The sequence below is a fragment of the Hevea brasiliensis genome, chromosome 4 (assembly GCF_030052815.1).
Source record: "Hevea brasiliensis isolate MT/VB/25A 57/8 chromosome 4, ASM3005281v1, whole genome shotgun sequence".
NCBI classification, from domain to species: Eukaryota; Viridiplantae; Streptophyta; class Magnoliopsida; order Malpighiales; family Euphorbiaceae; genus Hevea; species Hevea brasiliensis.
In genome coordinates, this window is record NC_079496.1 from 11,032,170 (window position 1) to 11,176,348 (window position 144,179).

The 144,179-nt window shown below is 37.0% G+C and overlaps 7 protein-coding genes and 2 pseudogenes across 7 annotated transcripts; 5 read left to right on the forward strand and 4 right to left on the reverse strand.

The window, feature by feature from the left end:
* Positions 1-7,908: 7,908 nt before the first annotated feature.
* LOC131179201 (serine acetyltransferase 1, chloroplastic-like) lies at positions 7,909-9,371 on the forward strand. Its single transcript, XM_058145316.1, has one exon. It carries the CDS (start codon positions 8,051-8,053, stop codon positions 9,203-9,205), a length of 1,155 nt encoding a protein of 384 aa, XP_058001299.1. The 5' UTR covers positions 7,909-8,050; the 3' UTR covers positions 9,206-9,371.
* A 2,774-nt stretch (positions 9,372-12,145) lies between these two features.
* LOC110632749 (uncharacterized) lies at positions 12,146-19,908 on the forward strand. The gene is made up of 4 exons (XM_021781074.2): positions 12,146-13,100; positions 13,194-13,829; positions 18,065-18,967; positions 19,057-19,908. The coding sequence occupies exons 1-4, from the start codon at positions 12,180-12,182 to the stop codon at positions 19,678-19,680; spliced, it is 3,084 nt and encodes a 1,027-aa protein (XP_021636766.2). The 5' UTR covers positions 12,146-12,179; the 3' UTR covers positions 19,681-19,908.
* A 1,875-nt stretch (positions 19,909-21,783) lies between these two features.
* Positions 21,784-48,083, reverse strand: LOC110632748 (salviol synthase-like; annotated as a pseudogene).
* A 3,281-nt stretch (positions 48,084-51,364) lies between these two features.
* LOC110632773 (serine acetyltransferase 1, chloroplastic) lies at positions 51,365-52,817 on the forward strand. Its single transcript, XM_021781098.2, has one exon. It carries the CDS (start codon positions 51,497-51,499, stop codon positions 52,649-52,651), a length of 1,155 nt encoding a protein of 384 aa, XP_021636790.2. The 5' UTR covers positions 51,365-51,496; the 3' UTR covers positions 52,652-52,817.
* A 2,528-nt stretch (positions 52,818-55,345) lies between these two features.
* Positions 55,346-57,296, forward strand: LOC110632747 (desmethyl-deoxy-podophyllotoxin synthase-like). The gene is made up of 2 exons (XM_021781073.2): positions 55,346-56,355; positions 56,445-57,296. The coding sequence occupies exons 1-2, from the start codon at positions 55,441-55,443 to the stop codon at positions 57,066-57,068; spliced, it is 1,539 nt and encodes a 512-aa protein (XP_021636765.2). The 5' UTR covers positions 55,346-55,440; the 3' UTR covers positions 57,069-57,296.
* Positions 57,297-59,173: 1,877 nt separating this feature from the next.
* On the reverse strand, positions 59,174-60,273 carry LOC131179385 (premnaspirodiene oxygenase-like). The gene is made up of 2 exons (XM_058146208.1): positions 60,240-60,273; positions 59,174-59,751 (listed from the first exon to the last, which is right to left on the reverse strand). The coding sequence occupies exons 1-2, from the start codon at positions 60,271-60,273 to the stop codon at positions 59,174-59,176; spliced, it is 612 nt and encodes a 203-aa protein (XP_058002191.1).
* A 13,020-nt stretch (positions 60,274-73,293) lies between these two features.
* LOC131179202 (desmethyl-deoxy-podophyllotoxin synthase-like) lies at positions 73,294-75,191 on the forward strand. Its single transcript, XM_058145318.1, has 2 exons — positions 73,294-74,246; positions 74,336-75,191. Exons 1-2 carry the CDS (start codon positions 73,347-73,349, stop codon positions 74,957-74,959), a joined length of 1,524 nt encoding a protein of 507 aa, XP_058001301.1. The 5' UTR covers positions 73,294-73,346; the 3' UTR covers positions 74,960-75,191.
* Positions 75,192-77,049: 1,858 nt separating this feature from the next.
* On the reverse strand, positions 77,050-89,313 carry LOC110632746 (cytochrome P450 71D9-like; annotated as a pseudogene).
* Positions 89,314-93,318: 4,005 nt separating this feature from the next.
* On the reverse strand, positions 93,319-95,612 carry LOC110632790 (cytochrome P450 71D10-like). Its single transcript, XM_021781122.2, has 2 exons — positions 94,595-95,612; positions 93,319-94,136 (listed from the first exon to the last, which is right to left on the reverse strand). Exons 1-2 carry the CDS (start codon positions 95,498-95,500, stop codon positions 93,516-93,518), a joined length of 1,527 nt encoding a protein of 508 aa, XP_021636814.2. The 5' UTR covers positions 95,501-95,612; the 3' UTR covers positions 93,319-93,515.
* Between the last annotated feature and the right edge of the window lie 48,567 nt (positions 95,613-144,179).

The following is a 144,179-nucleotide window of genomic DNA, read 5'->3' on the forward strand; positions in this document are numbered from 1 at the left end:
ATGGCATTATACATAAGCTTGCCATTTGTCTTTTAATCATGTAAGATGATCAAAGTCAAGATTAAATCTAAGTTTGACATTTGGCACAATATGATTGGGTCAATTAAACTAAGAGTCAATCAAAAAATGACATGTGGCAAGGGTTTTAAGTGATGACCTAGCTATATAAGGGAAAGGATGAAGAACAAAATGCAATATGCTATTCTCTCATTTTGTGCCGCCACCTTTGAGCCTCTCATCCTCTCTTCTTTTTCATCTCTCATCAATTCAAAGAGAATTGCCAACATTCTCTTGAATTAAAATTGCTAGAAATTGTTTATAGTGTCCTATATATATCTATAACATCTCTAAAGGCAAAACCTTAATTTCTAATTGATTGGAAAAGCTTGAGAAGCTGTTCAAGGGGCTGTCATTGGTAATCTTGGTGTGGACAAGCTAGAGCGACAACATCTGGTGTCTTAGGTGCATCCCAAAGGTACCAAATACAACTATAGTGCATCAAAAGGTTAGTGCACATGTTCTTGATTTAATTTAGGGTTCTAATGAATTAATCTGTTAATTCTAAAATTTTAAATGGCAAATGTAGATCCAAAAACATATTAAAAGTGTTTTAATATGCTGTTTAACATTGAAATCAATTAGATAAATAATGAATCTTGTATTATGCATGAGACGCTAAAAAAAAAATTTTGAATTCAATGTTCTAAACTAATATTTTTCATGCTTCCGCTCCTTTATTATGGCAAGAGATGACTCTGGAGGAACATTCCCTTCATTTCCAACAATTGAAACTTAGATCCATGAAGAATCAGCGATGCTGGTATTTTTCACTTTAATTTATTAAAATTTAAATTGATTCTCCAATGTATATCAGTTTTGAATTCAACTCATTACTCTTATCTCATTATGAGTGACATTAAGTCATAGTTTTCACTAAAATAGGCAATCAATGCATGTGAGTTGATGGCATGGAGATCAAACAATGCATGAAAATAAATTAAAAAAAATATTGATACCACTTTAATGTGAGATGAGGATGCAACTTTGGCCATAATTTTGTGTAAATAACAGAACTTCATGGCATATTTTATTAAAATTAAAAATTTTTGGCTAAAATGCAAAAAGGATTGAAATTTTCTTTGATTTAGGTAGGTTTTCTGGGTGTTCTATGTAACTACATATTTATTTGGAAGAATGATATTCATTATTGTTTTGGAAGGAAGATTGACTATTATCAGTAACTATGATGATTTTATTTTATTTAAGAAAATATATGTTCATAGTTTTATGCTGGGCTGTCAAATTTTATTTTTACTTTGCTAATCAACATATTGTGTTAAAATTATGCACCTCCTGCCATCTTGAGCTGCATTTTTCCGCAATGAAATGTGAACCACACAATCTTCATTTCTTCCCTTAAATCCCATCTTTTGTGCTTTACCGTAGTTTGGAGAGTGAGTGCCTAAAACTACAGCATATTTCATGTCAACATTCAAATATGTCTATTTCAATCTTCAGTGTGCTATATCTTTTTTGTGATGTTAGGTGTCCTACCCATTATTTCAAGAAAAGCAAGTGATAAGGAAAACTGCTATTCAATTCAAGCATGGGAAGGTTTGCTTGAACAAGTAAAATTGTTATACCTGTCCTACAAGATTCTTATAGCCTTTAAAATTTTTGGGTTGGATGAATTGTAAGCAATGTTCTATTTGAAAATTCACTAATGCTGGTCAGATATTAGAAGGAAAAATAGGCATGTATAGCTTCTTTGTGGATGCTTGCTATGTTTTGATTAGCCTTCTTTGATGTAAACTCATGAGAAATGAAATTCATAAAGGGGATGATGACACTACAAATCATGAATCCCATGATATCAATCCTATTTGTTTATGTTTATAGTGTTTCTTTTCCCTTGGTAACGTTATTAACCAACAAAATTAAGAATGAAAATGATAAAACTCTTGAGACCACAAATTCATAAGAAAATATTGTGTGGAAGATGGTTAAAAGAGGTTTGGCCCGCTGGTTCATAGATCAAATGTGATAAGTGTCGGATTGCTGAAATCCACATCTTAAAAGATGAGTCCAGTCCAGAGTGATTGTTACGTTTCCAAGCGAACTGCTTTCTTGATAGTTCCGTATGGCAGGTGAACCCCAGCCCCCCAAGTAGAAGTAGGTATCTTTGCTTTCTGAATTTCTGGTTTCTGAAAGGGATTTGGGCGACCATAGTCAAGATATGTTAATTCTTATCGTTTTTGTGGGGCTGAGTTTCCAGCAGACCATTCAGTCCCTCTACGGCTCTGCCCTCTCACGGAGCTGAGAAGACACAACATGCAGAAAAAAAAAAAAAGAATAAAAAAACTCGATAATAAAATTTCAAATATTATAAAGAAATTATACAATAAAAATACACAAATTATTCTAATTGTAATGTTAAATCACTGCTATAATTCATCACTGACTCATATTCTTCGTACTTTTAGTTAAAAAAAAATTAAAAAAAAGTTTATTGCATGAGCTTATTCGAATATGACTGTCAATGCTAAATAAAAAAAAAGAAAATCATCTAAACCAATGTAGCTGGTGAAGATCTCCAAGGCAAGTATAGGAACTTGGAAGAAAAACAAAAATTGAATTAGAATATTCTGAAATTCCATAATATTAAAGCATATTATGTATATAAATATAATGGCTCTAGGTCCTAGATTCCTTAATAGTTCACCATCTGCAATTTTTTATATAGCCCAACAGTGAAAGGTAAAGTGAGATTGATTAGACCAAAGATTTTTATTCAACTTCACATAAAAAATTCACTGGTGTTGGTGCTGCTGTCTCATGTAATTGAAGCATCATATTTTGTTCGTATGTGAACGCATTAAAATAATAATTACTAATAATTATCTTTAAAAAAATTCAAATATTACAATGAAAAATCTCTAAATATATATTTATTTAATTAATTTCATAAATTTAAATTCTTGAATTTAAATTTTAATTGAAATTAATTAACTAATTAATTAATTACTTTATAATGAGGTTGTGGACTTGTTTTCTAGAATGGTACAATGAGGCATTCAACGCTTTATAAAATCGAAGCGCGTGTGAAATTGATCAGTAACGGGTCCTACCAGCTTCACTTTGAGTGGCTCACGGTCACTGCTGTGCTCGCCGAATCTCCCATTGCTCTTTTTCCGATTTGTGTCAACATGAACCTTTTGTGTTTGCTTATTCCCTTCCAACTCCATAATAAAATTTAGCAATTGGGCTGGATTTACACAATTTCACAATAATTATTTTACTCATTTTAGCTTGATTTATTTATATTTATATTCTTTTTTCATAATAAATACGAATTAACTTAATCTTTAAATCATATATATTTTTAGTGAAAAAAAGTTCACATCAGCTCTTATATTTTCAATGGATATTCAGTTATGCTCAAGCATACTCACTCCAAACTTTAGCCCAAATTCGAGGGCATTGGCAGCTAAGATGCGGCATCTCGACCAAGAAAAGTGTCGGCCATCAATTTAACGCTCACCCTCTCGATATAACTAGCCTCTGATATTAGTCACTGGTGTGAAGCCTTTTCTAACTTGAGAAAGCGAATAAAAAAATGCAGATTTGCAAGTATCATGAATGAATATAATTATATTATATTATAAATATAAATATGAATTTTACTAATATATATATATATATATACACGCGTATTTTGTTTTTTAATTTTCGACAGTTTCTATTTCTCGTACGCGGAGCGTCGTGCACACGTGGAGCGATACTGGCGGTCAAAGATTTTAGGAAGCAGGTGGGTTTTGGTAAATATCGAACACGTAATCGATTACATAACGGCAGTATCATTCATTTAATTTAAAAATTGTTTAGAGCATTGAAAGAAAAGGTGGCGTAAAAGCATTCCAGTCTGCTATATAATTTCTGGAAGGAATCAGTGTCAAATTTATATTTCGCTGTTTTATTTTCGTCCTCATCGGAAAATCAATATTCAATCTTGCCCTGGTGACTGGACTCGTCAGCACTCACGTCACCGCCCCGGTCGCTTTTCATCTTCAAACCTGCCCCACACCCTGAACGCCTTTGAGTAGTTAACGCCGTTTGGCGTTTTCGAAGAATCTAGACATTATAATGCATTTTTTTAATAAAAAAATTAACATAGCACAATTCAAATTTAACTCATTATTAAATATGTCGATAATATTAATAATTATAAGAATTTAATATTTATTTGATAAATAGTATATCCAAATTAGTCTTTAAAATTTTTTTATAATTTTAATTTGATCTGATGTCAAAATTAATTGACTTTAATTGATTTCAATTTGAATTTGATCACTCAGCCTTGACAGAGTCTAAATTAAATAATAAAAGTGAATCTTAATGGAGTGATAATGGTAAAAGTGAGCATGAGAATTAACACAGGATCTTAAGACTCATCAGTAAAATATGTATAATATAAACATAATCAGAAAAACATCTCATCAATTATGTTTGCATTGAATAATAAAAATTTTAAACGTATAATTTTTAGCTTATATGTCAAAAGAAAAGATCTCAGAAATAAATTTTAACAAGTGAATGATTTATATTTGTATTTTATTTTTAAGCATTGGAATGGTTTTGCACAGATAGATTTTATTGCCATCGGCGAAGGTATTTTTCTTGGGATAATAAAAAAAAGTTGGTACTTTAAAGCAATTTTGTTAATTTAGCCCATGGTTGGAAAAGGAAAAAATTAGAAAGGAAAATAAAAAGAGGAGGAAAATAGAGAAATAATTTTTTAATTACTAGTTTTTAATATAAGATGTAATATTCGAGTGTTTATGGTTTATTATTAATAATATATTATATATTTAATTGTTTATAAACATATAACTATATAAAATAACATAATTTATATAAAATATAAAAAAAATATTTGTAAAATTAAATTTTTTTCATTCTCTTATTTGGAACTATTTGATACAATTTTTAATTTAAATATTAATAAAAAAAATTAAAATCATGTTAAAACTATAAAATAAGTTTAAATTAATATGATTCAGTTTTTATAATGTTAAAATTTTCAACTATAATTTTTATTAATTAGTTTAATTTTTTAAAATATCAATTTTTATAAATCATGCTTATGCTACTTTTAACAATAAAGAAAACAAAGATAAAAGAAAAATAATAATAATAATAACTCTGCAATAGTAATTTAAAAAAAATTATAAGAAATAAAATAATTATCTTTTTTAAGTAAAATTATAATATCATAAAAAGTTAAAAGGTTTAATTTTATCTATTCATAATTATTATTATTATTATTATAAAATGTTCAATTTAATTTATTTTTTATTATATTTTATTATTTTATGATATTTAATATAGTATTGTTGATAATATATATTTCTTATTTAATGAATTATCAGAGATTAATGAGTATTTAAAACTAAGTATTTTACTAAAATTGAGAACTTATTCTTAATTCTCTATTATTAATTTTCAACTCTCAAATCAAAAATTTACGACAAATTCTCAAGACATAATTTAAAAATTAAATGATAATAAAATTTAATTTTTTAATTTATACAAAATTACATTGCAAGATATTTATCCTTCTAATCAAATTGCTATTTATAATTATCTGAATGGATTCATCTTGAATGATGTGTATTAGAATATGTTATCAATAAAACTTTAATTTTCCGATATTATCTACATATATCAATAAATAAAAATGGAAAGGACAAAGAAATTAGTATTAGAGAAATTTCTTTTGGTTTGGTATGTTTTACACTTGTGATGGAAAGGGAAGCGGAAAACGAAACCGAAAGCTTTTGGGGTTTGAGTAACAAGCAAGGATACCCAACTCAATTAAATTCTTTTTTTTTTTTTTAATAAAAGGATTAAGAGATTAGCACTAGGAACTGACATTTTATATTTTTAGATTTTATTTAGTAATATTTTTTATTTATATTTTTTGATAATATAAATATATAATAATATTTTTAAATTTATTTTAATTATTATTTTACATAAAAAAGTGTTTTGGGCAGTATCATCATTTTTATATTTAATAATTAATTTAAAAATATTTTCATCAAATATTTATATTTTTAATTACTATAAAAATAATTAAATATTATTAATTAATATTTAACTATTAATAATTAAAAAAATATTTAATAATTATTAAAATAACTATTTACTTTTAAAATAGTTAATCCAGTCAAACAGACTCATAATCACTTATTTATTATTTAATTATAATATTAAATTAATGATACGCATTTACATGTATTTAAATTATGAACATATAAATATATTTAAATTTTAATAAGTCAGAAAAACAATTTTTTTTCCTAAAAAGGTATTTTTTTAAATAATTTAATTTATTTTATAAAAAATATTTTTTATTAAATTATTTGTGAACACTTTAAATATTAAAAAATAGAAAAACAATATTTTTAACAAAAAGAAAAGGAGGCCCAGATGATATAACGTTTGCAGATAAGAGAAGGGGTGGAGTTGGAGGTGGGGTTAACTTCCGCACTTGTGGTGGTGTCTTTTCAGTCCATATAAAAATGATTATTAAAATTTATCATTATCAAACAAATTTATTATTACTATCATATCCCTTATCTCACCACTTTGTTTAAGATTGTCTTTTTCTTACTCCATATTACTTAATCATTAGGTATGATTGTTAAGTGCATGTATCTTGATTATCACATAACAACGAAGATATTGTTCCACAGGACATTTTAGACTGAATGTATAAATTAATTTTTTATTTTTATTAAAAAAATTAATAATGCTTTTAATTTTTAAAAATATTATATTTTATAATTTAATAAATTTTAAAAAATCAAATCATAATTTTTTTTATAAAAAAGTTTAAACACTCTTAATTAATTCATTTTTTTAATTTTAATATTTACTAAAATTGTAAATTTTATTTAATTTTATTTTTTAAAATTAAAGCTTGAGATGAGACTTTCTTAAAAAACTAAAATTCGGAATTTAAAATAAGCTTTCGATTAGATATTTTATGAAAAAAAAATATATTTATTTATGTTATTTCATTCCTAAATTTGAAAAAGAAATAAAGATAAGAAAGTTTCCATACTTATTCCTTCTTTCTATTTTTATTTATCATTTTTTATAAATTATTTTATTTAAAATTATTTATTATTTTAAAAATATTAAAAAATATTAATTAACTTATTTTTTTTCTAATTAAATAAGACAAAGAATAGTTTAATCAAATTAAAAAATATTTTATTATAATTTAAATAATTTAAATGCTTTTTAATTATTGTATAAAAATTTTAGCCTCTATTTAAATAACTTTAATAGGAAATAAAGAAAAATAACATAGGAATTTTTTTAAATTTTTTCCTTTTTGTTTTAAATTTTAAAAAGAGACAGAGTAAAAAAAATTAAATTATCATTTTATCCTCACTCTATAAATGATTTTACCTTTTTATCTAATAAGTAGATAAATAAATAAAAAAAACTATATACATATACATAATCTTATACTTTTATTATTATTATTATTATTATTATTATTAAAAAAATAAAATAATCATTTTTTTTCTCTATTTTTCTTTAACTTATCAAATAAGTAAAAGTGGAAATTTTATTTTATTTTTTATAACATTTTTTCCCTAACATACTCAAACAGAAGATAAATAAAAGTGTAAGGAAGAGTAATATTTTGCCGCTAATTCAATTAAAATTGGTAATGATTTTGCATCCATGCAAATCAATTTCATAAAGTTATGGTCCAGATTCCACTTGCTCCATACTTCTGTTGTCACGTGCACCTCATTCATTGTGCCGTGTGGCAGATGTTCACTTCACTGTACAACTGCCAAGGATTATAAATATATATATTGCGTGAGAGATCGACACCAGGAGCTTCACAAGCCTTTTTATGCGGTCAGTCCATACGTATTACAACTACAATATTAAGATTGCCGCTTATTCTGTTGATTATTTCGTTATCCACTAAAAAAATTTCCCAAGAAAATCTGAATTTGCCATGAAAGTTCTGGTGCTAGCCCCTTCTCTATATAAGGCTTTTTCTCCTCTCTCTCTTCGCAATCCTTTCTTGTTTCCATACGCTTCTTCATCTATTTTCACCCTTTCCAAGCATCTCCATTTCAATCCCATGGCTGCTTGTGTTGACACTCCTAGAACGGACACCTCTCATCTTTCTCGCGATCCAAACAGGTCTCAAGCGGATGATAACTTTTACAATTTTGCGAAATTTTGTCAACCCAGTTTCTCCGATCGTGTTTCTGGCTTACCCTTTACCAAGAATCATATGAAAACCATGCATACGCAGTCTGTTGTTGAAGATCTCCACCACGAATACGATGATAGAGAAGATCCATGGCTCAAAATGCAGGAGGAAGCAAGGTTAGATGTTGAGCAGGAACCAATTCTATCCAGCTACTACTATACCTCCGTTTTGTCTCAGAAGACACTAGAAAGGGCGTTGGCGAATCATCTCGCAATCAAGTTGAGCAATTCTAGCCTTCCTAGTAGTACTCTGTTTGATATTTTTGTAGGGGTTCTTGAAGAGAATCGAGACATCATTAGTGCGGTGAAGGAGGATTTGATAGCTGTGAAGGAAAGAGATCCAGCGTGCATAAGCTACGTGCACTGTTTCTTGAATTTCAAGGGGTTTCTGGCGTGCCAAGCCCATAGAGTAGCGCATAAATTATGGACCCAAGGTAGAAATGTTTTAGCTATATTGATACAAAACAGAGTATCTGAGGCTTTTGCAGTCGATATTCATCCAGGAGCAAGGATTGGACATGGTATATTACTCGATCATGCTACAGGAGTAGTTGTTGGAGAGACTGCTGTGATTGGGAACAATGTGTCAATCTTGCATAATGTGACTTTAGGTGGTACTGGGAAGATTTCTGGAGACAGGCATCCAAAGATTGGTGATGGGGTTTTGATTGGGGCTGGGACTTGTATTTTGGGTAACATTAGGATTGGTGATGGAGCCAAGATTGGGGCTTGTTCTGTGGTGTTGAAGGACGTGCCACCCAGGACCACTGCTGTCGGTAACCCAGCTAGATTGGTTGGAGGGAAGCAGAACCCAATTAAGCTTGACAAGATTCCCAGTTTTACCATGGACCACACTTCGCACATAGCTGAGTGGTCTGATTATGTTATTTAGATGGCTTTTTTCCTAGTTAGAATTTGGAAATTTTGGTTGGTATTTTGGGATTTGAGAATTTGCCTTCTGTTGTATTTGAGAACCGAAGTTCTCCTAGTGAACAGAGAAGGCTGTGTTCTAATCCTACCTAGTGATAATATAATCTTACCTTAGTGTTTTAATTTTATTCCAATTCTGTTGGATTTGATTACTGTCTTCTTTTTTTTTTTTTTATCTCCAATATATGCAAAATTTTTTATTTGTTTGATTAGTCTGTTTCTAGAGAAAAGCTACCACCTTTGTGAAATGAAATACAGAACATCTGAAAAATATTGTTCAAAGAGATGGTAATAGAAAGCACTTAAAAGATTGTCAATGGAGATGTGGATGAAGGTTCTGTCTAATTATACAAGTATAATATACTATTATGGCGATGATAAACGGCTGCACTAAATAGGTGGGGTTTGGTTTCTTGTATCTTATGGCTAAAATCCATTCAAATTGATGGTCTAAATTCCGATTTGGTCTTTTGAGTCTTTTGGCTATGCAAGGAACTTTGTTTGTTCTCAAGAGGCAGCCACCGTCCACCAGAGACAGGTGGGACTCAGACAAACATGGTTTTCCTGGGTTACAGCAGGAATTGGATTTCCTGTTGAATTTTTCTTGACAGTATTGGTTTTATATGCCATTGGCTGCTTTGATGTATTAAGTACTTTATTTGCAAGATAAATCAAGCTAATTCCCTAGTTTGGAAAGCTGAGCATTTGTCCAACTTCACACTGTTATATATCCAAGTACAGAATTTGCAGGTCCTTGTTTTGTATCTTTTGGGTTTTTCTGTGCTGCAAACCTTGCAGGTTGGGGATAATGAGTGGCTGCATCAACCCAGTATTATTCACAAGAAAAAAAAACACTTCCGTTAGTTTTTGTAAGAAGGAAAGAAGAGAAATATTCACCTGCAGCTTGCAGAATATTCACCTGCAGCTTGCAGACATAATTGAGCAATTGAACAATAGAATGGCAGTAGATTAACCTGGACTCATGGCAAAATGCAAAAGCAGAAAAAGGAGAGACGAAAAATTTAGCTGGATATATGTTCATGATGATAAATTCAAATGAAAATTCACAAAGCATGCCTAAACAAAATGTCCTTCTATCCTAAGGTGAGCAATCAGGAGTGTCGTCTCCCTTGTGAGTGAGAGAAATTCAATTACCCGATTAATTTTTCTCGACACCAATATATGCAGAGCTGGAGTTGGAGACATTCTCTCCATCCTGACCTCCAATAATAACATATTTTTTTATTAAAAAATATTTAATTTTTATATATTTAAATATTTTAATTAAAAAAAATATAAATATAAACCCGTATTCTACGAAAAATGATTTATCTTCAAGGGTCACTCCAATCACGATTGGGTGATTGATGGGCTCATATCCTTATACAATGCGCCTACGCTATCACTCCTTGAGCTACATTCCGAGTGTCAGGCCTAGAAAATAGGACTGACTCTACCACCAATTGATATGAACTATTTGGCCACCAAGATAAACTTTACTGTTTGAAAACCGAACTGCAAGAGAAAAGTACTTAAGAAATTATTAACCTCTCACTAAAAATGTTCCTTAGAGGTGTAAGATTTGTAACTATGACTCTTCTTTGCGTGATCAATATGTGGCATTGATGAATCCTAGAGTTGCCGCGATGGTGAGGGACGCTTCCTCCTCTGTTGCTGGGTTGAAGAAATCGGGTTGATTACCCGAATTGGTTAGGGTTCCATTTGAGAGTTGGGCCTTTATTATTTGGGTCTGGATTTAAAGTTTAATTTGGTTTGATGTGCAATGGGATTTGAATCATGTATCATTTCAATGGCAATTGTTATTTTCTGGTAAAAAAAAATTGTCATTTTATCCATAAGCTAATTACATCGAAATAATTAAAGCAATGGATTACTGGATTCAAAACTCTGCTCGGGCTCCACAGTAGAGTCAGATTAGGTAGCACCAGGCCACCAGTTATTATCCACAAAACTAGAATCAGAAGATGAATTCTTATATTATGGGTCACAAGTTAGTTTTGTTAGTCAGGAATAGGCCCAGAAGTTGACAGTATTGGACCCTGGATGGCCATGGAAAGAAAGAAGAGATGTACAATTCGCAAATAATATCTGGGCTTGAGCTCGGCCGAAGAGAGAAACAAGCCCCAGAGTGGCCTCCAATTCCATCCGAGCTGCCAATTCTAAACGGTCGGAGATTGGATTGCATACTTAACTAGATTTAAAAAAAAAAAAAAATTATTATTATTAAATAAGCACAACTCTTGTTTTATTTTTAATAATTCCTCAACCGCCCAGAGACGTTGGACAGCTCTCTAGCAAAATTTATCAAAGTATTAAATGTGATTCAATTACAACAAAATCAACTAATAAAGAAATCAGATGGAACATGCAACGCATTAGTAATCGATCGCTACATGCTGAAAAGAAAGAAAAAAGTATCAAAATTTATTCTATCATGGAATCAATTTCTGTCTTTTCTTGCAGTGAGTTTCATTTGAATGAATTAAGCACTCTTTACTTTTCAAGTCAAATACAGTGGCTGGAAAATGTGGCAGGACTAGAATATATTTCCCTTTCACAACCACAAATTAAATTCCCTAATAATCCTTTAGTCAATTGGGTTTCGGATTTAATGTACCCTACACAATGCTCCTCTTGGAATGTTCAAACTTTGAATAAGAATTTCCAACTAAATCAGCAAAGCTTTGATTTTTGAAAATGTGGATTGTTTCAAGAGGTTATATTCAAGGCTATCAATGCTATCTAAGATTCACCTATTAAATACATAATATGTTTCTGTATTGGGAAGAAAAAAATCAATCCATATAAAGATTCAACCAATTAGAAGACAAAACTATAGTCAAGAAAGGCGCTGGTGGTGATCCACAAGCTGTATAAATGAAGATGTGGAGCTTTTCACTAATGGAAGTTCAACCATGAGCATCCTTTCCACTTTCATCATGGATCAGCACCAATTCCTTTCCTTCCCAGTATTGTTCACCTCCTTCATCTTCATCTTTATGGTGCTGAAAATATGCAGAAGATCAAAAACCAATCAAGATCTACCTCCAGGACCAAGCAAGCTACCTGTTATTGGAAACATGCATCAGCTTGTTGGCTCTCCACCTCATCATCGCCTGAGAGACTTGGCCAAGAAATATGGAAGCGTTATGCAACTTCAGCTCGGTGAAGTTTTCAATATAGTCATTTCATCACCAGAAGCTGCAAAAGAAGTGATGAAGACTCATGATATTGTGTTTGCTCAGAGGCCTTTTATCTTAGCTGCTAGCATTATATCTTATAACTACTCAGACATTGCATTTGCACCATATTCAGATTACTGGAGACAGCTGCGAAAAATTTGTATACTGGAATTGCTAAGTGCAAAGCGTGTGCAATCATACAGATCAATTAGGGAAGAGGAGGTATCAAATTTGATCAGTACAATATATTCCTCTCCAGGGCAGCCGTTCAACTTTAGCAGGAAGCTTTTTTCTTTAACTTATGGCATTGCTGCTCTGGCTACCTTCGGTAAGAAATGCAAAGACCAAGAGGAATTCATACCACTTGTTGAGGAAATTACAGAGGTAGTAGGAGGATTCAGTCTAGCCGATCTGTTCCCTTCCATTAAATTACTCCGTGTAATTAGTGGGATGATGTCTAGACTCGTGAGGCTGCAGCAAGAAGCGGACAGGATCATTGAAAACATCATTAATGACCACAAAGCAAGGAACAAAACATCAAAGACAGGAAGCGAAGGTGAAGAAGATGACCTTGTTGATGTTCTTTTGAGGCTTCAGGAGCATGGAAACCTTGAATTTCCATTAACAACGGACAATATCAAAGCAGTTATCCTAGTTAGTATACTTATTTATTCATCAAGGTTTTGAAATTGTAGTTCCAACTGTTCTTTCTGTTTTTAAATATTCTACATGTTAACTCTATTTCAGGAAATTTTCATCGCTGGCAGTGAGACATCATCAACAACAGTAGAGTGGGCAATGTCCGAAATGCTGAGGAATCCTAGAGTGATGAAGAAGGCACAAGAAGAGGTGAGGAGGGTATTTGGTAAAAAAGGAAACGTGGATGAAACAGAGATCCATGAACTGAAATATTTGAAGTTAGTAATTAAAGAAACTTTGAGATTACACCCTCCTGCTCCTTTGCTACTACCAAGAGAAGGCAGAGAGAGATGTGAGATTAATGGGTACGAGATACCTGCCAAATCCAAAGTTATTGTTAATGCCTGGGCAATTAACAGGGATCCAAATCACTGGACTGAAGCTGAGACATTCTATCCAGAAAGATTTCTTGATATTTCGATTGATTACAAGGGGAACAATTTTGAGTTCATCCCATTTGGTGCTGGAAGGAGGATGTGTCCTGGAATATTTTTTGGCATAGCTAATGTTGAGCTTCCACTTGCACAATTTCTGTATCATTTTGATTGGAAACTTCCTGGTGGATTGAAGGCAGAAACTCTGGATATGATTGAGTCTTTTGGGGCTACAGTTAGAAGGAAAAACGATCTGCACTTGATTCCCATTCCATATAAACCACCTCAGCGGCCTGTTGAATCAGGCCACTAAGTAAAGTGTTAGATTTTCACCTTGTATGTTGCTGTTAGCTGCTGAGATTTCTTTAGAAGACTCAAGAAAATGTAATGATATTTTTTTTAAAGTTAATTTCAATCTATAAGTAAACTTATTACCTGTGAAAGTTAAGATGCAGTAGGTAATGTTCTTTTTTGTCAATCATGTACTTGTAAGCTTATATAAATTATCAATTATGAATAAAAAATGTTAAGAACCTTGTCCAGCAATTGCAAGCTTGTTTTTTTTCTCATGCTCTCTGCTTTCTTTAATTTTTATGACAATTGCAGCTACCTAACACTATCTTATGTATGATTGTTGAAGATCAACCTAGAAAAATGTAGAGAAATGTTGAAGATGAAGGTGTTTTGATTAGTCTAGAAAATGCTAGTAAAAGAAGAGTTTTAGAAAATGTAATAAATCTATCTATATTATAAATTAGGCTAAATCTTCTCAAGAAATTACAATGCGACATTTTTTAAGGAGAACTTGACTTACTAATTAATATTATTATATTAATATTTTAATTTTTTCTTTAATCAATTATGTTAAATTTATAATTTTAAAATATAAAATAATAAATTACACTAAATGACCATTGATATATAATTTATGACTATTACTTTATAAAAGTGATAAAAAATACAATTTTATTAAAAGGTTTAATTAGATATTTAAATCTTATAAATAAAATATTAAACGAAAGCATTATAGTCATATGTCATAAATTACAATGATCAAATTTAAAAAATTGTAAAATAATTTTAATAAAAAATAAAATATCAAAATTTAAATTAATATTATTATATTATTATTATTGTAATTTTTTCTATAATAAATTAAAGAGACATTAATTCAGCCCTATAAATACTCAAAAACAGTAACATAATCTGATTGCGCTTAATATTTATTCTCAAAGCTTTAATTTTTTTTTACTTTTATTTTTAATTTTTTTTATAGAAAGACGAACCTAGACATTATTTAAAAAAAAAGGGAATAATATTATTTTTTTATTTAATCAAAATAATACCATTTATTATTTAAAATTTTTGTATAAAAAATAATTTTATTTAGGATTCGACTTCAAGATATTCCAAGCTTGTCTACGACTCGAGTTTCACTCTCCTGCTTAATACGGGTAAATATCCTCCAAAAATTCCGTATCCCTATTAAAAAGTTCCGGAATTAAACGACATGTCGCTCGATGAGAACGCCAAAAGTACCAGTGCGCCTCGTGGAACCTCTCCCGCCACCACCTCTACGGGCGAGTCCTCAGTCCAGTCCACTCCACGCCACTCCAATTCGTCGCTGTCGAGGCAACCACTCAGCAGGCACCGTCCTCCATAGTAAGTTATTTAATGGGGTACAACAGCCGAATAAAACCTACGGGCCTAATGCACTGGCATGGTCAGATTTCGGCTTGATGAAAATAAATCCTAATCTGGATAGCATTGATTTTACAATAAGCAGAAGTTTCTGAAAACAGGGTCAAAATCTAACAGGCTGAATCTTTAAAATGATGAAATTTCGGGCAGAATTCAACCTGATCTTGGAAGAGCAACTCAATTGGCCTCAACTCAAATCAGCCAGCAGGGAAGAGACACTAAGGAACAGAGAGATTGTTATAGAGGCTGCCCTGAATCGTTGTATCAGAAGCCTAACACCCACAAAAAGGCTTTTGTTTAGGCTGCCGAAGAATTTGTGAAGGAATTGTTCTGGATTTTTTGAGTCAATTTTGGATTTCAGATGATAGATTTGTTGATTTTAAGTGAAATTGTTTCCATAGATATATACATAGTAATATAATTTTTATAAACAAAAAATAAAAATATATGTCAATTTATTATGAATAATAGCAAAACCACGCTTTTTTCTAATTTTATAAAAAAATTAATTAAAAATAATTATTTTTTAAAAATATATAATATAATAAATAAAATTTTATAATGTCTGAATTTTAAAACTTTTAATAAATATAGTAAAAAGAATTTTAGATGATTGTATTTTTTTTTATATGAAACAGGATTTTAGTAGTTAATATTTTAAAATTTTTAGATGAAAATTGATATTAAATATAATAAAATAATTTTTGATATAAAAAATTATAAAAATAAATAATTAAATTATGTGATGTGATGATTTTTAAATATTTTTATTATATTAGGTAAATTATTATTATAAAGTTATTTTTAAGTTTCAGTTTATATATATTAATTAACTTGATTTAAAAAAAATTAATTAATATTAATAAATTTCAAAAATTAAATAATTATTTATCCATGAAAATATCTAACTCGATGACATGGCAGTTGGAACTTGGAAAACCAATATAAGTTTAAATTAAAGCTGATGAATACGTTTTTCATTTTTTGTCAAAGCTGATGATTACATTGTCAGTTAGCATTAAATCTGTAGAAATTTAAACTCAAAATCAACTCTAATTAATTTTACGAAATGGTGGAATTTTAAAATTTTATTATCTTATAAATTACCTTAAATTAATTTGAGAGATTTGTTAACTATTAGGTCGGATTGTAATAAATCATCAACCTTCCAGATATTTAGCTTCTGATGGTGTTTATATGGATTGATTATGAGGTAATTTTCTAAGATACTTTTAGAGAATTTGAGAATATATGAGTGCTGGCTCTTAAAGGAAACTCTCTTAAATGAGAATAGAAGACAAACTTCTTTTTATAAAGAGTAATTTTTTAAAATTATAAATTTAATTTTTTAAATTTATTAATTATAAATTGACCCTATAAAATTTAAAATTTACATAATTAATTTTTATAATTTTTGAAACTTTAAATTAAGTCCACACTTAATTATTAGGATATTAAGCAGTCTAAATAAAATTTATACTTTAGTCCATAAGTTTCTAAAATTATTTTATTTTATTTTTATCAAGTCCAACTTGATAACTCAATTTAATTCCTTACTTACAGTCTTTATGTGTGTGACTTATTAGATTCCTAATATGTTGGTAACAAATATAATTAAATAAAATTAACACTTTAATTTTATCATTAATTCATAATTGATTGATTATATTTGTATTGACATCTAGTAATGTGTAATGACCACCTAAATATTAGAACTTGTCAAAATGATTTGATTAACCTTTATGTGATCAATCATCAATGTAATTAATATCCCTTTATCATAATATTCTGATTTATACATTGATGTGTGAAATGTGTCTATTGTGCATAAATCATTTCTGTCATTCTAATATGATTGATAAATTAAATAAGATTTCAATCTTATTTTATCTTGCGCGAGGATTTAACAATCTATATTGGCCAAGAATAATTGAAACATTCTTTCCCAGTTACTTAGACTAATGAATTCTATATTGAAAATTAAATATCTTTATATAATTCATATTTGTTATCTTTATATAAAATGATATGTGAACAGTATCAAAATAAAGTAATTTCTATATAAAATAACTTAATGTCTCAAGTTTAAAGATTACTTATATGACTGTCACGCGAGTCTTTCCATAGACACAGATAAATTTCTATATGGAATTCTCGTATGGGCCAGTTCAGTGAACTTGCCATCCCAAGCATCTACATGTTGATTTTAGGTATCTCATATACCTCAACTTAATGAGAATTACTGCTTTCTTTCATAAAGAAAATAGTGGAACGTGTACTGATATTAATAGTTATGTCAATGTTCAATCTCAATATAACATTAATAAAAAAATATTTTTAAAATAATGCTATAATATAATCAAAATTTTATAATTATAATAATATTATAATTTTCACTGCTCTACATATAAGTCGCATAGATTTTATTTTTATTAATTAATATTTATTAAAATTAAATTAAATAAAATATTAAAAATAAAATAATTTTTATTAATAATAAAATATATACATATATTAAGTGATCACACACTTATGGCTAACACATTGGCTGCAGTGCCCATTCACTAACATACATCGCCACCAAAACTTTGAAATTTGTTGAGCTCTAGATTCTATAGCAATAACAAGTTACATATTCAATGCGTTCCAGTGCTGAGGGGGCCCTGCCCCTAGAATTGATTGCTGGCTCCGTGATTGGTTGTATTGAGCAGTTGGCAGAAATTTTTTAAATAACAATAATAAATGTGACGAAGGAGAAAGCAGCCAATTGAAAGTCAAACTCAACTCGGGAAACAAGTGCCACACCTCAATAAATCTGAACTAAGAATCATTCTTGCCGATTAGCACAAGATGGCATTCACACTCTTCTCCTTGCCCGTACTTATCCCACTCCTCTTCTTTATCTTCATGGTATTGAGGATAGGGATGAAACCAAGCGCTAAAGCCCCGATTACCAAAAGTTTGCCCCCAGGGCCAAGGAAGCTACCCATCATAGGAAATATGCATAATTTACTTGGCTCTCTACCCCATCATAGACTTCAAGATTTGGCCAAGAAATATGGACCTCTTATGCACCTTCAACTTGGGGAAGTTACCACCATAGTCATTTCTTCCCCAGAAATTGCAAAAGATGTTATGAAAACCAATGATATTATCTTCGCCCAAAGACCCTTTAGTCTTTCCGCACATATCATCTCTTATGAGTCTGCAGACATTGCATTTGCACCATATGGAGAGTACTGGAGACGGATGAGGAAAATTTGCATGCTGGAGTTGCTAAGTGCTAAGCGTGTGCAATCATTCAGATCAATCAGGGAAGAAGAGGTATCAAATCTAATTAGTATTTCTTTTAATGGAGGATCCCTGGTGAACCTTAGCAAGAAGTTGTTTGCTTTCACGTACAGTGTGATTTCAAGGGCAGCCTTTGGTAGGGTAAGGGAAGAGCAAGAAGCATTTGTAGCTCTTGTTAAAGAAATAATGGAAGTGGGAGCAGGTTTTAGTATTTCCGATTTGTTCCCTTCCATTAAAGTGCTTCAAATGGTTAGTGGGATGGGAGCTAAAATGGAAAGGTTGCATCAGGAAGCAGACAGGATACTCGAAAATATAATCAGTGATCATAGATCCAGAAAAGCAGCGGTTAGGATTGCCGATGAGGGTGTTGATCTTGTAGATGTTTTTTTGAACCTTCAGGATCAAGAAAACCTTGAGTTCTCTTTATCAATTGACAACATCAAGTCAGTCATCCTGGTAAGATTTAAGCGTTAACAAGCAGGAAGCTTCCTTTTTCATTTCCTTTGATGCTAATTGCACAATAACAATTTGTATTTCTGTTTCAGGACATATTCATTGCTGGGAGTGAGACTTCATCTACAACTGCAGAATGGGCGATGTCAGAGATGCTAAGAAACCCAACAGTGATGGAAAAGGCACAAGCAGAGGTGAGGCAAGTTTTCAGTGGAAAAGGCCATGTAGACGAAGAAGGTCTTGGAGAATTAAATTACTTAAAATTGGTTATCAAAGAGACTCTTCGATTACACCCTCCTCTTCCTTTGCTACTTCCAAGAGAATCTCGAGAGCAATGCGAGATCAATGGAAATCGGATACCCATCAAAACCAAAGTGATTGTTAATGCATGGGCTATAGGAAGGGATCCAAATTATTGGATTGAGGCTGAAAGATTCAATCCTGAAAGATTTTCTGATAGTACAATAGATTACAAGGGAGCTAATTTTGAGTACATCCCATTTGGTGCCGGAAGGAGGATTTGTCCTGGCATATCATTTGGTATGGTTAATGTCGAGCTTCCACTCGCAAATTTGCTTTACTATTTTGATTGGAAACTCCCTATTGGAATGAAGCTAGAAGAACTAGACATGACAGAGTCTTTTGGATCAGTTGTCAGAAGAAAAAACGACTTGTGCTTGATTCCTACTCTGTGCCATCCTCTGCCAGTGGCATAACAATGGTGGAAACTGCAAAAGACTAAATTCGTGTATTTAGATATATAAATATTTAAGTATAAATAAATGAGTATTGATAAATATGTGATGCTTAGATAAGTGTATTGTGCTTGGCACTATGTGTGGGGTATTTAATTAACGAGTGTTAGCATAGTGAGTACTGTATACGTCTATCTATGACATATGTTATGTAGAGTGTTTATCTTATATGCTATTCCTTTCCTTTCCTTTCCAATTAAGGGATATCGAATCCTCAATGCTTGCAACAAACAATTCCAAGGAGGATGACGTTGTCTAATATGAATATTTCAACTTGCTTTCTTATTGTAAGTTTGCTACATGTTAACTATATTTCAGAAACTGCTAACTATATTTCAGAAACTGCTCTTTTTGTTTAAGTAAATGTCCTTATGCTGACTGGCCCATCCCTTAAAAAATTTCCCAAGAACCCAAAAAAAATATATAATCCAAGTAATGAAGCAGCAGGGATTGAAGTAACAAATACGCAGAAAGGGAATAGAAAATATGATATTGCTTACATAAAGAGATATGATGTTAGGTGAAAACTTCTTTCTTAATTTGCATTATTGACAAACAGTCCACCCTGTTTGCATCTGAATGCAGTTTGAGGTCATACTCGTTTACCTAAAAATATAATATAATAAGCTCCAGGTTCCAACGTCCTGCAAAGATGGAAAAATAATTCATAATTCAATTTATCAATAATTGATAAAAAAATGTCGTATTTTGAACAAGAAGACAAATACATAAGTCAATAAAAAGAGCTCGACATAAAGCTGGAATAAATTATTATATTTACATTGAAGCAAATAAAATATTAATCAAATTGGGTGGACATAATCTCCCAAACTCTGTGCACTCTTTCACGATGGCATTGAGGAAAGATTTCTCTATTACTCTACCATATTTATTGGATTTCTGTTGAACAAGCATTTTAATGCATATTAGAGATAAATCTCCACAAAATTGTATGAGGTTATAAATACTTAACCAGTTATATTTAATCTTGTAAAGAAATTGTGGTAATCTTTTTCATATATTTCTCAATATTGAGATTGTTTTCTCAAATATGTAACCAAGAATAATTTTTTGAAGGTTAATTGCTTCAATTTTATTCTTTGAATCTTTTCTTCTGGATTCCAATTGTAGATAAAAATTATTATTTTAATTCATTTACTTTTTTTTTTTAAATGGCAATTCATTGTATGAAGTGGGCCCTATATCAAGTAGATAAAAATGTCATAGACCCAAAATAATTGGGCTGATCCTACTATATCTAAATCAATTTTATAAATAAATAAGTTAAGAATTAAGGAAAATACTTACTTAGACTCAATTTATTATAGCTTTAAGATGCAAATATGTGAAACTAATTATACATTTTACATTTTGAATCTATGATAAATTAGATTTAGGTAAGAAAAATCAAAAAAATAAATATTCTCAAATGTTCCAATTTGCAAAAGCTAATTAAAACCATGAGGAGTGGGCAAGAGAGGATGGAACAAAAATGTGTTAATAGTAAGGTTGATTAACTTGCACAATGAATCATCCTCCCATTCTTTTATAATCTGATATATCATTTTCATTTTTTATTAGTTAAATCCAAGTTTGGTTGTTTTAACATTATAATTTAATCTTAATTTCCTACTAACTACATATACATTTTTCTGATATAATTTGATATAATCTAAAAAATTAAAGAGAATCAGAGAATTTTCTAAAAAGAAGGACGAGCTTCTCTCTCTAAAAAATTGAATTATAGGCATTTTAGAGATATGCAAAAAAATTACAAGAAGAATAAGTTGATTAAAATTAGATTATATTAGTTTGATAGTTAAACATTACATCTTTAAAAATATAAGGTTTCAAATTGAAATTTCAATTAAAACATAATCAATAAAAAAAAATGAAGATGTTAAGCTCCAAGTGAATGACACAAGATCGATCACCTAGTCCAAACATAAGTTCTTTTCTTTCATGCGATGTTGAAGTTGCTTAATTCAACAATAGATTATTTATTCAGGAAGACAGGAATTACATACTACTAATGACGACATAACACTAATATAAATATCTCTCTCACTTGAACAGGCTTACATAGGGAATGGGAATTAAGACAAGATTTTTTTTTTTTTTTGCTGTCAGCCCAAAAGTCTCTGTCATGTCCAGATCTTCTTGTCTCAACCCATTAGCAAGTTTCCAATCAAAATGATATAATAAATGAGCGAGTGGCAACTCAATGTTAGGCTAGGCAAACGATATGCCTGGACAGATTCTCCTTCTAGCTCCAAATGGGAATATATTCAAAGTTGTTTCCCTTAAAATCAATTGAACTGTCAATAAATCTCTCTGGAATGAATGTCTCAGCTTCACTCCAATAACTTGGATCTCTTCCGAATGCCCATGCATTGACAACCACTTTAGTCTTGACAGGTATCTTGTAGCCATTAATCTCGCAAGTCTCACTGCATTCTCTTGGAAGCAGAAGGGGCACTGGAGGGTGTAGCCTTAAGGTTTCTCTGAGTACTAATTTCAGGTACTTTAACTCTTGAATGCGTTTTTCATCCACGTCTCCTTTTCCATCGAACACTTATCTCTGCTTGCGCTTCTGATGGGCACTCACAAACAACACCCAAGTTCATCCATCCAACAAGGCAGACTTTGCATCCACTCAACACAATATCAACCAATGTAATAAGGCACTAAGAAGAAATGCAGAAGAAAATGTATTGATCAAGTGTCAAGATACAATTATAACCTGTCTAAGAGCACATTGATCATCAAAATAAGACAAGCAACGTGATCAGATTGCTTGAATCCAAGTTCTTACAAGAAACAAGGAAGAAAATACAAGCTCACTCATTCAACAATGGTGGTAGAATTCTCTGCAGTGTTTTCTCTCAAAAATGACTCTTCAAATTGCCAAAAAAAAATAAAGAAGATAGGTATATATAGATGGGGCACTAACAGAATGCTGCCTACGTGGCACTAGAAGATAAAAGAAATGAAAATATCCTCTTTAAAATGTGGCATCTGGTATGGGAAAGAATATTGCAGATTTGGGATGGCTGTCATGGGAAGAACATTCCAGATTTGCTCAATTGGCTAGATCATCTAAAGCCATGTGTGTCACGACCCAACCTATGGGCCGGACCGGCACTAGGACCTGGGCCAGCCTAAAGCCCCCGAGGCCCGTAGTAAGCCTTAACTATTCATTATCCCAACTCTAAGGCCCATTTGGGCCCAATATCAAGAAAACAAACGGACAGAGTCCGGCCATAAAATGGACTTTCCAACGGGGAGTTTTCGACTCACCCGACCTGTAAACACAATAAACAATCCATTGGGGAGCTCAGCTCACCCTCCACATACTCATCAACATAATAATAAATGGGAGCTCAGCTCCCTCATCCAATCCATCAAACAGACTTAAAATATTAAGTTTACAGGTCCAACATGAATATAATATTACAGACCAATTTCAAATAATTACTGCTAACACATGCGGAAATTCTAGGAGTAATTAAAATTACACAATATTGATAAACAACCTGCGAGGTAAAAAGGCAGGTTAACCCAGAACAAAATATCCTCCTGTGGCCTGTAAAAATTTTTGAACAGGAGTGAGCGTTCGACTCAGAGAGTAAAATATCAATCTTAACTATAATCTCTATAACTATCTGAAACTAATGCAACCTGTAGAGTGAAATGCAACATACACAACATTTTCACATCATAACATCAAAAAGGTAATTTGGAGCACTCACACACCCTGAAGTATCAATCATAACATATGGGAGCTGATCCCTATCTGACTCTCTTAAATCCAACTTTGGTGCCGAATTACTCAAGCTCGGACTTCCACTTAATAACCAAATCGAGGGTCCCAGCGAATTACTCAAGCCGTGACTACCCCTCGAAGGAACGGGTCCCTGAATTACTCAAGCGTGACTACCCGTCCTATCCATAGTCCACACCAGATCACACGCACGCCTACTCACGCTATCTGCTCCAAATTACCACAACAACATTCATGGCACATTAACAGTTATGAATGCAACATAATTCGTGCCTAGAGTTTAACTACATAAATATATGCATATAAGTGATGCATGGGCATGCTGAACATATAATAATATCGAAATTATAATTAAAATTAATATTTTACTCACAGACTTGACGACAAATTCTTGTGGCGGTGGCGGAGGAAGAAAGGCTGTCGGCTCACCTGACAATCATATTACATTTATTTAATACAATCTGACTCAATACAAATAAAGAAAAAGACCAATTACGTCCTAAGTCGTGCCGAAAATCTGGCAGAGTCTCTCCTATACCTAGGACCTACCCAACCTGCAAAAGGGCTAAAAACGCACTTCTATACTCACAATTCATATATCAACAGTTCAATTACATCACACAGCCCCTCCTGGGCCCATCAAATCAGTCATCCATCACAATACGCAAAATTTCAATTTAGTCCTTATTATTGATCATTTTTGCAAAAACTGCCCAAACAAGCTCTAAAAATTATAAAACTTTGCCCCGCGGTCCTTAGCAATATTACTAAGCTATTGCAAAAAGAATCGTAATTTTCTAAGCTACCACGGATATTTTATGGATTTTTAATCCTATTTAAGCACTAGAAAATTACGTAAAAACAAGGTTCGGGTTTACCTTTGCTGATTCCGACTTGAGAGCGCTCGGGGCGTCGACAATGGGGCTAGCCAAAACCTCGGCCCAGTCGGAGACTTTTTCCGGTCCGCAGTGCATGCGGCGAAATTTGCGAACCAATCAGCCGAATTTCCGCGAATCGAGGATACCTACGAAGCCCATAACACGGGGTTAGCACATAAATTTTTCAGAATTTTCTAAGCTCATTTAATGCTCGAAATTACAACTGCGAAGTTCCGTGGGACCCACCAAAGCGGTGTCGGAAAAATTCGAAATTTATGTCGTTGCGAAGCTCTCGACGAATGGAGCGTGCTGGTGGCCTCGGTTTCCTCGTGGGATTCACGGTTTTCGAGAAATCTAGCCCAAAAGTCGAAATGGGCTAAAATCTTCCCGAGCAAAAATCGGACAAACCGCTCGATGGATTTCGGCGTTCTTGGTGTCTATGGAAAGCTCTCGCCGAGTAGATGATTTTAGACACAAGACCCGGTCCAATCGGTGGCGGATCATTGGATTTGGCCGAGAAATCGAGCGACAGCGCAGGGAGGAGGAGAGAAAAGAAAGAGAAAAGAGAGGGACGACGCGCGCGGGAGAAGAAAAAGGAAAGGGAGCCGGTTCGATTCGATCGGTCCGATCCGGTTCGATTCGAAATACAAATTTTGAATTTTTACTCTGCCTCGGGACCGAAAACGAGGTCCAAAAATTCCGAAAAAATTTCGTAAAACTCAGAAAAATACGTAGACTCCAAATATATTTTTAGTTTTGCCACGTGGTCTTTAAATTAATTTTTAAAAATCATCAAAGTTTATATTTTCGAAAAATCGAACCCGATTTTAAAATCAAAAATCTCAAAAAATTCCTAAAATTCAAATAAAATTAAAATACCAAAAATACTCATAAATAATAAAATTTGGGGTGTTACATTCTCCCCCCCTTACAGAAAATTCGTCCTCGAATTTTTTACACAAGGCAGAATAAAGTACATGATTATACATTGAACAAGTAATGGTACTTGCTACGCATGTCCCGCTCTGACTCCCAGGTGCACTCTTCCACTGACTGACTCCTCCACAAAACCTTAACCATAGGGATCTGTTTGGATCTTAGCTGTCTTACTTGGTAGTCCACTATGGCTCTGAGTTGCTCCTCAAATGTCAAATTCTCCTTTAGCTTTATCACATCAGGCTGCAGTACATGAGAAGGATCTGGAATGTATTTCCTGAGTATGGAGATGTGAAACACGGGATGAAAGTTAGAAAGCTTTGGTGTTAGCTCCAACCGGTAGGCAACTGCTCGACTCTATCGGTAACCTCAAAGGTCCGATATACCGAGGTGCCAACTTGCCCTTCTTTCCAAATCTCATGACTCCTTCATTGGAGAAACCTTCAGAATACATAGTCGCCTTTGCAAACTCCACATCCCTCGTGCTGGGTGCATAACTCTTACGCCTCTGAAAGCCGTCCTCGATCGTTCCACGATTAAAGGAACTACCTCGAAGTGTCTTGCACTAGGTCTACATCATGCACTTTCGCTTCCCCATTTCTGTCCAACAGAGAGACCTACACTTTCTTCCATATAATGCCTCATAGGGTGCCAACCCTATCTTTGGAGTGATAATCGTTGTTGTAGGCAAACTCCACGAGCTAGTTGCTCATCCCATCGACCTCCAAAATCCAAGACACTCATGCGAAGCATGTCTTCGATGTTTGGATCGTCCTTTCAATTTGTCCGTGCATGCGAGGGTGGAAAGTCATCTTGAAGTTCAATTGTGTGCCAAGTGCCTCCTGCAACTTTCTCCAAAACCAGAAGTGAATCTGGGGCCCTCTGTCGGATATTATGGGCCGGAACTCCATGCAATCGACTATTTCTCGAATGTAGAGCCGGGCATCTTGTGCCCGCAGTATGTAGTCTTCTGAGGTAAGAAGTGAGCTGATTTGGTCAGCGGTCTACAATTACCCATATCGAGTCATATCCTCGCGTGGTACGAGGCAACCTCCACAAAATCCATAGTAATCATTTCCCACTTCCATTCTGGGATAGGGAGCTCTTGCAGCTTCCCTGACGGTCTCTGGTGTTCAAACTTCACCTTCTGACAAGTCAAGCACTTGGACACAAAGTCTGCTATGTCTCTCTTCATGCCATTCCACCAGTAGCTATCTTTCACATCATGGTACATCTTGGTGGAACCTGGGTGGATACTGTACAGTGTATAGTGTGCCTCTTGCATGATTTCATTCCTGAGGTTGTCCACATCGAGCACACATATCCTAGAACCTTGCACTAGGGCGCCATCATTGGCAAATCCAAACTCACCACCTTCACCTTGCTGTACTCTTTCTATGATCTTCATCAATTGTTGGTCTCTGTGCTGGGAAACTCTAACTCTGTCCCTCAAGTCTGGCCTCACTGAAAAGTGAGCCAACAATACCCCCTCATCTAAAAGATCTAGGATTAGACCTTGATCCATCAACTCATGTACTTCCTGAATCAATGGTCTTTTCTCTCTTTGAAATGTGCGCCAAACCGCTGTAAGATTTTCTCGCTCAAGGCATCCGCCACAACATTGGCCTTCCTGGTGGTACCGATGGTGCAATCATAGTCTTTCAGAAGCTCCATCCATCTCCTCTGTCTCAAGTTTAAATCCCTCTGTTGGAAGATGTACTTTAAACTCTTGTGGTCGGTGTATATCTCGCACACTTCACCGTACAGGTAGTGTCTCCAGATTTTAAGTGCAAAGACTATAGTAGCCATTTCCAAATCATGGGTGGGGTAGTTCTGCTCATGCCTCTTCAGCTGCCTTGAAGCATAAGCCACTACCCTTCCATTCTGCATCAAAACACACCCTAGGCCAACTCTGGAGGCGTCACAATACACGGTGTATCCTTCACCACTCACAGGTAGTGTCAACACAGGGGCAGTGGTTAGACACTCCTTAAGCTTCTGGAAACTCACCTCACAGTCATCTGTCCAAATGAATGGAACATTCTTCCTGGTCAACTTAGTTAGGGGAGCCGCTATCCTGGAGAAATCTTGTACAAAACGCCTGTAGTAGCCAGCTAAACCCAGAAAACTTCGCACCTCAGTGACTGTTGTAGGCCTAAGCCAATCAGTTACAGCTTCAATTTTCTTGGGATCCACTTGAATACCGTCACTTGAAACCACGTGTCCCAAGAATGAGATGCTTTCTAGCCAAAATTCACATTTTGAAAATTTGGCATATAGCTGGTGCTCCCTCAAAGTCTGCAACACCATCCTCAAGTGCCACACGTGTTCTTCCTCGGTCCGAGAGTATACCAGAATGTCATCTATGAATACGATGACAAAACGGTCCAAAAATGTTCATCAGGTCCATGAAGGCTGCTGGTGCATTAGTGAGTCCAAAAGACATCACCAAGAACTCATAATGACCATATCTTGTCCTGAAAGCCGTTTTGGACACATCCTCATTCCTGATTCTCAACTGATGGTAGCCTGATCGTAGGTCTATCTTGGAAAAGAATCTAGCTCCTTGGAGCTGATCAAACAAATCATCGATCCGAGGAAGTGGATACTTGTTCTTCACTGTCACCTTGTTCAGCTGTCTGTAGTCAATGCACAACCTCAATGACCCATCCTTCTTTCTCACAAATAAAATAGGAGCACCCCAGGGTGAAGTGCTCGGACGTATGAAACCCTTGTCCAAAAGCTCCTGTAGTTGCTCCTTCAGCTCTTTCAATTCTGCTGGTGCCATCCTGTAAGGTGGCATCGATATGGGGTTTGTACCCGGCACAACATCAATGCAAAACTCTAATTCCCTTCCTGGTGGCAACCCTGGAAGCTCCTGCAGGAAGAAATCCATATATTCTCTGTCAACAGGAACATTTTCCATGCTGACACCTTCTACAGATGTATCTCTCACCAATGCCAAATACCCTTGGCATCCACGCCTCAACATTTTTCTAGCACAAATTGCTGACACCAAATTATATGGAGCCACGCTCCTGTCACCATCAAAGCTAAACTCTTCCACACCAGGTATGTGGAAGTATACCTTTTTGTTCCTGCAGTCTAAGGTGGCATAATGAGTTGCCAACAGTCCATCCCGTGATTACATCGAAATCCATTCTTGGTAGAGGAACCAAGTCTGTGGGAGGATCTTTCCATCCACTACCACCTGGGCTACCCGGAAATACCATGTCTACATCTATGTTGTCACTAAGTGGGGTAGCTCGACAAAGGGCACTCTAAAGTTGTAGGGTTTCTACCCAACCTCATGGCAAACACGGGAGACAAATGAGTGCGTAGCACCGGATCTATTAAAACACGATCCTCATAAGAACAGACCAGAAGAATACAAGCCACAAATGCATTTGAAGATTGAGCATCCTGGTGGGTCAGGGTGAAAACCCGAGCTTGACCCATACCCTGAGTGGCGAACCACATCGACTTCTACCTCTGACCGCCTCCAAATCCACGTCCCCCTTGTCCTTGGCCTGTTGCCATCGGCTGCCTGCCATGTTGGAAGCACCCGGATACAACTGGCGAGGAACATTAGCAACAGAACCCTGTGACCCCATCTGTGGCTCGCTGAACATGGGGCATTCTCTAGCAAAGTGACCCGGTTGGCCACACCTGAAGCATACTCCTGATCCCATCAAACAAGGTCATGAATGTACTCTTCCACACTGTGCACAAGGTGCCAAGGAGGATCTGAACGGACCGAACTCTGTACCCGGCTGTTACCAGCTTTGGATCCGTACCGGTGCGAATCCTCATGGTCGATTATGCGAAACCACTTCTATTGCTCCTACCCTTTCCTCTGTAATTACCACAGCCACCAGTCAGGAGTACCCATGGAAGGGACACACGAGAACCCTACGCTCTGTTTTTCTTTGCTCTTCGCTATCATCCACGGCATAGCTAATCTCAATCATGCAGCTCGATCAACCACCACATCAAAAGATCGATCCGACATCATGGCAGTTCGCATACCTCTGTCAAGCCCCTTTAGGAATCTTTTCACCTTCATAGTCTCTGTAGATACTGCTGTAGGGGCATATCTGCTCAATTCCAGAAATTCTATAGCATATTCATCTACAGACCTGCCATTCTGTCTTAAGGCCTCAAAGGCCCACTGCTTCTGATCTCTGAAGCTTTCTGGCACAAACCGATTGATAAAAAGTTCCACAAACTGAGCCCATGTCAAACCCTCCATCCGGGGTAACACGTAGTCATTCATCCATTGCCTAGGCATGGGCCCCATGACGTGCTGCATACATTCTATCAATCTTCTATCGGTCAATCGTAATTACATTTCTGCCGCTGCAGGAATCCAAAAACCGATATGCATCGTCTGACACATCATAGGTACCAGGCACCAACTTCTTAAAATTTATGATCTGTTTGTAAGGTTCCCCTCTTGGTGCGGTGGACTGCTGCTGCTGTGGAGGGTGGACCATATACTGCGCCATCATGTCGATGGTTCTCTGCAGACCAGCTAGAGTAGCTGCCATGGGGTCCATGGGACCCTGTGCCATGAAAGACTGTTCTTGAGCGTGGGTAGTCGCTCTTCTACTTGAGCGACTCTAGGCCTCCTACCCCGCCTCCTCGGCGGGCGCCTCATCTGTCTTGACACCTCGTCAGGCACATCCAGTTACAGTGCGATGGCAGCTCTCACCTTCTACGCATTTTCACGAAATTCAATGACATTAGCCCACAAAATTCAAAATTGCACATTGCAGACTCTATAGACTCATATTTACACACAATATATGAAGCGAAACTAGAAGCAAAGACGACAATGCAAGGCGAATATGGACCCTATTTTTCCGCATGTGACTCTATTAGACTTTTCCCAACACTTTAGACAACTTTTCCCTAGGAATGGAGCCTAAGCTCGATACCACATTTGTCACGACCCAACCTATGGGCCGGAGCGGCAATAGAACCTGGGCCAGCCTAAAGCCCCCGAGGCCCGTAGTAAGCCTTAACTAGTCATTAACGCAACTCTAAGGCCCATTTGGGCCCAATATCAAGAAAACAAGCGGACAGTCCGCCATAAAATGGACTTTCCAACGGGAGTTTTCGACTCACCCGACACTGTAAACACAATAAACAATCCATTGGGAGCTCGGCTCACCCTCCACATACTCATCAACATAATAATAAATGGGAGCTCGGCTCCTCATCCAATCCATCAAGCAGACTTAAAATATTAAGTTTACAGTCCAACATGAATATAATATTACGGACCAATTTCAAATAATTCTTGCTAATACATGCGGAAATTCTAGGAGTAATTAAAATTACACAATATTGATAAACAACTGCGAGGTAAAAAGCGAGTTAACCCAAAACAAAATATCCTCTGTGGCTGTAAAAATTTTTGAACAGAGGAGCGTTACTCAGAGAGTAAAATATCAATCTTAACTATAATCTCTATAACTATCTGAAACTAATGCAACTTTGTAGAGTGAAATGCAACATACACAACATTTTCACATCATAACATCAAAAGGTAATTTGGAGCACTCACACACCTGTAGTATCAATCATAACATATGGGAGCTGATCCCTATCTGACTCTCTTAAATCCAACACAGTGCCGAATTACTCAAGCTCGGACTTCCACTTAATAACCAAATCGAGGGTCCCAAAATTACTCAAGCCGTGACTACCCCTCGAAGGAACGGGTCCCGGCCAATTACTCAAGCCGTGACTACCCGTCCTATCCATAGTCCACACCACATCACACGCACGCCAACGCACGCTCCAAATTACCACAACAACATTCATGGCACATTAATGATTATGAATGCAACATAATTCGTGCCTAGAGTTTAACTACATAAATATATGCATATAAGTGATGCATGGGCATCTGAACATATAATAATATCGAAATTATAATTAAAATTAATATTTTACTCACGGACTTGACGACAAATTACTTGTGGCGGTGGGCGGAGGAAGAAAGGCATCGCTCACTGACAATCATATTACATTTATTTAATACAATCGACTCAATACAAATAAAGAAAAAGACCAATTACGTCCTAAGTCGTGCGAAAATCGCGAGTCTCCTATACCTAGGACCTACCCAACTGCAAAAGGCTAAAACGCACTTCTATACTCACAATCCATATATCAACGGTTCAATTACATCACACAGCCCCTCTGGGCCCATCAAATCGATCATCCATCACAATACGCAAAATTTCAATTTAGTCCTTATTATTGATCATTTTTGCAAAACGCCCAAACAAGCTCTAAAAATTATAAAACTTTGCCTCATGGTCCTTAGCAATATTACTAAGCTATTGCAAAAGAATCGTAATTTTCTAAGCTACCACGAATATTTTATGGATTTTTAATCTTATTTAAGCACTAGAAAATTACGTAAAAACAAGGTTGGGTTTACCTTTGCCGATTCCGACTTCGAACGCTCGGGACATCGACAATGGGGGCTAGCCAAAACCTCGGCCCAATTCGGAGACTTTTCGGTCAGTGCATCGGCGAAATTTGCGAACTTGGTCAATCGCCGAATTTCCGCGAATCGAGGATATCTACGAAGCCCATAACACGGGTTTAGCACATAAATTTTTCAGAATTTTCTAAGCTCATTTAATGCTCGAAATTACATCTGCGGTTTCGTGGGACCCAGAAAAGCGGTGTCGGAAAAATTCGAAATTTATGTCGTTGCGAAGCTCTCGGCGAATGGAGCGTCTTTGGTGGCCTCGGTTTCCTCGTGGGATTCACGGTTTTAGAAATCTAGCCCAAAAGTCGAAATGGGCTAAAATCTTCCCAGCAAAAATCGGACAAACCGCTCGATGGATTTCGGCGTTCTTGGTGTCTATGGAAAGCTCTCGCGAGTAGATGATTTTAGACACAAGACCGGTCCAATCGGTGGCCGGATCGGCGGTTGGCGGAAATCGGAGCGGCAGCGCGGGGAGGAGGAGAGAGAAAAGAAAGAGAAAGAGAGGGGACGCGCGGGAGAAGAAAAAGGAAAGGAGCAGTTCGATTCGACCGGTCCGATCCGGTCCGGTTCGATTCGGCCGGTTCGATTCGAAATACAAAATTTTGAATTTTTACTCTGCCTCGGGACCGAAAACGAGGTCCAAAAATTCCGAAAAAATTTCGTAAAACTCAGAAAAATACGTAGACTCCAAATATATTTTTAGTTTTGCCACGTGGTCTTTAAATTAATTTTTAAAAATCATCAAAGTTTATATTTTCGGAAAATCGAACCCGATTTTTAAAATCCGAAAAATCTCAAAAAAATTCCTAAAATTCAAATAAAATTAAAATACCAAAAATACTCATAAATAATAAAATTTGGGGTGTTACAATGTGTACTGGTAAGATGGTAGCCAAGTAATCTCCAAATGCCAGGCTGGCCGAATGTGGGAGTGACATGTCACCTCGTGGGTGATGATGTGGCACACTTGGGTGATGACATGTCACCACTTGGGTGATGACATGGCGCACCTGGGTGATGACATGGCGTGGTGCTGCATATTGCCTATTTGGGTGAGAATGATCCACTTGGTCTCCAATAGTGAACATGATGGTTCAATGTAATTGGCATTTGTCTCCTAGCGCCTCCAATGCTCAATGACTAGATTTTGAAGTTCACTTGCCCTTGCTCTAGTAATGGGACCTCTGAACAATGGAAGTGGTTCTGGTGGCTCCTCATCATCCCCTCCCTCTTCGAAGGAATTAATCCTCGAATTTGGACCTGCATCAACAAAAGGAGAGAGATCATAAACATTAAATGAATGGCTAACACCATACTCACCAGGTAGCTCTATCTTGTAGGCATTGTTGATCCTTTCCAACACCTTGAATGGACCATCACATCGTGGATGCAATTTCGACTTTCTTTGATTAGGGAACTGATCCTTCCTGAAGTGCACCCAAACTAAGTCACCTAGTTCAAACATAAGTGTCTTTCGGCCTTTGTTAGCATGAGTTGCATATTGAGCATTTTTCTTTTCAGTTTGCATTTTAGCTTGCTCATGCAACTTCTTAACCAATTCAGCTTTTCTTTTACCATCAAGACTATCAATATGATCAATAGGTAATGGTAACAAGTCTAATGGAGTCAAAGGATTATAACTATATGCAAGCTTAAAAGGTGAAAAACCAGTGGAAGAATGTACAACACGATTATAAGCAAACTCAATAAAAGGCAAGCAATCTTCCCAGCACTTCAAATTCTTTTGAATTACAGAACGCAATAGAGTGGTAAGTGTCTTATTGACTACTTCAGTTTGTCCATCAATTTGTGGATGACAAGTCGTGGAAAATAAGAGTTTAGTGCCTAATTTACCCCACAATACTTTCCAAAAGTGACCTAGGAACTTAACATCTCTATCACTTACTATTGTCCTAGGTATGCCATGTAATTTGACAACCTCTTCAAAGAACAAATCAGCAAAATATATGGCATCATCTGTTTTGTGGCAAGGTATAAAGTGTGCCATTTTGGAAAATCTATCAACAACCACAAATATGCTATCATGTTTACGCTGTAACCTAGGCAACCCCAATATGAAATCCATCGAAATATCAGTCTAAGGTTCCTTAGGTACAGGTAATGGTGTATACAAACCATGTGGCATACTCCTAGACTTGGCCTTTTTACACTTAACACAACTAGAATATAACTTTTCCACATCTTTTCTCATTTTAGGCTAAAAGAAGTGTTCTTGCAATATGCACAAAGTTTTAGATACACCAAAGTGACCCATCAGACCACCACTATGAGACTCCAAAACAAACAGGTCACGTATAGAACATTTAGGCACACAAAGCTTATTCTCTTTAAATAAGTACCCATCATGTCTATAATACTTTTGGAATGCACATTTCTCACAAGCATCAAACAAACCAGCAAAATCATCATCATTAACATACAATTCCTTCATGAACTCAAATCCAAGCAACTTTGCATCAAGAGTGGATAATAGTGTGTGCCTCCTAGAAAGAGCATCAGCAACAACATTCTCTTTTCCCTGCTTGTATTTAATTACATATGGAAACATCTCAATAAAAGCAACCCATTTCGTATGCCTTTTACTCAACTTATTTTGCCTCTTAATATGCTTCAAAGATTCATGATCAGAATGTATGACAAACTCTTTGTTCCACAAATAATGTTGCCAAGTCTCCAAGGCTTTAACTAATGCATACAATTCCTTGTCTTAAGTAGAGTAATGAAAGGTAGCACCATGAAATTTCTCACTAAAATATGCAATAGGTCTTTTTTCTTGCATAAGAACAGCATCTATACCTACACCACTGGCATCACACTCAATTTCAAATGTTTTTTCAAAATCAGGTAAGCTTAACAATGGTGCAGAACACAACCTATCTTTCAATTCAGCAAATGCAAGTTCATGTTTCTTCTTCCACTCAAATGCAACATCTTTTTTAACAAGTTCATTCAAAGGAGCAGTAATAGAGCTAAAATGAGGCACAAATCTCCTATAGAAACTAGCCAATCCATGAAAACTCCTAACTTCATATGCATTTTTAGGAGTTGGCCAGTCTCTAATGGCTTTGACCTTCTCTTCATCAACTTCAACACCCTTGCCACTCACAACAAAACCAAGAAAGACAACTTTTCCCTAGCAGAAAGAACATTTCTTTGCAATTGCATATAATCTCTCATGTCTCAACACATCAAATACAAGTCTCAAATGATATAAATGCTCATCCATGTCTTTGCTATAGATCAAGATGTCATCAAAATAAACTACCAAAAATCTGCCTATGAATGATCTCAACATATGATTCATCAAACGCATGAAAGTGCTAGGTGCATTAGTGAGTCCGAATGGCATTACCATCCACTCATACAAGCCATGCTTAGTTTTGAAAGCAGTTTTCCATTCATCTCCTATTTTCATTCTATTCTGATAGTAACCACTTTTCAAATCAATCTTAGAAAACACACATGCACCAAATAACTCATCAAGCATATCAGCAAGTTGAGGTATGGGATGCCTATATTTTACAGTAATTTTGTTGATGGCTCTGCAATCCACGCACATGCGATAGCTCCCATCCTTTTTTGGTACAAGAATCACTGGAACAGCGCAAGGACTCATGCTCTCATGCACATATCCCTTTGCTAAGAGTTCTTCCACTTGTCTTTGGAGCTCCTTTGTTTCTTCTGGGTTACTTCTATAAGCGGGTCTATTCGGTATGGGCTCCCCCATAATAAGATCAATCTGGTGCTCAATCCCTCGAATGAGTGGTAATCCAGGTGGCAACTCCTCTGGAAAGACATCATTATACTTCTGCAATAAAGAAATAGCACCACTAGGCAAATTGGGGTCAAGGTCAGAAATACACAAATGTGCCTCTTTGTACAAAAGTACACAAAGAGGTCTCTCACGATGTAAAGCCTCTCTCACTTCTTTTCCTTTCACAAATAAGCTCATTCTTTTTTCACGGCTCTCCTTTTTCTTTTCTGTTACTTCTTTTACTTTCACACTCCTCTCATTTTTCCCCTTATCAAGCTCGGCCTCTCTTGATTTTTTCTCTCATACTCTCTTTTTTTTCTTCCATGGATTTCATAATCCTCATTTGGTCTTCATGAATTTGAGAAGGTGCCAATGGAGTCAAGTGATATCGGCACCCATCCTTCAACAAGGTGTATTTGTTCTTCCTCCCATCATGCAAAACACTCCTGTCATACTGCTAAGGTCTTCCAAGTAAAAGATGTGCAGCAACCATTGGCACCACATCACAAACAACTTCATAATAATACTTCCCAATGCTGAATGGAACTGTAACGATCGGACTCCAACTATTAGAGAAATTGTCTGCTTTGGCCATAAGCCTCACGGTTTTGTCCCTTAGGTAGAATGGAGAACTTCCTAGGAGGTCACCCATCTTAGGATTTCTCTCAAGCGAGCACACTTAACCCTGGAGTTCTTCCAACTCTCCAGGCCATTCCATCAAAAGGTGCCTCTAGTGATTAGTTCTCCCATTTTATATATCATTACTTTTTGAACCCAAGACCATCTCCGTGCTTTGCCGATGTGGGATTTTCCTGAGGGAACTTTCTCCCCCCCTTTCGGGACTCAGCGTTTTTGCTGAGGTTTGCCCACCATCGCCCAAGAGGACACGCGAGCGGCTCTGATACCAATTATAATGATCGGGCTCCAAGCACTAGAGGAATTGTCCGCTTTGGCCATAAGCCTCACGGTTTTGTCGCATAGGTGGAATGGAGAACTTCACAGGAGGTCACCCATCCTAAGATTTCTCTCAAGCGAGCACGTTTAACCCTGGAGTTCTTCCAACTCTTCAGGCCATTCCACCAAAAGGCGCCTCTAGTGATTAGTTCTCCCATTTTATATATCATTACTTTTTGAACCCAAGACCATCTCCGTGCTTTGCCGATGTGGGATTTGCCTAAGGGACCTTTAATTGGTATCCCTCAAGCAAATCCCACATCGGCAAAGCACGGTGTCGACACCATATTTTGGCCGATCTCCAAAATCAATAGACTTTGAAATCGATCCCCAGCACCAAGTCTCCATGACATTCAATTCATTTCCGATCTCTCTTCATAGGGATCAAATCAACACCCAGTCTCCTTGCCACTCAATCACATTTCCGATCTCTCTTCAAAGAAATCGAACCACTATTAAGTCTCCATATCGTTCAAATCCTTACCGATCTCTCAAACCAACACCCAGTCTCCTTGCCACTCAATCACATTTCCGATCTCTCTTCAAAGAAATCGAACCAACATTAGGTCTTTGTGCCATCCAGTCTTATTTCTGATCTCCCTTTTATAAATATTGTGAATAATTGTTTAATAAAGTTAAGGTTTTAATCTGGCTTAATGTTGCTTCCAATCTTAAGTGTTCAAATCAGGTTTTCAATTTTAATCATCTTAAGTCCCGTTCGGTGTTGGTTCTCAGCCGATCTCATGCTTACAATGTTTTTTCGACCTCTTATACTTAGATTAATAATCACTTTTAAGTTTGATGTTCCAATTGGTTCAGACAGTCAGGCGCTTGTACAATTTAGATACTCTCCGATCTCATCAAGTCAATGAACAAAAGAAAGAACTTCATTTCATTTCAAAGTAAAAAATATGTACAAGTCACTTGGCTGGAGGATCACCCCCAGCCTGTTCTACATTTTGCTCACCCTCTCTATCTCCCTCGGTCTCCTCTTCACTCTCCTCTTCGTCTTGGGGAGCCAAGTCCACCATCCAGGAAAAATCCTCTTCAGGATAACGCTTCTTGAGCTCAGCCAAAAGATCCCCATGGGCGTTTACATAAGCACCGGCCTCCCTCGTCACTACCTCTTCTTCTTTTGCTCTAAGTTCTTCAGTGAGGCGAGCGATATCAGCAGCTCAGAGAGCCCGAGCTTCTTCAAGAACATGAGCCTGTTCAGCCAATTTATCCTCATAGAATTTCATCCGTCCCTCAATTTCAGCTATATATTCCCAGGCGGATAAAAGTTGGGCTCGGGCGGAAGCTGTCTCTTGGCCCGCCTTCTGGATCTCCTGTCTCAGATGATAAGCCTTTTCTCGGACGATGTGTTGGTTCACCAAACTCTCCACACTTAGGCTCATAGTCTGGGTCAGGATATCATCAATATTGCCTTGGGTCAGCCTGTTCCGATCCTCCTAGAGGCATATAGAAACTCCCAGAACCTTTGCTAAGCCCGGGTTCTCCCGTACAGATCGGTTCTTCTCCAGGGAGTGGATCAGGACCTGAGCGCCGCGGGAAAGGGTCCTCGAAGTGGGTTGAGAAGGACCCCCTTCCGCACTCGAAGCAACTGGTGGAGGTGGTGGCGGCTCTTCATGTCGAGGAGGAGATCGAACCACTTCTATTTCAGGGATCGGCGGTCCCGAGAGTCGGGACGAGCCTCCCTGCATCTCTCCTGAATCATGCCTTGGCGTCTGTAAAGCCTCGGCGCCTTGGCGTCTGTAAAGCCTCGGCGCATTTCATCTCTCGCACTTTCCTGGAGACCTCTCTCTTCCTCTTTCGGCTCTCCTTGGAAGCCTCGCCGCTTGCCATACCTGCACAAAGAAAAAGTCAGTGAGTTCGCTAAGGCCCAGAGATCAGAGATATAGAAAGTACCGAAGCCGAGGTCAGAGAACCGAAGCCCGCGTTCTTCCCCGGTAACCAGTCGCATCATCCAATGATGCAGTTCGGCCGTTACCGCATCTAGACAGGAGAACTTCTGATTGGCCACCTGATCCTTTAACTCCATCACCATTGCACCTTCTTCCCTACTCAGGGCGATGTGCTTCGGAAATGATGGGCCCATATGCATCCAGCTACGCGGGAAACCCTCAAAACCATTCGGAATCTTACTCCTCAGAATAAAGAAGCGATTCTTCCAATTCTTCAGGGAGGAGGGCAAGTCGGTAAAGAGCCCACAATGCGGTTTTGCCTAAAAGAACTAGTACTCATCATCCTTTCGACGAGTTAGCCTATGTAGCTCGACGAACACCTTCGCTGTAGGACTGAGTCCCTTAGCTCGGCAGAGGCCTCTGAAGGCTACCAGGATCCGCCATGAGTTCGAATGTACTTGGGCTATACATACTTGGTGGAATTTCAGAACTTCCTTGAAGAAGTCATCAAGAGGAAACCGCAGCCCGGCTTTTAATTGCTCTTCGTATACCATGATCATATCATTTTCTTCGAAGAAGTGATCGGCTCGGAGATCGCTATGACACCTGATAAGTTCGTATGAATCGGTCCGAAGGTTATATTCTTGGCTAAACGACTGCAGATCGGTTTCTTGAAGAATTGACAGCAGCTCATCCACCGGAAGGTTTTCTCTCCCTGAAGAATGCGTTCGTCTTGAGGGTGCCGCTTGACCACGGGCTAAAACGGTGGTTGTAGGAGGTTCAGATCGTCCACTTGGTCCGACCACTTCAACTTCATCTGACGACCACGAGACATGAACGGAAGGGGGGCTCGCCGCTCTTTAACCCTCGGCGCAGCTCATTTTTAAAGAAAAGAGAAAATTTAACTAAAAGAAAGATCAAAACCCTTACCAGAGCGTGATCAGTGTCGGAAGAACTTGAAAAATGAGAGAATTTTGGAATCGCTCGTGAGATGCTGAAAATGACATAAGGAAGCAACTGGCTAACCCATCCCCTATTTATACCCGTCTGAGCATTTAATGCTCATGGTGTCCCAAGCGGCGCATCGGTTAGCGGAATTCGCCAGCTTTTCTGACACATCACACGAATATTCCAGAAACTCCATAATTAAATAAGGGAAGATCGGCTAGTTAAAGATCGGTGAATTAAGGCAGATGTTTAGAATTACAGATCGGCTAAGAGCTGTTCAGTTAGGAATCGGATCGGATAAATACATTAGAGATCGGAAAATAACCAATGCAATAATAATAAAATGATAATTGACAAAATAAGATTTCATTTTCAAAAGGTCAGATTACATCATTTGGGCGATCTCAAGAGATCGGATTACATCAAAGGTCAGATTACATCATTTGGGCGATCTCTAGAGATCGGCAGTACATCCTACTTAGTAAAGGCCTATGTCAAAGCCTAGTCTCGTAGCTGAATCAAAAAATGTGTTTGATTAGGAAACCAGCCATCGACATCGGATAGATGTACAGCTCAGATGGGGTGACTATGACTCTCATGGTGATAGGAGAGGTCATCGTCAATGTTATCGCTCGGAACCGAGCCGCTGTCGGGACACCCGATGTGGTGAGGAGCCAAGTGAACTTCGAAGGGCAGTCACCAATGATAAGAGGGAAATTAGCAGTCTTCTCGCCCGAAATCGGTTCGCCGATTATATCGGTCGACCGACTCGAGATCGACACGATCGATATTCTCGATCTGGATCGGTAAATTAGTCCGGTTCTCTTACTGTCATCAGATGCGGTTATCGTGATTTTCTGATCACCAGGGTCGTAAATTTTCAACCGAGGAGCTAAGAGAATTATCGAAAAAAGGTCAAAAGCAGTCACCATGGCCAGAATGTTACCGAAGAAATTTGAACGGAAGAAGAGAGAAATGGAAGGAGGAAGGAATGAAATGTGGGAGAAATTCCCCGATTGAGGCATATATATATAGGGGGGTCTGAGCATTTATTGCTAGCGAGAAAGCAGCGGACGCCTCGTGCAGAAGGAATAAATGCTTTAACTGAACCAGCTCAGATAGAGGAGAAGATTCTGGAATGGGAAAGATCGGGAGAGGGGCCCGGCATGAGAGATCGGAAAATGATCGTATTAGAAAGATTGAAAGGGATGGGAGATCGAAAAGCAAAAAGAATAAGACAACTTCTAATAACTGTCGTCATAATCAAAGCCGAGGTAGTTAAAGCGTTGCAGACGAGATCAAATCTCACCGCACGCCTCATTTGCAGAACCGCCCACATTGCTGACAAGTGCCAGGATATGTCATGACAGTCCTGTACATCTCGATCTCTACCATTGATCTTACTTGTAAGGACAAGCCCAGAGCCCTTGGATCAAAGGGAAGACGACAAGACCGGCGCCTTTTATTCCCGGCCCTTAGATCTCCCTTGATAAGAGGATTTTGAACCGTTAGATTAGAAAAGAGAAAGGACAAATATTCTGAATAGGATCTCAGCCATTCATTTTGATTCTTTTCAATTCTCAAGCATCAGATCATGTCTTTTAAAATCCAAACCTTCCATCTCCCTCAAAGAAAATCCTGACCCTTCATTGGGAGCACCCGTTCCCTATAAATACCTGCATGAAAACTGTAGCGGGGGACGAAAAAAAAGGGTGGTGATTATAGTGGAAAGGATCTGAAACTTGATTCAGTCTTGCTACTCTACTATTTTTAAGCTCTCAAAATAGAAAAACTTCAGAAACCAGTTTTCTAAAGTATTTCCATCGAATGAGCGTTGGACACTGAGACTCTTCATTTTCAGTTTGTTCATTACTATGTGATACCATCTCTCAGTTTCAGTTTTGTCTTCATCATCTCTATATCCACTTTTATTTTTCAAGCTCAGCCTCATTCCAACCCGGTCATTGTTACTGCGGTTCGACTGCATTTTAACCTGGTATTCTTTGTTTCAAGGCAAGCATTAGTCCCTAGACTATTGGCGTGCAGCTCTACCATATTTGTGACTTCACAGTTAGTTCAATAGATTCAATCCCTCACAGGTAAGCATTTAGACTGTTGCTTTATCTAGTGCTCGCTTTTTATCTTCTTTGTTTTCATGCTCGTAATTTTCGTCAGGTTTATGTTATGTTAAAGAGCCCCACATAGATAGTTATTCTCTAGAGTTTACCTTTTATTCATCAGTTCATGTTATTTATTTTTAGCCTTTATTAACTTCAAATGTAAGTGTTCTGGTCACGGGTAACGTACAGGCAGTTTAATAAAATGTTGGTAGCTGTATCTTAATACGAGAGTTCCTTTAAAATAATAAAAGTTTGGATAACAAATCGGAGGAAAGTTATGAAGTCGAACCACTAAACTAGCTCAGAAGATAAGTTGGTATAGTGGGGGATCGAGGTAAGATCGGATCCCAACTAGTAAATGAAAGAGATCGAATATTGCCTGTCAAAAGGTACTAGTATGGAGATCACATAGGGGATCGGTAAAATTTAGTCTGGTATCCCTTCCTTAGCTATAAGGTATCAATGGTCTAAGAGAAAGCCTCCTTCGGGTCCCCAGCGTCCTCGGGTGCCAGAATCCTTAGTCTTAGGTTCGTATGATATGTAATTATAATCAAATTTTAAGAGGTCGGGGAAAGTCCTTACCCAACCCTCAGTCAAACAAAAGGAGATCGGAGGAGAGTTCTTATCCGAGATCCTTCATTAAAATTCTAAAATTGCATATTTTAAGAGATTGGAGGAGAGTTCTTATTCGATTCTCAATCAAATAAATATTTAAAGAGATCGGAGGAGAGTTCTTATCCGATTCTCAATCAAAATTTTTTTAATACTTAAAGAGATCGGAGGAGAGTTCTTATCCGATTCTCAATAAAAAAATTTTAATAAATATTTAAAGAGATCGGAGGAGAGTTCTTATCCGATTCCCAATCAAAATTTTTTTAAATACTTAAAGAGATCGGAGGAGAGTTCTTATCCAATTCTCAATCAAAATTTTAATAAATACTTAAAGAGATCGAGGGAGAGTTCTTATCCGATTCTCAATCAAAATTTTAATAAATACTTAAAGAGATCGGAGGAGAGCCCTTATCCGATTCTCAATCGAAATAAATATGCAGAGGTCGGAGGAGAGTTCTTATCCGATTCTCAAATCAAATCTTAATAAATATGCGAAGATCGGAGGAGAGTTCTTAATCGAGATTCCTCACTCAAACTTTAAACAGATTATCCTCAGAGATCGGGAGAGGCTTCTATCCGAATTCTCACAAATCCGAACCGAAATAGCACAATAAGCAAAGTAACCCCCTAAACAAAACCGCTACGTAACACTAATTCACTAAGGGTCGTCTCATTTACTTATGTATCTGGGTAACCCGAAAACTAGTGAAAAATTAAATATCCCTTTTATCAAAGGGATTAACATCTTTATCCTAACCCCCCTAACTTTCGATTTTAATTTAAGAAGAGCATAATGTTAAATCCGCTTACCCTCATAGAGGGACGAGGCGGGGTGCCTAACACCTTCCCCGCCCGTATATGGACCCCGAACCTAGAATATTTGTTTTCAAAGTGGTTTCATTTTAATTCATTTTCACAAATGGTTTTCTTTAATTTCCCTCAAAATTAAAGTGGCGACTCCTCACTCTTTCCCACTTCAGTGAGTGTTCATTCAGGCGACTGCAAAATACCTTACGACACACGGAGATGGTCTTGGGTTCAAAAAGTAATGATATGTAAAATGGGGAAACTAATCACTAGAGGCGCCTTTTGATGGAATGACCTGGAGAGTTAGAAGAACTCTAGGGTTAAGCGTGCTCGCTTGAGAGAAATCTTAGGATGGGTGACCTCCTGGAAAGTTCTCCATTCCACCTATGGGATAAAACCGTGAGGCTTATGGCCAAAGCGGACAATTCATCTAGTGGTTGGAGTCTGATCGTTACAATTGGTATCAGAGCAGCTCACGTGTCCTCTTGGGCGATGGTGGGGCAAACTCAGCGAGGACGCTGAGTCCCGAAAGGGGGGGAGAAAGGTCCCTTAGGCAAATCTCACATCGGCAAAGCACGGAGATGATCTTGGGTTCAAAAAGTAATGATATATAAAATGGGAAAACTAATCACTAGAGGCGTCTTTTGGTGGAATGGCTTGGAGAGTTGGAAGAACTCCAGGGTTAAGCGTGCTTGCTTGAGAGAAATCCTAGGATGGGTGAGCTCCTAGAAGTTCTCCATTCCACCTATGGGACAAAATTATGAGGCTTATGGCCAAAGTGGATAATTCCTCTGGTGGTTGGAGCCCGATAGTTATAGGAACAACCACTTGCTTCACCATATTCACCTTGTTGCAATCATTCAGCCATTGTAAGTCATATGGTTTGGGATGTTTGGTAGTGTGCAATCTCAACTTTTCAACCATAAGAGAACTAGCAACAATTACAGCAGCTCCCTCTATCAATAATCACACTACACACTTTGTCATTCACCAAACACCTTGTATGAAAGATTGTCTCCCTTTGTATAGCATCATTATCCTCCAATTCAGCTTGTGCACTAAGTGTGCGCATGGTGACAAGAGCATGACCCTCCATGAGCACTTAGTCTCCCTCATCCACAAACTCAACATCGCTATCATCATGCTCATTTTCTACAGCAACCTCTTCACCTCTTTCCCATTCTCCATCATCTCTCATAAACATCACTCTTTTGTTAGGATACTCATTGGCATAATGTCCTCTCCCCAAGCATTTAAAGCATTTCACATCTCTAGCTCGGGTCTCCCCCTTCTTAATCTTTTCTTCTGGTTTCCCTTCTAGCTTATCTTTGCCCTTCCATTCTTTTTTCTTGAATTTAGGCTCCTCTTTCTCTATTTTGGAAGTTCCACTCCAATTTGGTTTCCATGGTGGCTTGGAGGTTGGATTGTATGTGGGTTGAGTGTTCTTGGCAGCCCGCTTCCTTCTTATCTCCTTTTCGGTTTTAATGGCAACCTGCATCATTTGCTCCACTGTTATGCTATTTTGCAAATCCACCACAAACATGATGTCTGGATTTAAGCCATTTAAGAACCTAACCATGGTAGACTCTTTATCCTCCTCCAATTTAGCTCTAATCATTGCAATTTGCATGGTTTTGTAATACTCCTCCACACTCTTAGCTCCTTGTGTAAGTTGCTGCAATCTCAACTTCACTTCTCTACTATAATGTGGTAGCACAAATCTTTCCCTCATTATTTCCTTCATTTCAGCCCATATCCTAATTCCCCTCCAGCCATTTCTCCTTCTCCTTGCAATCAATTGGTCCCACCATACTAATGTATAATCCTTGAACTCTACTGCTGCCAATTTTACTTTCTTCTCTTCACTATGGTTATGGCACTCAAAAACCATTTCAATCTGCCTTTCCCACTCAATATATGCATCCAGATCCTCCTTACCATAGAAAATTGGTATTTTCATTTTTATGTTACCCACATTTGCATCAATTGCCTCATTATGCACTCCCCTATTTGTGTAGTCATCATACCTGAAATTTCTCCCACCAAATCTGCCTCTAACTCCTCTACCCCTTGGTGGCCGAAATCCCCTACCACCAAATTGATAATTCCCATGCTCATATGCTTCTCCAAACTCATCTTCATCCCAAACTGGATCAACATACTCTTCCATCCTAGGTTCTGCCCTTACAGCTCCTCTACCTCTACCTTCATTTCCCATATTCACTTCCTCTTCCTCCCTTCTATTCCTAGGCTCCCTTTCGTTCCTCATTAAATACTCCATTATCCTATTCAAGTCAACCCTTATTCCCTTCAATTCTTCATCATGATTGGCTGTCAATAAGGAAAGCCTTTCAAATTGTTGTGCCAAGGCTTCCTTATATAGTCTTTCATCTCCAAAGTTCCTTTCCTTACCCTCAGCTCTACTACTACTACTACTACTAATATTTGGATCCATTTAAGCTGCAAAAAAACAAGGTTAGTAGATACATGGCTCACCCTCTTAAGTGTTTAGCACACAATTAGGCTCTTACCCTTCAATTGCTCTTAACACTCCTGCCTTTTACCACTTAGTTTTCCTTCCTTCATTTCTTTAGGGAACTCAAACACAACACAATCAAAACACTTGCAAACTTATCAAATGATCAAGAACGACAAGGAACAAGACGTGACACAAGAACAATCAATGTGACACTGGAGTCAAAGATAAAAGATAGACACCAAATGGAACGATTTCATAAACAGGAAAAGAGACAACCTAAGGAAGTGATATCAAGCTCAAATATAGAATTTCACAACCAACTTAACACAGATGCCAGCAGTTCACACAATTCACCAAAGATATACACCAATTTTGGTTCACCACACAAACTAATGTATTTTGATCTGAAATTTGGTAGATATGGGCAACCCAATACTGATTATCTACTGGTAAAATTTTAGGAGTTTCTGGGGAGGTTTACTATGTGAACTAAATTTGGTCACGTCTGCCACAAAATTTTGGTTCAGTAGACAAACAATATCACACGACCCCCAAAATTAACACAGAAACTACTGAAATGGATAATAATTAACCTGTAAATTTTTAGAGTTTTCTGGATTGGTTTGTTATGTGAACTAAATTTAATCAAGTTTGCTGCAAAATTTTTGTTTGGTAGGCAAACAATCTCAAACAACCCCCAAAATTGACAAAAAAACTACAAAAATCTAGTATAATCAGCCTTTAAATTTCACAGTTTTCTGGGTTGGTTTATTATGTGAACTAAATTTAATCAAGTCTATCATAAAATTTTGGTTTGGTAGGCAAACAATGTCAATCAACCCCCAAAATTGACAAAGACACTACTGAAATTGAGTATAATCCGCCTGTAAATTTTCAGTATTTTTTGGACTGGTTTGTTATGTGAACTAGATTTGATTAGGTCTACCATAAAATTTTAGTTCAATAGGCAAATAATATCAAACAGCTCCCAAAATTGACACAGAATGTCCTAAACATACCTAAATAACGCTGGTACAGTTTCAGGTGAAATGGGTACGCCTAACTTTAATGACCCAAACAAGTTACCAATCAGATCTGGTATACTAGCAGGTCTGATATCACCAATCAAGAAAACAATGCACATCTATAGCTCAAACTCATCCCAATCAGTAACTTATTTCCAAACAACCACTCATGCTTGATATCAAACTCAAAGAAATAAAATAAGATAGCTAGAAAGATGGCTACAGCTTGATTAATCCAATACCCTCAGACAAACTCAACAAAACAGATATTAAAGAAACAGAAGCAAAATCATACCAAACCCCAAGAGTTGGTTTTGGTCAAGCATAATATGAACAAAACATGAATAAAAAGACACACTAAGAAATAAAATAAGGTCCAATAACAAAACCTAGCACAAGATGAGCCGTAGGCAAAATATAACAGAATCGATTGGATTTTAACAATCAGAACCAGTCGGCAAGTATGGAAGAAGAAGCAAACAGAGGATAAACAATAGTAACATATATAAATACCTTGTTTGGACGTCCTATGCTCTGATACCAAGATGATGGGCACTCACAAACAACACCCAAGTTCATCCATCCAACAAAGCGGACTTTGCATCCACTCAACACAATATCACCAATGTGATAAGGCACTAAGAAGAAATGCAGAAGAAAATGTATTGATCAAGTTTCAAGATACAATTAGAACCTGTCTAAGAGCACCTTGATCATCAAAATAAGACAAGCAATGTGATCAGATTGCTTGAATCCAAGTTCTTACAAGAAACAAGGAAGAAAATACAAGCTCACTTATTCAACAATGGTGGCAGAATTCTCTGCAGTGTTTTCTCTCAAAAATGATTTTTCAAGTTGCCAAAAAAAAATAAAGAAGACAGGTATATATAGATGGGGCACCAACAGAATGCTGCCTACATGGCACTAGAAGACAAAAAAAATGAAAATATCCTCCTTAAAATGTGGCATCTGGTATGGAAAAGAATATTCCAGATTTGGGATGACTGTCATGGGAAGAACATTCCAGATTTGCTCAATTGGCCAAATCATCTAAAGCCATGTGTACTGGTAAGATGGCAGCCAAGTAATCTCCAAATGCCAGGCTGCCCGAATGTGAGAGTGACATGTCACCTCGTGGGTGATGATGTGGCACACTTGGGTGATGACATGTCACTACTTGGGTGCTGACGTGGTGCATTCAGGTGATGACGTGGTGCACCTGGATGATGACGTGGCGCCGTGCTGCATATTGCCTATTTGGGTGAGAATGATCCACTTGATCTCCAATAGTAAACATGATGGTTCAATGTGATTAGCATTTATCTCCTGGTGCCTCCAATACTCAATGACAAGATTTTGAAGTTCCCCCTTGCTCTTACTCTAGTAATGGGACCTCTGAACAATGGAAGTGGTTCTGGTGGCTCCTCATCAGCTTTGTTCATCACCCTTGGGTTTCTTAGCATCTCGGACATTGCAAATTCAATTGCTGCTGCTGATGTCTCGCTTCCAGCTCCAAAGATGTCCTACAAATTCAATTGCATTGAATAATAAAAATTTTAAACGTATAATTTGAAGCTAATATGCCAAAATTAATAAATTTTAATTCTAAATACCATGAAAACATCCATTGCATTCGATCGCACATGTCGAGGTTACCAAAAGGAAAAGATGTCAGAAATGAATTTTAACAAGTGAATGATTTATATTTGTATTTTATTTTTAAGCATTGGAATGGCTTTGCACAGATAGATTTTATTGCCATCGGCGAAGGTATTTTTCTTGGGATAATAAAAAAAAGTTGGTACTTTAAAGCAATTTTGTTAATTTAGCCTATGGTTGGAAAAGGGAAAAATAAGAAAGGGAAATAAAAAGAGGAGGAAAATGGAGAAATAACTTTTTTAATTACTAGTTTTTGAGATAAGGTGTAATATTAGAGTGTTTATAGTTTATTATTAATAATATATTATATATTTAATTGTAAATAAATATATAACTATATAAAATAACATAATTTATATAAAATATAAAAAAAATATTTGTAAAATTAATTTTTTTTCATTCTCTTATTTGGAACTATTTGATAGAATTTTTAATTTAATTATTAATAAAAAAAATTAAAATCGTTTTAAAACTGTAAAATAAGTTTAAATTAATATGATTTAGTTTTTATAATGTTAAAATTTTCAACAATAATTCTTATTAATTAATTTAATTTTTTAAAGTATCGATTTTTATAAATTATGCTCATACTACTTTTAACAATAAAGAAAATAAAGATAAAAGAAAATTAATAATAATAATAATAATAATAATAATAATAATAATAATAATAATAATAATAATAATAACTCTGCAATAGTAATTTAAAAAAAATTATAAGAAATAAAATAATTATCTTTTTTTAGTAAAATTATAATATCATAAAAAGTTAAAAGGTTTAATTTTATCTATCCATAATTATTATTATTTAAATTATTATAAAATGTTCAATTTAATTTATTTTTTATTATTTTTATGATATTTAATTATAGTATTGTTGATAATATATATTTCTTATTTAATGAATTATAAGAGATTAATGAGTATGTAAAACTAAGTATTTTACTAAAATTGAAAACTTATTCTTAATTTTCAACTCTCAAATCAAAATTTTACGACAAATTCTCATGACATAATTTAAAAATTAAATGATAATAAAATTTAATTTTTTTAATTTATACAAAATTACATTGCAAGATATTTATCCTTCTAATTAAATTGCTATTTATAATTATCTGAATGGATTCATCTTGAATGAATCTCTTCTTCTAATGAAGATGTGTATTAGAATATGTTATCAATAAAAATGGAAAGGACAAAGAAATTAGTATTAGAGAAATTTCTTTTGGTTTGGTATGTTTTACACTTGTGATGGAAAAGGGAAGCGGACAACGAAACCGAAAGCTTTTGGGGTTTGAGTAACAAGCAAGGATACCCAACTCAATTAAATTCTTTTTTTTTTTTTTAATAAAAGGATTAAGAGATTAGCACTCAGGAACTGACATTATATATTTTTACATTTTATTTAATAATATTTTTTATTTATATTGTTGAATAATATAAATATATAATAATATTTTTAAATTTATTTTAATTGTTATTTCACATAAAAGAGTGTTTTGATCATTTTAAATCAATGATATTATCATTTTTATATTAAATAATTAATTTAAAAATATTTTCATCAAATACTTATACTTTTAACTATTATAAAAATAATTAAATATTATTAATTAATATTTAACTATTAATAAATAACTATTTACTCTTAAAATAGTTAGTACTATCAAATAGACTCATAATTATTTTTTTATTATTTAATTATAATATTAAACTAATGATACATATTTATATATATTTAAATTTTAATAATTCTGAAAAATAAATTTTTTTCCTAAAAAAAGTATTTTTTTTAAATAATTTAATTTATTTTATAAAAAATATTTTTTATTAAATTATTTGTGAACATTTTAAATATTAAAAAATAGAAAAACAATATTTATGACAAAAAGAAAAGGAGGCCCAGATGATATAAGATTGTCTTTTTTTTACTCGATTTTACTTAATCATTAGGTATGATTGTTAAGTGCATGTATCTTGATTATCACATAACAAGGACGATATTGTTCCACAGGACATTTTAGACTGAATGTATAAATTAATTTTTTATTTTTATTAAAAAAATTAATAATGCTTTTAATTTTTAAAAATATTATATTTTATTTTTAAATTTTTATAATTTAATAAATTTTAAAAAATCAAATCATAATTTTTTTTTATAAAAAAGTTTAAACACTCTTAATTAATTCATTTTTTAATTTTAATATTTACTAAAATTATAAATTTTATTTAATTTTATTTTTTAAAATTAAAGCTTGAGATGAGACTTTCTTAAAAAACTAAAATTCGGAATTTAAAATAAGCTTTCGATTAGATATTTTATGAAAAAAAAATATTTATTTATGTTATTTCATTCCTAAATTTGAAAAAGAAATAAAGATAAGAAAGTTTCCATACTTATTCCTTCTTTCTATTTTTATTTATCATTTTTTATAAATTATTTTATTTAAAATTATTTATTATTTTAAAAATATTAAAAAATATTAATTAACTTTTTTTTTATTTTTATAATTTTTTAAAATCTATCTTATCACCTCTTCTAATTAAATAAGATAAAGAATAGTTTAATCAAATTAAAAAATATTTTATTATAATTTAAGTAATGAAAATGCTTTTTAATTATTGTATAAAAATTTTAGCCTCTATTTAAATAACTTTAATAGGAAATAAAGAAAAATAACATAGGAATTTTTTTTTATTTTTTCCTTTTTGTGTTTAAATTTTAAAAAGAGACAGAGTAAAAAAAAAAATAAATTATCATTTTATCCTCACTCTATAAATGATTTTACCTTTTTATCTAATAAGTAGATAAATAAATAAAAAAACTATATACATATACATAATCTTATACTTTTATTATTATTATTATTATTATTATTAAAAAAATAAAATAATCATCTTTTTTTTTTTCTCTATTTTTCTTTAACTTATCAAATAAGTAAAAGTGGAAATTTTATTTTATTTTTTATAACATTTTTTCCCTAACATAATCAAACTGAAGATAAATAAAAGTGTAAGGAAGAGTAATATTTTGCCGCTAATTCATAAAATTGGTAAGGATTTTGCATCCATGCAAACCAATTTCATAAAGTTATGGTTCAGAAAATTATTTCACTTTTTTTTTAAGTATTCCACTTGCTCCATACTTCTGTTATCACGTGCACCTCATTCATTGTGCCGTGTGGCAGATGTTCACTTCACTGTACAACTGCCAGGGATTATAAATATATATATTGCGTGTGAGATCGACACCAGGAGCTTCACAAGCCTGTTTATGTGGTCAGTCCATACGTATTACAGTTACAATATTAAGATTGCCGCTTATTCTGTTGATTATTTCGTTATCCACTAAAAAAATTTCCCAAGAAAATCTGAATTTGCCATGAAAGTTCTGGTGCTAGCCCCTTCTCTATATAAGGCCTTTTCTCCTCTCTCTCTTCGCAATCCTTTCTTGTTTCCAAACGCTTCTTCATCTATTTGCACCCTTTCCAAGCATCTCCATTTCAATCCCATGGCTGCTTGTGTTGACACTCCTAGAACGGACACCTCTCATCTTTCTCGCGATCCAAACAGGTCTCAAGCGGATGATAACTTTTACAATTATGCGAAATTTTTTCAACCCAGTTTCTCCGATCGTGTTTCTGGCTTACCCTTTACCAAGAATCATATGAAAACCATGCATACGCAGTCTGTTGTTGAAGATCTCCACCACGAATACGATGATAGAGAAGATCCATGGCTCAAAATGCAGGAGGAAGCCAGGTTAGATGTTGAGCAGGAACCAATTGCATCCAGCTACTACTATACCTCCATTTTGTCTCAGAAGACACTAGAAAGGGCGTTGGCGAATCATCTCGCAATCAAGTTGAGCAATTCTAGCCTTCCTAGTAGTACTCTGTTTGATATTTTTGTAGGGGTTCTTGAAGAGAATCGAGACATCATTAGTGCGGTGAAGGAGGATTTGATAGCTGCGAAGGAAAGAGATCCAGCGTGCATAAGCTACGTGCACTGTTTCTTGAATTTCAAGGGGTTTCTGGCGTGCCAAGCCCATAGAGTAGCGCATAAATTATGGACCCAAGGTAGAAATGTTTTAGCTATATTGATACAAAACAGAGTATCTGAGGCTTTTGCAGTCGATATTCATCCAGGAGCAAGGATTGGACATGGTATATTACTCGATCATGCTACAGGAGTAGTTGTTGGAGAGACTGCTGTGATTGGGAACAATGTGTCAATCTTGCATAATATGACTTTAGGTGGTACTGGGAAGATTTCTGGAGACAGGCATCCAAAGATTGGTGATGGGGTTTTGATTGGGGCTGGGACTTGTATTTTGGGTAACATTAGGATTGGTGATGGAGCCAAGATTGGGGCTTGTTCTGTGGTGTTGAAGGACGTGCCACCCAGGACCACTGCTGTTGGTAACCCAGCTAGATTGGTTGGAGGGAAGCAGAACCCAATTAAGCTTGACAAGATTCCCAGTTTTACCATGGACCACACTTCGCACATAGCTGAGTGGTCTGATTATGTTATTTAGATGGCTTTTTTCCTAGTTAGAATTTGGAAATTTTGGTTGGTATTTTGGGATTTGAGAATTTGCCTTCTGTTGTATTTGAGAACCGAAGTTCTCTTATTGAACAGAGAAGGCTGTGTTCTAATCCTACCTAGTGATAATATAATCTTACCTTAGTGTTTTAATTTTATTCCAATTCTGTTGGATTTGATTACTGTCTTCTTTTTTTTTTTATCTCCAATATATGCAAAATTTTTTATTTGTTTGATTAGTCTGTTTCTAGAGAAAAGCTACCACCTTTGTGAAATGAAATACAGAACATCTGAAAAATATTGTTCAAAGAGATGGTAATAGAAAGCACTTAAAAGATTGTCAATGGAGATGTGGATGAAGGTTCTGTCTAATTATACAAGTATAATATACTATTATGGTGATGATAAACGGCTGCACTAAATAGGTGGGGTTTGGTTTCTTGTATCTTATGACTAAAATCCATTCAAATTGATGGGTCTAGATTCCGATTTGGTCTTTTGAGTCTTTTGGTTATGCAAGGAACTTTGTTTGTTCTCAAGAGGCAGCCACCATGCATCAGAGACAGGTTGGACTCAGACAAACATGGTTTTCCTGGGTTACAGCAGGAATTGGATTTCCTGTTGAATTTTTCTTGACAGTATTGGTTTTATATGCCATTGGCTGCTTTGATGTATTAAGTATATTTGCAAGATAAATCAAGCTAATTCCCTAGTTTGGAAAGCTGAGCATTTGTCCAACTTCACACTGTTATATATCCAAGTACAGAATTTGCAGGACCTTGTTTTGTATCTTTTGGGTTTTTCTGTGCTGCAAACCTTGCAGGTTGGGGATAATGAGTGGCTGCATCAACCCAGCATTATTCACAACAAAAAAAACACTTTACGTTAGTTTTTGTAAGAAGGAAAGAATAGAAATATTCACCTGCAGCTTGCAGACGTAATGAGCAATTGAACAATAGAATGGCAGTAGATTAATCTGGACTCATGGCAAAATGCAAAAGCAGAAAAAGGAGAGATGAAAAATTTAGCTGGAAATATGTTCCTGATGATAAATTCAAATGAAAATTCACAAAGCATGCCTAAACAAAATGTCCTTCTATCCTAAGGTGAGCAATCAGGAGTGTCGTCTCCCTTGTGAGTGAGAGAAATTCAATTACCCGATTAATTTTTCTCGACACCAATATATGCAGAGCTGGGGTTGGAGACATTCTCTGCATTCTGAATTTCCATAACTCGCGTCCAATAATAACATATTTTTTTATTAAAAAATATTTAGGCCTAGTAAAATAGGACTGACTCTACCACCAAATGATATGAACTATTTGGCCACCAAGATAAACTTTACTTTTGAAAAAACCGAACTGCAAGGGAAAAGTACTTAAGAAATTATTAACCTCTCACTAAAAATGTTCCTTAGAGATGTAAGATTGTAACTGTGACTCTTCTTTGCGTGATCAATATGCGGCATTGATGAATCCTACAGTTGCCTCGATGGTGAGGGACGCTTCCTCCTCTGTTGCTGGGTTGAAGAAATCGGGTTGATTACCCGAATTGGTTAGGGTTCCATTTGAGAGTTGGGCCTCTATTGTTTGGGTCTGGATTCAAAGTTTAATTTGGTTTGATGTGTTATGGGCTTTGAATCATGTATCATTTCAATGGCAATTGTTATTTTCTGGTAAAAAAAAAATTGTCATTTTATCCATAAGCTAATTACATCGAAATAATTAAAGCAATGGATTACTGGATTCAAAACTCTGCTCGGGCTCCACACTAGAGTCAGATTAGGTAGCGCCAGGCCACCAGTTGTTATCCACAAAACTAGAATCAGAAGATGAATTCTTATATTATGGGTCACAAGTTAGTTTTGTTAGTCAGGAATAGGCCCAGAAGTTGACAGTATTGGACTCTGGATGGCCATTGAAAGATAGAAGAGATGTACAATTCGCAAAAAATATCTGGGCTTGAGCTCGGCCGAAGAGAGAAACAAGCCTCAGAGTGCCCTCCAATTCCATCCGAGCTGCCAATTCTAAACGGTCGGAGATTGGATTGCATACTTAACTAGATTTAAAAAAAAAAAATTATTATCATTAAATACACACAACTCTTGTTTTATTTTTAATACATTCCTCAACCGCCCAGAGACGTTGGACAGCTCTCTAGCAAAATTTATCAAAGTATTAAATGTGATTCATTCAATTACAACGAAATCAACTAATAAAGAAATCAGATGGAACATGCAACGCATTAGTAATCGATCGCTACATGCTGAAAAGAAAGAAAAAAGTATCAAAATTTATTCTATCATGGAATTAATTTTTTGTCTTTTCTTGCAATGAGTTTCATTTGAATGAATTAAGCATTCTTACTTTTCAAGTCAAATACAGTGGCTGGAAAATGTGGCAGGACTAGAATATATTTCCCTTCACAACCACAAATTAAATTCCCTAATAAACCTTTAGTCAATTTGATTTCGGATTTAATGTACCCTACACAATGCTCTTGGAATGTTCAAACTTTGAATAAGGATTTCCAACTAAATCAGCAAAGCTTTGATTTTTGAAAATGTGAATTGTTTCAAGAGGTTATATTCAAGGCTATCAATGCTATCTAAGATTCACCTACTAAATACATCATATGTTTCTGTATTGGGAAGAAAAAAAATCGATCCATATAAAGATTCAACCAATTAGAAGACAAAACTGTAGTCAAGAAAGGCGCTGGTGGTGATCCACAAGCTGTATAAATGAAGATGTGGAGCTTTTCACTGATGGAAGTTCAACCATGAGCCTCCTTTCCACTTTCATCATGGATCAGCACCAATTCCTTTCCTTCCCAGTATTGTTCACCTCCTTCATCTTCATCTTTATGGTGCTGAAAATATGCAGAAGATCAAAAACCAATCAAAATCTACCTCCAGGACCAAGGAAGCTACCCATCATAGGAAATATGCATAATTTACTTGGCTCTCTACCCCATCATAGACTTCAAGATTTGGCCAAGAAATATGGACCTCTTATGCACCTTCAACTTGGGGAAGTTACCACCATAGTCATTTCTTCCCCAGAAATTGCAAAAGATGTTATGAAAACCAATGATATTATCTTCGCCCAAAGACCCTTTAGTCTTTCCGCACATATCATCTCTTATGAGTCTGCAGACATTGCATTTGCACCATATGGAGGGTACTGGAGACAGATGAGGAAAATTTGCATGCTGGAGTTGCTAAGTGCTAAGCGTGTGCAATCATTCAGATCAATCAGGGAAGAAGAGGTATCAAATCTAATGAGTAGTATTTCTTTTAATGGAGGATCCCTGGTGAACCTTAGCAAGAAGTTGTTTGCTTTCACGTACAGTGTGATTTCAAGGGCAGCCTTTGGTAGGGTAAGGGAAGAGCAAGAAGCATTTGTAGCTCTTCTTAAAGAAATAATGGAAGTGGGAGCAGGTTTTAGCATTTCCGATTTGTTCCCTTCCATTAAAGTGCTTCAAATGGTTAGTGGGATGGGAGCTAAAATGGAAAGGTTGCATCAGGAAGCAGACAGGATACTCGAAAATATAATCAGTGATCATAGATCCAGAAAAGCAGCGGTTAGGATTGCCGATGAGGGTGTTGATCTTGTAGATGTTTTTTTGAACCTTCAGGATCAAGAAAACCTTGAGTTCTCTTTATCAATTGACAACATCAAGTCAGTCATCCTGGTAAGATTTAAGCGTTAACAAGCAGGAAGCTTCCTTTTTCATTTCCTTTGATGCTAATTGCACAATAATAATTTGTATTTCTGTTTCAGGACATATTCATTGCTGGGAGTGAGACTTCATCTACAACTGCAGAATGGGCGATGTCAGAAATGCTAAGAAACCCAACAGTGATGGAAAAGGCACAAGCAGAGGTGAGGCAAGTTTTCAGTGGAAAAGGCCATGTAGACGAAGAAGGTCTTGGAGAATTAAATTACTTAAAATTGGTTGTCAAAGAGACTCTTCGATTACACCCTCCTCTTCCTTTGCTACTTCCAAGAGAATCTCGAGAGCAATGCGAGATCAATGGAAATCGGATACCCATCAAAACCAAAGTGATTGTTAATGCATGGGCTATAGGAAGGGATCCAAATTATTGGATTGAGGCTGAAAGATTCAATCCTGAAAGATTTTCTGATAGTACAATAGATTACAAGGGAGCTAATTTTGAGTACATCCCATTTGGTGCCGGAAGGAGGATTTGTCCTGGCATATCATTTGGTATGGTTAATGTCGAGCTTCCACTCGCAAATTTGCTTTACCATTTTGATTGGAAACTCCCTAGTGGAATGAAGCTAGAAGAACTAGACATGACAGAGTCTTTTGGATCAGTTGTCAGAAGAAAAAACGACTTGTGCTTGACTCCTACTCTGTGCCATCCTCTGCCAGTGGCATAACAATGGTGGAAACTGCAAAAGACTAAATTCGTGTATTTAGATATATAAATATTTAAGTATAAATAAATGAGTATTGATAAATATGTGATGCTTAGATAAGTGTATTGTGCTTGGCACTATGTGTGGGGTATTTAATTAACGAGTGTTAGCATAGTGAGTACTGTATACGTCTATCTATGACATATGTTATGTAGAGTGTTTATCTTATATGCTATTCCTTTCCTTTCCTTTCCAATTAAGGGATATCGAATCCTCAATGCTTGCAACAAACAATTCCAAGGAGGATGACGTTGTCTAATATGAATATTTCAACTTGCTTTCTTATTGTAAGTTTGCTACATGTTAACTATATTTCAGAAACTGCTAACTATATTTCAGAAACTGCTCTTTTTGTTTAAGTAAATGTCCTTATGCTGACTGGCCCATCCCTTAAAAAATTTCCCAAGAACCCAAAAAAAATATATAATCCAAGTAATGAAGCAGCAGGGATTGAAGTAACAAATACGCAGAAAGGGAATAGAAAATATGATATTGCTTACATCAAGAGATATGATGTTAGGTGAAAACTTCTTACTTAATTTGCATTATTGACAAACAGTCCACCCTGTTTGCATCTGAATGCAGTTTGAGGTCATACTCGTTGACCTATAAATATAATATAATAAGCTCCAGGTTCCAACTTCCTGCAAAGATGGAAAAATAACTCATAATTCAATTCATCAATAATTGATAAAAAAATGTTGTATTTTGAACAAGAAGACAAATACATAAGTCAATAAAAGGGGCTCCACACAAAGCTGGAATAAATCATTATATTTACATTGAAGCAAATAAAATATTAATCAAATTGGGTGGACATAATCTGCCAAACTCTATGCACTCTTTCACGATGGCATTGAGGAAAGATTTCTCTATTACTCTACCATATTTATTGGATTTCTGTTGAACAAGCATTTTAATGCATATTAGAGATAAATCTCCACAAAATTGTATGAGGTTATAAATATTTAACCAATTATATTTAATCTTGTAAAGAAATTGTGGTAATCTTTTTCATATATTTCTCAATATTGAGATTGTTTTCTCAAATATGAAACCAAGAATAATTTTTTGAAGGTTAATTGCTTCAATTTTATTCTTTGAATCTTTTCTTCTGGATTCCAATTGTAGATAAAAATTAGCATTTTAATTCATTTACTTTTTTTTTTAAATGGCAATTCATTGTATGAAGTGGGCCCTATCCCAAGTAGATAAAAATGTCATAGACCCAAAATAATTGGGCTGATCCTACTATATCTAAATCAATTTTATAAATAAATAAGTTAAAAATTAAAGAAAATACTTACTTAGACTCAATTTATTATAACTTTAAGATACAAATATGTGAAATTAATTATACATTTTATATTTTAAATTTATGATAAATTAGATTTATACAAGAAAAATCTAAAAAATAAATATTCTCAAATGTTCCAATTTGCAAAAGCTAATTAAAACCATCAGGAGTGGGCAAGAGAGGATGGAACAAAAATGTGTTAATAGTAAGGTTGATTAACTTGCACAATGAATCATCCTCCCATTCTTTTATAATCTGATATATCATTTTCATTTTTTATTAGTTAAATCCAAGTTTGATTGTTTTAACATTATAATCTAATCTTAATTTCCTACTAAGTACATATACATTTTTCTGATATAATTTGATATGATCTAAAAAATTAAAGAGAATCAGAGAATGTTTTAGAAAAGAAGGACGAGCTTCTCTCTCTAAAAAATTGAATTATAGGCATTTTAGAGATATGCAAAAAAATTACAAGAAGAATAAGTTGATTAAAATTAGATTATATTAGTTTGATAGTTAAACATTACATCTTTAAAAATATAAGGTTTCAAATTGAAATTTCAATCAAAACATAATCCATAAAAAAAAAAATGAAGATGTTAAGCTCCAAGTGAATGACACAAGATCGATCACTTAGTTCAAACATAAGTTCTTTTCTTTCATGCGTTGTTGAAGTTGCTTAATTCAACAATAGATTATTTATTCAGGAAGACAGAAATTACGTACTACTAATGACGACATAACACCAATATAAATATCTCTCTCACTTGAACAGGCTTGCATAAGGAATGGGAATTAAGACAAGATTTTGTTTTTTTCTTGCAGTCAGCCCAAAAGTCTCTGTCATGTCCAGATCTTCTTGTTTCAACCCATTAGCAAGTTTCCAATCAAAATGATATAATAAATGAGCGTGTGGCAACTCAATGTTAGACTGGGCAAACGATATGCCTGGACAGATTCTCCTTCCAGCTCCAAATGGGATATATTCAAAGTTGTTTCCCTTAAAATCAATTGAACTGTCAAGAAATCTCTCTGGAATGAATGTCTCAGCTTCACTCCAATAACTTGGATCTCTTCCGAGTGCCCATGCATTGACAACCACTTTAGTCTTGACAGGTTTCTTGTAGCCATTAATCTCGCAAGTCTCACTGCATTCTCTTGGAAGCAGAAGGGGCACTGGAGGGTGTAGCCTTAAGGTTTCTCTGAGTACTAATTTCAGGTACTTTAACTCTTCAATGCGTTTTTCGTCCGCATCTCCTTTTCCATCCAACACTTGTCTTACCTCTGCTTGCGCTTCTGACGGGCACTCACAACCATCCAACAAGGCAGACTTTGCATCCACTCAACACAATATCAACCAATGTGATAAGGCATTAAGAAGAAATGCAGAAAAAAATATATTGATCAAGTGTCAAGATACGATTAGAACCTGTCTAAGAGCACTTTGATCATCAAAATAAGATAAACAATATGATCAGATTGCTTGAATCCAAGTTCTTATAAGAAACAAGGAAGAAAATACAAGCTCACTCATTTAAAATTTTTAGATAAAAATTGATATTAAATATAATAAAATAATTTTTGTTATAAAAAATTATAAAAATAAATAATTAAATTATGCGATGTGATGATTTAAATATTCTTATTATGTTAGGTAAATTATTATTATAAAGTTATTTTTAAGTTTCAGTTTATATATATTAATTAACTTGATTTAAAAAAATTAATTAATATTAATAAATTTCAAAAACTAAATAATTATTTATCCATGAAAATATCTAGTGGAACTTGCAAAAACAATATAAGTTTAAATTAAAGCTGATGAATACGTTTTTCATTTTTTGTCAAAGCTGATGAATACATTGTCAGTTAGCATTAAATCAGTAGAAATTTGAACTCAAAATCAACTTTAATTAATGTTATGAAATGGTGGAATTTTAAAATTTTATTATCTTATAAATTATCTTAAATTAGTTTGAGGAATTTGTTAACCATTATGCCGAATTGTAATAAATCATCAGTCTTTCAGATATTTAGTCTCTAATGATATCTATATGGACTGATTGTAAGGCAATTTTTCAAGATACTCTTAGAGAATTTGAGAATATATGAGTGCAGGCTCTTAAAGGAAACTCTCTTAAATGAGAATAGAAGACAAATTTCTTTTTATAAAGTGTAACTTTTTAAAATTATAAATTTAACCCTTTAAATTTATTAATTATAAATTGACCCTATAGAATTTAAAATTTACATAATTAATTTCTATAATTCTTGAAACTTTAAATTAAGTCCACACTTAATTATTAGAACATTAAGCAGTCTAAATAAAATTCATACTTTAGTCCATAAGTTTTTAAAATTATTTTATTTTATTTTTATCAAGTCCAACTTGATAACTCAATTTAATTTCTTACTTACAGCCTTTATGTGTGTCTCATTAGGTTCCTAATATGTTGGCAATAAATATAATTAAATAAAATTATGTCACGATCCAACCTATAGGCCGGACCGGCACTAGGACCTGGGCCAGCCTAAAGCCCCCGAGGCCCGTAGTAAGCCTAACTATTCCTCAATCTAACTCTAAGGCCCATTTGAGCCCAATTTCAAGAATTCAACCGGACAGAGTCCGACCATAAAATGGACTATTTAACAGGGAGTTTTTGACTCGCTCGACCTGTAAACACAATATATATATAATAAACTGGGGAGCTCGGCTCCCTCATCCAATCCAACCATACATGTATTTAATAAGTTTACAAGTCCAACATGACAATTATATTACAGACTCAATCAAATAAATATTTCTAACACATGTAGAAATTCTAGGAGTTAACAGACTTATACAAATATTATAGACATTAATAGACGACCTGCGAAGAAGAAAAGCAGGTTAACTATAACAATAATCTTCCTGTAACCTGGAAAAATAATGAACAGGAGTGAGCGTTCGACTCAGAGAGTAAAATATTAATTTTAACCATAATCTCTATAGCTATCTAAAGCTAATGCACCCTATGGAGTGAAATGCAACATCATCATAAATTTCATACAAATCACATTAAAAAGGCAATTTAGAGCACTCACACACCCGATAATGTCAAACAATACATATACGGGAGCTGATCCCTATACAGCCCTCTTAATCCAACCTCTGCCAGCGAAGATCTCAAACTGGACTTTCGCTTAATAAACCAAATACGGGGTCCCAGCGAAAATCTCAAGCCGTGTCTACCCGTCTTGTCCATATCCAACACCATACCACATGCACGCCAACGCACACACATTGCTCCAAATTACCACAAATAACATCCATAGCACTTTAACAGTTGTTAATGCAACATAAAACGTGCCTAGAGTGTAACTATATAGATACATATTTATAAGTGATGCATGGGCATGCTTGAACATATAATAATATCGAAATTACAATTAAAATTAATATTTTATTCACAGACTCAATCGAAGTCATTGTGGCGGCTGGGCATAGGAGGAAGGATATCCCGACTCACCTGACAATTTTATTACAATTATTTAATACATTTGACTCAATAAAAATTAAGAAAAAGACTAAAGATGTCCTAAGTCGTGCCGAAAATCCGGCAGAGTCTCTCCTATACCTAGGACCTACTCAACCTGCAAAAGGGCTTAAAACACACTTTTATATCCAAAAATTATACACCCACAACTCAATCACATCACAGAGCCCCTCCTGGGCCCATCCAAACAGTCATCGATCACAATATGTAAAATTACAGTTTAGTCCTTATAATTGACCCTTTTGCAAAAACTATCCAAATGAGCTCTAAAAATTCTAAAACTTTACCCCACGGTCCTTAGCAATATTACTAAGCTAATGGAAAAAGGAATCAAAATTTTCTGAGTTATCACGAATATTTTATGGATTTTTAATCCCATTCAAGCACTAGATAATTAAGAAAAACCAGGGTTCGGGTTTACCTATGCCGATTCCAACCTCGGGAACGTTCGGGACATCTGACAATGGTGGGGTAGCCAAAATCTTGACCCAATTCCGAGACTTTTTCGGTAGCCTATCTGTCTGGCCCGAAATTTACAGATCGGGGCAACCATTGAATTTTCTCAAATTGAAGGTGCCTACACGAAGCCCACAACATGGGAGTTACTATATAATTTTTATAGAATTTTGTAAGCTCATTTAATGCTCGGAAAAATACTACGAAGTTTCGTGGGACCCACCAAAAAACGGTATTGGAAAATTTTGAAATTTATATTGCTGTGAAGCTCTCGACGAGTGGAGCGCTCTGATGCTCTCGATGAGTGGAGCGGTTTTCTTGTGGGGTTCACAGTTTGCGAGAAAGCTAACCCAAAAATCGAAATTGGCTAAAACTTCCCAGATAAAAATTGGGCAAACCACTTGATGGATTTTGGTGCTCTTAGTGTCTATGGAAAGCTCTCGAGGTGTAGATGAGTTTTGACACAAGAACCGATTCTATCGGTGGTCGGATCGGCTGGATTTTGGCTAGGAAGGTGAAGCGTCGAGCCCGCAGGGGAGGACTTCGCGTGCGTTTTCTCAGCTGCTTGGAGCGTCGGCTGGCCGTGGGGAAGGCCTGGGGTGACGCGTCGACGAGGTGGGGAGGCTAGAGTGGCAGCGGCGCAGCGTGGGGAGGAGGGAGGAGAGAGAAAATGGGAGAGAGAGGAAGAGCGATGGGAACGCGCGGAGAGAAGAAGAAGGCCGGTCCGATTCGACCGGTTCGATCCGGTCCCGTTTGATTGGGCCTGTCCAATTCAAGATATAAAATTTTAAATTTTTAGTCTGCCTTGGGATCGAAAACGAGGCCCAAAAATTCTGAAAAAATTTTAAAAAACTCAGAAAAATTCATAGAGTCCAAATATATTTTTAGTTTTACCACGTGGTCTTTAAATTAATTTTTAAAAATCATCAAAGTTTTATATTTTCGAAAAATCGAACCCGATTTCTAAAATTCAAAAAATTTCAAATAATTTCCTAAATTTTAAATAAAATGAAATATTAATATTTACCCACAAAATAATAAATTTAAAAATTAGGGGTGTTATATTATTCTCCCCTTATAGAAAATTCGTCCTCGAATTTTACACAAGGCAGAATAAGTACAGAATTACACATTGAATAGATAAGGGTACTTGCTACACATGTCCCGCTCTGACTCCCAGATGCACTATTCCACTGACTGGCTCATCCACAAAAACTTAACCATAGGGATCTGTTTTGATCTTAGCTGCCTCACTTGGTAGTCCACTATGGCTACAGGTTATTCTTCAAACGTTAAGTTTTCTTTCAGCTCTACTACATCCGGCTGTAGCACATGAGAAGGATCAGGTATGTATTTCCTGAGCATAGAGATGTAGAATACAGGATGAACATAAGAAAGGTTGGGTGGTAACTCCAACCGATAGGTAACTGCTCCAACTCTGTCAGTAACCTCAAAAGGTCTAATATATTGAGGTGCCAACTTGCCATTCTTTCCAAATCTCATGACTCCCTTCATCGGAGAAACCTTCAGGAATACGTAATCGCCTACTGCAAACTCTACATCCCTCCGTCTGGGGTATGCATAACTCTTCTGCCTACTGAAAGCTGTTTTCAATCGTTCCCTAATTAAAGGAACTATCTCTGAAGTGTACTGCACTATGTCTGCATCATGCCCCTTTGCTTCTCCCATTTTTGTCCAACACAGAGGAGACATACACTTTCTGCCATATAATGCCTCATAGGGTGCCATCCCTATGCTGGAATGATAACTGTTGTTGTAGGCAAACTCCACCAAGGATAGCTGATCATCCCATTGACCTCCAAAATCCAAAACACACATACAAAGCATGTCTTCCAGTGTTTTGATTGTCCTTTCGGATTGCCCGTCTGTCTGAGGGTGGAAAGTAGTACTACCTCCTGCAACTTCCTCCAAAACCGAGAAGTGAACTGGGGACCTCTGTCAGATATTATGGAAGCAGAAACTCCATACAATCTGACTATTTCTCGAATATAGAGCCGGGCATACTGTGCAATCAAATATGTGGTCTTCACAGGTAAGAAATGAGCTGATTTAGTCAGAAGGTCTATAATTACCCATATCGAATCACATCCCCACGTGGTACGAGGCAACCAAGTCACAAAATCCATAGTAATCATTTCCTACTTTCATTCTGGGATAGGGAGCTCTTGCAGCTTCCCTGACGGCCTTTGTTGTTCAAATTTTACCTTCTGATAAGTCAAGCACTTGGACACAAAGTCTGCTATATCTCTCTTTATGCCATTCCACTAATAGCTATCTTTAACATCATAGTACATCTTGGTGGAGCCTGGGTGGACATTGTACAGTGTATAGTGTGCCTCTCGCATGATTTCATTTTTGAGATTGTCCACGTCGGGCACACATATCCTGGAACCTTGCATAAGGGCGCCATCATTGGTAAATCCACACTCACCACCTTCACCCTGCTGTACTCTTTCTATGATCTTCATCAATTTCTAGTCTCTGTGCTGGAAAACTCTGACTCTATCTCGCAGGTCTGGTCTTACCGAAAAATGGGCCAACAATACCCCCTCATCTGAAAGATCTAAGATCAGACCTTGATCCATCAACTCATGTATTTCCTAAATCAATGGTCTCTTCTACGCTGATATGTGCGCCAAGCTGCTAGAAGATTTTCTGCTCAAAGCATCTGCTACTACATTGGCCTTCCCAGGGTGGTACTGGATGGTATAATCATAGTCCTTCAGAAGTTCCATCCATCTCCTCTGTCTCAAATTTAAATCCCTCTGTTGGAAGATGTACTTCAAACTCTTGTGGTCGGTGCATAGCTCGCATACTTCACCATACAAGTAATGTCTCTAAATCTTTAGTGCAAAGACTACAGCCGCCATTTCCAAATCATGGGTGGGGTAGTTCTGCTCATACTTCTTTAGCTGCCTTGAAGCATAAGCCACTACTTTTCCATTCTGCATCAAAACACACCCTAAGCCAACTCTAGAGGCATCACAGTACACGGTATATCCTTCATCACTCATCAGTAATGTCAATACAGGGGCGGTGGCTAAACACTCCTTAAGCTTCTGGAAACTCTCCTCACAATCATCTGTCCAAATGAATGGAACTGTTTCAATTCTGCTGGTGCCATCCTGTAAGGAGGCATTGATATGGGGTTTGTACCTGGTACAACATCAATGCAGAACTCTATTTCCCTTCCTGGTGGCAACCCTGGAAGCTCCTCAGGGAAGACATCCATGAATTCTCTAACAACAGGAACATTTTTCATGTTGACACCTTCTACAGATGTATCTCTCATCAATGCCAAATACCCTTGACATCCATGCCTCAACATTATTCTAGCACTAATTGTGACACCAAATTATATGGAGCCATGTTCCTATCACCATCAAAACTAAATTCTTCCACACCAGGTATGTGAAAATACATATTTTTGTTCCTGTAGTCTAAAGTGGCATAATGAGTTGCCAACCAATCCATTCCCAAAATTACATCGAAATCCATTACTGGTAGAGGAACCAAGTCTGCTTGGAGGATTCTTCCATCCACTACTACTGGGCTACCCGGAAAAACTATGTTTACATCTATATTGTCTGTAATGATCGGGCTCCAACCACTAGAGGAATTATTCGCTTTGGCCATAAGCCTCACTGTTTTGTCCCATAGGTGGAATGGAGAACTTCCCAGGAGGTCACCCATCCTAGGATTTCTCTTAAGCGAGCACGCTTAACCCTGGAGTTCTTCCAACTCTCCAGGCCATTCCACTAAAAGGTGCCTCTGGTGATTCGTTTCCCATTTTATATATCATTACTTTTTGAACTCAAGACTATCTCAGTGCTTTGCCGATGTGGAATTTGCCTAAGGGACCTTTCTCCCCTCCCTTTCGGGACTCAGCGTCCTCGCTGAGGTTTGCCTCACCATCACCCAAGAGGACACGCAAGCGGCTCTGATACCAATTGTAATGATCGGGCTCCAACCACTAGAGGAATTGTCCGCTTTGGCCATAAGTCTCATGGTTTTGTCTCATAGGTGGAATGGAGAACTTCCCAGGAGGTCACCCATCCTAAGATTTCTCTCAAGCGAGCACGCTTAACCCTTGAGTTCTTCCAACTCTCCAGGCCATTCAACCAAAAGGCACCTCTGGTGATTCGTTTCCCATTTTATATATCATTACTTTTTGAACTCAAGACCATCTCCGTGCTTTACCGATGTGGGATTTGCCTAAGAGACCTTTAAAATATGTTGGTGGTTGACTGAGATTGAAATTATGATTATATTGAAAGTGTTTTTAATAGATTTAGAAGAACTATTTTTTCAATTTACAGCCGGCACTCTGCCAGATTTTCTATAAAATTTGCTGAAAAATTTAGATTAATCAAAAATTATAAATAAATAAGTAAAAAGGGTAAATTGAATTGAAATATGATTTGGTGCTCTGGCACACTGTGTGACATATCTTGCTCGGCTACACTATAGACGGGTAAGGGGTGTCACATTTTAGAGGCGCCTTTTGGTGGAATGGCCTGGAGAGTTGGAAGAACTCTAGGGTTAAGCATGCTCGCTTGAGAGAAATCCTAAGATGGGTGACCTCCTAGGAAGTTCTCCATTCCACCTATGGGACAAAACCGTGAGGCTTATGGCCAAAGCGGACAATTCCTCTAGTGGTTGGAGCCCCATTTTATATATCATTACTTTTTGAACTCAAGACCATCTCCGTGCTTTGTCGATATGGGATTTGCCTAAGGGACCTTTCTCCCCCACTTTCGGGACTCAGCGTCCTTGCTGAGGTTTGCCCCACCATCGCCCAAGAGGGCACGTGAGCGGCTCCGATATCAATTGTAACGATAGGGCTCCAACCACTAGAGGAATTGTCCACTTTGGCCATAAGCCTCGCGGTTTTGTCCCATAGGTGGAATGAAGAACTTTCTAGGAGGTCACCCATCCTAGGATTTCTCTCAAGCGAGCACGCTTAACCCTGAAATTCTTCTAACTCTCCAGGCCATTCCATCAAAAGGTGCCTCTGGTGATTCGTTTCCCATTTTATATATCATTACTTTTTGAAGTCAAGACTATCTCCGTGCTTTCCTATGGTCCCTTAGGCAAATTCCACATCGGCAAAGCACGGAGATGGTCTTGAGTTCAAAAAGTAATGATATATAAAATGGGAAACGAATCACCAGAGGCGCCTTTTGGTAGAATGGCCTGGAGAGTTAGAAGAACTCTAGGGTTAAGCGTGCTCGCTTGAGAGAAATCCTAGGATGGGTGACCTCCTGGGAAGTTCTCCATTCCACCTATTGGACAAAACCATGAGGCTTATGGCCAAAGCGGACAATACCTCTAGTGGTTGGAGCCCGATCGTTACATTGTCACTAAGCGGGGTAGCTACAAACAAAGGGCATTCTAAAGTTGTAGGGTTCCTACCCAATCTCATGGCAAACACTGGGGAGACAAATGAGTGCGTAGCACTCAGATCTATCAAAACACGAGCCTCATAGGAACATACTAGAAGAATAACTGCCACAATTGCATTGGAAGCCTGAGCATCCTGGTGGGTCAGGGTGAAAACTCGAGCTTGACCCCTACCCTGTATTGCAGAACCCTGATATTGACTTTTACCTCCACGTCCTCGTCCCCGGCCCTATTGGCCACTGAACTGACTGCCTGCCATGCTGGAAGCACCAAGATAAAACTGACGAGGAACATTTGCAACAGAATCCTGTGACCCCATCTGTGGCTTGCTGAACACTGGACATTCTCTAGCAAAGTGACCTTGCTGGCCACACTGGAAACATACTCCTGAACCCATCATACAAGGTCCTGAATGTCCTCTTCCACACTGTGCGCAAGGTGCAAAGGAGGATCATGAACCATACCCAGAACTACTGTATCCCAAACTGTGACCACTGCTGGATTCGTACCCTGGTCTGAATCCTCGAGACTTGTGTCTAAAACCACTCTTCTTGTTCCTATTTCTTCCTCTATAATGACTTTGACTGCCACTATCTGTGGTACCCGTGTAGGGAACACCTGAAGAACGCTCTACTCTATTTTTCTTTGCCCTTCCGCTGTCATCTCCTGTATAGCTAATCTCAATCTGTCGGGCTCGATCAACTACCATATCAAAAGACTAATCCGACATCATGGCCAGGTTTGCATACCTCCTGTCCAGCCCTTTTAGGAACCTTTTTACCTTCTTACTTTCCGCAGCCACTGCTGTAGGGGCATACTTGCTCAGTTCCAGAAATTCTGTAGCATATTCATCTACAGATCTGCCATTCTTCCTTAAGGCCTCAAAGGCCCACTACTTTTGATCTCTGAAACTTTCTGGCACAAACCTGTTGATAAACAGTTTCACAAACTGGGTCCATGACAAACCTTCCATCCGAGGTAATATGTAGTCATTCATTCATTGTCTAGATATAGGCCCCATGACATGCTGCACACACTCTATAAGTCTCCTATCAGTCAACTGCAACTCTGTCCCTGCCTGTTTGCAGGAATCCAAAAACCGATAAGCATCATCTGACACATCATAAGTACCCGGCACCAACTTCTTAAAATTAATTATTTGTTTGTAAGGTTCCCCTCTTAATGCAGTAAACTGCTGCTGTTGGGGAGGGTGAACCATATACTGTGCCATCATATCGATGATTCTCTGCAAACCAGCTAGAGTAGCTGCCATTGGGTCCATGGGACCCTGAGCCATAAAAGACTTATCCTGAACTGGTGGCAGCTGCTCTTCTACTTGAGCAGCTCTAGGCCTCCTACCCCGCCTCATCGGGGCAGGCGCCTCATCCTGTGCCGAAACTTCGTCAGGCACATCTGGTTCTGGTGTAGTGGCAGCTCTCCTGCTTCTACGCATTTTCCTGAAATTCAGCAGCATTAGTCCACAAAATTTCAAAACGGCATGTTACACAACTTTGTAAACTTATATTTACACACAATTATATAAAGCAGAAACTAGAAGCAAAGAGGACAATGCAAGACGAATGTGGACCCTATTCTTTGCATGTGACACCTATTAGACTCTTCCCAACACTTTAGACAAATATTCCCTATGAATCTGGAGCCTAAGCTCTGATACCACATTTGTCATGACCCAACCTATGGGCCGGACCGGCACTAGGACCTGGGCCAGCCTAAAGCCCCCGAGGCCCGTAGTAAGCCTAACTATTCCTCAATCCAACTCTAAGGCCCATTTGGGCCCAATTTCAAGAATTCAACCGGACAGAGTCTGGCCATAAAATGGACCATTTAACGGAGAGTTTTTGACTCGCCTGACCTGTAAACACAATATAGATAATAAACTGGGGAGCTCAACTCACCCTCTACATAATCAAATGTCATAAAAATAAATGGGAGCTCGGCTCCCTCATCCAATCCAACCATACATGTATTTAATAAGTTTACAGGTCTAACATGACAATTATATTACAGACCCAATCAAATAAATATTTCTAACACATGCGAAAATTCTAGGAGTTAACAGACTTATACAAACATTGCAGACATTAATAGACGACCTGTGAAGAAGAAAAGCAGGTTAACCACAACAATAATCTTTCTGTAGCCTGGAAAAATAATGAACAGGAATGAGCACTCGACTCAGAGAGTAAAATATCAATTTTAACCATAATCTCTATAGCTATCTAAAGCTAATGCACCCTGTGGAGTGAAATGCAACATCGTCATAAATTTCATACAAATCACATCAAAAAGGCAATTTGGAGCACTCACACACCCGATAATGTCAAACAATACATATACGGGAGCTGATCCCCTATACAGCCCTCTTAATCCAACCTCTGCCAGCGAAGATCTCAAGCCGAACTTTTGCTTAATAAACCAAATACGGGGTCCTAGCGAAGATCTCAAGCCGTGTTTACCCGTCCTGTCCATATCCAACAACATTCCACACGCATGCCAACGCACGCACATTGCTCCAAATTACCACAAACAACATCCATAGCACTTTAACAGTTGTGAATGTAACATAAACGTGCCTAGAGTTTAACTATATAGATACATATTTATAAGTGATGCATAGACATGCTTGAACATATAATAATATCGAAATTACAATTAAAATTAATATTTTACTCACAGACTCAACCGAAGTCACTGTGGCGGCTGGGCGGAGGAGGAAGACTGTCCTGACTCACCTGAAAATTTTATTACAATTATTTAATACATTTGACTCAATACAAATTAAGAAAAAGATCAAAGATGTCCTAAGTAGTGTTGAAAATCTGGCAGAGTCTCCCCTATACCTAGGACCTACCCAACCTGCAAAAGGGCTTAAAACGCACTTTTATATCCACAAACCATACACCCACAACTCAATCACATCACAAAGCCCCTCCTGGGCCCATCCAAACAGTCATCAATCATAATATGTAAAATTACAGTTTAGTCCTTATAATTGACCCTTTTACAAAAATTACTCAAATGAGCTCTAAAAATTCTAAAACTTTGCCCCGCGGTCCGTAGTAATATTACTAAGCTAATACAAAAGGAATCAAAGTTTTCTAAGCTACCACAAATATTTTATAGATTTTTAATCCCATTCAAGCACTAGATAATTCAGAAAAAGCAGGGTTCGGGTTTACCTATGCCAATTCCGACCTTGGAACGCGCTCGGGACATCTGACAATGGTAGGGTAGCCAAAACCTCGACCCAATTCCGAGACTTTTTCAGTAGCCTGTCTGTTTAGCCCGAAATTTACAGACCCGGGCAACCGTTAAATTTTCGCGAATTGAAGGTACCTACACGAAGCCCACAATACGGGGGTTAGTATATAATTTTTACTAAATTTTCTAAGCTCATTTAATGCTTGAAAAAATACTACGAAGTTTCGTGAGACCCACCGAAAAATGGTGTTAGAAAATTTTGACATTTATATTGTCGTGAAGCTCTCGACGAGTGGAGCATTCTGGTACTCTCGGTTTTCTCGTGGGGTTCACGGTTTGTGAGAAATCTAGCCCAAAAGTTGAAATGGGCTAAAACTTCCCAGACAAAAATTGGGCGAACCGCTTGATGGATTTTGGTGTCCTTTGTGTCTATGGAAAGCTCTCGAGGCGTAGATGAGTTTTGATACAAGACCCGATCCGATTAGTGGCCGAATTGGCTGGATTTTGGCCGGGAAGGTGAAGCATCACGCGCGCACAGGGGAGGACTTTACTCACGTTTTTCGGCCGCCTGGAGCCTCGGCCGGCCGTGGGAAAGGGCTGGGGCGGCGCACCGGCGAGGTGGGGAGGCTGGGGTGGCGGCAACGCGGCATGGGGAGGAGTGAGGAGACAGAAAATGAGAGAGAGAGGAAGAGCGACGGGAACGCGCGGAGAGAAGAAAAAAGAAGAAGAAGGCCGGTCTGATTCGACCAGTCCGATTCAAGATACAAAATTTTAAATTTTTACTCTGTCTTGGAACCGAAAATGAGGCCCAAAAATTCCGAAAAAAATTCTAGAAAACTCAAAAAAATTCATAGAGTCCAAATATATTTTTAGTTTTGCCACGTGGTCTTTAAATTAATTTTTAAAAATCATCAAAGTTTTATATTTTTGGAAAATCAAACCCGATTTCTAAAATCCGAAAAATTTCAAATAATTTCCTAAAATTTAAATAAAATGAAATATTAATATTTACCCACAAAATAATAAATTTAAAAATTAGAGGTGTTACAAATTAACACTTTAATTTTATTATTAATTCATAATTGATTGATTATAGTTGTAAATTATTATTGACATCTAGTAATGTGTAATGACTACCTAAATATTAGAACTTGTCAAAATGGTTTGACTAACCTTTCTGTGATCAATCATCAGTGTAATTAATATCTCTTTATCATAATATTCTAATTTATACATTGATGCATGGAATGTGTCTACTATGTACAAATCATTTCTGTCCTTCTAGTATGATTGATAACTTAAATAAGATCTCAATCTGATTTTACCTTGCTCTAGGATTTAACAATCCATATTGGCCAAGAACAATTAAAACATTCTTCCCCAGTTACTTAGACTAATGAATTCTATCTTGACAATTAAATATCTTTATATAGTTCATAATATATCCAACAACTGCTACATTTGTTATCCTTATATAGAATGATATGTGAACAGTATCAAGATACAATAATTCCCATATAAAATAACTTAATGTCTCAAGTCTAAGGATTGCTTATACGATAGTCACGCGAGTCTTTTCATAGACACAGATAAATTTCTATATGGAATTCCCGTATGGGCCAATTCAGCGAACTTTTCACCACAAGCACCTACAAGTTGATTTTATGTATCTCATATACCTCAACTTAATGAGAATTGTTACTTCCTTTCATAAAGAAAATAATGGAACGTGTACTGGTATTAACAATTATATCAATGTTCAGTCTCAATATAACATTAATCAGAAATACTTTTAGAACAATACTATAATACAATCAAAATTTCATAATTATAACAATATTCTAATTTCCACTCTATACATATAAATCGCATGAACTTTATTTTTATTAATTAAAATTCATTAAAATTAAATTGAATATTAAAAATAAAGCAATTTTTATTAATAATAAAATATATAAATGTATTAAGTGATCACACTTATAGCTAACACATTAGCTGCAGTGCACATACACTAACATACATCACCACCAAAACTTTGAAATTTGCTGAGCTCCAGATTCTATAGCAATAACAAGTTACATATTCAATGCGTTCCAGTGCTGAGGGGGCCTTGCCCCTAGAATTGATTGCTGGCTCCGTGATTGGTTGTATCGAGCAGTTGGCAGAAATTTTTTAAATAATAATAATAAATGTGACGAACGAGAAAGCAGCCAATTGAAAGTCAAACTCAACTCGGGAAACAAGTTCCATCACCTCAATAAATCTGAACTAAGAATCATTCTTGCCGATTAGCACAAGATGGCATTCACACTCTTCTCCTTGCCCGCACTTATCCCACTCCTCTTCTTTATCTTCATGGCATTGAGGATAGGGATGAAACCAAGCGCTAAAGCCCCGATTACCAAAAGTTTGCCCCCAGGGCCAAGGAAGCTACCCATCATAGGAAATATGCATAATTTACTTGGCTCTCTACCCCATCATAGACTTCAAGATTTGGCCAAGAAATATGGACCTCTTATGCACCTTCAACTTGGGGAAGTTACCACCATAGTCATTTCTTCCCCAGAAATTGCAAAAGATGTTATGAAAACCAATGATATTATCTTCGCCCAAAGACCCTTTAGTCTTTCCGCACATATCATCTCTTATGAGTCTGCAGACATTGCATTTGCACCATATGGAGAGTACTGGAGACAGATGAGGAAAATTTGCATGCTGGAGTTGCTAAGTGCTAAGCGTGTGCAATCATTCAGATCAATCAGGGAAGAAGAGGTATCAAATCTAATGAGTAGTATTTCTTTTAATGGAGGATCCCTGGTGAACCTTAGCAAGAAGTTGTTTGCTTTCACGTACAGTGTGATTTCAAGGGCAGCCTTTGGTAGGGTAAGGGAAGAGCAAGAAGCATTTGTAGCTCTTGTTAAAGAAATAATGGAAGTGGGAGCAGGTTTTAGTATTTCCGATTTGTTCCCTTCCATTAAAGTGCTTCAAATGGTTAGTGGGATGGGAGCTAAAATGGAAAGGTTGCATCAGGAAGCAGACAGGATACTCGAAAATATAATCAGTGATCACAGATCCAGAAAAGCAGCGGTTAGGATTGCCGATGAGGGTGTTGATCTTGTAGATGTTTTTTTGAACCTTCAGGATCAAGAAAACCTTGAGTTTTCTTTATCAATTGACAAAATCAAGTCAGTCATCCTGGTCAGATTTAAGCGTTAACAAGCAGGAAGCTTCCTTTTTCATTTCCTTTGATGCTAATTGCACAATAACAATTTGTATTTCTGTTTCAGGACATATTCATTGCTGGGAGTGAGACTTCATCTACAACTGCAGAATGGGCGATGTCAGAGATGCTAAGAAACCCAACAGTGATGGAAAAGGCACAAGCAGAGGTGAGGCAAGTTTTCAGTGGAAAAGGCCATGTAGACGAAGAAGGTCTTGGAGAATTAAATTACTTAAAATTGGTTATCAAAGAGACTCTTCGATTACACCCTCCTCTTCCTTTGCTACTTCCAAGAGAATCTCGAGAGCAATGCGAGATTAATGGAAATCGGATACCCATCAAAACCAAAGTGATTGTTAATGCATGGGCTATAGGAAGGGATCCAAATTATTGGATTGAGGCTGAAAGATTCAATGCTGAAAGATTTTCTGATAGTACAATAGATTACAAGGGAGCTAATTTTGAGTACATCCCATTTGGTGCCGGAAGGAGGATTTGTCCTGGCATATCATTTGGTATGGTTAATGTCGAGCTTCCACTCGCAAATTTGCTTTACTATTTTGATTGGAAACTCCCTAGTGGAATGAAGCTAGAAGAACTAGACATGACAGAGTCTTTTGGATCAGTTGTCAGAAGAAAAAACGACTTGTGCTTGATTCCTACTCTGTGCCATCCTCTGCCAGTGGCATAACAATGGTGGAAACTGCAAAATAGACTAAATTCGTGTATTTAGATATATAAATATTTAAGTATAAATAAATGAGTATTGATAAATATGTGATGCTTAGATAAGTGTATGGTGCTTGGCACTATGTGTGGGGTATTTAATTAACGAGTGTTAGCATTGTGAGTACTGTATACGCCTATCTATGACATATGTTACGTGGAGTGTTTATCTTATATGCTATTCCTTTCCTTTCCAATTAAGGCATATCGAATCCTCAATGCTTCCAACAAACAATTCCAAGGAGGATGACGTTGTCTAATGTGAATATTTCAACTTGCTTTCTTATTGTAAGTTTGCTACATGTTAACTATATTTCAGAAACTGCTAACTATATTTCAGAAACTGCTCTTTTTGTTTAAGTAAATGTCCTTATGCTGACTGGCCCATCCCTTAAAAAATTTCCCAAGAACCCAAAAAAAAATATAATCCAAGTAATGAAGCAGCAGGGATTGAAGTAACAAATATGCAGAAAGGGAATAGAAAATATGATATTGCTTACATCAAGAGATATGATGTTAGTTGAAAACTTCTTACTTAATTTGCATTATTGACAAACAGTCCACCCTGTTTGCATCTGAATGCAGTTTGAGGTCATACTCGTTTACCTATAAATATAATATAATAAGCTCCAGGTTTCAACTTCCTGCAAAGATGGAAAAATAATTCATAATTCAATTCATCAATAGTGAATGTCGTATTTTGAACAAGAAGACAAATACATAAGTCAATAAAAAGGGTTCCATATAAAGTTGGAATAAATTATTATATTTATATTGAAGCAAATAAAATATTAATCAAATTGGGAGGACATAATCTCCCAAACTCTATGCACTCTTTCACGATGGCATTGAGGAAAGATTTCTCTATTACTCTACCATATTTATTGGATTTCTGTTGAACAAGCATTTTAATGCATATTAGAGATAAATCTCCACAAAATTGTATGAGGTTACAAATATTTAACCAATTATATTTAATCTTGTAAAGAAATTGTGGTAATCTTTTTCATATATTTCTCAATATTGAGATTGTTTTCTCAAATATGTAACCAAGAATAATTTTTTGAAGGTTAATTGCTTCAATTTTATTATTTGAATCTTTTCTTCAGGATTCCAATCGTAGATAAAAATTATTATTTTAATTCATTTACTTTTTTTTTTAATGGCAATTCATTGTATGAAGTGGGCCCTATCCCAAGTAGATAAAAATATCATAGACCCAAAATAATTGGGCTGATCCTACTATATCTAAATCAATTTTATAAATAAATAAGTTAAAAATTAAGGAAAATACTTACTTAGACTCAATTTATTATAGCTTTAAAATATAAATATGTGAAACTAATTATACATTTTACATTTTGAATCTATGATAAATTAGATTTAGACAAGAAAAATTTAAAAAATAAATATTCTCAAATGTTCCAATTTGCAAAAGCTAATTAAAACCATCAGGAGTGGGCAAGAGAGGATGGAACAAAAATGTGTTAATAGTAAGGTTGATTAACTTGCACAATGAATCATCCTCCCATTCTTTTATAATCTGATATATCATTTTCATTTTTTATTAGTTAAATCCAAGTTTGATTGTTTTAACATTATAATCTAATCTTAATTTCCTACTAAGTACGTATACATTTTTCTGATATAATTTAATATAATCTAAAAAATTAAAGAGAATCAAAAAATTTTCTAGAAAAAAGGACGAGCTTCTCTCTCTAAAAAATTGAATTATAGGCATTTTAGAGATATGCAAAAAAATTACAAGAAGAATAAGTTGATTAAAATTAGATTATATTAGTTTGATAGTTAAACATTACATCTTTAAAAATATAAGGTTTCAAATTGAAATTTCAATTGAAACATAATCAATAAAAAAAAAATGAAGATGTTAAGCTCCAAGTGAATGACACAAGATCGATCACCTAGTCCAAACATAAGTTCTTTTCTTTCATGCGATGTTGAAGTTGCTTAATTCAACAATAGATTATTTATTCAGGAAGACAGGAATTACATACTACTAATGACGACATAACACTAATATAAATATCTCTCTCACTTGAACAGGCTTGCATAGGGAATGGGAATTAAGACAAGATTTTGTTTTTTCCTTGCAGTCAGCCCAAAAGTCTCTGTCATGTCCAGATCTTCTTGTTTCAACCCATTAGCAAGTTTCCAATCAAAATGATATAATAAATGAGCGAGTGGCAACTCAATGTTAGGCTGGGCAAACGATATGCCTGGACAGATTCTCCTTCCAGCTCCAAATGGGATATATTCAAAGTTGTTTCCCTTAAAATCAATTGAATTGTCAAGAAATCTCTCTGGAATGAATGTTTCAGCTTCACTCCAATAACTTGGATCTCTTCCGAGTGCCCATGCATTGACAACCACTTTAGTCTTGATAGGTATCTTGTAGCCATTAATCTCGCAAGTCTCACTGCATTCTCTTGGAAGCAGAAGGGGCACTGGAGGGTGTAGCCTTAAGGTTTCTCTGAGTACTAATTTCAGGTACTTTAACTCTTGAATGCGTTTTTCATCCGCATCTCCTTTTCCATCGAACACTTGTCTTATCTCTGCTTGCGCTTCTGATGGGCACTCACAAACAACACCCAAGTTCATCCATCCAACAAAGCAGACTTTGCATCCACTCAATACAATATCAACTAATGTGATAAGGCACTAAAAAGAAATGTAGAAGAAAATGTATTGATCAAGTGTTAAGATACAATTAAAACCTGTCTAAGAGCACCTTGATCATCAAAATAAGACAAGCAACGTGATCAGATTGCTTGAATCCAAGTTCTTACAAGAAACAAGGAAGAAAATAAAAGCTCACTCATTCAACAATGATGGCAGAATTCTCTGCAGTGTTTTCTCTCAAAAATGACTCTTCAAGTTGCCAAAAAAAAAGAAGAAGATAGGTATATATAGATGGGGCACTAACAGAATGCTGCCTACGTGACACTAGAAGATAAAAGAAATGAAAATATCTTCCTTAAAATGTGGCATCTGGTATGGGAAAGAATATTCTAGATTTGAGATGGCTGTCATGGGAAGAACATTCCAGATTTGCTCAATTGGCCAGATCATCTAAAGCCATGTGTACTGGTAAGATGGTAGCCAAGTAATCTCCAAATGCCAGGCTGGCCGAATGTGGAAGTGACATGTCACCTCGTGAGTGATGATGTGGCACACTTGGGTGATGACATGTCACTACTTGGGTGATGAAATGGCGCACTTGGGTGATGACGTGGCCCACCTGGGTGATAACATGGCATGGTGCTGCATATTGCCTATTTGGGTGAGAATGATCCACTTGGTCTTCAATAGTGAACATGACGGTTCAATGTGATTGGCATTTGTCTCCTAGCGCCTCCAATGCTCAATCACTAGATTTTGAAGTTCACTTGCCCTTATTCTAGTAATGGGACCTCTGAACAATGGAAGTGGTTCTGGTGGCTCCTCATCATCCCCTCCCTCTTCGAAAGAATTTGTCCTCGAATTTGGACCTGCATCAACAAAAGGAGAGAGATCAGAAACATTAAATGAATGGCTAACACCATACTCACCAGGTAGCTCTATCTTGTAGGCATTGTTGTTGATCCTTTCCAACACCTTGAATGGACTATCAAATCGTTGATGCAATTTCGAATTTCTTTTATTAGGGAACCGATCCTTCCTGAAGTGCACCCAAACTAAGTCACCTGGTTCAAACATAAGTGTCTTTCAGCCTTTGTTAGCATGAGTTGCATATTGAGCATTTTTCTTTTCAATTTGCATTTTAGCTTGCTCATGCAACTTCTTAACCAATTCAGCTTTTCTTTTACCATCAAGACTATCAATATGATCAATAGGTAATGGTAACAAGTCTAATGGAGTCAAAGGATTATAACTATATACAAGCTTAAAAGGTGAAAAACTAGTGGAAGAATGTACAACATGATTATAAGCAAACTCAACAAAAGGCAAGCAATCTTCCCAGCACTTCAAATTCTTTTGAATTACATAATGCAATAGAGTGGCAAGTGTCCTATTGACTACTTCAGTTTGTCCATCAATTTGTGGATGACAAGTCGTGGAAAACAAGAGTTTAGTGCCTAATTTACCCCACAATACTTTCCAAAAGTGACCTAGGAACTTAACATCTCTATCACTTACTATTGTCCTAGGTATGCCACGTAATTTGACAACCTCTTCAAAGAACAAATCAGCAAAATATATGGCATCATCTGTAATGGCCCGGCCCACTAGTGATATTGTCCGCTCTGAGCCGAAGCCCTCACGATTTTAAAACGCGTCACTAGGAGTTACGAACTAACAACTTATAAACCCAGCATCTCTCCCGTGTTTTGTCGATGTGGGATTTGCCTAGGGTGTTACAATACACCCCCCTTATGGGACTCAGCGTCCTCGCTGAGGTTTGCCCCACCATCGCTCAAGGTTGCATGCGGAGCGCCTCTGATACCACAAATGTAATGGCCCGGCCCACTAGTGATATTGTCCGCTCTGAGCCGAAGCCCTCACGGTTTTAAAACGCGTCACTAAGAGTTACGAACCAACAACTCATAAACCCAGCATCTCTCCCGTGTTTTGTCGATGTGGGATTTGCCTAGGGTGTTACAATATCTGTTTTGTGGCAAGGTATAAAGTGTCCCATTTTGGAAAATCTATCAACAACCACAAATATGCTATCATGTTTACGCTGTAACCTAGGCAACCCCAATATGAAATCCATTGAAATATCAGTCCAAGGTTCCTTAGGTATAGGTAATGGTGTATACAAACCATGTGGCATACTCCTAGACTTGGCCTTTTTACACTTAACACAACTAGAACATAACTTTTCCACATCTTTTCTCATTTTAGGCCAAAAGAAGTGTTCTTGCAATATGCCCAAAGTTTTAGATACACCAAAGTGACCCATCAGACCACCACTATGAGACTCCAAAACAAGCAGGTCACGTTTAGAACATTTAGGCACACAAAGCTTATTCTCTTTAAATAAGTACCCATCTTGTCTATAATACTTTTGGAATGCACATTTCTCACAAGCATCAAACAAACCAGCAAAATCATCATCATTAACATATAATTCCTTCATGAACTCAAATCCAAGCAACTTTGCATTAAGAGTGGATAATAGCGTGTGCCTCCTAGAAAGAGCATCAGCAACAACATTCTCTTTTTCCTGTTTGTATTTAATTACATATGGAAACATCTCAACAAAAGCAACCCATTTCGTATGCCTTTTACTCAACTTATTTTGCCTCTTAATATGCTTCAAAGATTCATGATCAGAATGTATGACAAACTCTTTGTTCCACAAATAATGTTGCCAAGTCTCCAAGGCTCTAACTAATGCATACAATTCCTTATCATAAGTAGAGTAATTTAAGGTAGCACCATGAAATTTCTCATGAAAATATGCAATAGGCCTTTTTTCTTGCATAAGAACAGCATCTATACCTACACCACTGGCATCACACTCAGTTTCAAATGTTTTTTCAAAATCAGGTAAGCGTAACAATGGTGCAGAACACAACCTATCTTTCAATTCAGCAAATGCAAGTTCATGTTTCTTCTTCCACTCAAATGCAACATCTTTTTTAACAAGTTCATTCAAAGGAGCAGTAATAGAGCTAAAATGAGGCACAAATCTCCTATAGAAACTAGCCAATCCATGCAAACTCCTAACTTCATATGCATTTTTAGGAGTTGGCCAGTCTCTAATGGCTTTGACCTTCTCTTCATCAACTTCAACTCCCTTGCCACTCATAACAAAACCAAGAAAGACAACTTTTCCCTAGCAGAAAGAACATTTCTTTGCATTCGCTTATAATCTCTCATGTCTCAACACATCAAATACAAGTTTCAAATGATACAAATGCTCATCCATGTCTTTGCTATAGATCAAATGTCATCAAAATAAACTACCACAAATCTGCCTATGAATGATCTCAACATATGATTCATCAAACGCATGAAAGTGTTAGGTGCATTAGTGAGTCCGAATGGCATTACCATCCACTCATACAAGCCATACTTAGTTTTGAAAGCAGTTTTCCATTCATCTCCTATTTTCATTCTATTCTGATGGTAACCACTTTTCAAATCAATCTTAGAAAACACACATGCACCAAATAACTCATCAAGCATGTCATCAAGTCGAGGTATGGGATGCCTATATTTTACAGTAATTTTGTTGATGGCTCTGCAATCCACACACATGCGATAGTTCCTATCCTTCTTTGGTACAAGAATCACTGGAACAACGCAAGGACTCATGCTCTCATGCACATATCCCTTTGCTAAGAGTTCTTCCACTTGCCTTTGGAGCTCCTTTGTTTCTTTCGGGTTACTTCTATAAGCGGGTCTATTCGGTATGGGCTCCCCCGGAATAAGATCAATCTGGTGCTCAATCCCTCAAATGGGTGGTAATCCAGGTGGCAATTCCTCCGGAAAGACATCATTATACTTCTGCAACAAAGAAATAGCACCACTAGGCAAATTGGGGTCAAGGTCAGAAATACACAAATGTGCCTCTTTGCACAAAAGTAGACAAAGAGGTCTCTCACGATATAAAGCCTCTCTCACTTCTTTTCCTTTCACAAACATGCTCATTCTTTTCTCACGGCTCTCCTTTTTCTTTTCTGTTACTTCTTTTATTTTCACACTCCTCTCATTTTCCCCTTAGCAAGCTCGACCTCTCTTGATTTTTTCTCTCATACTCTCTTTTTTTTCTTCCATGGATTTCATAATCCTCATTTGGTCTTCATGAATTTGAGAAGGTGCCAATGGAGTCAAGTGATATCGACACCCATCCTTCAACAAGGTGTATTTGTTCTTCCTCCTATCATGCAAAACATTCCTATCATACTGCTAAGGTCTTCCAAGTAAAAGATGTGCAGCAACCATTGCCACCACATCACAAATAACTTCATCATAATACTTCCCAATGCTGAATGGAACTATAACGATCAGACTCTAAATACTAGAGAAATTGTCCGCTTTGGCCATAAGCCACACGGTTTTGTCCCATAGGTGAATGGAGAACTTTCTAGGAGGTCACCAATCCTAGGATTTCTCTCAAGTGAGCACGCTTAACCCTGGAGTTCTTCTAACTCTCCAGGCCATTCCACCAAAAGGCGCCTCTAGTGATTAGTTCCCCCATTTTATATATCATTACTTTTTGAACCCAAGACCATCTCCGTGCTTTGCCGATGTGGGATTTTCCTAAGGGACCTTTCTCCCCCCCTTTCGGGACTCAACGTCTTTGCTGAGGTTTGCCCCACCATCGCCCAAGAGGACACGCGAGCGGCTCTGATACCAATTGTAATGATCGGGCTCCAACCACTAGAGGAATTGTCCGCTTTGGCCATAAGCCTCACGGTTTTGTCCCATAGGTGAAATGGAGAACTTCCCAGGAGGTCACCCATCCTAGGATTTCTCTCAAGAGAGCATGCTTAACCCTGGAGTTCTTCTAACTCTCCAAGCTATTCCACCAAAAGGCGCCTCTAGTAATTAGTTCTCCCATTTTATATATCATTATTTTTTGAACCCAAGACCATCTCCGTGCTTTGCCGATATGAGATTTGCCTAAGGGATCTTTAATTGGTATCCCTTAGGCAAATCCCACATTGGCAAAGCACGGAGATGGTCTTTGGTTCAAAAAGTAATGATATATAAAATGGGTTCCCAGGAGGTTACCCATCCTAGGATTTCTCTCAAGCGAGCACGCTTAACCCTAGAGTTCTTCCAACTCTCCAGGCCATTCCACCAAAAGGCGCCTCTAGTGATTAATTCTCCCATTTTATATATCATTACTTTTTAAACCCAAGACCATCTCCGTGCTTTGCCGATGTGGGATTTGCCTAAGGGACCTTTAATTGGTATCCCTTAGGCAAATCCCACATCGGCAAAGCACGGAGATGGTCTTGGATTCAAAAAGTAATGATATATAAAATGGGGAAACTAATCACTAGAGGCGCCTTTTGATGGAATAACCTGGAGAGTTAGAAGAACTCTAAGGTTAAGCGTGCTCGCTTGAGAGAAATCCTAGGATGGGTGACCTCCTAAAAAGTTCTCAATTCCACCTATGGGACAAAACCGTGAGGCTTATGGCCAAAGCAGACAATTCCTCTAGTGGTTGGAGTCCGATCGTTACAATTGGTATCGGAGCAGCTCGCGTGTCCTCTTGGGCGATGGTGGGGTAAACCTCAGCGAGGACGCTGAGTCCCGAAAGGGGAGGAGAAAGGTCCCTTAGGCAAATCCCACATTGGCAAAGCACGGAGATGGTCTTAGGTTCAAAAAGTAATGATATATAAAATAGGGAAACTAATCACTAGAGGCGTCTTTTGGTGGAATGGCCTGGAGAGTTAGAAGAACTCTAAGGTTAAGCTTGCTCGCTTGAGAGAAATCCTAAGATGGTGACCTCCTGGAAAGTTCTTCATTCTACCTATGGGATAAAATCGTGAGGCTTATGGCCAAAGCGGATAATTCCTCTAGTTGTTGGAGCCCGATAGTTACAGGAACAACCACTTGCTTCACCACATTCACCTTGTTGCAATCATTCAGCCATTGTAAGTCGTATGGTTTGGGATGTTTGGTAGTGTGCAATCTCAACTTTTCAACCATAAGAGAACTAGCAACATTACAGCAGCTCCCTCTATCAATAATCACACTACACATTTTGTCATTCACCAAACACCTTGTATGAAAGATTGTCTCCCTTTATATAGCATCATTATCCTCCAATTCAGCTTGTGCACTAAGTGTGCGCATGGTGACGAGAGCATGACCCTCCATGAGCACTTAATCTCCCTCATCCATAAACTCAACATCGTTATCATCATGCTCATTTTCTACAGCACTCTCTTCACCACTTTCCCATTCTCCATCATCTCTCATAAACATCACTCTTTTGTTAGGACACTCATTGGCATAATGTCCTCTCCCCAAGCATTTAAAGCATTTCACATCTCTAGCTCGGGTCTCTCCCTTCTTAATCTTTTCTTCTAGTTTCCCTTTTAGCTTATCTTTGCCCTTCCATTCTTCTTTCTTCAATTTAGGCTCCTCTTTCTCTATTTTGGAAGTTCCACTCCAATTTGGTTTCCATGGTGGCTTGGAGGTTGGATTGTATGTAGGTTGAGTGTTCTTGGCAGCCTGCTTCCTTCTCATCTCCTTTTCGGTCTTAATGGCAACCTGCATCATTTGCTCCACTGTTCTGCAATTTTGCAAATCCACCATAAACCTGATGTCTGGATTAAATCCATTTAAGAACCTAACCATGGTGGACTCTTCATCCTCCTCCACTTCAGCTCTAATCATTGCAATTTGCATGGCTTTGTAATACTCCTCCACACTTTTAGCTCCTTGTGTAAGTTGCTGCAATCTCAACTTCACTTCTCTACTATAATGTGGTGGCACAAATCTTTCCCTCATTATTTCCTTCATTTCAGCCCATGTCCTAATTCCCCTCAGCCATTTCTCCTTCTCCTTGCAATCAATTGGTCCCACCATACTAATGTATAATCCTTGAACTCTACTGCTGTCAATTTTACTTTCTTCTCTTCACTATAGTTATGGCACTCAAAAACCATTTCAATCTGCCTTTCCCACTCAATATATGTATCCGGATCCTCCTTACCATAGAAAACTGGTATTTTCATTTTTATGTTACCCACATTTGCATCAATTGCCCCATTATGCACTCCCTTATTTGTGTAGTCATCATACCTGAAATTTCTCCCACCAAATCTGCCTCTAGCTCCTCTACCCCTTAGTGGCCGAAGTCCCCTACCACCAAATTGATAATTCCCATGCTCATATGCTTCTTCAAACTCATCTTCATCCCAAACTGGATCAGCATACTCTTCCATCCTAGGTTCTGCCCTTACAGCTCCTCTACCTCTACCTTCATTTCCCATATTCACTTCCTCTTCCTCCCTTCTATTCCTAGGCTCCCTTTCGTTCCTCATTAAATACTCCATCATCCTATTCAAGTCAGCCCTTATTCCTTTCAATTCTTCATCATGATTGGCTGTCAATAAGGAAAGCCTTTCAAATTGTTGTGCCAAGGCTTCCTTATATAGTCTTTCATCTCCAAAGTTCCTTTCCTTACCCTCAGCTCTACTACTTCTACGACTAATATTTGGATCCATTTAAGCTGCAAAAAAACAAGGTTAGTAGATAAATGGCTCACCCTCTCAAGTGTTTAGCACACAATTAGGCTCTTACCCTTCAATTACTCTTAACACTCCTACCTTTTACCACTTAGTTTTCCTTCCTTCGTTTCTTTAGGGAACTCAAACACAACACAATCAAAACACTTGCAAACTTATCAAATGATCAAGAACGACAAGAAACAAGAAGTGACACAAGAACAATCAATGTGACACTGGAGTCAAAGATAAAAGATAGACACCAAATGAAAAGATTTCGTAAACAGGAAAAGAGACAACCTAAGGAAGTGATATCAAGCTCAAATATAGAATTTCACAACCAACTTAACACAGATACCAGCAGTTCACACAATTCACCAAAGATATACACTAATTTTGGTTCACCACACAAACTAGTGTATTTTGATCTGAAATTTGGTAGATATGGGCAACCCAATACTAATTAACTACTGGTAAAATTTTAGGAGTTTCTGGGGAGGTTTACTATGTGAACTAAATTTGGTCACGTCTGCCACAAAATTTTGGTTTAGTAGACAAACAATATAACACAACCCCCAAAATTGACACAGAAACTACTGAAATGGATAATAATTAGCTTGTAAATTTTTAGAGTTTTTTGGATTGGTTTGTTTTGTGAACTAAATTTAATCAAGTCTGTTACAAAATTTTTATTTGGTAGGCAAACAATCTCAAACAACCCCCAAAATTGACACAAAAACTACAAAAATCTAGTACAATGAGTATTTAAATTTTTACAGTTTTCTGGGTTGGTTTGTTATATGAACTAAATTTAATCAAGTCTGTCATAAAATTTTAGTTTGATAGGCAAACAATGTCAATCAACCCCCAAAATTGACAAAGACACTACTGAAATAGAGTATAATCAGCCTGTAAATTTTCAGTGCTTTTTGGACTGGTTTGTTATGTGAACTAGATTTGATTAGGTCTGTCACAAAATTTTAGTTCAATAGGCAAATAATATTAAACAGCTCCCAAAATTGACACAGAATGTTCTAAACATACCTAAATAACGCTGGTACAGTTTCAGGTGAAATGGGTAAGCCTAACTTTAATGACCCAAATAAGTTACTAATCAGATCTGGTATACCAGCAGGTTTGATATCACCAATCAAGAAAACAATGCACATCTATAGCACAAACTCATCCCAATCAGTAACTTATTTCCAAACAACTGCTCATGCTTAATATCAAACTCAAAGAAATAAAATAAGATAGCTAGAAAGATGGCTACAGCTTGATTTATCCAATACCCTCAGACAAACTCAACAAAACAGATATTAAATAAACAGAAGCAAAATCATACTAAACCCTAAGAGTTAGTTTTGGTCAAGCATAATATGAACAAAACATGAATAAAAAGACAAACTAAGAAACAAAATAAGGTCCAACAACAAAACCTAGCACAAGATGACCCCTAGGCAAAATATAACAGAATCGATTGGATTTTAACAATCAGAACTAGTCGGTCGGCAAGTATGGAAGAAGAAGCAAACAGAGGATAAACAATAGTAACAGATATAAATACCTTGTTTGGACGTCCTATGCTCTGATACCAAAATGATGGGCACTCACAAACAACACCTAAGTTCATCCATCCAACAAAGCGGACTTTGCATCCACTCAACACAATATCACCAATGTGATAAGGCACTAAGAAGAAATGCAGAAGAAAATGTATTGATCAAGTGTCAAGATACAATTAGAACCTGTCTAAGAGCACCTTGATCATCAAAATAAGACAAGCAATGTGATCAGATTGCTTGAATCCAAGTTCTTACAAGAAACAAGGAAGAAAATACAAGCTCAATCATTCAACAATAGTAGCAGAATTCTCTGCAGTGTTTTCTCTCAAAAATGACTTTTCAAGTTGCCAAAAAAAAAATAAAGAAGACAGGTATATATAGATAGGGCACCAACAGAATGTTGCCTACATAGCACTAGAAGACAAAAGAAATGAAAATATCCTTCTTAAAATGTGGCATCTGGTATGGAAAAGAATATTCCAGATTTAGGATGACTATCATGGGAAGAACATTCCATATTTGCTCAATTGGCCAAATCATCTAAAGCCATGTGTACTGGTAAGATGGCAGCCAAGTAATCTCCAAATGCCAGGCTGGCCGAATGTGAGAGTGATATGTCACCTCGTGGGTGATGATGTGGCACACTTGGGTGATGACATGTCACTACTTGGGTGCTGACGTGGCGCATTTGGGTGATGACGTGGCGCACCTAGGTGATGATGTGGCGTCGTGCTGCATATTGCCTATTTGGGTGAGAATGATCCACTTTGTCTCCAATAGTAAACATGATGGTTCAATGTGATTGGCATTTGTGCTGGTGCCTCCAATGCTCAATGACTAGATTTTGAAGTTCCCTTGCCCTTACTCTAATAATGGGACCTCTAAATAATGGAAGTGGTTCTGGTGGCTCCTCATCAGCTTCGTTCATCACCCTTGGGTTTCTCAGCATCTCGGACATTGCAAATTCAATTGCTGCTGCTGATGTCTCGCTTCCAGCTCCAAAGATGTCCTACAATATGATTATTTGACTTTTAATTTATGAAAAACTTGTTTAAACCTGATTTATCATGACTTCGATATATAAATATTTGAGTCTTATTTATTTTATATATGAGTCTCATTATTTATATATATCTTGAATTCATAATGAAATAAGTTTTAAACACTATGTCAAAGATTACTAATAAATATAAGTTAAATGATAATTCAATTATTTTTATAATTATAAAATTTTGAGTTTGATTTTTATCAAATTCAAATGATTAAATAAAAAAATTCAAATAATGAAAAAAAACATAGAAACCAATTTATTTATCAGTCCTACACACAATTTATATGAAGTTAAGAAATTCAATTAACAATATCCTTAAATCCTTCAAAAGTTTCAAAATATTAGCAAATTATTAGTTACATTCATATATGTGCACTTTCACTTACAAAACAGTAGGTTCAACATTCTTATTTTTATGATACTATTTTTATATGAATGTTTAGTGCATTATTTTTTAGTATACCAAGTGTACAATATAATTTGCCCAAAATACTAAAAACAAAAGTTTTGACTCCTTTGTTACTTTTAATTTAGATCAGTGTATTTCAAAAATATTTTTAAAGTATACCTATTTTTTTATTATACTAATAAGATTTAATTACATGAATTCAATTTTAGATTTGTTTCAACATAAATTTTTAAAATTCATTCATTTACCAAATTAATGAATTCTATATATTTTTTAATTGGTTGAGTACTCAAAACATGGTGTAAGAATTAGATGCTATATATAAAAGAATATCAACAAGGTCTTCCCTTGCCTCTTCATCCCCAGTTTTTCCGGCCAACTTTTTCTCTCTGTGTTCCTTCAGAATGTTATCGAGTATCCTGTCCGTCTCTTGGTGCAGCTTCTCCAGCTTTGGCGTGATTCCGCTAATCACTTGAAGCACCTTCACTGAAGGATACATATCACCAAAGCAGAAACCTCCAGCAAGCGCCGCACCTCTCAGGATAAGTGACGTGAATGCTTCTTGATCTTTGCATTTTTCGCCGAAAGCTGCCCTTGATGTTATGCTATAAATCATTGAGAAAACTTTCTCTCCAAGATTGATCGGTGATCCTGCAGATGAAGATATTGTTTTGAAGAGACTTGCCACCTCGTCTTCCCTGATATATCGAAAAAATTGCACACGACTTGGACCTAAAAGCTCCATCATACAAATTTTTCGTAGTTGTTGCCGTAAGGAGAAAATGCAATGTTTGTAGAATCATAAGACATTATCTTACCAGCCAAAAGATGGGGCCTGTAAGCGAAGATGGGTTTTCATGAACTCTTTGGCCATATCTGGAGAAGAAACTACAATGGCGGACACTTGCCGAGCTGTAGGTGCACAAGGGAGCCATATTTTTTTGCCAGGTTTCTCAGGGAGTGATGAGATAGGGAGCCAACAAAGTGGTGGATATTTCCTATAAGGGGAAGTTTCCAAGGCCCTGAAGGCAGTTTTGCTGTTTTCAATTTCTGTAGCATTTTCAGTATCATGGGCAATATCTGGAGGAGGAAAGTAAAAAGGAGTTGAAAGAAGGAAAACTGAATTTCCATTGTCATAACAAATGGAGGAGTACTCGATGGGAGAGATGTTACATAAATTGCCTTTTTATACAAGTTCTAGAACTGTTAGGATGATTTTTCCCCCTTAATCTTGATGATAACATATATATATATAAGGGATAGTCAAATCCTGGAAATCCAATTAAGTTTCAGGATTGAATAATTTTGATGCGGCAATAGGGAGTATATGTAAAGACTGTTAGACAAAATTCTAGGGCAGTAGCTGGCAAGTGTTAGCTGTGCCAAATCTTTTTTAAGCCAGTTATATATGTGCACTGGAAAAGCCCTAGCTTACGTATATTTCTTCCCTTCAAGATAGAGAAGAAAAAGCTAGAAGCCTAGAACCTCCCCAAAGTGACTGCAATCCGAGAAGAGTACTATTATGTCAAAGGAGAATTCGAGGTACCCTCGTATGCGCGTTTGTGTTTTATATTATTTAAAAGTTGACTTTTTAAAGAGTTAATTAAATAATAACACTAAAAAAAACAATGGCTTCAGAGATAAAATTTGCGATAAAAATATATCTATCAGAAAAAATTTAATTGGCGACAGACTTTCAACAGGGTATCAATTTAAAGGACTAGCAACGAATATTAAAATAATTAGTTATCAACGAAATTTACGACGAATAATATTTTTATTATTAATCCATTAAAAAATTTAGATCCTCTTTCTCTCAAAACACATATTTCTTTTTTCTTTTTCGACAATAAGGAGTTGTTCCCTTTTTTCATTTGTGACGATCCATCATCGTCGTTGCAATCATAGGTCACCATTTTTTATTGTGCACAAAGCCCAATCGTTGTTCTCAAGTTCCTTGTTCTAGATTCAAGGCTCAACAAGTAAATAGTATACAAATAATAAGTTATTTAAGTTCTTTGCTTTGATATTATTCTAATTTCTTTAATATTGAGGATTTGTTAGAAGGAGTTTGATGTTGGGTTCTAGAAAAGATTGTTACTGCTTGTGTTTAAAGGTTATTGTTGTTGGGTTTGAAATTTATTGGATGTTATCTCTAAATGAGAAAACTTGGCTGGGTTTGTGAAAAATGAACAAATTTTTACTTATAATTCTAATTAACAAATATATATGTATGTATATTAAAAATGATACTTAAAAATGATCCATGGCATAAATTTATTTTATTTTATTTTATTATTAACAAAATTATATAATATAATTATGAAAATAGAAATTATAAAAAAATATTAAATTATATTATAAAATAAATAATAAATAATTCGTCAAAACCACTTGTTTATTAATGAAATTTAAAATTTTTTTGAAGTACATAGGTCTTGTTCGACTGATAAAATTTATGAACCTAGATCAGGTTCATAAATATAATATGGATTTTTTAATATAATTTTAAAATATATTTTTTTGTAAAAAAAAAAAATCATCTTTTAATTATATTCATAAATTTAATATTTATTTGTAAATTGCCTCTTCTCAAAAAAATTTTTCTTTTCTCTTTCTCTTTCCTTTATGAGCTCTTTAGGATGGCATCTAGTTGTTACCTCTCTCCCTTTTCTATTTTGTATTTTTTTTTTAATTTTTTCAATAATTTTCAAATCTATATTTTTATTTATATTTGATTTTGTCTCATTTCCTCTATTATAAGATTTTTTATTATTATTTTTTATCATGAAGTTATTAAATATTTTGTTTTACTAGGAGTGTAATGATAAAAGTATATATTTTCTTAAATATCAAATTTTGAATATTTTCAAATAGGGCTCGTAAAATATGTGAAATCGAATAATGATAAAATACTATCGAGTGGAACGTGGTTCTCATTGAATGGTCAAATCAAATGCTCTATCAACGCGATCAGATCATTTAAATTAAAATAATTATTATTATATTTTTTATATATACAAAATTATAATAGTACAAAATTTTATACTTTAAATTTATATTTTATTTTTATTTAATGAAAATTTATTTTTTATAAAAAAAAAATTGTAAATTTATTTAATTAATAATAAATTAACTTATTTCATCCAAGCAACTTAATCCCAGCCCTCATTTAATTTAAGTAAGTCCATCATGCATATTTAACATATGTTCTGAAAATCATTTTTATTTAATTTATACTTATAATGTGTGGGATAAAATTTTTTAATAATTTATAGAATTTATTGATAAATCGTAATTTTATAGATTTTCCCATAATTATATATGTGTGTGGAACATAAAGAATAAATATATACTTATAGCTGTTTTATAATGTAATTTCAAACATAAATTAAATAATACTTCCCCTATATATGAACGCCATCTAATTTAGGTGTTCTTACAGACAAAGCAACAATTTTAATTTCATGGACAGCATCCATTGCCTAATATAATTTCTTGTCTTGGTCTTGGTGTAATTAATAAGATTTATTAATCAAATGAATGACTAATCTATCCTATGCATACAAGTGGGAAATTTAACAACTCTGAATTCAGTTATCGTTCTACCTTCAAAGAAATTAATACTGCTCATAACAAATCGAATTAAAAATTTTGAGACAATTGACCATATTCAATAATAAAAAATTGACCATTTTAAAATTTTTTTTATTTTTCATTACTGCTATTGTCTTTGTTAATTATGAATGTAATTAAAAATTGTCACTCTAAATCTTGAATTTGAACATTAAGTTATGGATTTAGACCATAGACAAACTCTTAATTTACATGAAATTTTTCATAAACTCTAATCTAATTTAAATTTAATCTTAATAATTAATTGAGTTTAAGTTCAAAATTCAAAATACGGTTTGTGTAATATTATTATATTCTACCTGTATGCACTTGTCAACTTTCCCGCGTCCACGTGTACATCAGGGAACATAGCTCTTGCCGGTTGGCCATATTTAAAGAGCTTCTCAGTACACCTCATTTTCACGTGAACAAAACCAAACAAAGGGTGGTCAAACAGATAACATCTAATATCGTGACCAAGTAACTCAGTTGTATGTATGCGCTACACTCATTTTATATAAAGATTTTATGTGTCAAAAATGTATCTATTAATCAATCTTTTTTTTAATGGTATGAGAATGAGATAAAACTCGTGCAATTTGATGTGAATCGAAAAATTGAATGGAATTGAATAATTTCAATTTAATTGGTTTGATTTTTTAATTTTATTAATTTGGTTTGATTTGAAATTTTTAATATGTTTAGTTTTTAATTCGGTTCGATTTTTTATCAATTAAAACCAATAAAATCGAAAAGTAAAATGACTCAAATAATTTTTTAGTCCATGATGCATAAGCTTTAAGGCCCAAGATGCATAAGCTTTAAGGCCCAAGATGCATAAGTCCAACTCAAAAAATAAAAATTTAAATATTTTCTGTTTAATGCAACGGAACCAAATTGAACAGTTATTTTTTGATTTGGTTTGGTTCTGTTATCCTTATGTGATCGATTCGATTCGATTTACATTTTTAAGCGATTCAATTTTTTGATTTTTAGTATTCAGTTTAGTTCAGAACCGAACCGACCGAATGCTTTTCCCCAGTTACAAGGATGAGAAATGAAATCAAAATGAGTTTAACAATTAATTTCGTGTATTAATATTACACATTTTAAATTAATTATGTATAAATTTTAAAATAAACATTTAATTCAGTGGTTATAAAATTTATTTTCGCATGAAATTGAGTTTACATTAAATACACCACATTATGTAATAATATCTTTTTTTTTGAAAGCTAGAAAATTTTATTAAAATAAGCCTCCGTGTGTTTTACGAAAAATATTTTTCTAAAAATTTGAGGACATTAAGAAAAATTAATTAATAAAAAATATTTTTTTATAAAAAAATTAAGTTATTTTTAAGAAAAATAATTTTTATTTAAAAAATAAAGATGTATTTTTTATTTTTTAAATTTTAAAAATTTTATTAAAATGTGAAGTAAATAAATATTATTAATTTAATATTATAATTAAATAATATAAAATATTTTTTATATATAAATTATTTTTTTAAACATAATAGAGTCTAAAAAAGATAGTAAGAAAAGGCCAATACAAAAAGACAAAAACGAAAAAACAAACCAAGACGCCTAGCTGAGCAATCTCCTCGCAAGGACAAACCCTCATTACGGCGAATGATGAGACTGGCAGCGACCTAGATAGGAACTTCTTTATTTTTACCTCTGGTACATGCATTTATTTTCTTTTTCTTAAAAGCTTTATTCTACAAAAGAAGGATGATAAGGGATGGGGATCAAGTGCAAGTTTTCTTTTTTGCTTATTGTCAAGCCATTGGCCTCGGTCATGTCAAGTTGTTCAGGCTTCAGTCCACTGGCAAGTTCCCAATCAAAATGGTACAACAACTGAGCAAGAACCAACTCAATATTAGCAAGAGCAAATGATATTCCAGGACATATCCTCCTTCCTGAACCAAAAGGGATATACTCGAAATCCAATCCCCTGCAATCAATTGAACTATCAAGAAATCTCTTTGGATTGAAACTCTCAGCTTGGATCCAATATTTTGGATCTCGGCCGATTGCCCATATGTTAATGAGGATTTTGGTCTTGGCAGGTATTATGTATCCATTAATCTCACAGCTTGTGATACTTTCTCTTGGATTAAGACATAGAGGAGGGTGTAGCCTCAAGGTTTCCTTGATTACTGATTTTAAGAATTTCAGCTCATGTATCCCTGTTTCATCCACAGTTCCTTTTCGATCGAAGACTCTTCTCACCTCAGCTTGTGCCTCCTCCATCAAATTTGGATTCTTCAACAATTCTGAGAATGCCCACTCTACCGATGATGATGACGTGTGACTCCCAGCAGTGAGCATATCCTGCAAGAGGACATTGGATTTATATCAATATTTCTTGGATATAGTATATGTATATATCGTATTTTAAATATAAAATATGTAATTATTTAAATATAAAATTTAAATAGAGAAATTATTTTATTAATAAAATAAAATCAAAAGTACATAATTATTTCAAATTAAAAAAAAAAACTAAAGGTTTTTATTATTTAATTTATAATTAAAGATAAATCAGAGCAAATTTCGACGAATTTATCATTTTGTTGATGAAATTAAATTTAAGAGACTGATTTATTTTAAATTAACAATAAAGGGATTGATTTGTAATTTTAAAATTATTTCAAGGATTAATTTGTAATCTATCCATTGTGTGTTCATCGATGATAGGCTAAACAAGAAAATCAGACACATTGGGGACATGTGTCATTATCCTAATGTGAAATTTGGAAAAAAAGAAAAGAAAAGAAAAGAAATATTACCAGGATGACTGCTTTAAGAATGGTGTCGGATAAAGGAAAGTCAAGACTTCCTTGTTCCTGAATCTTTAGAAGAACATACATAAGGTCTTCTTCTCCTTCACCACTACTCAGTTGTGAGGCGATCGCCTCTGTTCTGTGGGCCTGAATGATATTCTCAATCATCCTATCAACTTGTTGATGCAGCTTCTCAAGTTTAGGCCGTAATCCATTCATCAGTTCAAGCACTTTGATTGAAGGGTGCATATCTGCAATAGTGAAACCTGATGACAGTCCTAAGAATTGTTCAATGGTTGAAACAAATTGTTGCTTATCTCTGAACTTTTTACCAACTACAGCTCGCGATATTATGCTGAATGTCAGTAGGAAAATTTGCTCAGTAAGATTGATAGGAGAATTTCCGGTGAGTGAGATTGTTTTGATGAGATCTGAAACCTCCTCCTCCCTGATTGACCGGAAAGATTGGACACGCTTTGGGCTCAGAAGTTCCATGGTGCAAATTTTTCGAAGCTGACTCCAATAAGTACCATAGGGGGAAAATGTAATGTCGATACAATCATACGTTATGATTGAGGGACCAAGAAAATGAGGCCTTTGAGCGAAGTTGGTGTCATGTGTCTTCATGACCTCTTTTGCAACTTCTGCTGAGGAAACAACAACGAAGGAAACTTCACCTAGTTGCAGCTGCATAAGGGGTCCATATTTCTTGGCTAAATCTGCAAGTGATTGATGAGGTGGTGAGCCCAGAAGATGGTGAATGTTTCCAATAAAGGGTAGTTTCCAAGGCCCTGGTGGGAGCTTGGGGGTAGAGTTCTTGGTCACCTTCGTTTTAATTACCAGTTTGGTTACCATGAAGAGAAAAAGAAGGAAAGCACAGATGACGGGAAAGGTGGGAAATGGGAGCACCATAGGGTTTACGATCAGAGTTGAAGAGATACAGTAATAATCAAATTAACTTATTTGCATGAGTGGGTTCATGCAAGTTATGTGTATATTTATATAAGATTATAAGGGGTATGGACATGGTAGGATGTATACGCCCCCTTCCATCTAATGTATAAATACTTATTAAAACTTTCTATTATTAATTAGATGTATTAAATAACAATCAATGTTTATCACAATTTTCTTATGAAATTATTTTTACACAATATTCAGGATATTTACATTTGATTACAGAATAATTTATAATTTAATTACTAAATATAACAAAAATTATAATTTGACCTCTTTATTTTTAAAAATAAATTAATATTTAAGATATATTTTTATTAATAAAATAATTTTTATATTAAAAATTACGATTAATTAGCCGTAAATAAATTTAGTCAAGCTAAATTTAAGAACTAAATTATTATTAATATTTAAATTATAAAGACTAAAAAGGTTAAATATAATAAACTAAATTATTATATTTTTTAATTTATTAATAATAAATTTTAATAAAAATAACTATTTTTTAAAAAAATATATCTAAAAACTAATTTATTAATTTATTCATGAAAATATTTAAATTAAATTATAATTTTTATAATCTCATAAAACTTAATTTTTAACTTAAAATGTTCCGATCAACTTGAAATTCAAATCGACTCTAAAACTATAAAATTTAAAGTTGAATTAAAAATCATATATATATATATATATATATATATATATATATATATATATATATATATATATATATATATATATATATATATATATATATATATATATATATACCCAATAATGATTTCAGCAGGTTCATGGATTGTGGATCACAATCATGGCCACCAGGACGCGTACGACTAATAATGGAGCTGTGGGAGTACTGCAGTTTAAGCGGCCGAAGACCATGTGAATCGGACGACTTCGCACCGGCTAAAGTGGTTTCCGTTTGTACCGAAGGTATTTGATTTCTCTTAATAAATCAGCCATTTATTTATTTTTTAAAAAAAAAAAACTGAAGCCATTTATTCCTTCACACACAGGCCAGCTTTTTTTATAACAGCGCAAACATTCATTTGTTCATAGATAGAAGAACAAAGGTACAAAGGATCAGAGCCCCAAACCACTCTACCAAGCACCTACCAAATTCAGGTTTAGATAAAAGGGGGCCAAAGGCCTAACTAAATGACAACCGTGCACAGGCCAGCTTTCCCTTCGGAATTTGGTTTTTAATATATGATTTTATCAACTTATAGATGTTTAGCACCCAGTAACTAGATCAAACCTGTTTAATAAGAATTTAAGATCAGCAGTTGATCGAAGTATCAAATATCCACTAATTCTATCCGCTTTTATTTTGGATTAAAGCTCAATTCAACTCTGTATCTATTAAGAGAGTTCAATTTAATTTATTTTTAATTTTTTTATTTAATTTAATCTAAAAATTTTAATTTTAACTCAATTTAATTTAAAAATTAATAAAATTAAAAAAATTAAGCTTTTTAATTTTTTTGACTTAAATTGAGAAATTAAAAAATTCAATTTCAAAATTAATAAATCGAACTTCTTTATTTTTTATCTTAATCAAAAAATCTATAAATTTTAAGTTTTGAGCTAAATTGATCTTTTGGCTAAATTGAATAAAAATATGAAAATGAACTGAATTAAACTTCTTTAATAAATACAAGAGCTAAATTAAAAATTTTACTATTTTAATTTAGAGTTTTTTTTTCCTATAAACTATTTTTTTTTTAATTTTATTTGTATTTTATTTTAAATAAATTAAAATTATTTTCTTTTATTTCCCTAAGAATTTTTTCACCATCTAGGATTAGTAATTTTCAGGTAAGTATATGGGTTTAGGGCTGTTGGCTTTGGTTTCCTCCTAACTGGTTTTTTCCCTTTTGTTTGTTGTGCACTTTCTTTTAATAGAAATTATGCTTTTCGGGAAAAAAAATTTAATAAAATTTTTTTTAATAAAGTCTTATGAGAATTATAAAAATTTACATTTTTAATTTCTTATACTGTGTAAAAAAGTCAAAAGGCCTATTTTGACTCTTAAGGTATAAGCCAATAGTTATATTAGTCATTATTTAAAATTTAAATAAGCCCTTCAAATTAAAAAAAAAAATTCAAATAAGTCTTCAAATTTTAAAAATAGATCAAATAATTTTTTTAACTATTTTATAGACAAATAAACTCTTTAACTTTTTTAAAAATAGATAAAAAATAACTGAATTATTATTTATCTCTAATATAAATCCAACAAATGCTATACATAAAAATTTTCTAGTGTACGGAGTCTTTATCAGCAATCTTACATATTTAATTTGTAACATTCTAGTAAATATTTGCTACACCTTGAAATAAATTTATACGTTCTTCTTTGCCAAATGATTTAAGAAGCTTCTATATGAGTTCATCGTATTTGTCATAGTTTCGATAGATAAACTTTTTAAACCATCCGGTAAAGAACAATTTATTAATTTGCTTTAAAATTTAACAGATGTCCATTAGAATATTGAGAATTAGATACGTATAAATTGTTGATGGAGACCTAGTGTATTAAAAAATTTTCATGTACGGTCCTTACTGGATTTATATTAAAGATAAATTATATTTTAATTTTTTTTATCTATTTTTAAAAGTTAGAGGGTTTATTTATCTAATGGCATATTTGATATATTTAATTTAAAAAAAAAATAAAGGCTTTTTTTTTTTTAAGTTGAAGGGTTTAATTAGGTTTCAAAATTTTTTAAAAACTTATATAACTATTTAGCATAACTTAAAGAATCTAAATAGATATTTTACCTTAAAAATTATATCTAATAGGAAGGGTGAATTAAACAATATATTTGTTTTCTCTTGCTTGAAACCATATCAGTAAAATTCATGTTCTTTAGAGCTTATGGGATAAACAATGAGCAAGTCTTTCAATGACTAACCTAAGTATCCTAATAACACAAGGTTAACAGATAATTATTAAATTTATAATTCAAAATTCTAATAGAATTTGAAAGAGATTTTTATCTAATTTAAATGAGAGAATATTTCACAATAAAATAAAAAATTATTTTTTAAATAAATATATATATTTTTTTATTATAGTATTATTCTAAATTGATTTGTGATTCCAGCTATAGTCGAGACTCACGAGGTAGATTTTTTTAGCATCTCTTTTGATGGAATTGGCCAATGAATTAAGTACAAATTGATGTATAAATCTTTAATAATTTTCATCAATGATAACTCGGCAAGACACGCTATTGCTCTAGTAGTTTTCAATTTGTCGGGAAAGCGTCCAAATGATATGTCGGCAAGTTTGACAAAAACATTCCTCAATATAAAGTAAAGTACCGCTAAATAGCTTAATTTGAGCTAACTCAAATGATACTAATATATATAGTTTTATTATTATATTTTTAAAAGAAAGAGAGGAAACAGTTTAAAAATAACTTTAAAGCTTGGAGTTGGTGAGGTAGCTTATTTAATGGCTCATGCAAAGGAAAGCGTGCATGCAATAAGCTATTATTGCTTGCAGTCATGCACACCATTCAAGAATTGATGGTTTGAGAAGTGTGTCTATTGCATTAATGCATGCACATATTAGCTACTACATGCATCAGTGATGAGCTAGCATAATAAATTATATTGCAGAGAAGAATTATATATAAATATAAAAATAAATATTACTGGACATGATATATAATTTTGACAAATAAAATTTATATTTTTGAAAAAAATAATATATATACACATTAGAGCTTGTATAATATATATATATTTCATGTAATAAAATATTAAATGAGGGTAAGTAGCCCGATTGGCATAGAAGTAAGCATTCTAGCGTGGTTCAGGGTTCGAGCCCTCCTTATGTCAAATGTCATTTTTTTTTTCATTTATAAGCGCACCTAACACAATACATTCTTTATATATGTATATATATATTTTCGTTGATTTAAAAAGTGGATGAGGGCTAATAGTCCAATTGGCACATGCTCCTAAGCATAAGATAGAGGTTTTAGGGTTCGATCCCTCCATTTGTCCTTTTTTTTTTCTTTTGTGATTCTTTATAATTTATTTTCATTCCAAAATATAATATTAAATTATGATGATTGTAAGTATTTTTAAATCCTAATTAATATTTTTCCTTAAAATTATAATATAACAAATTTTTAGATTTAAAATTATAAAATATATATAAATAATTTATTTATATATACCTAGTTTTACAGTATTAACACCACTTCACTACTATTAGAATAATCACCTATATAACGATCAATCGTTAAATCAACATCACTGCTACAATCACCACGTGTACAATATTATCACGATTATCATCACTAAATTATTGTTTTTAATTTAAATATAGAGGGAGCTAGTTAAAGATATTTAGAGAATGATAGAAATAAAAAGAGCTATAGACAGAGATATTAAGATTATCATATATATAAAGATAAATAGAGGGAGAGAGATATATAGAAATGTATAAATCAATATGTGTTGATTTTGAAATAACTCTTGTATGTGTGTGTGTGTATACAAAAATTTATCGGATGAGAGCTAATAGTCCGATTGGCACATGCTCCCAAGCATAAGGTACAGGGTTTAGGATTCGATCCCTTCATTTGTCCCTTTTTTTTTTCTCTTTTGTGATTCTTTATAATTATTTTCATTAAAAAATATAATATTAAACTATAATAATTGGAAGTATTTTTAAACCCTAATTAACACTTTTCCTTAAAATTATAATATAACAAATATTTAAATTTAAAATTATAAGATATATATATAAATCATTTACTTATATACACCTAGTTTTATAGTATTAACAACACTTCACTACTATTAGAATAGTCACATATACAACTATCAATAATTAAATCAGCACCACCGCTATAATCACCACATGTATAATATTACTACCATTATCATCATTAAATCATTGCTTTTAATTTAAATATAGAGGGAGATAGTCAAATATTTAGAGAATCATAGAAATAAAATGAGTTATAGATAGATATATTAAGATTATTATATATATAAAAATAAATAGAGGGAGAGAGATAAAGATGTGGAGAGAGATATATAGAAATGCATAAATCAATAAATCAACACAAATCAATAAATCAACACATATTGATTTATGCATTTCTATATATTTCTCTCCACATCTTTATCTCTCTCTTCCTCTATTTATCTTTATATATATGATATATAGAAATGTATAAATCAATATATGTGTTGATTTTGAAATCAAAACATAAATTGATTTATGCATTTCTATATATCTCTCTCCACATCTTTATCTCTCTCTCGCTCTATTTATCTTTATATATATATGATAATCTTAATATCTCTATCTATAATTCATTTTATTTCTATCATTCTCTAAATATCTTTGACTATCTCCCTCTATATTTAAATTAAAAACAATGATTTAATGATAATAATGGTGGTAATATTGTATACGTGGTGATTATAGCGGTGGTGCTGATTTAACTATTGATCGTTGTATAAGTGATTATTCTAATAGTAGTGAAGTGATGTTAATACTATAAAACTAAATGTATATAAGTAAATGATTTATATATATCTTATAATTTTAAATCTAAACATTTGTTATATTATAATTTTAAGGAAAAGTGTTAATTAGGATTTAAAAATACTTTCAATTATTACAGTTTAATATTATATTTTTTAATGAAAAGAATTATAAAGAATCATAAATAAAAAAAAGGGCAAAGGAAAGATTCGAACCCTGAACCCTCTACCTTATGCTTGGGAGCATGTGCAATCGGGCTATTAGCCCTCATCCGCTTTTCAAATCAACGAAAAAATATATATACATATATAAAGAACGTATTGTGTTAGGTGTGCTTATAAATAGAAAAAAATAATATCTAATATAGAGAGGGCTCAAACCTTGAACCACGCTGAGATGCATACTTCTATGCCAATCAGGCTACTTGCCCTCATCCAACATTTTATTGTATAAAATATATATATTATACAAGCTCTAATGTGTGTGTTTGTATATATATAATATTTTTTTCGAAAATATAAATTTTATTTGCTAAAAGTGTATATCATGTCAAGTAATATTTATTTTTACATTTATATCTATCTATATTCATATAATTTGTAAATAAATGATTTAAATAACGATAATAGTGGTGATTGTAAACCGTGGTGATTTGAGTGTTTATGGAGTATATATGATTTCAAATATATATAGTGAAATTTATATCATATTTTAATATTTTATATACTGAAAAAATATAAATATAACCAGTTTGACAGTCACCCTACCTACACTAATCAACCACCGCCATCATTATCACTCTAACACCACTATCAAATTTCAAACCAATTTTAATATGATACTTACTTTAATATCAATATTTATTGTTATAATATTTAATTTCATTTTTGAAATGCTATTTACTTCATTTCAATTAATATATATCAAATTTATATCATATTTCAAGTTAAAAAAAAATAAATATAACTTATAGTATAACTTATCATTAAAAATCAATATATCTTATCTTATAACAAATATATTATATGTAATAACTTATAGTATACAATATCTCTAAATTTGTATATTTCTTATAGCATTAATTTTTAGAGTTTCAAAAACTGCTAGCATCTTAATTTGACATTGGAAAATGTTGTTTGGTGAGTGGATATTAAATGAAGAGATTTTATAGTCAAGTGGCTTATAAATGAGCTAAATGGCTCACAAGTCACCATAAATGGCTCATATATTAAAAGGGTAAAATGGTAATAAATTTCAATTTAATTACTAATATGCCATTTTGAGCTAGCTCAATTTGAGCTGTGTAGCATTTTTGTATAAAGTATTTATATTGTTTATAAAAATACAAAAATGCTACACGACTCAAATTGAGCTAGCTCAAAATGGCATATTGGTAATTAAATTAAAATTTATTACCATTTTACCCTTTTAAGATATAAGCCATTTAGGGTGACTTGTGAGCCATTTAGCTCATTTATAAGCCATTTAGCTTATTTATAAGCCACTTAACTATAAAGTCTATTCATTTAATATCTACTTACCAAACAACATTTTTCAATGTGAAATTAATACATTTGCAGCTGTTGGAACTCTAAAAATTGAAAGCTTCCATGAAAACTCTTTATGACTATAACCTACTTCATGGCTTATGGAGATGAATAACCTTCATTCTTCCATTCATCTAACGTTCATATCCTACTGTACTCTCAAAATATGAGGGTCACAAGCAATAGAAGAAAAGAAAAATTTTATGTTGTCTTCCATGGTCTTCAACCTGGGATTTACACCTCATGGCAAGAATGCGCCCCACATGTTATTGGTGTAAGCAGGAGCTTGTACAAATCATATGACACAATGGAGGAGGCCTTGCATGCATTCAATCATGCTAACAATCTGCCTATGAATTCATATCGTGGTGGTGATGGAATGTCTCTTGTTGCTTCATCTGGAATCTCAACAACTTTGGGTAATGAAGAGCCATGTCAACAATATCTTTCGACAATCAATATGGAGTCAAAGAAATCCTTAATGTTTGGAAAGGAAGACCCATGTGAAGAATCTCCTTCAATAAGTAATCTGCAGTTAAGAAATATGGAGTCCAAAAAATTGGATTATAGTGCTTTTTTCTACGGATTTGTTGCTGGAATCATTTTGGGGGTTTTATTCGGATGTTACTTGATGTAGTTTATAGTGACTGGAAAAAAATGAAGTGATTACCCTTTTGATGTGTTATCTTAAAGCCTAATGTATATATTAGTAGATTTAAATTATGAAATTGTTTTGGTGGATTAAAGATTTTGTCATGATATTTTTCTCATTTTCTAGAAATATTTAATTGTGGTATGACTTCCTTAAATTTAAAATATCTGCAAAAATTTTGCAAATTGTGTTTCTTTATTTTTTTTTACAATCAAAATGATTTGAATTACAATGCCAAAGAAGCATAGGAGATTATAAGACAATTCAAAATTACTTGCATAAAATGAAGCAAGTTACAAGGAAAATAATTGTAAAAAAAAATATGATAGCCACGTTTGAAGGATCACCTTACTAATCTTTGTTGTTGAATCATGGAGGGCTATAGCTTTTAGATTTTAAGGTCTTAGTTTTATATTTACATATAACATTTAGAGTTTCAAATCTTTATCTTTATAAAACATAATCATTTTTCATGTTTGAGCAAAATAAGACATTATTTAACACAACATGGAACATAGCTCTTCATTAACAAAAAAGTGAACACAAAAACAACACAAAAGAAACATGATAATAGAGAAACATGACAAGGGAATAAGATAAACAAGATAACAAGCTAATTTTTGAAACATAACCATAGCTAACAAAACATATCCACGAAACATAGAATTAGAAAACAAATCCTTTCCATAGCTTCACACAAGACGCCAACTTGACACATTCTTCATTCAGCATGAGGTAATGACTCAACACCGGGTAATGATTGAGCAGATGCTAAGGTATCAGAGATGACAATAACATTGTTGTCATTGTTTGTTGGATTTCCATTTGTTTGAGGCAACTAAAGGAAGATATCATAAGACTTCAAGAGTGGTGGCTCATCCAATAAGGTAGCAGTGATGTATTCCTTACCCAGATCAAGAACCAATCTTTTCAGTAGCTGATTCACTTCAGTTTTTAGCTCTTCCAACTGTTGCTTAGTGCTATTGTACATTGTTTCCAGCGTTGCCGGAGATGCAGGCAAGTTAATGGACCTCCTAATCCTTCTCTGTGGTGTTGTATCCATGGGAAAGAATTGAGCTGATGAATGTAATTAGATTGATACCACTAAACTCAGTTAATCTCCATATATATATGTTGAACATGGAGACTTTTACACTGGGAATGAATGTTTCATTGTTTAACGTGAGACTTAATAAGACATGTTGGTGGCTAGAGTAAAGTAGCTCTCATATAGGGTTCTTAGCTTAGTTTAACGTGCATGCATGATAGACATGCAATGGACATTCATTGTGGTGGATATACTGATTTTATTTTAATGATTATGCTTATGAGAAACATATCACGAAAAATTATTTTTTTGATTGTGTTGGCTTATTCATTCTATGGTTATGAGATTGTTTTATCTATTTTTTGTCCAGTGTCCTTAGGTTGTTTGTCATCCACTTGTTTTCTTTTCTCATCGTGTCAGCTTGTTGGTGTGTACTTGCTTCTTCTAATTTGGTCGAGTCTCTGTTATTATTGGTTGCATTTGGTGTGCTTTATTGGGTTGTTTTAAAATTATAGTGGTTTACCTGGTTATGGTTGTTGTTTTATGTGCCTTTTATGCTAGGCTTTAGTTCAATATTCTTCTACAATCTTTGCTTCAGGAGATATTTAACACCACTTTCAAATTAGATAAAGAAATGCTGATAAAATGCCCGATAAGCAGATGGTGCTCTTAGTGCTTTATAGCAAACAAGTAGAAAAATTATAGTTTTTCAATTATTATGCTTTACTAACATAAGCAAGGATTATCTGGTTATAAAAGAAAAGGAAGAACATTAGAAGTGACAACAATGGTTATTTATAATGTTTGACATTGACATTAAAAAACAAAGGAAAACAGAGCATATTGTCTTATGAAAGATAGTTTAAAAACCCATCACATCCAACTAAAATAACCCTATTGTCCCTTAGTTAAACAAAGAAAACACACAAGGCCGAAATAAGGGGCTTTTGACCAAAAATGTGTAATCGAAAATAAAATAATACCAAAAAAAGGTGCGTTCGAAGATAATTACCAAAAAGGGGTGAGTTACGCTGAGCTGGACGAGATGAGTGCGGGACGCTAATTATAATAGCGTTTTTAAGGTTCGGACGCTATTTATAATAGCGTCCACATCAAAATTTTTAAAGGAAAGATGGACGCTAGCTTTCCTTTAAATAATAAAAAATAAATTAAAAAAAAATTTAAAGGTTGGACGCTACCTATAGTAGCGTCCAACCTTTTTTTTTAATTTTTAATTATTTTATTTTATATTTTAAATAAAATATAAATATTATTTTAATAAATAAAATTATAATATATAATATTATATATTATAATATTTTTATTATAAATATTATTTTTTAATTTAAAATTAAATTAAAATTTAATAAAATAAAAGATTCCAAATTAAAAAAATAAATAATTAAAAATGTTTAAGAAAAGTTGGACGCTACTTATAGTAGCGTCCAAATTTTCTTTAAATTTTTAATTATTTTATTTTACATTTTAAATAAATTAAAAATATTATTTTAATAAATAAAGATATAATAATTAATACTATCTGCTCTGTTGGAATTGAGAAACCGTAGAATGATAATAGGGAGAGAGTAGAGATAAGAGATGAGTTATGGTGGTTCTATCTCTAAAAGCAAGGGAATTGCGTTATTCAATCCGATTAATATCTTTGATTTAATGCTATGGGAAATATGCAAATATAGAGATATTATACACTATAAGTTATGACTATAATATGTTTGTTATAAGATAAGAGATATTGATTTTTAATGATAAGTTATACTATAAGTTATATTTATTTTTTTTAACTTGAAATATGATATAAATTTGATATATATTAATTTGAGTGAAGTAAATAGCATTTCAAAAATGAAATTAAATATTATAACAATAAATATTGATATTAAAGTAATTATCATATTAAAATTGGTTTGAAATTTAATAGTGGTGGTGGAGTGATAATGATGGAGGTGCTAGATTAGTGTGGGTAGGATGACGGTTAAACTAGTTATATTTATATTTTTTCAATATATAAAATATTGAAATATGATATAAATTTCAATATATAAATTATATATATCAATTTAAGAATATATATTAAATTATTTAATAGTGGTGGAAGAGTGACAGCGGCGGTGGTGGAGTGGTGTTGTTGAAGTAGTGGTGGTAGTGTGATAGTGGCAGCAACGGAGGTAGTGGTGGTGGTGATAGGGTATTGGTGGTGGTGGTGGTGGTGGTGGTGATAGAGTGGTGGTAATGGTGCAGTGATAGTTGTGGTGTGATAGTGGTGGTGGTGGTGGTGGTGGTGGTGGTAGTGGTGGAGTGATGGTGGTAGTGGTGGTGATGGTGGTGGTGGTGGTGGTGGTGGTGATGGAGTGGTGGTAGAGTGATAGTAGTAGTGGTGGTGGTAGTAGTAGAGTGATGGTGGTGGTAGTAGTAGAATGATAGTGGTGGTAGTAGTGGTAGAGTGGTGGTGGTGGTGGTGGTGGTGGTGGTAGAGTGATAGTGGTGGTGGTGGCGGTGGTGGAGTGATAGTGGTGGTGGTGGGTGGTGGTGGTGGTGGTAGTGTGATAGTGGTGGCAACAGAGGTGGTAATGGTGGTGGTGGTGATGGAGTGGTGGGAGAGTGATAGTAGTAGTGGTGGTGGTAGTAGTAGAGTGATAGTGGTGGTAGTAGTAGAGTGATTGTGGTGGTAGTAGTTGTAGAGTGGTGGTGGTGGTAGAGTGATAGTGGTGGTGGTGGTGTGATAGTGGTGGTGGTGGTGGTAGTGTGATAGTGGTGGCAACAGAGGTGGTGGTGGTGGTGGTGGTGGTGATGGAGTGGTGGTAGAGTGATAGTAGTAGTGGTGGTGGTAGTAGTAGAGTGATGGTGGTGGTAGTAGTAGAGTGATAGTGGTGGTAGTAGGGGTAGAGTGGTGGTGGTGGTGGTGGTGGTGGCGGCGGTGGTGGAGTGATAGTGGTGGTGGTGGTGGTAGAGTGGTAGTGGTGGTGTTGGCGGTGGTGGAGTCATAGTGGTGGTGGTGGTGGCGGTGGTGGTGGCACCCCCACCACAACCCCCACCACCACTACCCCCACCACTCCACCACCACCATCACCCTATCACTATCACCTGCACCAATACCACCACCACCAATACTTTATCACCACCCCTACTACTCCATCGCCACCACCACCCCCACCACTCCACCACCACTGCCACCACTATTACACCACCACCACCACTCAAACATCACCACTCCACCAGCACCACCACCACCATTACACCACTGCAATCAATTTTAATATCAATTTTAATATTCTATTTATTTTAGTTAAATTTATATTTCAATTTTATATAATATAACTTTACTTAAAATAGTATAACATAGTATATTATATAACTTATAGCATATAACTCCAACACCACCACCACTTCCACTATCACTCCACTACCACCAGCACCACCACCACAACCCCCACCACTCCACCACCACCACCACTACCCCTACCACTCCACCACCACCATCACCCTATCACTACCACCTCCACCAATACCACCACCACCAACACCCTATCACCACCCCTACTACTCCATCACCACCACCACCCCCACCACTCCACCACCACTGCCACCGCTATTACACCACCACCACCACCACCACCATTCCAACATCACCACTCCACCAGCACCACCACCACCCCTACCACCACCACCATTACACCACTGCTATCAATTTTAATATTCTATTTATTTTACTTAAATTTATATTTCAATTTTATATAATATAACTTTACTTAAAATAGTATAACATAGCATATTATATAACTTATAGCATATAACTCTAACACCACCACCACCACTACCACCATCACACCATCACCACCACCACTACTATACTTCAATATATAGACTTATTATTAAAAAAATTAATATAAAATTTAATATGATAATTACTTTACTTAACTTTAAATTTCAAATTTATATAAAAGTAATTTTGTTACAAACATAATATTAACATTTAATTAAAAAATGACATAATTAAATGCATAATTGGGCGGAGCATTCGAATTTATGTGTATTGGTTCGATCTAAATTGAACACAAGTTTTTTTTTTCTTCAGAAACCAAACCGACCCATATTGATTCAAAAAAAAATTGCCCTTAACGCCAACATTTACTTAGTGTGGAGCCATTCATATTCAACATGAAGGGGTTATTAATTCCATTACATATTTCCAATGACAATGTTGGACATATCTCTTTGAACAATAAATATCTTTGAGCCGTCAAAAGTAATTGCCATCTCCAATTTTCAATGGCATACTCATCCCTTTCCCATGCTCATTATTCAAGTATCACCCTAAAACATATCTACCACCCAAAAACACATCTGATTCACATATCTATCCGTAGTTGTTAGCTGACAAACGAGTATCATACCCTCCTCTCTCAAATCTTTATCCTATCAATCGAAGCAATAATGTCAGACACATTTGAGGTTCGTATAACTGAGGATGTAATCAAATTCCAATCCATGGTAAGTGAAACCTTCATCTATCATCTGTGATGTATGATTCACGTACCTCTTTCATCTATCATCTATCATCTATCATCTGTTTTGTGTTTGTGTTCTTCCAAGTTAATCCCGTCAAGGTTTTTAAGAGAGAGAATGGAACAATTTCAAGCGGCATTTCATTTGCGCACACCATCAAATGAAACCTGGGAAGTGCTAGTCAAAGCAGGACTAGGAGTATCTATAATTGACAAGGGATTATCAGAATTCATGGATTACCACAAAGTAGAACTGAACTACAAATTGATCTTCACTTTCAATCCTCCATATGAATGTAAAGTGGTCATAATCAATTCTGGTGGTAGAGAGATTTACTACCCTAAGAGGATGCAAGAGCAAAACATAGGGCTAACCAATGTTTATCAAAATACAATGCATGCAAATCTAAATACAGGTGAGAAATTTCAATTTTTTTTCTTACCAAATTATATGCTATTCATAAGAATGAATTGTTACGCAATTGTTTAATTATTTGTACTGCCATGTAGATGTTCATGAGAATGAATTGATACGCAATTGCTTAAATGATTTATACTACCATGTAGATCATTTGGTATCACAGAACCATGTCAATCCTTCTCAATGGTCATTTAAATTTGTTTGCAAGAATTACGATTGGAAATATAAAGTGGTATGCTTTACTATCATTTGTAGTACATTAATTTTCTGTATACACAATTTCAATTGGATTTTTTTTTATTACTTCTAATGGTGTCAACTTTATTTGGAAAGGATATCCCTGCACTTGAAGCTGTGCAATTTATTGGACGAGACAGAACCACAATCATTGTGTGGAAGCTGCCTAAACCTGGATGAAGATTAGATCATCCCATGCCATTTAAACTTGGGTATGTTTGTACAGAGGAGACATCCAGACGTGGAAAGAAGCCAAAACTGAAAGCAAGAATTGCAAAGGGATGGGTTCGGTTTGTTAGATTCTATGGACTAGAGAAAGGCGATGAGTGCACCTTCATCCAATCAGTTATGGAAAAATCAAGCTTCTTCATTTCTGTCATCCGCATGGGTCATCATATTTAAATTGTTACTATTTCAAATTTTAATGGTTCATTTGATGGATGTTGTTTTAAACTTGCATTGATATCCAGTGCCAATGGTTTTTTTTCTTTCGGATTATTATTGAGCAGTTTAAGCGTGTTATTTTGTTAAAAACAATGAAATATCCTTTTTAATTTTGTTGATATGGTAGCTCTCTATTAATGAAAAGGAAATGTTTTTTGGCGCAAAAAAAAATGTCACAAATGGCACAAATGGATGTAAATTGTCTAACTCACCCTCCACATGAATGGAGGGAATATTGGGAGGGAAAATGGTAAACAAATCTTGGCGCTATTGTTTTACCAAGCGCACACGATATTGCAAGGTTTTAGTGTTGTAAAAAAATCATGTTTGAAGGGCCAGAAATATTATTGTATCATTTGTGATAGGGGAAGAAAATCAAATGCTAATAAGTCATAAAAAATGATTGAATTATATTATTAACACCACTTCACTACTATTAGAATAATCACCAATACGACCACCAATAGTTAAATCAACACCACTGCTATAATCACCATGTATACAATATTGCCACCATTATCATCATTAAATCATTGTTCTTAATTTAAATATAGAGGGAGATAGTCAAAGATATTTAGAGAATGATAGAAATAAAAAGAATTATAGGCAGAGATATTAAGATTATCACATATATAAAGATAAATAAAGGGAGAGAGAGATAAACATGTGGAGAGAGAGATATGGAAATGTATAAATCAATATATGTGTTCGTTTTTTAATAACTCTTGTGTGTGTATATATATTTTTCATACAAAAGATTATCGGATGAGGGCTAATAGCCCGACTGGCATTGGCGCATGTTTCCCAGCATTGTTAAGGGTTCGAACCCTCCCAGTGTCAGATTCTTTTTTTTTTTTCCTTTTAAAACACACCTTAACAAGATAAATATAGAGGGAGATAGTCAAAGATATTTAGAGAATGATAGAAATAAAAAGAGTTATAGGCAGAGATATTAAGATTATCACATATATAAAGATAAATAAAGGGAGAGAGAGATAAACATGTGGAGAGAGAGATATAGAAATGTATAAATCAATATATGTGTTCATTTTTTAATAACTCTTGTGTGTGTATATATATTTTTCATACAAAAGATTATTGGATGAGGGCTAATAGCCCGACTGGCACTGGCGCATGCTTCCCAGCATGGTCAAGGGTTCGAACCCTCCCTGTGTCATATTTTTTTTCCTTTTTAATATCACTATTCCCACTACATTTTCGTTTATTAAATGGGCAATTAATATCCAGATGATTGCCATTAAGTTCCCTTCAAACATTAATAAACGGTCAAAGATCTACCTAAGATAGAGATTGAGAGAGAGAATCGAAAATGGTGAGATCTTTCCTTTCAAACCTTAATAAACGGTCGACGTCCTCGTTCCTTTTTAACTGAAAGAGAAAGAATCCTCTCTTAAGAGCACCATGGGAGAAAAGGATAGGTTCTATTTCATTGTTGAACACAATACTAGCAGGATCGTAAGCTCTTTATATCCTTTTATCTAATTTTTTTTTCTTTAATCAATATAAAATAGAAATAAGTGATAATTTACTGATGCTGATATGATATTTGTTTCTCATCCATTTTTTTCGACATATACAGAGGATTCCAAATCATGTTACTCATCTGCTGGGCGATTTGAATTTTGATACCATAACACTTTTTGTCAAAGGTATGGAAGGTCACTCATGGCAGGTTGCGGTTGTAGTGGATGAGAAAGATGGGAATTTATATTTTACAGATGGTGTTGATGAACTTATCAAATACTACAAGTTGAAACAGAAGTTCTGTATCATATTTTCTGTCATCAGTACACAGCTGGTTGAGATGTTAATGTTCGATAAAAAAGGAGTTGAGATTGATTATGGATTTCCACCATTACCGGAAGTAATTCAAATATCTTCAGATGATGATGATGTAATAGGTGAATGTGCTGACTTTCGCATTATGAGTTTTTTTTTTTTATTTCTTTCATGCAACCAATAAAATAATAAGAACTTGCTTTGTTTTTCTCTTTATTATTATTAAATTCCATGTTTTTTATAGAGCACAACAGTAATCCTGATGCAGAACCCCTTCCTACTCAGTCAAACTTTGTGTCTGTGATGAACACCGCTGATTGGAAATACAAAGTGGTAAACTAGCCATTTACGAATTATGTTGAAAACTTTATTGACTATGTAAATTATTTTTCAAATAGTTATTGACATGTATAAAATGTATCTTGTGTTATTTACTAGAATATTCCAATTGAATTTGCGAAGACGTTTCTTGGCTTGAATGGGAGGTTGGTTCACATACAAGTACCTGGTGTGCGTAAACAATTTCAAGTTCAGTATGTGACTCGGTTTAGTCAAGAGGGAGTCTTCAAGAAAGCAAGGTTTGAAAAAGGATGGCGTGCATTTGTGCAGGAAAACCAATTGGGAAAGGATGATGAGGTGGAATTCACTTTGACAGTGGCTGATGACTATAGGATTGAGTTTCAAACTGAAATTACAAGGTCGGGCAAGAGCTACGCTGATTTGGATAGGGTCCTTTTTGGTGTTGTCTTATGTATATAGTATGCTAAGTTTATGTTTCATGAGACAATATGCTATGCTATCCTCTATGTGTGTCGAATGTTTTGCCATAATTTTTATCCTTACCAAGTTTGGAAGCTGGATTTTTTTTTTATTGCAGTACTATTTTCATTGGCTTGGGGACTGCTATTGTATATGAATTGGGCATGTTACCAAGCCTTTGCTTTTCAAATTCAAGTTATTGCATATCTGCAATATATTAAAATTCTGATGGAATGCTTTTCCTCATTTGTGAATGTCGACACCATATTTTGGCCGATCCCCAAAATCAATAAAACATTGAAACCGATCCCCGGTACTAAGTCTCCTTTGGACAGCTAATCACATTTCCGATCCCTCTTTGATAGGCAGTCACAATTCCGATCTCTCCTCACAAAGAATTAAATCAAATTGTTAAGTTCTCGCATCAGTCAAAGCTTTACCAGTCTATCGCTCACCGATCTCTCAAACCCATTGTCGAAACTCAGGACCCGTCAAGTATATTCCTGATAAACGAAATGAACTGGCACTAGATCTTTTCTTACCAGTTTTATTGCCGATCTCCCTTTCGAAAGTTTAAGAGCTAAGGTTTTGGTTCGGTTTAATGAGGATTCCGATCTTAAGTGTTCGAGTTAAATTTTCAATCAAGTCCCATTCAGCATTTCTTCCCCACCGATCTCATGCTTATTGTGCTTTCCGATCTCTATACTTAGATTAATAATTGCATTTAGTTCTTGTCTCGCTATGCTCATACAATCAAATACTTAGGCAATTCAGAGATTTTCTAATCACATCCATTCATTGAACAAAAGAGACATTGCATTTCATTTCATTTTTTTTTGTACAAGTTATTCAGCTGGAGGATCACCCCCAGCCTGATTTACATTTTGCTCACTCTCTCTCTCACCCTCGACTTCCTCCTCACTGTCCTCATCGTTTCCCCCCAGGAGCCAGGTCGGCCATCCAAGAGAAGTCCTCCTCTGGGTAACGCTTCTGGAGTTCGACCAAGAGGTCCTTGTGAGCATTCACATAGGCTCCGGCTATTCCCGTCACCATCTCTTCATCTTTCTCCTTAAGCTCCTCGTCTTTCTCCTTAAGCTCCTCGATGAGTTGGGCGACCTGAGCAGCTTCGTTGGCTTGTAGCGCCTGGACTTCTCCGAGAACCCGATTCCTTTCAGCCAGGACATGAGACTGTTCGGCCAGCTTGTCTTCATAAAACTTTGCCCGCCCCTCAACTTGAGATATATAATCCTGAGCGGATGAGAGTTGGGATCGGAGGGAAGCCACCTCCTGATTTTTCTTCCCGATCTCCTTACCCAGACGCTGAACCTTTTCCCGAACCATGGTCTGATTCACCAGGCACTCCACGTTCAGGCTCATGGATTGAGTCAAGATATCATCAAGGCTGTTCGGGGATAACCTGTCCCGATCCTCCCGAAGGAAGATAGAAGACCCCAAGACTTTGGCAAAACTGGGGTTCTCCCGAACAGTCCGGTTATTCTTCAGGGAATCGATCAGTACCTGAGCGCCACGAGAAGAGGCCCTCACAGAAGATTGGGAAGGACCCCCTTCCGCACTAGAAACAACTGGAGGAGGTGGAGGCGACTCTTCTTGGCGAGGAGGAGACCGGACCACTTCTATGGTCGACGGACCCTAGGGTTGAGGCAGGTCCCCTTGTACTTCCCCAGGTTCATGACCAGGCGTTCGAAGCATTTCCGAACGCTTCATCTCCTTTATTTTCCGGGAGATCTTTTTGTCCTTCTTCCGCTTCCTAGAACCCTCACCACCCGCCATACCTGCACAAAGAAAAGGTCAGTGAGATCGCTAAGGTCCTGAGATCTGAGATATAGAAAATACCAATTCCGACATCAGAGAGCGGAAGTTCGCGGTCTTGGCCGGTGAGCAGTTGAATAGTCCAATGGTGCAGCTCGTGATCACGCATCAAACAAGAATACTTTTGAGTGGCGGCGACTCTTCAGATCCATCACTATTAAGCTATCCTCCTGGTTTAGGGTAATGCGCTTCGGAAGCAAGGGCCCCTGGTGCCACCAGCTACGGGGGAAAGTCCTCAAAGCAGCTCGGATCTTTGCTCCTCAGAATGAAGAAACGGTTCTTCCAATTCTTAAGGGACGAGGGCAGATCCGAAAAGAGCCCGCAATGAGGCTTCGCCTGAAAGAACCGATGTTCGTCATCCTTTGTGAGTTAGCCTATGCGATTCGGCGAACACCTTAGCCGTAGGTCTGATTCCCTTAGCTCGGCACAGGCCTCGGAAGGCTACTAAGATCCTCCACGAGTTAGGGTGAACTTGAGCAATGCACACTCGGTGAAGTTTTAGGACCTCCTTGTAGAAGTCATCTAGAGGGAACCAAAGACCGGCCTTTAACTGTTCCTCGTACAGCATAACTCTGTCATTCTCCTCAAAAAAGTAATCGGCTCGGTGATAGCCGTGACATCGGATAAGTTCATACGAATCGGGCGAATCAGTACTCTGGCCAAACGATTGCAGATCGGATTCTCGAAGAACCGACGGTAGCTCGTCTATAGAGAGAGTCTCCCTCCCTGAAGGAGGTGCACGCCTTGATGGTATGACCCGCCCCCGACCTGGAACGGAGACCCTAGGAGGTTCTGTTTGCGCGCTTGGCCCGACCACTTCTTCTTTGTCAGACGACCACGAGCCCGAATCGAGGGAGGACTTGCCGCTCTTTGACCTTCGGCGCCGCTCATTTTCAAAAGAAACAAAGAACTTAAACTAAAAAGAAGATCAAAGCCCTTACCAGAGTCTGATCGGCGTCGGAAGAAACTTGAGAAAATGAGAGAACTTTGGAGTTGTGAGCAAGAGACTGAAAATGGAATGAAAGAACAACTGGCTAACCCTTCACCCCTATTTATACTAGTCCGAGCATTTAATGCTCACGAGGTTCCAGCGATGCATCGGTTAACGGGATTCGCCAGCTGTTCTGACACGTCTCTCGAACATTCCGAGATCGGTTAATTGGAGATCGGCATAATAAGTTGAATATTTTGAATAAAGGATCAGTTAAGAGTCATTTTGTTAGGAACTAGATCGGACAAATATATCAGAGATCGGAAAATAATCAATAAGATAATAATTGGAGAAACAAGATTTTTATTTCCAAAAGATCGGATTACATCATTAGGGCGATCTCTAGGGATCGGATTACAATAAAGGTCTAATTAAATCATTTGGGTGATCTCTAGAGATCTGATTACATTGACAGATTACATCATTTGGGCGATCTCTAAGGATCGGAATACACTAGAGATCTGATTATATCAAAAGGCTGATCTAAGGATCAGTTTATAACTGATCCCAAGGATATTGCCGACCGGATGCTCCATCCGCTGTCGGAACACCCAATGTGATGAGAAGCCGAATGAACTCAGTTTAGCGACTCGAGATCGATGCGGTAGTCCGCAATACAGATCGGTCAAATCCAGTTCTCTCAGTTAAGGTCATTCGATCACCGGGATCGTAAATTTTCAGTCGGTGAGTAAAGAAGTCCATCGGAAAAAGATCAAAGCCACAGTTGTAGCCGGAACTTCCACGAGCTAGAACGAGGAAAAAGTAAGAAGGAAGAGAGGAAAATCGGATGAAGGAAATGTCTCATCGACGGGGTATATATAGGGAAAATGAGCATTTATTATCGAAGCGAAAGCGGCTTAACGCTTCGGGAATCGAGGGGCAATTAATGCTTTGACCAGACCGGACCTGAGGAAGGGAAAGATCGGAATAATAGATCGGAAGATAGGAGACCAGCATGAAAGATCGGAAAAGAGCATGTGAAAGGGATCAGAAAGAGGAGGGATCGGAAGGCAAAAAGAATAAGACAAATCCCAATAACCGTCGTCAGAATCAGAGCCGAGGTAGTTAAAGCGTGGCAGACGAGATCTCCACCGCACGCCTAAGAATCGCCCACAATGCTGACAGGTGCCAGGGTATGTGATGACAGTCCTGTACACCCCAATCTCCACCGTTGATCTCACTTGTAAGGATAAACCCGGAACCCTTGGATCAAGAGAGAAAATGACAATACCAGCGCCTTTCGCTCTTAGCCCTCAGATCGTTCCGGACAAGAAGATTTGGGACCGTTAGATCGAAAGAAGAAAAGGACAAATATTCTGAAGAGAGATCTCAGCCATTCATTTTGATTCTCTTTAGTTCCTGAACATCCGATCATGTCCTTCGAAATCTTGACCCTCCATCTCCCTCAAAATAAATCCTGACCCTTCATGGGGAGCACCCGATTCCTATAAATACCTGCATGAAAAACTGTTCAAGGGACGGAAAATATAGGCAAGAGGCAGTGACTATAGTGGAATAACTCTGAAACTTAATTCAGTTTGTTACTCTGCTATTTTGAGTTTTCGTAGAAAAAAACTTTTGAAACTAGTTTTCTGAAGTGTTTTCTTGCAAAAGGGATTCTGGAATACTGAAACTTTTCATTTTCAGTTCGTTCATTATCCAGTGGCACTCCCACTTTCTGTCTCTGTTATCCTCTATTTCCATTCATATTATCTAAGCTCAACTCCACTCAAGCTTGGTTATTTTGACCTGTTTACATTTTAACAAAGAATACTTCATTTCGAGGCAAACCACAGTCCTCCGGCTGCCAACCTGCAATCTTGCTACTTTTTACGATTCTGTAGTTAGATCAATAGACTCGACTCCCTACAGGTCAGTGTTAATATCGCCATTTTATTAAGTCTAGCTCTCGTTTCACCTATTTCCTTTGTTCTCTTTCTTATGCCTGTTGTTTTCTTTAAGTTTATGTCACGCTAAAAAAAAACAAAGCAAAAATATGTTCTAGTTTACTCACGTCTTTGGTTAACCCACACTTAGTTAATCTTTATTATTTACGAGCGTAAGTCATCTAGTCCCGAGTTACGTAGAAACAGCTAGACAAAATGTAGGTAACTGTGTTTGAATCACTAGGTTGACGTAGAAGGTGATCCGGCAAAATGCCATAAGGCGGAATAAAAATCAAAACTCAGGTAAGTAAAAGGGTACAGATAGGATACTGATAAAGTGACCTTAGGGGAGATCAGCAAAATCCCGTATGACGCCCCTTATTTAGTCACAAAATGCCAACGAGTTAAAAGAAGTCTTATTTCGACCTTTGGCACCTTTAAGTACCAGAACTCTTAAACTTAGGCTTTTAAGATATATAGCTGCGATCAAATTTCGAAGAGATCGGAGGAGAGTTCTTATCCGGTCTCAACTCAAAATTTTAATAAACATTAAAAGAGATCGGAGGAGAGTTCTTATCTGGTCTCAACTCAAAATTTTAATAAACGTCTAGAGGAGATCGGAGGAGAGTTCTTATCCGGTCTCAACTCAAAATTTTAATAAACATTAAAAAGAGATCGGAGGAGTGTTCTTATCCGGTCTCAACTCAAAAATTTTAATGAACGTCTAGAGGAGATCAGAGGAGGGTTCTTATCCGATCTCCCCTCAAAATTTTAATAAACATTAAAAAGAGATCGGAGGAGAGTTCTTATCCGGTCTCAACTCAAAAATTTTAATAAACGTCTAGAGGAGATCGGAGGAGGGTTCTTATCCGATCTCCCCCCAAAATTTTAATAAATAACTTAAAAGAGATCGGAGGAGAGTTCTTATTCGATTCTCACACCAAATCTTAACCTGTACGTAAAATAATCCCAAAACCAAGATGATTCGCGACACCAACTCACTAAGGTTGTCTCATTTACTTATGTATCTGGGTAATCCGAATTTAGTGAAAGATCCAATATTCCTTTTACTAAAAGGACTAATATTCCCATTCAAGCCCTCCTAACCAATTTATAAAGAATGCCAAAATTAAATCTACTTACCCTTATTAAGGGACGAGGTGGGGTGCCTAACACCTTCCCCACCCGTTTACGGACCCCGAACCTAGAATCTCTGTCTTGAAGTGGTTTCATTTTTCCTCCAAATGGTTTTCTTTAGTTTCCCTCAAAACTAAGGTGGCGACTCCTCACTCCTTCCCACTTCGGTGAGTGATCGTCCAGGCGACCGCAAAACCCCTTGCAACAGCTTGGCGACTCCACTGGGGAAGTTCTGATAGAAGATTGACTTAACCCCGGTCTAGTGGTCCAAAAGTAGATTTAATTTTGTCAGATCAAATTATAGTTAGGTGGGCTCATTCGGCGATGTTTTATACGTTAATTATTATTGCTACTAACTATTTTGTTTGTTTTGCCTGTTCTATTTCCTACAGTGCTCTTCATTTCAAAAAAAAAAGAGAAAGAAAAAGGAAAAAAGGAAAAATAAATCCCCCTGAATTGGGAAGAGGTAAAGATGTCCCTTCACACACTGAGCACTCACACAATGTCCTCACACACTTTGGTCCTAACCCGGGCTTTCTTACCCTTTTAGGAAAGTAGGAGGGGGTCATGTAGCGGTACCCGTGGGTTTTACCCCGTTAGTATCCGTGAAGGCTTCTGCTCAAATTGAAACTCGTTCTATTTACCGTGATACCCGTGGAATTTTCCCGACAATATCATGGGGGTAGAATGGGGCTCTACTGTTTACAGTAGGGGCAATTTGGGAACCTGTGACTTTTAGAAAAATTAGATCCTGAGCTAAACTATCATAATAGCTGAAAGCCGTAGTAAACTACCTTATAAGATAGAACTATCCAGATAGGTAGCGCTCATCCGGTATTAGGAGTCTCCCTACTATAGGACAAAAGGGGCATACTTACTCTTATCCTGTTCTGCTTTAATTTCCTTTTGTTCATTTTTTTGAGGGTAATCTTGAATCCTACTAAAACACCTACACATTTTCCTACTTTGATAAATGTGTACGTGTCACCTGTCAACAGTATGATTCAAAATTACCCTAATTTATCTTGCTAACGAATTTTCCCGCAGGCATTACCAAACCAAGAGTCTGTAAAAGGATAGGCATCATTTTTATCATGGCATCCTCGAGTCAGTCGGCAGAAAAGGTTCAGAATGCTAAACTTTGGTCCAAATCAGCTCATAGTCCGGTACCCTCGCAAAATGATGTTTCCGAGGCACATGCTAGCTTACTACCTTCACTAGATCTGAATAAAATAGAGGTCAGAATGAACGGCCTCGAGAGTCTGTCTGATGGATGGAGGTCGCTTCCTGATCAGGTCAAGGCACGATTTGAAGAGAAGTACGGGAGGATTGCAACCTTAATGCGAGTCAAGGTCCAAATCCCGGCATTAAAGGCCATGCTATCAGTTTGGAATCCTAAGTACGGGGTATTCTCTTTCAATGATATTGATACGGTTCCCACTTTGGAGGAATATCAGACACTACTAGGGATTCCTTATTCATCGCAGAATCGGATCTATCTACACCTTGAGCATAGGCAGACCTGGAAACGGTTAACATATTTGTTGGGTATCCCTTCGGAGGACGCAAAGTCAAAAGAAACTGTCAAAGGGAACACGCATGGATGGTATTGGACCTACCTCGAGAAGCGGTTAGATCAGTACCTCCAAGAGAAACAGTGGGATCAAGCTTCGGTAGCACTCGCCTTGGGAATCTATGGTCTGATTTTGTTCCCGGGACCATTGGGAATCATAACTTGCAACGCGGTGGAAGTGTTCGGGCGGTAGAAAGGCAGGAGATCAATCCAATACCGGCGATCCTTGCGGAGACTTTATTAACCCTTACCTACTGCAGACAACAGGGCAAAGGGTCCCTTAAGTGTTGTTCTCAACTGTTATACCTCTGGATTGTCAGTCACGTGTGTCCCGTGGAGACAAAGGGATTGACTTGGTACCTTGACCAGCCTCCCATCGAGAGAATGACCCGGTTAATGTCGATCGAAGAATGAACAGCAGTGGTGGGAACGGATTTTGAGTTTCAATGGCCATAATTACTGTTGGAGGAAGCTGTGGACGTCAGGCCAATCCGTTCTGATCGGTACAGGGGGTAATCAGTCGGTGTCCCTAATTGGAATAACCGGATACACAAGTTACACTCCGGCATTGGTAATGAGGCAGTTTGGCTCAACACAGTCCATGATCAACATTGAAGAATACCACCAAGTTCACTTCTACCATGAGCTCAAGGAAGAGGAAGGGCTGAAAATGGCTCGCAAGTCTTGGGAAAACATCACTCTGATGGAGAGATCACCTAAAGGCCCAAGTGCCTCAGGCGATTATCTTAAATGGAGAGCTGACAGGGACCGAGAACACTCTACTATAGAATTCGAGGACAGTAACCCTCGCCAAAACATCCTATTAGAAGAAGTTGATAATCGTCTGCTTGACTCACTACAAAAAGCAAACACCGAGAACTCACAACTGCAAGAACGAATGAAACAGTTGGAGGACCAACAGCAAAAGCTTAAAAGAAGAGTGAGAAGACTCAAGGAAGAGGCAAGAGCCGAAAGGATGGGGTTTGAAAAGCAAGAGGTACAGTGGGAAAAGGAAAAAGACTCTCTTCAAGCTGAGGTCAAAGAGATGAAAGGGCAGAATAGTAAGCTTCAGGAAAGGATGAAATACCAAGAGGTACTCGTTGAAGAGTATAAGCAAGAAAACAAAAAGAAGAAGCTCGAAACAAAAGAACAGGCACTACTCATCAACGATATCTTGAAAGAGTGTGCTAAGGAAAGGAAAGAGAAAGAAAAACAAGCTACCCTCTATCAAGAACTGAAAGAGAATGTTGACCAGCTGGAGAGAATAATAGCACAGGGAAAACAAGAACTATTACCTGAATCCGAGTATGCTCTGAAAGCATTCGATCTTGCCAAGCAAGAAGAAAGGTTATATGAGTATCTCAGAAAATGTCATCTCATTATAAAGAACCTCCCAGAGCCTAGGCCGATGTAAAGAATATGGTGTACAAATTATTCAGTTAATGAAATGATTTTTGGACCATTGTTCAGTAAATTTGTGAATGAATAATATGACTCCCGTAGGAACTCCCTCGCTAGGGTTATGTGAAAAATTGAATGCGCTATATGGACAGGTATCATAAATGCGCATTCAATCCCTTCATTCACGGTCAGACCATCGGACGATGCCATGATAAAGTTGGTGCGATTATCCTTTTACAGATGACAACCCGGCTCTCAAATGCCACTGTATCCTTCGTCCAGACCAGGACTTTTAGTTTCTTTGCAAAATTCGAAGTTTATTTAAAATTTTCCTTTTTCTTTACACCTACAGGAAATCAATATTGCTTCAAACAAAGCAAGTCTGACCAAGCACAGTTGCCCAAAGCGAGTGTACTTAACAAGATCTCGGACAAAGAAGATAATGGAAGATCAGGAACAAGTACAGAACCTACAGGGGCAAGTCTCCGAATTGAAAGATCAAGTCTCAGAACTTATGAGACTAATGAGGGAAATATCCCAGAATAAACCCACAGCAGAGCCTAGCCTGCCATTACCTCCTCCACCACCTCCAACAAATGATCCTCACCAAGCTTCAACTTCTTTTACCTATCAGTCTCCCATCCGGACAATCACAATCATCAATACTACAAATAATGACCTACCTTACTCTCATTACCCAACCGTTCAAAACACCGACCCATACCCTTCAAATGTGATCCCTCTCATTCACTTCACCCCTCATCTCCCAAGCGGGGAGTATTCCACTGATGAGGGAGAAAATAAGTCAAAAGAAAGTGAGAAACTGTCGCTCTAGAGGAGAGATTGAGAGCAATTGAAGGCTGAATATGTATGGTTCGGTCGACGTGGCATCACTAAGGCGGTGCGGATGTGGTGGTGCCACCCAAATTCAAGGTTCGGATTTTGACAAATACACCGGGAACTCAGATCCCCGCATCCACCTGGCAACCTGCATTGCCAAAATGTCTGCCCTAACAGAAGATGACAGACTTCTCATTCACTTCTTTCACGAGAGCCTCTCCGGAGCGGCTCTAAGATGGTGCATACAATTGGACAGGAGCAAGCTGCACTCCTGGAAGGATTTAGCTGATACCTTCTTGAAGCAATACAAATTCAATTATGATGCGGCACCCACAAGGAGGACCTCGAACTTGCGCAGAAAGACAGGAAGGTTTCAAGCGGTATGCCCAGAGATGGAGAGAAAAGCGGCGGAAGTATATCCCCGTTGGTGACAATGAGCTATGCTCTTTGTTCATCGAAACTTTGAAGGCCCCTTACTTCAACTTGATGATTGGGAACACCTCAATGACTTCTCGACATCATACAGTGGCGAGAGGATAGAGGCCAACCTAAGAATGGGACATTGCAAGAGTCGTGAGAGAACCTCAGTAAAGAAGGCGCGACTTTGGCAAGAAGAAGGAGGGTGATGTGCATTCCGTCACCCGTCAGAATAATTACTCCCCATTTCCCCAAAATAACTACCGACCATATCCTTCCTCTCATGGTCAAACAGTTGCAAACATTCCATCTCCTTTCCCTAACTATCCACACCCACGCCCACAATATCCCCCACCTACAAATTACCAACCAAGACCATCTCTTCCTCCCGCTCAATCAAGACCGCCACTAAACAACCCAAGACCCCCAAGAAACCCTGATCCACCTCTTCCCCTCCCACTCAGTGAAATATACAGATACCTTGTCGGTATAAACCAAATTGTACCAGTTACACTAGACTGATCCGGCCACCATACCCTGGTGGTATGATGCTCTTGCCGTTGTGAGTACCATGGAGGGGCACAAGGGCACTCAACCGATAACTGCGGGGCACTCAGGGGAAGAGTGCACGCTTTAATCAGAAACGGGTGGTTGAAGATTGAGGGAAATGGTTCCCTCCCCAATGTTACCTCAAACCCACTGCCTAACCATAATACGGGCAGTGGTGTAAATATGATAGAGTCTGAGGAAGAAGGATCAACACCAGAAGTAGACAAGTTGGTTCCTCACTTTGAGGAGATTTTTGCTGTAGCAATGAGGGAAGGCTACCTTTGCCCTGAGGTAGCGGGATTCGAAGAGAGTACGGGGTGTCCTTACCATGGAGGGGCAGCTGACCATGAGCTGCGAGATTGTGAGGGGTTCAAACGGGAGGTCCAGAACTTGCTATCCCTTAAAGTTCTGAGATATCAGACAAGGTCGAAGACGGAAGAGGAAGTGAACACCACCAGATTCAGCCAAACGGCTTCTACCTCCAAACCCAGAATCACCTTCTCACCCCCGGTAGCCTCACCGCCAGTAACGGTTATCCGAACTCCGCCTCAGCTCCCCGTCACCAATACTCACGCTGTCCCATGGAATTATAATTTCCAAGTTTTCACTCAGGGAGCGTCAAGCAGTACATCCGCTCCTAGTCTTGCCTCACCTCCGGCACCACCAAAACCATGTTTCGCTCCTCACGAGCATTTCAGAATGACTTATGCTGGACCTACCAGCGACATTACTCCCCAAACTAGTCCTCAGCCCGTTATCGCAACAAAGCCCTCTCCACCTGAGCAAAAAGTCGAGTTTATAACTCGAAGTGGGAGGTGTTACGGAAACGAAGAAAGAGAAAAGAAGAAAGGGAAAGTAAAAATGGGAGAGTCATCAAGAAATACAGAAGAGGAGGTTGAGAAGGCGGGGGAAGTAGACCCGGCTGAACATAAGGAAGAGGAAGAACTGCTGCTCCAAATAATGAAACAGAGCGAGTATGATGTGGTGGAGCAGTTGAGAAAAACACCCGCTCAAATTTCACTGTTATCACTGATCCTGAGCTCGGAAGTCCACCGACAAGCCTTACAAAGAATCCTGGATCAAGCCTTTGTAAACCCCGACATTACTCCGGGGCAGTTTGAGAAGATAGTAGAACAAATCCAGGCATCCAGCTTTGTAGCCTTTTCTGAAGAGGAGGTAGACCCCGTAGGCTTAGGGCACAATAAAGCTCTACATGTAACTGTGAAGTGTAAGGGTTGTATAGTGGCCAAGGTCCTCATCGATAACGGATCAGCCCTCAATGTACTGCCTAGCGCTACCTTAGCCAGGCTGCCGGTCGACCAATCGTATATACGTCAGAGTGCAATGGTGGTAAGAGCCTTTGACGGTACCAAGAGAGAGGTGCTGGGAGACATTGACTTGCCAATCCAAGTCGGTGCATGTACTTTCAACGTCACGTTTCAGGTGATGAACATTGAGCCGGCTTACACTATGCTGTTGGGAAGGCCATGGATCCATTCTGCAAATGCTGTTCCTTCAACTTTGCACCAGAAAATAAAATACGTTAAGGACGGCAAAATCGTCACTGTAAGGGGTGAAGAGGCCATATTGGTCACCAAGCCGCAATCACTTCCTTATGTGGAAGCGGCCGAGGAGTCGTTGGAGAGTTCTTTCCAGGCCCTTGAATTGCAAGATACCGGAAAGGAGGGGGCTATGGCTATGGTGGCCAAAGTGATGTCGAGGAACGGGTATCAAGAGGGGAAAGGCTTGGGCACCACACTGCAAGGAATCGTGGAACCCATACCGGCTATTCAGAAAATAGGCCGTTGTGGTTTGGGATATGAGGAGGATGCCCTCGTGGATGGGCGATTCTGGATGAGAAAAATACTTCGGGATTAGAGGTTTGACCAGAAGATGGGAAAGATGAAAGTAGTCCCGAGAATCACGGAGATCTTTACTAAGCCGGTCATTCAACATCCGGCAAATACAGAAGAATCACCCGATGATCCATCCATAGATGTCATCCAACTGGACTCCTTGTATGAGGCCCTAGTCTCGCCAGTGGCTGAGGGGCAGGAGCTTGACAACTGGACAACAGAGGATATCCCTGTACTCAATTTCGAGTAAAGTACCTCTGGTTATCTACACTTGATCATTTTGTCCATGGTGACAAGTGTAATACTGTAAATGGACCTTTTCTTATGGCATTAATATTAATGAATTGATAGCGCATTTTAAATCCAATACTCTCTTTCTTTCCTTTTTAATTCCATCCTTATAACACGTTCTATTCTTTATTCATTCAGGACTATTCATCAATTAACACCTAATAATCCAATAGACTCAGAAATTCCTCTGGTTAATTTTGAAATCCCCATAACTGCCATTACTTCAAGTGATTCTGAGGAAGACCTTACACAAGAAGACAGTGAAAAGGACGAGCCCTCCCTCGTACCTTGTGGAGACGAAACGCGCACCGTAAACTTAGGCACGGAAGAAGTAAAAAGGGAAGTTAAGGTAGTGGAAAGTGAAGAACTGGGAGATATGATCAGTCTGCTTAAAGAATTCCTCGATGTATTTTCCTGGAGCTATGATGATATGGTGGGTTTGGACCCTCAGATAGTAACGCACAAAATTCCCTTAATTCCAGGAACGATTCCGGTGAAGCAGAAACTAAGGAGAATGAATCCCGACACACTGCTCAAGGTTCAAGATGAAGTCAAGAAACAGTATGATGCTGGGTTCTTGGAAGTAGTCAAATATCCCCATTGGGTGGCTAACGTCGTCCCGGTAATGAAGAAGGACGGGAGAGTCAGAGTGTGCGTTGACTACAGGGATCTTAATAAAGCTAGCTTGAAAGACGATTTCCCTCTCCCCCACATTGATGTGTTAGTTGACAATGCTACGGGATTGGGCAGGTGTTCGTGTATTGATGGGGCATCAGGGTACAATCAGATCCCAATGGACGAGGAAGACAAGGATAAAACTGCTTTCATCACTCAATGGGGAGTATTTTGCTATCGGGTCATGCCCTTCGGGTTGAAGAATGCCGGGGCTACTTACCAGCGCGCAATGGTCACATTATTCCACGATATGATGCATAAAGAAGTGGAGGTGTATGTGGATGATATGATCATTAAACCCAGGGGAGAAGAGAGCCACGTTCAGGTGATGAGAAGGGTATTCGAAAGGCTCAGAAATACTGGTTGAACCAACCCCGCCAAATGCATATTGAGCTAGATCGGGAAAGTTGTTGGGATTCATAGTAGCGAGAAAGGGATAGAAGTAGATCCGCACAAAGTTCGAGCTATTCAAGAAATGCCATCCCCAAAAATGTAAAAGGGAGGTGCGAAGTTTTCTGGGAAAGTTGAACTACATTTCGAGATTTATTTCTAATCTCACTGCCAAAGTTGAGCCTATTTTCAGACTACTCCGGAAGAACAACCCTACCCAATGGGATTCAGTTTGTCAAGCAGCTTTCGAGACAATCAAGCAAGATTCACAAATCCACAAAGATTGGTCCCACTGCGGGCGTGCCTTTGATCCCGTATATGGCGGTCCAGAACTCGATGGGATGTGTTTTGGGACAACATGATGATACCTAAAAGAGAGGGCCATTTATTACCCGAGCAAGAATTTCAATGATTGTGAATCAAGGTACTCTTTCTTAGAAAAGACTTGTCGCACAAGCTCGACAAAGAAACCGCCTCAAGCACTACATGTTGAATCACAAGACATGGCTCATCTCAAGGATGGATCCTATCAGATATGTATTCGAAAGCCCATTCGTGCCAGGAAGGATAGCCAAGTGGCAGGTTATACTCTCCCAGTACGATATAGTCTACGTGACCCGAAAAGCGGTGAAAGGTAGCGTGATTGCTGACCTCCTAGCAGAAAATCCTATCCAGGATTATGAAGCTCTGGATTTTGAGTTCCCTGATGAGCATATTAATGAAGTAGACTGCGAAGAAGAGGGGCCAGCAGATGTATGGGAAATGTATTTTGATGGAGCAGTCAATTTATCCGGGAATGGAATCGGAGCTGTACTAGTATCCCCAGATGGAAAACACTTCCCGATAGCTGTCAAGTTTAGATTTGACTGTACCAACAATGTCGCAGAATATGAAGCTTGTGTAATGGGTCTACAAGCTGCTATCGAGATGAAAATCAGAAAGTTGGAGGTGTACGGAGACTCGGCTCTGATAATTTATCAAGTCAAGGGAGAATGGCAAACCAAAGACCCCAAGTTGATCCCATATCAGAAGTACCTACTGGAGCTAATCAAGGAATTCGAAGAAATCTCTTTCACCCATCTTAGCAGAGACAAGAATCAATTTGCTGATGCCTTAGCTACTCTAGCTGTTATGGCTCAAATCGAAGAAGGGCAGACGACTCAAGCATTGAAGATTAAAGCAAGGGATGAGCCAGCTTACTGCTTCATGGTTGAAGAAGAGCATGATGGAAAGCCTTGGTATCATGATATCCTGGTCTACTGCAGAACCAGAGAATTCCCCTCAGGGGCAAGCAAAAATGAAAAGAAGATGATTCGGAGATTAGCGTTGGGATACTTCCCCAGTGGAGAAACCCTATACAAGAGGAGCTCCAACGGCGAATTATTGAGATGTGTAGATACAAAAGAGGCAAAGAGAATCCTTTTTGAGACTCATGAGGGAAATTGTGCAACTCACGCCAATGGACACATGATGGCTAAGCAAATCATGCGACGTGGGTATTTTTGGACCACAATGGAGAAGGATAGCGTCGAGTATTTCCGGAAGTGCCATAAGTGTCAGATCTATGCCGATCCGATAAACGTGCCACCTCATAAGCTGTTCAACCTCGTCTCACCATGGCCTTTCGCAATGTGGGGCATCGATGTGATTGGTCCCATCAATCCCAAGGCATCCAATGGACACAGATTTATCCTAGTGGCTATCGACTATTTCTCCAAATGGGTCGAAGCTACATCGTATGCTCACATCACGCAGAACACGTTTCTTAAATTCTTCAAAAGCAATATCATCTGCCGGCATGGTCTCCCGAATGAAATCGTCACTGATAATGCCAAGAACTTGAATGGTCCGAAGATTCAGGAATTATGTGATCAATACAAAATCCGGCATCTCAATTCCTCCCCGTACCATCCCCAGATGAATGGAGTGGTGGAAGCCGCGAACAAAAATCTAAAGAGAATAATCCGGAAAATGACGGTCACATATAGGGATTGGCATGATAAGCTTCCCTACGCTCTTCATGCATACCGGACTTCCGTGAGAACCTCAACCGGGGCAACTCCATACTCGCTGGTTTACGGCATGGAAGCGGTATCACCAATTGAAGTTGAAATCCCTTCTCTAAGGACTCTGAAGGAGTCAGGAATCGATGAGTCAGAATGGATCCAGTCAAGGTTGGATCAGTTAAACTTGCTTGATGAGAAAAGGTTAGCAGCAGCATGACATGGGCAGTTATACCAGATGAGAATGGCTAGAGCGTTTGACAAAAATGTTCGCCCCCGCGAATTCCAACCCGGGGACTTGGTTCTGAAGAAAGTACTGTCGAATCAAAACGATCCCCGGGCAAATGGTCACCAGCCTACGAGGGGCCCTATGTAGTTAAGAAGGCATTTTCTGGAGGAGCCTTGATTTTGACCCACATGGAAGGTGAAGAGCTTCCGAGGCCTGTGAATGCTGACACCGTCAAGAAATACTTTGCCTAAAAAAAAAAAATAATAAAATAAATAAATAAATAAAAAATAGTAGGGTTGAAAACCCGAAAGGGCGCTCCTAGCAAAATGTGTGAAAGAAAGCGAAAACCCCGAAGGGGCGCTTTCTGTAAAACGAGTGAAGGATGAAAACCCGAAGGGGCATCCTGAAAAATGAGTTATCCAAAAAAAAAAAAAAAAAAAAAAACTTGGGGTGAAAACCCGAAAGGGCATCCCAAGAACCAAAGTGGAGAAATAAGGAAGGGGGTATGAAACCGAGGATGAAGAAGAGACCGTTACGACATGAGGCTTCAGAGAACTTGAAATAATGGCAGTTAAAAGACTTCGAAACCAACTAAAAGGAATATGTGAGGTCCATCCTTGTACCCTTCCTTTTCCTTTGAAAGTCTATTTTTCCTAAAGTCATAATAAAGTTATACTTTATTCCTTCTGCTTTTGTTGTCCTGTTTACTCACTTTTTAATACTATCCTTTCTCTTTGTTTAATGCGCTATTGATTAGTTAAAATTTTTGCCATAAGATTTGAATTCGAAAATTGATAACCTCACGTACTTTATTATGAGATTTGCAGGGAATGGCCTTCGTAAAAAAAAAAAAAAAAAAAAAAAAAAAAAAAAACACTAGGGGTGAAAACCCGAAAGGGCGCTTCTGGTCGAATGGACGAAAAGAAAGTGAAAACCCGCAAGGGCGCTTTCCGTAAAATAGGAAGAAAGTCGGGAACAAAAAGGGGCATCCGAAGGAATGGGATCATAGGTCAAGTCTTGCAACTCCTCCTCCATTAATCATCGGCCTTCGGTATCTTGTTAAGTACACTTCGTCAGGAAAGTACTTCATGTGTCAGGGTTAGACTTGCTTTGTAAGTTGATTTTAATTTCTTGCAATTTATATTTCTGTCATCAACCTCTGGTTCCTTGATCTATGTTGATTTTAATTTCATGCAATTTAAATTTCTGTCATCAACCTCTGGTTCCTTGATCTAAGTTGATTTTAATTTCATGCAATTTAAATTTATGTCATCAACCTCTGGTTCCTTGATCTAAGTTGATTTTAATTTCATGCAATTTACATTTCTGTCATCAACCTCTGGTTCCTTGATCTAAGTTGATTTTAATTTCTTGCAATTTACATTCCTGCTATCAACCTCTGGTTCCTTGATCTAAGTTGATTTTAATTTCATGCAATTTAAATTTATGTTATCAACCTCTGGTTCCTTGATCTAAGTTGATTTTAATTTCTTGCAATTTACATTCCTGCTATTAACCTTTGGTTCCTTGATCTAAGTTGATTTTAATTTCATGCAATTTAAATTTATGTTATCAACCTCTGGTTCCTTGATCTAAGTTGATTTTAAGTTCTTGCAATTTACATCCCTGCTATCAACCTCTGGTTCCTTGATCTAAGTTGATTTTAATTTCATGCAATTTAAATTTATGTTATCAACCTCTGGTTCCTTGATCTAAGTTGATTTTAATTTCATGCAATTTAAATTTATGTTATCAACCTCTGGTTCCTTGATCTAAGTTGATTTTAATTTCTTGCAATTTACATTTCTGTCATCAACCTCTGGTTCCTTGATCTTTATTTTTTTTTTTAATTTTAATTTTAATTTATGTTATCAACCTCTTCCTGATCTGATCTAAGATTTTTTTTTCTTAAAATTTATTTTATTGTCATCAACCTCTGGTTCCTTGATCTAAGTTGATTTTAATTTCTTGCAATTTACATTTCTGTCGTCAACCTCTGGTTCCTTGATCTAAGTTGATTTTAATTTCATGCAATTTAAATTTATGTCATCAACCTCTGGTTCCTTGATCTAAGTTGATTTTAATTTTCCTGTTATCAACCTCTGGTTCCTTGATCCAAGTTGGTTTTAATTTTCTAGTATTCTAACTTCCGTTGCCAATTTCTAGGTCATTAACTTAGGTACACCTAATCGTCCAAAATATGAGTCTGAATCTTTATATAATTCCTACACGGAAATTTTTTCCTTTAATAGAAATTATGTAAAGAGGGGCAGCTGTCGACACCATATTTTGGCCGATCCCCAAAATCAATAAAACATTGAAACCGATCCCCGGTACTAAGTCTCCTTTGGACAGCTAATCACATTTCCGATCCCTCTTTGATAGGCAGTCACAATTCCGATCTCTCCTCACAAAGAATTAAATCAAATTGTTAAGTTCTCGTGATCACCAAAGCTTTACCAGTCTATCGCTCACCGATCTCTCAAACCCATTGTCGAAACTCAGGACCCGTCAAGTATATTCCTGATAAACGAAATGAACTGGCACTAGATCTTTTCTTACCAGTTTTATTGCCGATCTCCCTTTCGAAAGTTTAAGAGCTAAGGTTTTGGTTCGGTTTAATGAGGATTCCGATCTTAAGTGTTCGAGTTAAATTTTCAATCAAGTCCCATTCAGCATTTCTTCCCCACCGATCTCATGCTTATTGTGCTTTCCGATCTCTATACTTAGATTAATAATTGCATTTAGTTCTTGTCTCGCTATGCTCATACAATCAAATACTTAGGCAATTCAGAGATTTTCTAATCACATCCATTCATTGAACAAAAGAGACATTCCATTTCATTTCATTTTTTTTTGTACAAGTTATTCAGCTGGAGGATCACCCCCAGCCTGATTTACATTTTGCTCACTCTCTCTCTCACCCTCGGCTTCCTCCTCACTGTCCTCATCGCCGCTTCTCAGAGCCAGTCGGCCATCCAAGAGAAGTCCTCCTCTGGGTAACGCTCGAGTTCGACCAAGAGGTCCTTGTGAGCATTCACATAGGCTCCGCTATTCCGCCACCATCTCTTCATCTTTCTCCTTAAGCTCCTCGTCTTTCTCCTTAAGCTCCTCGATGAGTTGGGCGACCTGAGCAGCTTCGTTGGCTTATAGCGCCTGGACTTCTCCGAGAACCCGATTCCTTTCAGCCAGGACATGAGACTGTTCGGCCAGCTTGTCTTCATAAAACTTCGCCTGCCCCTCAACTTGAGATATATAATCCTGAGCGGATGAGAGTTGGGATCGGAGGAAGCCACCTCCGATTTTTCTTCCCGATCTCCTTACCTGCACGAACCTTTCTCGAACCATGGTCCGATTCACTGTGCACTCCACGCTCGTGCTCATGGATTGAGTCAAGATATCATCAAGGCTGTTCGGGATAGCTCGTCCGATCCTCCCGAAGGAAGATAGAAGACCCCAAGACTTTGGCAAAACCGGGGTTCTCCCGAACAGTCCAGTTATTCTTCAGGGAATCGATCAGTACCTGAGCGCCACGAGAAGAGGCCCTCGCAGAAGATTGGGAAGGACCCCCTTCCGCACTAGAAACAACTGGAGGAGGTGGAGGCGACTCTTCTTGGCGAGGAGGAGACCGGACCACTTCTATGGTCAGCGGACCCGAGGGTTGAGGCAGGTCCCCTTGTACTTCCCTGTGTTCATGACTGTGCTCAAGCATTTCCGAACGCTTCATCTCCTTTATTTTCCGGGAGATCTCTTTGTCCTTCTTCCGCTTCATAGAACCCTCACCACCTGCCATACCTGCACAAAGAAAAGGTCAGTGAGATCGCTAAGGTCCTGAGATCTAAGATATAGAAAATACCAATGCCGAGGTCAGAGAGCGGAAGTTCGCGGTCTTGGCCGGTGAGCAGTTGAATAGTCCAATGGTGCAAATCGGCCACCGCATCCAAACAAGAATACTTTTGAGTGGCGGCTGACTCTTCAGATCCATCACTATTAAGCTATCCTCTGGTTTAGGTAATGCGCCGAAGCAAGGGCCCCGGTGCCACCACCACGGGGAAGTCCTCAAAGCAGCTCGGATCTTTGCTCCTCAGAATGAAGAAACGGTTCTTCCAATTCTTAAGGGACGAGGGCAGATCCGAAAAGAGCCCGCAATGAGGCTTCGCCTGAAAGAACCAGTGTTCGTCATCCTTTCGGCGAGTTAGCCTATGCAGTTCGGCGAACACCTTAGCCGTAGGTCTGATTCCCTTAGCTCGCACAGTGCCCTGGAAGGCTACTAAGATCCTCCACGAGTTAGGGTGAACTTGAGCAATGCACACTCGGTGAAGTTTTAGGACCTCCTTGTAGAAGTCATCTAGAGGGAACTGAAGACCGGCCTTTAACTGTTCCTCGTACACCATAACTCTATCATTCTCCTCAAAAAAGTAATCGGCTCGGTGATAGCCGTGACATCGGATAAGTTCATACGAACCAGGATGAATACTGTACTCCTGGCCAAACGATTGCAGATCGGATTCTCGAAGAACCGACGGTAGCTCGTCTATAGAGAGAGTCTCCCTCCCTGAAGGAGGTGCACGCCTTGATGGTATGACCCGCCCCCGACCGGGAATGGAGAACCTAGGAGGTTCTGTTTGCGCGCTTGGCCCGACCACTTCTTCTTTGTCAGACGACCACGAGAACTGAATCGAGGGAGGACTTGCCACTCTTTGACCTTCGGCGCCGCTCATTTTCAAAAGAAACAAAGAACTTAAACTAAAAAGAAGATCAAAGCCCTTACCGGAGTCTGATCGGCGTCGGAAGAAACTTGAGAAAATGAGGGAACTTCGGAGTTATGAGCAAGAGACTGAAAATGGAATGAAAGAACAACTAGCTAACCCTTCACCCCTATTTATACTAGTCCGAGCATTTAATGCTCACGAGGTTCCAGGCAGTGCATCGGTTAACGGGATTCGCCAGCTGTTCTGACACGTCTCTCGAACATTCCGAGATCGGTTAATTGGAGATCGGCATAATAAGTTGAATATTTTAAATAAAGGATCAGTTAAGAGTCATTTTGTTAGGAACCAGATCGGACAAATATATCAGAGATTGGAAAATAATCAATAAGATAATAATTGGAGAAACAAGATTTTTATTTCCAAAAGATCGGATTACATCATTAGGGCGATCTCTAGGGATCGGATTACAATAAAGGTCTAATTACATCATTTGGGCGATCTCTAGAGATCTGATTACATTGACAGATTACATCATTTGGGCGATCTCTAAGGATCGGAATACACTAGAGATCTGATTATATCAAAAGGCTGATCTAAGGATCAGTTTATAACTGATCCCAAGGATATTGCCGACCGGATGCTCCATCCGCTGTCGGAACACCCAATGTGATGAGAAGCCGAATGAACTCAGTTGAGCGACTCAAGATCGGTACAACCGAGGTCCGCAATACAGATCGGTCAAATCCAGTTCTCTCAGTTAAGGTCATTCGATCACCGGGATCGTAAATTTTCAGTCGGTGAGTAAAGAAGTCCATCGGAAAAAGATCAAAGCCACAGTTGTAGCCGGAACTTCCGCCGGAGCAGCTAGAACAGAAAAAGTAAGAAGGAAGAGAGGAAAATCAGATGAAGGAAATGTCTCTGTCGACAGGGGTATATATAGGGGAAAATGAGCATTTATTGTCGAGCGTAAAACGGCTTAACGCCGGAATCGAGGGGCAATTAATGCTTTGACCGCACCGACTGAGGAAGGGAAAGATCGGAATAATAGATCTAAGATAGGAGACCAGCATGAAAGATCGGAAAAGAGCATGTGAAAGGGATCGAAAGAGGAGGGATCGGAAGGCAAAAGAATAAGACAAATCCCAATAACCGCCGCCGTAATCGTGAGCCGAGGTAGTTAAAGCGTGTGACGAGATCTCCACCGCACGCCTAAGAATCGCCCACAATGCCGACAGTGCCGTGGTATGTGATGACACCCAGACACCCCAATCTCCACCGTTGATCTCACTTGTAAGGATAAACCCGGAACCCTTGGATCAAGAGAGAAAATGACAATACCAGCGCCTTTCGCTCTTAGCCCTCAGATCGTTCCGGACAAGAAGATTTGGGACCGTTAGATCGAAAGAAGAAAAGGACAAATATTCTGAAGAGAGATCTCAGCCATTCATTTTGATTCTCTTTAGTTCCTGAACATCCGATCATGTCCTTCGAAATCTTGACCCTCCATCTCCCTCAAAATAAATCCTGACCCTTCATGGGGAGCACCCGATTCCTATAAATACCTGCATGAAAAACTGTTCAAGGGACGGAAAATATAGGCAAGAGGCAGTGACTATAGTGGAATAACTCTGAAACTTAATTCAGTTTTGTCGACACCATATTTTGGTCGATCCCTAGACTCAATAAAAAAATTCTTTTTTGAACAGCTAATCACGTTTCCAGTTCATCCTTGATAGGCGGTCACATTTCCGATCTCTCCTCACAAAGACTTGAATCAATGCTAAGTCCTAGCATCCCTTAAAACTCAGCCGATCTCTCAAATCATTTACCGATCCCTCAAACCCGTTGCCGAATTTCCGGACTCGTCGGGTATATTCCTGATCTCTGTTGATGAATAAAATGAACGGGCACTAGCTCTCTTCCTACCGCTTTATTGCCGACCTCCTGTCCGAAAGTTTAAGAGCTAAAGTTTTGGTTCGATTCCGATCTTAAGTGTTCGAGTTAAATTTTCAGTCAAGTTCTGTTCAGCATTTCTTCCCTACCGATCTCATGTTCAAAGTGCTTTCCGATCTCTCATACTTAGATTAATAATCACATTTAGTTTTTGTTTTGCTGTGCTCATACAATCAAATACTCAGACAAATAATGGTTTAAAATTTTCCGATCACAATCATTCATTGAACAAAAGGCATTTCATTTCATGTCATAATTTGTACAAGTTATTCGGCTGGGGGATCACCCCCAGCCTGATCTACATTTTGATCACTCTCCCTCTCACCCTCGGCTTCATCCTCACTGTCTTCATCATTGTCCTCAGGAGCCACATCGGCCATCCAAGAAAAGTCTTCTTCTGGGTAACGCTCCTGGAGTGCGGCCAAGAGATCCTTGTGAGCCTTCACATAGGCCTCGGCTATTCCCGTCACCATCTCCTCATCCCTCTCCTTAAGCTCCTTGTCTTTCTCCTTAAGCTCCTTATCCTTCGCCTCAAGTTCCTCTATAAGTTGAGCGACCTGAGCGGCTTCGTTGGCGTGAAGCACCTGGACTTCCTTAAGAGCACGGTCCCTCTCATCCAAAGCACGATTCTGTTCGGCCAACCGGTCTTCATGGAGCTTTGCCCGTCCCTCGACTTGAGATATATAATCCCGAGCGGATGAGAGTTGGGATCGGAGGGAATCCACCTCTGATTCTTCTTCCCGATCTCCTTACCCAGCGCCGAATCTTTTCCTGATCATGGTCCGTTCACTGACACTCCACGTTTAAGCTCATGGTCCGAGTCAATATGTCGTCGAGACCATTCTGGGATAGCCTGTCCCGATCCTCCGGAAAGAAGATGGTAGACCCTAGGACTTTGGCGAAATCAGAGTTCTCCTTGACGGTCCGATTATTCCTCAAGCAGTCGATCAGTACTTGAGCGCCCCGAGAAGAGGTCCTCCTAAGAGCTTGAGTAGGCCCCCTTCCCCGCTTGGAACAATCAGAAGAGTCGGAGGCTGCTCCTCCGATCTAGGAGGAGATCGGGTAGCTTCAGTGGTCGGCGGACCCGAAGGTTGGGGAGGATCACTTTGTATCTCCCCAGGTTCGTGACCGGGCGTTTGGAGTCGTTCCGAACGCTTTATCTCCTTTATCTTCCGGGAGATCTCTCTCCTTCTTCCGCTTCCTTGAACCCTCACCACCCGCCATACCTGCACAAAGAAAAGGTTAGTGAGATCGCTAAGGTCCTGAGATCTGAGGTATAGAAAATACCGATGCCGAGGTTAGAGAGCGGAAGTTCGCGGTCTTGGCCAGTGAGCAGCTGAACAGTCCAATGGTGCAGCTCGGCAGTCACCGAATCCAAACAAGAATACTTTTTAGTGGCAGCCTCACTATTTAGATCGATCACTATCAAACTTTCCTCTTCGCCAGTGGTAATATGGTTCGAAGCAAGGGTCCCCGTACCACCACCATGGGGAAGTCCTCAAAGCGGCTCGGATCTTTGCTCCTCACAATGAAGAAACGATTCTTCCAGTTCTTAAGAGACGAGGCGATCGAAAAGAGCTCGCAATTAGGCTTCGCTGAAAGAACCAAAGGGTCATCGCCCTTTCTGTGAGTTAGCCGTGCAGCTTGGCGAACACTTTAGCCGTAGGTCCGATTCCCTTAGCTCGGCATAGACCTGAAAGCTACCAAGATCCGCCACGAGTTGGGGTGAATTTGAACAATGGATGCTCGGAAGTTTTAGGACTTCCTTATAGAAATCGCCTCAGAGGGAACCTCGCATCGCCTTTAACTGCTCCTCATACACCATAACCCCGTGCTCTTCAAAGAAGTGATCGACACGAAGGTCGCCATGGCACTTGATTAGCTCGAACGAATCAGACAAATATTGTATTCTTGAACAAACGATCGCAGAGCGGATTCTCGAAGAACCGACGGAAGCTCGCCTATGGGAAGGGTCTCTCTCTGAAGAAGGGCGCAGACGCCTTAATGGTACGACCCGCCGACTGGAGCAGGACCCTAAGGGGTCCAGTTGCGCGCTTGGTCGATCGCCTCTTCTTCATCGACGATGACCAAGAGAACTCAATGGAAGGAGGGCTCGCTCTCGACCTTCTGCAGACCGCCATTTTCAAAAGAAACAAAGAACTTAAACAAAAAGAAGATCAAAGTCCTTACTGAGTCTAATCGGCGTCGGAGAAACCGGAGAAAATGAGAGAACTTCAAGCTATGAGCAGGAGATGAAAATGGAATGAGAGAACAACCGCTAACCCTCCCTAGTTATACTAGTCCGAGCATTTAATGCTCGCGAGGTTCTAGGCGGCGCATCGATTGGTGAGACTCGACAGCTGTTCTGACACTTCTCTCAAATATCCGAATGTTCAGAGATCGTTTAATTGGAGATCGGCATAATAAGTTAAATATTTTGAATAAAGGATTAGTTAAGTGTCATTCAGGTAAAGAACCAGATCGGATGAACACAGTAGAGATCGGAAAATAATCAATGCAAAAATAAGATGATAACCGACAAAATAAAGTCTTTATTCTCAAAAGATCGGATTACATCATTTGGGGCGATCTCTAGGGATCGGATTACAATAAAGGACTAACTACATCATTTGGGTGATCTCTAGAGATCGGATTACACTAACATTGGATCACGTCATTTCTGCGATCTCTAGAGACCGTGAAAATCCTATCCAAGAGGTCGATCTAAGGATCGCTTTATAACTTATCCCAAGGATACTCCAGAGATCCATGGATCGCTTTATAACTAATTCCAAGGATACTCCTGTGTGATCTAAGGATCGCTTTATAATCGATCCCAAGGATATTGCCGACGAAGCTTAATCCGTTTGAACACCCAATGTGGATCGTAATCGCCGGAACACTCAATGTGATGAGAAGCCGAATGAACTCGCTTGAGCAACTCGAGATCGGTACAACCGAAGCCCGCAATACGGATCGGTCAAATCCAGCTTCTCACCATCGCCAATTAGGACCATCCAATCACCGGATCATAAATTTTCATCGAGGAATAGGGAATTCCATCTAAGAGGATCAAAACCACGCTTGTAGCCTAACTTTCCTGAATGCCTAGAACCAAGAAACAAGGAGAAAGAGAGAAAATCGAATGAAGGAAATGCCACTATCAGTGGGTATATATAGGGAAAATGGGCATTTAATGTCGAAGGAAAACGGCGACGCTCAAAATCGAGATGTAATTAATGCTTGGACCGAATCCGCATCGATCAAGGGATAAAAGAGATCGGAGATAGGAGATCGCATGAGAGATCGGAATAGGAGCTAGGGAGGGATCGGAAGACAAAAAGAATAAGACAAATTCCAATAACCGTCGCCGAATCGTGAGCCGAGGTAGTTAAAGCGTGGCACGAGATCTCCACCGCACGCCTAAAAATCGCCCGCAATGCCGACAGTGCCGTGGTATGTCATGACGATTCAGACATCCCAATCTCCACCGTTGATCTCACTTGTAAGGATGAATCCGGAACCCTTGGATCAAAAGAGAAGACAATACAATACAGTTTTCACTCGCCACTCGATCGTTCGACAAGAGGATTCAAGACCGCTTGATTAAAAGAGGAAAAGGACAAATACTTTGAGAAGCGATCTCACCATTCGCTTTGATTCTCTTTAATTCCCGAACATCCGATCATGTACTTCAAAATCCGACCCTCCATCTCCTCAAAATGAATCCCGACCCTTCATGGGGAGCACGATTCCTATAAATACTGCATGAAAACTGCTCGTGGGGACAAAAAATATAGACAAGAGGTCGCTATTATCGTGGAGGAACTCAAACTTCATTCATTTGTTACTCATTGCTTTGTAGTGATCAAAAAGACTTTTGAAACTGGTTTTCGTGAGTGTTTTCTTGAAAAGATTTTGAATATCGAACTCTACATTTCAGCTTGTTCATTATCCGGTCATATTCTTGTCATCTCAGCTTTCTTTTCCTCTGTTCAAGCTCAACTTCCTTCCACCTGGTTCTTACCCGGTTACCTTTTAGCTAAAGCATCTCTCGGTTTCACGACAGACATCAACTCTTAGGCTGATCAATCCGCCATCTTCATCACTATTTACCACCTCACAGTTATTTCAATATATTTGGCTCCTCACAGGTAAGAGTTCATATTACTGTTTTATTAAGTATTTGCGTTTACTTTTCGCACTTTCTTTGTTCTCTTTACGTACGCGGTTTTCTTTAAGTTCATTCTAAGCAAAAAATCTCAAAGAACGTTACTCTCGAATTATCTCTTTAGTGATCGGTCCATCGTTTCGTCAATTTTCGTCATTTCTGAATACGAGCTTTTAGCTCCTAGTAGCGTGTAAGTGGTCAGGCAAAATATAGATATCTGCAACTTAAGGGCCTCTTTTAAAAGAGAAAGCTTGAATAACACATCAGGAAGATAGCCGAACAATTAGGCCGACGTAAACAGCAATTCGACAAAGATGTCATGAAATGGAATAAGACCAAAGTAAACGAAACAGAATGGATCGGTCATTAATAGATATTGGTAAAATGACTACATGAAAAGGTCAGTGAATCAAGTCTAGTGTTCCCCGATCAGCCACAGGATATCCATAAACCTTATCCCCGGCATTTTTGAAGGTCAGAATTCTTAGTTTTAGGTTCTTAAGACCCGTAGCTGTGGTTAAATTTTTAAAGATCGGAAAAGTCTTTGTCCGAGTCTCATCAAAATAGAAGGGGTTGGAAGAGTCCTTATCCTATCCTTGCCTAAAAGTTTTAAGTCAACTCTTAAAGGAGATCGGAGGAGGGTTCTTATCCGGTCTCACTTCAAAATTTTGATAAACATTAAGTAGGGATCTAAGAGAGTTCTTATCCGGTCTCAACTCAAAACATTAACGAATAATTCTAAAGGAGATCGGAGGAGGGTTCTTATCCTCTCCTCTCAAAATTTTAATAAATAACTCTAAAGGAGATCGGAGGAGGGTTCTTATCCTGTCTCCTCCCAAAATTTTAATAAATAACTTAAAAGAGATCGGAGGAGGATTCTTATCCGGTCTCCTTCAAAATTTTAATAAACATTAAATATGGATCTGAGGAGAGTTCTTATCCTGTCTCAACCTCAAATTTTAATAAACATATGAAATAGATCGGAGGAGAGTTCTTATCCGGTCTCATCCTCAAAACTTCAAATAAATAACTTAAAAGAGACCGGAGGAGGATTCTTATCCGGTCCCTCAAAATTTTAATGAACAACTTAAAAAAAAGATCGGAGGAGAGTTCTTATCCGATTCTCACACCCGCTCACTAAGGTTGTCTCATTTACTTATGTATCCGGGTGATCCAAATTTAGTGAAAAATCAAACATTCCTTCTACCAAAAGGATTAACATTGCCGCCTAAGCCCTTCTAACTAATTTGTAAAGGACGCAATTAAATCTACTTACCCTTATTAAGGGACGAGGTGGGGTGCCTAACACCTTCCCGCCTGCCACTTTAATTCCGAACTTAGAATCTCTGCTTTGAAGTGGTTTCATTTTTAATTTAACTTCTCAAATGGTTTTCTTTAGTTTCCTCAAAACTAAGGTGGCGACTCACTTTTTCCCACTTCTGAGTGATCGTCCAAGCACCGCAAAATCCCATTGCGATACCTTGGCGACTACCGGGACGTTGAAAACCCAATTTAACCCGGTCTAAGTGGTCCAAAAGTAGATTTAATTTCTTGTCCGATCAAATTATAGTTAGATGGGCTCACTCGACGATGTTTTATACGTTGATTATTATTGTCGCTAACCGCTTTGTTTGTTTTGCCTGCTTTATTCCTCACGGTTCTTCATTTCAAGAAAAAGAAAAAAAGGAAAATGGAAAAATAAAATCCCGAATTGGGAAGAGGTAAAGGTGTCCCTTCACACACCGAACACTCACACAATGTCCTCACACACTATGGTCCTAACCCGGCTTTCTTACCCTTTTAGGAAAGTAGGAGGGAGTCATGTAGCTGCAGTGGGTTTTAACCCGTTATTATCCGTGAAGGCTTATGCTCAAATTTAAACTCGATATATATACCTAGATACCAGTTGAATTATACCGACAATATCATTGGGGTAGAATGGGGCTCTACTGTTCTGAGGGGCAATTTGGGAACTCGTGGCTATTAGAAAAATTAGATCCTGAGCTAAACCGTCACGATAGCTGAAAGCCGTAGTAAACTGCCTCATAAGATAGAACTATCCAGATAGGTAGCGCTTACCCGGTGTTAGGAGTCTCCCTATTATAGGACAAAAAAGGGACATGTTTACTCTTACCTTGCTCTCTTTTGATTTCCTTTCGTTCATTTTGTGAGGGTAATCTTGAATTTATCAAACACCTACACATTTTCCTACTTTGATAAATGTGTACGTGTTACCTGTCAACAAGATGATTCAAAATTACCCTAATTTGTCTTACTAACAAATTCTCTCGCAGCAGCGTTACCAAACCGAGGGTCCGTAAAAGGATAGGCATCATTTTTATCATGGCATCCTCGAGTCATCGCGTAAAAGGCTCGTAATGCTAAACTTTGGTCCGAATCGGTTTATAGTCCTGCACTTCGCAAAATGATGCTTCCGAGGCACTGTTAGCTCGCTACCTTCGCTAGATCCGACAAAATAGAGGTCAAAATGAACAACCTCGAGGGTATGTCTAATAGATGGAGGTTGCTTCCACTGTGTCAAGGTACGCTTTGAAGAGAAGTACGGAAGGATTGCAACCTTAATGCAAGTCAAGGTCCAAATCCCTGCATTAAAAGCCATGTTGACGGTTTGGAATCCTAAGTACGGAGTGTTCTCTTTCAATGACATTGATACGGCCCCCGCTAGGGAGGAATATCAGGCATTCTCGGGGATCCCATACTCATTGCGTAATCGGATCTACTTACACCTCGAGCATAGGCGCACTGAAACGGTTGGCACATATGTTGGGTTCTCCCTAAGAAGTGAAGTCCAGAGAAACATTCAAAGGGAACACGCATGTATGGTATTTGACGTACATTGATAATCGTTTAGATCAATACCTTCAAGAGAAAAAGTGGGATCAATCTTCAATGGCACTCGCCTTGTGAATCTATGGTCTGATACTGCTCCCGGGCCATTGGGGATCATCACTAGCAGCAAAGGAGGTATTTTGGACAGTAGAAAGGCAGGGGATCAATCCGATACCGGCAATCCTTGCCGAAACCTTGTTAACCCTAACTTATCGCATAACAGGGAAAGGGTCCATTAAGTGTTGCTCTCGCTATTATACCTCGGACTATCGGTCACATGTGTCCTATGGAGACAAAAGGATTGACTTGGTACCTTGACCACCCTCCCATTGAGAAGATGATCCGTTAGTGATCGGTTCAAGAATGAAAACAAGCATGGAACGGATTCGAGTTTCAATAGCCATGATTATCGTTGGAGGAAGTCGTGGACGTCAAGCCAACCCGCCTTGATTGGTACAGAGGTATTCAATGGTGTCCCTAATTGGAATAACCGGTATACAAGTTACACTCCAAAGACCGTAATGAGGCGCTTTGGCTCAACACACCCATGTTCAACATTAAAGAATACCACCAAGGTCACTTCTACCATGAGCTCAAGGAAGAAGAAGGGTTGAAAATGGCTCGCAAGTCCCGGGAAAACATCACTCTAATGGAGAGATCACCCAAAGGCCCGAGTGCCTGGACGATTACCTTAAATGGAGAGCCGATAGGACCAAGAACGCTCTACCATAGAATTCAAGGACGACAACCTCGCCAAGACGCCCATCGAGGAAGCTAATAATCGCTCGGTTGACTCGCTACAAAAGGCAAATACCAAAACTCACAGTGCAAGAACGAATGACACAATTGGAGGACCAACACAGTAAACTTAAGAGAAGGGTAAGAAAGCTCAAGGAAGAGGCAAGGGCCGAAAGAATAGGGCTCGAAGAGCAAGAGGTACAGTGGGAAAAAGAAAGAAACTCTCTCCAAGCTGAGGTCAAAGAAATGAAAGGGCAGAATAGTAAGCTTCAGGAAAGGATGAAGTACCAAGAGGTACTCGTTGAAGAGTATAAACAGGAAAACAAGAAGAAGAAGCTTGAATTAAAAGAACAGCACTCCTCATCAACGACATCTTGAAAGAGTGTGCTAAAGAAAAGAAAGAGAAAGAGAAACAAGTCGCCCTCTATCAAGGATCAAAGAAAATGTGGACCAGTTGGAGAAGATGATAGCACAGGGAAAAAAGGAACTATTACCTGAATCCGAGTATGCTCTGAAAGTGTTCGACCCTGCCAAGCAAGAAGAAAGGTTATATGAGTATCTCAGAAAATGTCATCTTATTATAAAGAATCTTCCAGAGCCTAGGCCAATGTAAAAGATACGATGTACAAATTACTCAGTTAATGAAGTGATTTTTGGACCATTGTTTAGCAAAATTTGTGAATGAATAGTATGACTCCCGTAGGAACTTCCTCGCTAGGGTTATGTGAAAATTGAAATGCGCTATATGGACAGTATCATAAATGCGCATTCAATCCCGTCATTCACTACCGACTATCGAACGATGCCATGATAAAGTTGAGGCGATTATCCTTTGCACTCCAACACGCTCTCAAACGCCACTGTATCCTTCGTCCGGACAAGGGCTTTTAGTTTCTTTGCAAAACTCAAATTCATTTAAATTTTTTTATTCCTCACAGGAAATCAATATTGATTCAAACAAGGCAAGTCTGACCAAACACACGGTTCAACCCAAGCGAGTGTACTTAACAAGATCTCGAACAAGGAAGATAATGGAAAATCAGGAGCAAGTACAGAACCTACAAAGGTGTCTCCGAGTTGAAAGATCAGCTTTATGAAATTATGAGACTAATGAAGGAAATGTCTCAGAACAAACCTACTTCAGAACCTAGCCCACCATTACCTCCTCCGCCCCCTACAGCAAATGA

Coding starts and splice junctions, on each gene's coding strand:
- LOC131179201 (XM_058145316.1), top strand. CDS start 8,051: ATGAAAGTTCTGGTGCTAGCCCCTTCTCTATATAAGGCTTTTTCTCCT.
- LOC110632749 (XM_021781074.2), top strand. CDS start 12,180: ATGAGCATCCTTTCCACTTTCATCATGGATCAGCACCAATTCCTTTCC. Junction 13,101..13,193: donor ATATCAAAGCAGTTATCCTA/GTTAGTATACTT, acceptor ACTCTATTTCAG/GAAATTTTCATCGCTGGCAG. Junction 13,830..18,064: donor GGCCTGTTGAATCAGGCCAC/TAAGTAAAGTGT, acceptor CTTGCCGATTAG/CACAAGATGGCATTCACACT.
- LOC110632773 (XM_021781098.2), top strand. CDS start 51,497: ATGAAAGTTCTGGTGCTAGCCCCTTCTCTATATAAGGCCTTTTCTCCT.
- LOC110632747 (XM_021781073.2), top strand. CDS start 55,441: ATGAGCCTCCTTTCCACTTTCATCATGGATCAGCACCAATTCCTTTCC. Junction 56,356..56,444: donor ACATCAAGTCAGTCATCCTG/GTAAGATTTAAG, acceptor TTTCTGTTTCAG/GACATATTCATTGCTGGGAG.
- LOC131179385 (XM_058146208.1), bottom strand. CDS start 60,273: ATGTATTCATCAGCTTTGACAAAAAATGAAAAAC. Junction 59,752..60,239: donor TTTGACAAAAAATGAAAAAC/GTATTCATCAGC, acceptor TATTGTGTTGAG/TGGATGCAAAGTCTGCCTTG.
- LOC131179202 (XM_058145318.1), top strand. CDS start 73,347: ATGGCATTCACACTCTTCTCCTTGCCCGCACTTATCCCACTCCTCTTC. Junction 74,247..74,335: donor AAATCAAGTCAGTCATCCTG/GTCAGATTTAAG, acceptor TTTCTGTTTCAG/GACATATTCATTGCTGGGAG.
- LOC110632790 (XM_021781122.2), bottom strand. CDS start 95,500: ATGGTGCTCCCATTTCCCACCTTTCCCGTCATCTGTGCTTTCCTTCTT. Junction 94,137..94,594: donor TTCTTAAAGCAGTCATCCTG/GTAATATTTCTT, acceptor GTCCTCTTGCAG/GATATGCTCACTGCTGGGAG.